The 135,326-nt window shown below is 33.7% G+C and overlaps 2 protein-coding genes across 3 annotated transcripts; both read left to right on the top strand.

Moving 5' to 3' along the window:
* The first annotated feature begins 20,559 nt into the window (after positions 1–20,559).
* Positions 20,560–87,772, top strand: LOC111057290 (transketolase-like protein 2). 2 transcript variants are annotated; one of them, XM_022344715.2, is made up of 11 exons: positions 20,560–20,892; positions 53,136–53,281; positions 54,140–54,329; positions 55,043–55,277; positions 56,542–56,685; positions 57,021–57,272; positions 67,679–67,816; positions 71,804–71,930; positions 72,171–72,310; positions 75,256–75,487; positions 87,211–87,772. In XM_022344715.2, exons 1-11 carry the CDS (start codon positions 20,786–20,788, stop codon positions 87,381–87,383), a joined length of 1,884 nt encoding a protein of 627 aa, XP_022200407.1. In that variant the 5' UTR covers positions 20,560–20,785; the 3' UTR covers positions 87,384–87,772. The 2 variants fall into 2 exon arrangements, with proteins under 2 accessions (XP_022200407.1, XP_022200408.1); XM_022344716.2 differs by lacking the exon at positions 20,560–20,892 and adding an exon at positions 39,988–40,186.
* Positions 87,773–92,310: 4,538 nt separating this feature from the next.
* On the top strand, positions 92,311–93,523 carry LOC120354973 (putative uncharacterized protein DDB_G0286901). The gene has a single exon (XM_039443181.1). The coding sequence runs from the start codon at positions 92,343–92,345 to the stop codon at positions 93,492–93,494; it is 1,152 nt and encodes a 383-aa protein (XP_039299115.1). The 5' UTR covers positions 92,311–92,342; the 3' UTR covers positions 93,495–93,523.
* The last annotated feature ends 41,803 nt before the right edge of the window (positions 93,524–135,326 follow it).

The following is a 135,326-nucleotide window of genomic DNA, read 5'->3' as shown; positions in this document are numbered from 1 at the left end:
GAAATATTTGTGAATTATCCTGTTGAAAATTTGAAACGAATTGGACAATTAGAAATACACAGTCAATAACTTTTTATGCTTGTCAATAGGGTTTTTAACCCTATTTTAACCCTGATCACCCCTAAACATCATTATATTTTGATGAAACTCCAACAGTATGTTTAATATGTGTAAATTATCCTATATTCAAAATTTGAAACGAATTGGACAATTAGAAATACACGGTCAATAACTTTTTATGCTTGTCAATAGGGTTTTTAACCCCTAACCACCCCTGAACATCAATATATTCTGATGACATTTCAACAGTATGTTCAATATGTGTGATTTATCGTGTATGCCAAATTTGAAACGATTTGGACAATTAGAAAAACCAGGACAATGACTTTTTTTGCTGAATTATCCTGTATGCCAAATTTGAAACAAATTGGACATTTAGAAATACCCAGTCAATCACTTTTTATGCTGTTCAATAGGGTTTTCACCCCTAACCACCCCTGAACATAATTATATTCTGATGAAATTTCAACAGTATGTTCAATTTGTGTAAATTATCCTGTATGCCAAATTTGAAACGATTTGGACAATTAAAAAAACCAGGACAATGACTTTTTTTGCTGATCAATAGGGTTTTTAACCCCTAACCACCCCTAAAGATCATTATATTTTGATGAAATTCCAACAGTATGTTAATAATGTTCGAATTATCCTGTATGCCATTTAGTGTAATGAGTATGTGTGAATCAACCTCTATGCTAAATTTGAAACGAATTTGACAATCAGAAATACCCAGTCAATAACATTTTATGCTTGTCAATCTGGGTTTAAACCCTTACTATCCTTAATAGTGGACTTATTCCTATAAAATTCTAATAGTGTGTGAAATATTTGTGAATTATCCTGTTGAAAATTTGAAACGACAATGACTTTTTTTGCTGATCAATAGGGTTTTTAACCCCTAAACATCATTATATTTTGATGAAATTCCAACAGTTTGTTAATAGTGTTCGAATTATCCTGTATGCCAAATTTGAAACGAATTGGACAACCAGTAATACCTGGTCAATCAATTTTTAGTCTTTTCAATAGGGTTTTCAACCCCTCAAAACCCCATATACTCCACATATTCTTATGAAATTTCAATAGTATAATGGGTATGTGTGAATCATCCTGTATGCCGAATTTGGAATAAATCGGTCAATTGGAAATACCCAGTCAATCACTTTTTATGCTGGTCAATAGAGTTTTCAACCCCTAACAACCACTAAACATCATTATATTTTGATAAAATTCCAACAATATGTTAATATGTGTAAATTATCCAGTATGACAGATTTGAAATGAATCGTTCAATTAGAAATACCAGGTCAATCACTTTTTATCCTGGTCAATAGGGTTTTTAACCTCTAACCACACCTAATAGTCCACATATTCTTATAAAATTTTAATAGTATAAGCATGTGTGGATCATCCTGAGGTTCGCCAAATTTGCAACAAATTGGACAATCAGAAATACCCGGTCAATCACTTTTTATGCTGGTCAATAGGGTTTTTAACCCCTAACCACCCCTAAACATCATTATATTCTGATGAAATTCCAACAGTATGTTCAATATGTGTGAATTATCCTGTATGCCATTTAGTGTAATGAGTATGTGTGAATCAACCTCTATGCTAAATTTGAAACGAATTTGACAATCAGAAATACCCAGTCAATAACATTTTATGCTTGTCAATCTGGGTTTAAACCCTTACTATCCTTAATAGTGGACTTATTCCTATAAAATTCTAATAGTGTGTGAAATATTTGTGAATTATCCTGTTGAAAATTTGAAACGAATTGGACAATTAGAAATACACAGTCAATAACTTTTTATGCTTGTCAATAGGGTTTTAACCCTATTTTAACCCTGATCACCCCTAAACATCATTATATTTTGATGAAACTCCAACAGTATGTTTAATATGTGTAAATTATCCTATATTCAAAATTTGAAACGAATTGGACAATTAGAAATACACGGTCAATAACTTTTTATGCTTGTCAATAGGGTTTTTAACCCCTAACCACCCCTGAACATCAATATATTCTGATGACATTTCAACAGTATGTTCAATATGTGTGATTTATCGTGTATGCCAAATTTGAAACGATTTGGACAATTAGAAAAACCAGGACAATGACTTTTTTTGCTGAATTATCCTGTATGCCAAATTTGAAACAAATTGGACATTTAGAAATACCCAGTCAATCACTTTTTATGCTGTTCAATAGGGTTTTCACCCCTAACCACCCCTGAACATAATTATATTCTGATGAAATTTCAACAGTATGTTCAATTTGTGTAAATTATCCTGTATGCCAAATTTGAAACGATTTGGACAATTAAAAAAACCAGGACAATGACTTTTTTTGCTGATCAATAGGGTTTTTAACCCCTAACCACCCCTAAAGATCATTATATTTTGATGAAATTCCAACAGTATGTTAATAATGTTCGAATTATCCTGTATGCCATTTAGTGTAATGAGTATGTGTGAATCAACCTCTATGCTAAATTTGAAACGAATTTGACAATCAGAAATACCCAGTCAATAACATTTTATGCTTGTCAATCTGGGTTTAAACCCTTACTATCCTTAATAGTGGACTTATTCCTATAAAATTCTAATAGTGTGTGAAATATTTGTGAATTATCCTGTTGAAAATTTGAAACGACAATGACTTTTTTTGCTGATCAATAGGGTTTTTAACCCCTAAACATCATTATATTTTGATGAAATTCCAACAGTTTGTTAATAGTGTTCGAATTATCCTGTATGCCAAATTTGAAACGAATTGGACAACCAGTAATACCTGGTCAATCAATTTTTAGTCTTTTCAATAGGGTTTTCAACCCCTCAAAACCCCATATACTCCACATATTCTTATGAAATTTCAATAGTATAATGGGTATGTGTGAATCATCCTGTATGCCGAATTTGGAATAAATCGGTCAATTGGAAATACCCAGTCAATCACTTTTTATGCTGGTCAATAGAGTTTTCAACCCCTAACAACCACTAAACATCATTATATTTTGATAAAATTCCAACAATATGTTTAATATGTGTAAATTATCCAGTATGACAGATTTGAAATGAATCGTTCAATTAGAAATACCAGGTCAATCACTTTTTATCCTGGTCAATAGGGTTTTTAACCTCTAACCACACCTAATAGTCCACATATTCTTATAAAATTTTAATAGTATAAGCATGTGTGGATCATCCTGAGGTTCGCCAAATTTGCAACAAATTGGACAATCAGAAATACCCGGTCAATCACTTTTTATGCTGGTCAATAGGGTTTTTAACCCCTAACCACCCCTAAACATCATTATATTCTGATGAAATTCCAACAGTATGTTCAATATGTGTGAATTATCCTGTATGCCAAATTTGAAACGATTTGGTCAATTAAAAAAACCAGGACAATGACTTTTTTTGCTGATTAATAGGGTTTTTAACCCCTAACCACCCCTAAACATCATTATATTTTGATGAAATTTCAACAGTAAACAATAATGTTCGAATTATCCTGTATGCTAAATTTGGAAAGAATTGGACAATCAGTAATACCTGGTCAATCACTTTTTATATGCTGTTCAATAAGGTTTTCAACCTTTTAACACCCTATATAGTCCACATATTCTTATGAAATTTCCATAGTATAATAGGTAATATGTGTAAATCAGCCTGTATGCAGAATTTGAAATGAATCTGACAATTGGAAATACCCTATCAATCACTTTTTATGCTGGTCAAAAGGGTTTTTAACTCCTGATCACCCCTAAACATCATTATATTTTGATGAAACTCCAACAGTATGTTTAATATGTGTAAATTATCCTATATTCAAAATTTGAAACGAATTGGACAATTAGAAATACACGGTCAATAACTTTTTATGCTTGTCAATAGGGTTTTTAACCCCTAACCACCCCTAAACATCATTATATTCTGATGAAATTTAAACAGTATGTTCAATATGTGTGAGTTATCGTGTATGCCGAATTTGAAACGATTTGACAATTAGGAAAACCAGGACAATGACTTTTTTGCTGATCAATAGGGTTTTTAACCACTAACCACCCCTATACATCATTATATTTTGATGAAATCCCAACAGTTTGTTAATAGTGTTCTTATTATCCTGTATGCCAAATTTGAAACAAATTGGACAATCAGTAATACCTGGTCAATCATTTTTTATCCTATTCAATAGGTTTTTCAACCCCTCAACACCCCATATACTCCACATATTATTATGAAATTTCAATAGTATAATAAGTATGTGTGAATCATCCTGTATGCCGAATTTGGAATAAATCGGACAATTAGAAATACCCGGTCAATCACTTTTCATGCTGTTCAATAGGGTCTTTAACCCCTAACCACCCCTAAACATTATTATATTTTAATGAAATTACAAGATGTTTAATATGTGTAAATTATCCAGTATGCCAATTTTGAAATAAATTGTTCAATTAGAAATACCAGGTCGATCCCTTTTTATCATGGTCAATAGGGTTTTTAACCTCTAACCACACCTAATAGTCCACATATTCTTATAGAATTTTAATAGTATAAGCATGTGTGGATCATCCTGTATGCCAAATTTGAAACGAATTGGACAATCAGAAATACCCGGTCGATCACTTTTTATGCTGGTTAATAGGGTTTTTAACCCTAAACATCACCCCTAAACATCATCATATTTCGATGAAATTCCAACAGTATGTTGTGTAAGCATGTGTGGATGGATCATCCTGTATGCCAAATTTGAAACGAATTGTACAATCAGAAATACCAGGTCAATCACTTTTTATGCTTGTCAATAGGGTTTTTACCCCTAAACATCACCCCTAAACATCATTATATTTCGATGAAATTCCAACAGTATGTTCAATATGTGTAAATTATCAAGTATGCCAGATTGGAAACGAATCCGACAATCAGAAATACCAGGTCAATCACTTTTTATGCTGTTCAATAGGGTTTTTAACCCCTAACCACCTCCAAACATCATTATATTTTGATGAAATTTCAACAATATGGTTAATATGTGTGGATCATCCTGTATGACAAATTTGAAACAAATCGGACAATTGGAAATACCCCATCAATCGGACAATGTTCGAATTATCCTGTATTCCAAATTTGACACGAATTGGACAATTAAATATACCGGTTCAATCACTTTCAATGCTGTTCAATAGGGTTTCCAACCTCTTAACACCCCATATAGTCAACATATTCTTTTGAAATTTCAATAGTATAATGAGTATGTGTGAATCATCCAGTATGCCGAATTTGAAATGAATCAGTCAATCAGAAATACCCAGTCAATCACTTTTTATGCTGTTCAATGAGGTTTTTAGCCCCTAACCACCTCCAAACATCAATATATTTTGATGAAATTACAACAATATGGTTAATATGTGTGGATCATCCTGTATGACAAATTTGAAACAAATCGGACAATTGGAAATACCTCATCAATCACTTTTAATGCTGGGTCAATAGGGTTTTCAAACCCTTACCACTCCTAATAGTCCAAAATTTTTTATGAAATTTCAATAGTATAATGTGTATGTGTGGATCATCCTGTATGCCAAATTTAAAACAAATTGGACAATCGGAAATACCCTATCAATCACTTTCAATGCTGGTGAATAGGGTTTTTAACCCCTGATCACCCCTAAACATATTCCTGAAAAAATCTTATAGTGTGTGAAATATGTGTGAATTATCCTGTATGCCAAATTTGAAACATATCGGACAATTAGAAATACCTGGTCAATCAATTTTTATGCTGTTCAATAGGGTTTTTAACCCCTTACCACCCCTAAACATCATTATATTTTGATGAAATTTTAGATTATCCTGTATTCAAAATTTGAAACGATTTGGACAATTAGAAATACATGGTCAATAACATTTTATGCTTGTCTATAGGGTTTTTAACCCCTAACCACCCCTAAACATCATTATATTCTGATGAAATTCCAACAGTATGTTCAATATGTGTGAATTATCCTGTATGCCAAATTTGAAACGATTTGGTCAATTAAAAAAACCAGGACAATGACTTTTTTTGCTGATTAATAGGGTTTTTAACCCCTAACCACCCCTAAACATCATTATATTTTGATGAAATTTCAACAGTAAACAATAATGTTCGAATTATCCTGTATGCCAATTTGAAACGATTTGGACAATTAGAAATACCTGGTCAATCACTTTTTATATGCTGTTCAATAAGGTTTTCAACCTTTTAACACCCTATATAGTCCACATATTCTTATGAAATTTCCATAGTATAATAGGTAATATGTGTAAATCAGCCTGTATGCAGAATTTGAAATGAATCTGACAATTGGAAATACCCTATCAATCACTTTTTATGCTGGTCAAAAGGGTTTTTAACTCCTGATCACCCCTAAACATCATTATATTTTGATGAAACTCCAACAGTATGTTTAATATGTGTAAATTATCCTATATTCAAAATTTGAAACGAATTGGACAATTAGAAATACACGGTCAATAACTTTTTATGCTTATCAATAGGGTTTTTAACCCCTAACCACCCATAAACATCATTATATTCTGATGAAATTTCAACAGTATGTTCAATATGTGTGAGTTATCGTGTATGCCGAATTTGAAACGATTTGACAATTAGGAAAACCAGGACAATGACTTTTTTGCTGATTAATAGGGTTTTCAACCACTAACCACCCCTATACATCATTATATTTTGATGAAATCCCAACAGTTTGTTAATAGTGTTCTTATTATCCTGTATGCCAAATTTGAAACAAATTGGACAATCAGTAATACCTGGTCAATCAATTTTTATCCTATTCAATAGGTTTTTCAACCCCTCAACACCCCATATACTCCACATATTCTTATGAAATTTCAATAGTATAATAGGTATGTGTGAATCATCCTGTATGCCGAATTTGGAATAAATCGGACAATTAGGAATACCCGGTCAATCACTTTTTATGCTGGTCATTAGAGTTTTAAACCCCTAACAACCACTAAACATCATTATATTTTGATAAAATTTTGAACAATATGTTTAATATGTGTAAATTATCCAGTATGCCAGATTTGAAACGAATCAGACAATAAGAAATACCAGGTCAATCACTTTTCATGCTGTTCAATAGGGTCTTTAACCCCTAACCACCCCTAAACATTATTTTATTTTAATGAAATTACAAGATGTTTGATATGTGTAAATTATCCAGTATGCCAGATTTGAAATGAATCGTTCAATTAGAAATACCAGGTCAATCCCTTTTTATCCTGGTCAATAGGGTTTTTAACCTCTAACCACACCTAATAGTCCACATATTCTTATAAAATTTTAATAGTATAAGCATGTGTGGATCATCCTGTATGCCAAATTTGAAACGAATTGGACAATCAGAAATACCCGGTCGATCACTTTTTATGCTGGTCAATAGGGTTTTTAACCCTAACCATCACCCCTAAACATCATCATATATCGATGAAATTCCAACTGTATGTTGTGTAAGCATGTGTGGATCATCCTGTATGCCAAATTTGAAACGAATTGTACAATCAGAAATACCAGGTCAATAACTTTTTATGCTTGTCAATAGGGTTTTTACCCCTAAACATCATTATATTTCGATGAAATTCCAACAGTATGTTCAATATGTGTATATTATCAAGTATGCCAGATTGGAAACAAATCCGACAATCAGAAATACCAGGTCAATCACTTCTTATGCTGTTCAATAGGGTTTTTAACCCCTAACCACCTTCAAACATCATTATATTTTGATGAAATTTCAACAATATGGTTAATATGTGTGGATCATCCTGTATGACAAATTTGAAACGAATCGGACAATTGGAAATACCCCATCAATCAGACAATGTTCGAATTATCCTGTATGCCAAATTTGACACGAATTGGACAATTAAATATACCTGTTCAATCACTTTCAATGTTGTTCAATAGGGTTTCCAACCCCTTAACACCCCATAAAGTCCACATATTCTTTTGAAATTTCAATAGTATAATGAGTATGTGTGAATCATCCAGTATGCTGAATTTGAAATGAATCAGTCAATCAGAAATACCCAGTCAATCACTTTTTATGCTGTTCAATAGGGTTTTTAACCCCTAACCACCTCCAAACATCATTATATTTTGATGAAATTTCAACAATATGGTTAATATGTGTGGATCATCCTGTATGACAAATTTGAAACAAATCGGACAATTGGAAATACCCCATCAATCGGACAATGTTCGAATTATCCTGTATGCCAATTTGAAACGAATTGGACAATTAAATATACCTGTTCAATCACTTTCAATGCTGTTCAATAGGGTTTCCAACCCCTTAACACCCCATATAGTCCACATATTCTTTTGAAATTTCAATAGTATAATGAGTATGTGTGAATCATCCAGTATGCCGAATTTGAAATGAATCAGTCAATCAGAAATACCCAGTCAATCACTTTTTATGCTGGTCAATAGGGTTTTTAACCCCTGATCACCCCTAAACATCATTATATTCTGATGAAACTCCAACAGTATGTTTAATATGTGTGAATTATCCAGTATGCCAAATTTGAAACGAATCAGACAATCAGAAATACCAGGTCAATCACTTATATGCTGTTCAATAGGTTTTTAACCCCTAACCAACCCTGAACATCATTATATTCTGATGAAATTCCAACAATATGTTTAATATGTGTAAATTATCCAGTATGCCAGATTTGAAATGAATCGTTCAATAAGAAATACCAGGTCAATCACTTTTTATGCAGGTCAATGGGGTTTTGAACCTCTAACCACACCTAATAGTCCACATATTCTTATAAAATTTCAATAGTATAAGTATGTGTGGATCATCCTCTATGCCAAATTTGAAACAAATCGGACAATTGGAAATACCCGGTCAATGACTTTTAATGCTGGTCAATAGGGTTTTTAACCTCTAACCACACCTAATAGTCCACATATTCTTATAAAATTTGAATAGTATAATAAGAATGTGTGGATCATTCTGTATGCCAGATTTGAAACGAAGTGGACAATCAGTATTACCTAACAATCACTTTTTGTGCTGGTCAATAGGGTTTTTAACCCCTAACCACCCCTAAACATCATTATATTTTTATGAAATTCCAACAATATGTTCAATTTGTGTGAATCATCCTGTATTTAAAATTTGAAACGAATTGGACAATTAGAAATACACAGTCAATAACTTTTTATGCTTGTCAATAGGGTTTTTAACCCCTAACCACCCCTAAACATCATTATATTCTGATGAAATTTCAACAGTATGTTCAATATGTGTGAATTATCGTGTATGCCAAATTTGAAACGATTTGGACAATTAGAAAAACCAGGACAATGACTTTTTTGCTGATCAATAGGGTTTTTAACCCCTAACCACCCCTAAACATCATTATATTCTGATGAAATTTCAACAATATGGTAATATGTGTGGATCATCCTGTATGACAAATTTGAAACGAATCGGACAATTGGAAATACCCCATCAATCAGACAATGTTCGAATTATCCTGTATGCCAAATTTGACACGAATTGGACAATTAAATATACCTGTTCAATCACTTTCAATGTTGTTCAATAGGGTTTCCAACCCCTTAACACCCCATAAAGTCCACATATTCTTTTGAAATTTCAATAGTATAATGAGTATGTGTGAATCATCCAGTATGCTGAATTTGAAATGAATCAGTCAATCAGAAATACCCAGTCAATCACTTTTTATGCTGTTCAATAGGGTTTTTAACCCCTAACCACCTCCAAACATCATTATATTTTGATGAAATTTCAACAATATGGTTAATATGTGTGGATCATCCTGTATGACAAATTTGAAACAAATCGGACAATTGGAAATACCCCATCAATCACTTTTAATGCTGGGTCAATAGGGCTTTCAAACCCTTACCACTTCTAATAGTCCAAAATTTTTGTATAATGTGTATGTGTGGATCATCCTGTATGCCAAATTTGAAACAAATTGGACAATCGGAAATACCCTATCAATCACTTTCAATGCTGGTGAATAGGGTTTTTAACCCCTGATCACCCCTAAACATATTCCTGAAAAAATCTTATAGTGTGTGAAATATGTGTGAATTATCCTGTATGCCAAATTTGAAACATATCGGACAATTAGAAATACCCGGTCAATCAATTTTTATGCTGTTCAATAGGGTTTTTAACCCCTAACAACTGTTAAACATCGTTATTTTCCGATTAAATTTCAACAATATGTTTAATATGTGTTAATTATCCAGTATGCCAGATTTGAAACGAATCAGACAATAAGAAATACCAGGTCAATCACTTTTCATGCTGTTCAATAGGGTCTTTAACCCCTAACCACCCCTAAACATTATTTTATTTTAATGAAATTACAAGATGTTTGATATGTGTAAATTATCCAGTATGCCAGATTTGAAATGAATCGTTCAATTAGAAATACCAGGTCAATCCCTTTTTATCCTGGTCAATAGGGTTTTTAACCTCTAACCACACCTAATAGTCCACATATTCTTATAAAATTTTAATAGTATAAGCATGTGTGGATCATCCTGTATGCCAAATTTGAAACGAATTGGACAATCAGAAATACCCGGTCGATCACTTTTTATGCTGGTCAATAGGGTTTTTAACCCTAACCATCACCCCTAAACATCATCATATATCGATGAAATTCCAACTGTATGTTGTGTAAGCATGTGTGGATCATCCTGTATGCCAAATTTGAAACGAATTGTACAATCAGAAATACCAGGTCAATAACTTTTTATGCTTGTCAATAGGGTTTTTACCCCTAAACATCATTATATTCTGATGAAATTCCAACAGTATGTTCAATATGTGTGAATTATCCAGTATGCCAGATTTGAAACGAATCAGACAATAAGAAATACCAGGTCAATCACTTTTTATGCTGTTCAATAGGGTTTTTAACCCCTAACCACCTCCAAACATCATTATATTTTGATGAAATTTCAACAATATGGTTAATATGTGTGGATCATCCTGTATGACAAATTTGAAACGAATCGGACAATTGGAAATACCCCATCAATCAGACAATGTTCGAATTATCCTGTATGCCAAATTTGACACGAATTGGACAATTAAATATACCTGTTCAATCACTTTCAATGCTGTTCAATAGGGTTTCCAACCCCTTAACACCCCATAAAGTCCACATATTCTTTTGAAATTTCAATAGTATAATGAGTATGTGTGAATCATCCAGTATGCTGAATTTGAAATGAATCAGTCAATCAGAAATACCCAGTCAATCACTTTTTATGCTGTTCAATAGGGTTTTTAACCCCTAACCACCTCCAAACATCATTATATTTTGATGAAATTTCAACAATATGGTTAATATGTGTGGATCATCCTGTATGACAAATTTGAAACAAATCGGACAATTGGAAATACCCCATCAATCGGACAATGTTCGAATTATCCTGTATGCCAAATTTGACACGAGTTGGACAATTAAATATACCTGTTCAATCACTTTCAATGCTGTTCAATAGGGTTTCCAACCCCTTAACACCCCATATAGTCCACATATTCTTTTGAAATTTCAATAGTATAATGAGTATGTGTGAATCATCCAGTATGCCGAATTTGAAATGAATCAGTCAATCAGAAATACCCAGTCAATCACTTCTTATGCTGTTCAATAGGGTTTTTAACCCCTAACCACCTTCAAACATCATTATATTTTGATGAAATTTCAACAATATGGTTAATATGTGTGGATCATCCTGTATGACAAATTTGAAACAAATCGGACAATTGGAAATACCCCATCAATCACTTTTAATGCTGGGTCAATAGGGCTTTCAAACCCTTACCACTTCTAATAGTCCAAAATTTTTGTATAATGTGTATGTGTGGATCATCCTGTATGCCAAATTTGAAACAAATTGGACAATCGGAAATACCCTATCAATCACTTTCAATGCTGGTGAATAGGGTTTTTAACCCCTGATCACCCCTAAACATATTCCTGAAAAAATCTTATAGTGTGTGAAATATGTGTGAATTATCCTGTATGCCAAATTTGAAACATATCGGACAATTAGAAATACCCGGTCAATCAATTTTTATGCTGTTCAATAGGGTTTTTAACCCCTAACAACTGTTAAACATCGTTATTTTCCGATTAAATTTCAACAATATGTTTAATATGTGTTAATTATCCAGTATGCCAGATTTGAAACGTATCGGACAATTAGAAATACCAGGTCAATCACTTTTCATGCTGTTCAATAGGGTTTTTAACCCCTAACCACCCCTAAACATTAATATATTTTGATGAAATTTCAACAATATGCTTGATATGTGTAAATTATCTAGTATGCCAGATTCGAAATGAATCGTTCAATAATTGAATTAATTAATTAATTAATTATTGCAGTTGATCAAAATTGTTCATGTCGGATCCTTATTGTTCAAGGACCTTGTTATAGCCTGCACTGAATCTTATTAAATTCAACGTGAGATTTGCCACTTGTGTTATATGGTAATTTTCAATGAAAAAGAAATTGAATTGAATTTGAATTGATTGAATTTATTGCCAAAATTACAAATACATATTTGTACAATATTAATCACAAGAGTATACAATACAAATAGACATTGATTTTAACTTGAGTACAACAATATTATCAATGTAATATTTGGCACTGCCAACATAAGTAACCTTGTGTGTTGGCAGTGAGTTGCAGTTCACTTATAATTCTGCTTCAAGTACTTTTTATACAATTCAAATTTTATAATGTTAAAGAAAGTATTACAGTAATTTACAAAAATCGCAAAAGCTTGGAAAAAAAACTTAAGAATACTACATATTATATGATAAAGTGATATCCAATCAATTATTGTGACGTCTTGAGGCCATCATGACAGTTAGTCTTCCAAAAAGAGAAAATAAATACAATAAAACTAATCTCCTGCAAGATACGTGGGACAATTACATACCAGGCTCAAGAACCTGAAACTGAAATACCATCGTTCACAGTTTCTAGTAACAATGCTTGTTGGGTACAATACTATACTTCATACAACTATTTTGAAGAATATATTCTGCTCAATCCAATATTCTATACTTTTAAGTAAATTACGTGAGATTTTTTTATCTATAAAATCGTTTGGAATCTTATTTATAATGTAGTTACAATAATATGTAAATTGGTGCCTGCATATGGTTAGCTTGATGAGTTCTGTGTTATATCTATTGTTAGGACGTGTATTATGGGGTGAAATATGTGTACCAAAATTCGATTTATTCTTATTGATATAGAGTATTATGTTTTTCATATAATTCTGTCTTATTGTCGGGACCTTAAATTCAAGAAAAATTTCCTCACTAGGATAGAGTCGTGGCTTTCCTAATGCAGCTCTTATAATATGTTTTTGTAGGATAAATAATTTTTTTAAATGTGTATCATATGCAGCTCCCCATACTTCATTAATGTATTGAAATAATGAGTGAGCATATGCAAAGTAAATTTTTTGTATAATGTCTTTGTTTTTGATTTTATTTATTTTGTAAAAAATGTAAATGAGGTATTTCAACTTTGAGCACAAATAGTATATGCGTTTGTTCCATTTTATATGTTGATCGAAGATTATACCAAGATATTTAATTGTGTGCACCCTTTCTAATTTTTTATGTACTTCTGCATTATCCATAGTGTTTTCATTGCTATTATTTGTTGTTCCTATTGCAAGATTTAAATCTGTTGCTGGTTGTCCAGTTATATTGGGTGAGAAGGTGATATACTTAGTTTTGTCAGCATTTAAAGTCAAGATATGATCTTGCAGCCATTTTTTTACTATTATTAAGTTTCTATTTGCCATATTGAATGTTTCTTCCCAGCTTTTGCCACTGAAGATCAATACAGTGTCATCTGCAAAAGACAGGGTGGTGCAAAAGACATCTTGGAGGTTTAGTTCGAGTAGGTCATTCACATACAACAGAAAAAGAATTGGTGATAACACAGAACCTTGGGGCAAGCCGAACCCTGATGTATATTTAATATCAGTTTGACCATGGAGATTTAGGAATTGTTTCTGTTCAGTTGGGTACGAAGAAAATAAATCATTTGCTATGCCTCTATTTCCAGATCTGTCTAATTTGTTTAATAATATATTGTGAGGTATGGTATCAAAAGCCCTTGATAGATCCATGAATACTGCAAGAGTTTTTCTATTGCTATTAAAATTGTCAAAAATTATTTTGTTCAGGTGGATGACTGCATCTTTAGTAGACTTATTTTTTTGAAAACCAAATTGCTTTTCATTTATTATATTTCCTTTTTCAAAAAAATACATAATTCTGTTTTTTATTATTTTTTCCAATATTTTTGAAAGGTTGCTTATTAGGCTTATAGGTCTATAATTTTCTGGTTTATTCGAATCTCCGGATTTAGGTATTGGGATGATTCTGGCTTCTCTGAATTTTTTTGGGAAATATCCATCATTTAAACATTTGTTAAATATATGTTCTAAGGGTCCAGTTATGTAGTGAGAGATTTTTTTCATGAAAGGTCCTGTGAAGTTATCTGGTCCTGGTGTAGATTTGTTTTTCAACTGATTTATAATTGTAATTATTTCGTTTGTGTTTGTGGGGCTCAGAAAGATACTGTGTCGACATGAATTTGATAGTGATAAAGGAACTGGGATATCGTTAACATATCCTGAAATTTTTTTGGCAAATGATACACCTACATTAGCAAAGTAATTGTCAAGTATATCTGCATCTAGGCTTATTTCTTTAGTGTTTTTCTTCATTTCAAGCAGCTCGAGAATGTATTCCCAAGTTTTCTTGGCATTATTCCTATTTTCGTCAAACTTCTCATTAAAATAATCTATTTTCGCTTTTTTTATTAAATTATTCAAAGTATTTCGGTAGTTCTTATAAATAATTAGACCTTTACCCTCGATCTTGTTATGGGTGAATCGAGCATCTGCACTAGATGCAACGCCAACTCTTTCACGATGGAACTCAGCTGGAATATTCTTGTACTTCATTCAATAAAGAATAATTCAAGTTTAGAAGTTGTAAATCAGTTGGTTTCTACAATTGTTCACTAAAGGCGCAATCCCTTAGCGATGGCTCTAGCCGCACAGAGGAAAAAAGTTGTTGGGAATAGCACTTTGGGAACTAAATTGAAATAAAATGATTTATTAAATGATTAATTATGATCTGTAATGTATATACCATACACAATTTAACTTAGGCTATGCGTTAAATAATATCAAAATCAAAAAGTCAAAATCAAATCATTTATTGTCACACAACATTAAAATGTTACAACAACGTCATTAATAACACAGATACATCAGTTTAAAAATCTATTACAAAGAAATCTTCAACTTTATATAAACATTCATTGACCAGTACTTTTTTTAAATATTTACAGTAACTATTAAAGCTCATTATTTGATATTATCAGGAAAAGAGTTATAAAGTTTTATTGACATGTATTGCCAGTTTTTTTGGGAACTTGTAATCTGGCAATACTCGACTCTTATATTATTTCTATTTCTAGTGTTATGTTGGTGTATAGTAGAGTTAATATCATATTCATTTTCAGTTTTCTTCACTGAAATCAAGAATGACAATACATACAAAGATGGCAGTGTAAATAGTCCGAGTTCAATAAATAATGATTTGCATGGATTACGAGGAGCCTTGTGGCAAATTATTCTCACTGCTTTCTTTTGACATTTAAACAAGATGTCAGTAGTTGAGCCATTTCCCCACAGCTGGATTCCATATAGCAAAAGGCTATGAATAAGGGCAAACTAAACACTCATTAAAACAGACATTATCTACAATATTACATAATCTACATAAAAGGAAGATGCCCCTGTTGATTTTTTATAAATATATGTTATATGGCATTTCCAAGTCAGGTTGGTATCAATTCTCATGCCAAGAAACTTAATTGAATTTATGTCATTAATTTTTCTGTCAAAGCTAAAAGTTATATCCTCTGTTTTTGTGGAATTAATGCTCAGATTGTTTGCTGCACACCAATCTTCAATTTTAGAGGTATTATTCAATGTGTTAGAATACAAATGATCCTTATTCTTATTAGCCACTTTCAAACCTAAGTCATCTGCAAACAAATACGAAGCACTATCGTCATTACAAGAATCAATAATATTAGGCGAATCATTAATATAAACTATGAATAAAAGTGGACCAAGAATGAACCTTGTGGCACATCGTATTTGACTATTCCACCTCTAGAATACTCGCCATTTTTTAAAACATACTGTACTCTATTTGTAAGATAGGAATAAATAAGGTCAACAGCCAATTGATTCGACCCGTAATAAGATAGTTTATGACATAATATAGTATGAGTAATATGATAAACAACAATTTTGGTGTAATGCACTATATTTATGGGCTTCTGACAATTAAGTTAGTTAGGTTTGGTATGGGTTGTGTAGGTTTAAAATCCATACAGTACCGTACTGATCAATGTTTATCACAAAAGTTGATGTATATTATTTTACTCCCATAGGTTGCAGTGTATGAGCTTTTCTAGAAGTGACGTGAATTTTAAATTAGTATGAACAAACCAGATAATTTTTTTAAGATCTTTCCAAGCAATCAATTGATTACTGTAGATTCATACATTTGGAAAAAGGTGTAGGCTACCGTATTTTATTGCCATTTGAAAAGATATTCATCTGAAAAAGAACTACCTATTTAAATCATAAAGATTTATTGACAGACACCCATATAAGGCACTTTCTAAGCAATAGGAAGTTTATAATTGAGCAGGATATAAGCCTAGTTTACTAAAGCACAGGTCCAAGTAGAATTCAGTTTAGGCCTATGTTACTCTTTATGCTCAAGTTACTCGTGTAAAAATATTTGTTGTATGGAGTGCAACTTGACTTGAATTTCATATCAATTGTTTTATTCTGACTTGTATATTCAGATTGATGATTTAGTGTATAAATTGAAATAATGGACATACCTAACCTACATAATATTTGGACAATTCAAGACAAAATTAGGAAATTGAAGAAGTTTTAGGCAATAGTCTGTTTTTTCTTTACCAACTATTGTATTGTTTGCTCTATCCAATAAATAAATAAGAGTTTTAAATAGATTAGCATCCTTGCACTCCAATCCTAACCTACAAATTTGACTAACCTTTCATTCAATTTAAATGGTTTTTGTATATTATTATAAAAAATCACATCATTTCTATTCTTTACTTTTACTTCTCCATTGAAATATGTTTGTCTTCTGAATAAAAACCTGAATAAATGTTACATTTTATGGCCAACATTGGAGTCTTTCACCAAATCTCTATACGTGAATTTAATAGTTACCTAACTGAAAGCTTCAGTTGTGAATTGTAATCCTTGCTGTCCAATTTCTACAAAATTTAATTGCTGGCACAATTTAAATAGGCCTAATTGAATCACGCAACATGAAAAATTGAGCTTATCAGATTAACTTCAGCACTGTAGGCTTATTTGTATTATAAACTAGCCTACCTTTAAAAAATACATTCAAGAAAAAATAAGTGTAAGAATAAAATACATCAAATCTCAACAGACTGCATAAACTATAAAATATAATCAATCTATTATAGAAAATTGAAAAAAAAAACAAACTAGTTTTACCATCAAGAACAGCTCAAGACCGGCTATTACAGCAATATTTGCAAAAAGATAGTTCTATATTCACTTTTAAATATTTCAGATAAGAAACTCAATTATCACATTCAAAAAACACTCAACAGTATACTAAATAAAATTACATTTCATCTCATAATAAGGTCTTAACAAAACCTACGACTGGAAGGTGAAGATAAGATCTGTTAGTGAAGCTTGTATAATAATTTATTCAAATCAAAACTTCTATAGTAATTTTTGGAAATGAACAGATACTACATTCTGTAACAGAGTATTAGAACAGTTTATTATCCTCCTTGGAACAGTAAACAGAATGATCGAGATGGCAATGACAAAATAATATAAAGATATAATGGTTAATATTTTGACGGTTGAATCAATATCAATATCAATTCAATATCAAAATCAATTTCAATCAATACAAGTTCCATCCAAATAATTCAAAAGCAACACAAAAAATTCTTAGGCCTGACCGAAGCGGTCAGTCAGATTTGATAGTTATTATTTTAAGGTGGAAACATCTTAATCTTATTGTAGGCACTTATGAAAAAATAATGAAAAATAATGATCACAAATTCCATTCCCGAAAAAAATGTTAGTAATAGGAGAAAACACTAATATACTTTTATCTAGAATAGTCTGTCAAGAATTGAATGTCCAATGTCCATAACAATTATCGTAACCACAGTTACATGGATATGGAAAATGAAACTCCACTATGTATTGTTATTCAGTTAATTCATTCAACACTCATTTCATAGAAACAAAAGTATTTTAAAATGAAAAGTGTGACATTTTTGTTACTAAAAATACTAGCATTCAAATAAAAAAGGTCGTGAATTATGTTTTGAGTCATATGTATATAATTGATAGTTTAATCTGTATAATCATTCTCTGTTTATCAATCATTTTTGACATAATTTTACCAATAATCAATTTATTCAGAGAATCAGGTTATTCATTTTGCATGAATTTATTCTGAAATTACAGAAAGCTTCAGTATCTAGTTATAGCTTATAAGTATGATATTATATAAAACAAATAATAAACTTTTGGGATGAATAAACAGTAATTGACTGAGAAGTAGAGGCTTTGTTTCAAGTGGAGCCCTTATAGGCTCTACTTAATCCACTTTGTCTGTCTGTCTTTGCAATAATTATGCCTACACCAAGGCCAAGCAATAGTAGTACAATTTATTAAAATGTATCTACATTATAGCTCGGCCAAGCCTTCTTCGATTTCTATGAATTTTTAAAAAAATTTAATTTGTAATGAACTTTGAATAGCCACTCATTTTTAATAGGGGAGCTGATTCACTCATTTATTCTGTAAACCCTTTTTTTAGTAAAGTATTTAAATCAATTATGACAACTTCTGTTGGGAATTACATCTTCAATGAATCAATTTATAGTAGGTAGCCAAATATTTTTATTGTGAATCTGCAATAATTGTGGTGTTTTATATTACGTTTTAAATGTATACTATATCATGCAGAATCGAAACGTGTTCAATTATCGTGAAGTACGGTAAGTCAAGATTACAGTACAAACTACACCTATGTTCCTGATAGAATAACACATGCATCATGTTGCCCATGATGCCCATGCATCAAGTTGCACAGAAGTATGTTGAATTTTAAACATGATATGGAATGGCCGTTGTCGATTGGATTAGATGCTGGCTTTATGATTCAGAGGCCCGGGTTCAATAATTCATTGAAGACATAAACACGGGTTTGTAATCCCAATGACAAGACAAAATCACATAATATGTTATATGGGTGATTTACTCCAGTCCAGTGTCAGCCAGTGCATGTTTTGAACATTATCAAATTTTATTTGACCTACTTGGTAAATCCTAGCATTAATAACACTCAAAGATTTTTGTCAGAGTTGGAAACATATTTATGTTTTGGTGAGTCTCCCTTTTCCTTTTATCCTACATCATACTCCAAACATAAACCATATTAGCATTACAAAGCATTCAACTAGTTTGAAAAAAATCATATGGCTTTTGTCAACATTACTGTATTAATTCATCAATGCTTATGGTCTATTTTGAATCCTTTAGAACTATTGTAACGTAAAGTAAAAATATCCTGAGAATATTATTTGTTGGTGAGCACCTAGGGCCAATAAGGAAGCTATATTCCAATCACTGCAATCCATATGGTAGTCTAAAGTAGTTTTCCACAAATCGTTATTAGTGAGAAGTCAGTGGTATTTGGATTTTATTAGTATATACATAAGAACATTGGTATTATCAGTTCTGTTCAAATACTTATTTCCAACTAGAGCCATTGATAATAATCATTCGTAAAAAATGATGAGAAAATGCATGAATTGGAATGACATAATTTGAATTATGGTCAATCCAAGATGGCTAGCGCGGGAAAAAAGTGGTGTCAGAGTGTACCATTGCAATAGCCTATTGTTTCGTCTCCACGATCCTCCTTGGCTTATACTCAGTGTTGCCAAAAAGCGGGTAATGCTGTGGTTAATGACAGATGGAGGGTAAAAAACGGTTGATTGGAAATGGAAATATCAATTTGTTTTTTATTGTTACCTTTATAATCTTCCACAAGAAAATTATATTTCATATTTTCTCATGTTTTTTGACAGGTGGAGTGGTAAGTAAGTAGGGAATTCTTGGTTGAATAGGGAATTTTTTGTTGAGTAGGGATTTTTTAGTTTGTTGAGGGTAGTTTTGACGAAATGCGGGTAATTTTTTTGCTCTGGCGGGGGTAATTGGGAAATGTTGGACTGGCAACACTGCTTATACTATTATTTCGTTCCATTCGCTTCATCATCATCTTGTAGTGTAGATGTAAGAGTTGTTCTTACTGCCGTTTCATCTATTCAATACATTCCAGTTCGAACTGTGATCTATAGAATAGATTTTTTGATTCATTCCAAAATTTATTATAGTAAACTTGAGTCTTGTATTATTTTTTCGTGTGAACTTGTTGACGGTGTTACAGCATGGCCGAGTATCATAAACCCGAAAAACGAATTGTTCAAGAATTGAAGGACATTGCACAAAAATTAAGAATTGATTCTATAAGAGCAACAGATGCATCTAAATCTGGGTATGTATGGCTTATAATTCAATTTTTTTTTTGATACATTACAGTATCTTTTAGATACTGTAGGTTCTTTTATGAAGAACCTACAAATTGTGTAGGTTATACCGGTACGGTATGGCAAGGCTAAAGGGTGTCATTCGAAAGTGTGATATTACACAAAAGTAAGAGTGTACGAGATTTCAACTTTTCGTTATTTTTTCTATTATAGAAAATTATCAACAGATTTGATAGTAATATTTGAGTATTGCCATTTAAAGCCAAAACCTAACCTTAGTGCCGGTTGCACAAAACCCGGTTAATTCAACCGGCTTTCGTGCAACCGAGTCTTAACCGTTAATTTTAAGTTTAAAGCCTATAGTTAGGTCCACATTATAATGGCAGTGATTGATTAGCAATTTCATTATTGTATTGTTATATAGTGAGGTCCATGTTATAATGGCAGTGAAGAAAGATAGGAGAAAACCGTTGCCAAGTCTCTCCATTTTTCCACTGACTGTACACAGCTGTTATACTTAATTCATCCCATTAAATTTAATCTAATAATAATTATCATTTCCTTGATAAAATAATTAATTTAATGTCAAATTAATCAAGAAAAAAATATTTTTTCATAGAGTTAGGCAGAGCATTCTGCCGGGATTGGTCAAGTCTTGTTACGCTCTGTGTTTCTTTTGATTTTTAGTGGTTTTTCTAAGTGTTTTCGTGAATTTGAATAGTGCGTCATGTAAAGATGGAGCTCGTCTGTCGGATGAATGGACTGGATTTTTTAAAAAGTGGTAAATAGGAGTATAAAATGTGAGTTTAAAATTATTTAAGGTTAAATTTCTGAACAGTTTTATTTTATTCGCCGGCCAGCTTATCGCTGGTCTTCTTATCTCCTTGAATTCATGTACTGTTTCTCTCGAGTTTCGTAGCCCGCAGTAGTGCCAGTCTGTTGATTCTTTTTCATAATTTGATTCAAAAATTTGCTTTCATACCAGAGATCAAATTTTTATTTTTATACAAACCTGAAATGGCGGCTGATTTAAAAAGCTGTGATACAACAATCTGAATTTCAAAACAACAGAAATTAAGTTATTTGGTAGGTATTCTATTCCAATTTCTTTTAAAAATAAAAGAATAGCCTTATAGAAATCCTATTCAAAAATAAGTTATTTCAATGGATTAATTCTGAAATAACTTTTCAATATTATTTTTACCAGTACAAGTAGGTCTAACCTATACGGGTAGGCTAACTGAAGCATGGATGAAGTCCAGGATGGTTAGTTATCATCTTTAAAAATGTCATTTCAGGTATTTTAATTTGTGTTTCTCATACGGTAATGTTTTAAAATTATTTCATAGTTTCAAAAATACATTTTAAATCAATTAGGCTTTACGACTTGTGTACTCAAGTATTTTGATAGAATGAAGAAAGAAATGGCGGCTGAGAATTGTTTGGTCAGTTTTGTACAGTCACTGTCAAAAGTGAATATAAAATATTCTGGCAAATAGACAACATTGCAAAGCGAGAGAGAGATGGTGCTATCTGTTATGTTAGGTATATGATAGTAAAGGACAGCAACAGTGAATATAAAATATTCTGGCAAATAGACAACATTGCAAAGCGAGAGAGAGATAGTGCCATTGATATAGAGAATATATATATATCAATGGATAGTGCTATCTGTTTTGTTGTATGATAGAAAAGGACAGCAACAGTATTGTCAATCGTACACTATAGTGAGGTCCACATTATAAAGGCAGTGTACGATTGACAATACTGTTGCTGTCCCTTTCTATCATACAACAAAACAGATAGCGCGCGCGCTCTCTCTCTCTCGCTTTGCAATGTTGTCCGTTTGCCAGAATATTTTATTTTTACTTTGTAATGTAAAAAAACAACTCAGCTGCTATTTTCTTTCTTCATTCTATCAAAATATTTGAGTACACAAGTCGTATAATTGATTTAAAATGTACTTTTGAAACAATGAAATAATTCTTAGACATTACCGTATGAGAAACACAAATTAAAATACCTGAAATGACATTTTAAAAGTTGATAACTAACCATCCATGCTTCAGTTAGCCCACACGTATAGGTTAGACCTACTCGTACCGGTATAAATAATAATGAAAGGTTATTTCAGAATTATTTCCATTGAAATTACACATTTTAAATAGGATTTCTATTCTTCTATTATTTTAAAAATAAATTGGAATAGAATACCTATCAAATAACTAAATTCTGTTGTTATGAAATTCAGATTGTTGTATCACAGCTTTTTAAATTAGCCGCCATTTCAGGTTTGTATAGAAATAAAAATCTGATCTCAGTTATGAGAGAAAATTTTCGAATCAAATTATGAAAAAATATATTTTTTTGATTAATTTGACATTATATTGATTATTTTATCAAGGGAATGATAATTATTATTAGATCAAATTTAATGGGATGAATTGAGTAACAGCTCTTTACACTCAGTGGCAAAATGGAGAGACTTGGCAACGTTTTTCTCCTATCTTTCTTCACTGCCATTATAACGTGTACCTTACTATATACTCGTCTATCATCCAACATAGCGCTATCGCTTTCTCGCTTTGCTCTGTTGCCAGATCGTTTCTAAACAATGTAGAAATATAATTTCTTGCTTAATAAAATATAATTTATTATTTTAAACGAGAATAAACAGTTGATATTACATCGTTTAACAGGTATCAGTTACACTCCTTAGAAGGCATTGACAAGACAGAGGATTGGCAACGTTGTTCTCCCATATTTCTCCACTGCCTAATGAGGACCTCACTATAATTGAACAGTTTAACCGTGATTAATTCCACGAGAACCAATCAGAGTAAGGCGTTTTTGAAAAGACGGCTTCTCTGATCGTTTCTCGTGGTATAAATCACGGTTTAAATTTAACCGGCTGTTGTGCAACCGTGCCATACATTTATTACTGCAATTCTTTTTGAAATAGGAATTATATATTCAATCAATTCAACCTGGCTTCTCTATCGAAGATAAAAATAAAGTGTTGATCACTTCAAATCAATATTGTTTCATTGATGATTTGAAAGTTTTTTTCTGATTTTGATTGCTCTGACCCCTGTAAAAGACTAGAATTCTTTGGATTTATAATAAAGACATTAAAAAGCCATTTTGGATTTATAAAAGCATTACAAAAGTTTATCATTATAAATGCATGTTCCTGCATGATTTGAAGTGTCATTCAGGCTTAATCCTACTTGAAGCAAATTTAACTGTGAATATAATAATTTAGAGATGTAAAAAAAGTCTTGTAAAATGAGAGGTTGGTAGTAAAATTGATTTTTTTTAATTGATGATGATTGGCTGACGGCTATTTCTTGTGATCAAAATAATATACTTAATTGATTGCAACCAGAAAATTGATGACAAGTATGAGGGCTCACAGTCTTGACTTACACCCAATTTCATATCTATTAAATTTTAAAGCTTCACCACTTCAGTATGACTCCAGAATTAATTTTAGTTAATATTCAATTTTCAGGTTTGACTAGAATAGTAGATAAAAGAATTTGCTACCTGCCGGTGATAGGCTTGATCTTTCAAAGACTTATGTTACCTTCCATTTTTTATGAACTTAACATAGCCTTTCTCATTATAGTCATAAAATTCTATCTGTTTTAATGTAGATGTAGAATACATCTGTTTTCACACCATAGCTAATCTACTCCCAGCCGTTGATTAGTATTTACAAATTCAAAATAACTAAATTGACGGAATAGAAGATTTCTCACAAGAGTAATGACCAGTTGACCAGTTCCTTATTATTTCATGAGTATGCCCACCAATAATTATAAATTTGAGATGAAATAAAAAGCATCAAGTTGCGAAAAAATAATGCTAGGAATAAGATAAAATTAAATACAAAATTATTCAAATTTCCAGTTATTCTAAGAGCTTTTCTAGCGTAGACAATAAGTCTGTTTCCTAGTAATGAGTTGAGACTTACAAATAATAAATAATCAATAAAATGATCTCAAATTTTGTAACATTATGAGATTACTCAGCTTTTGCATTGCAAAAACATTTATATTTTACCCAGTCATCAACTAGAATAATCACATTTTTTATTCATTTTATGTAATAACAGATGTTTGGGTATTTTATTGCTGAGAGTGATGCTGATGCCCACATGAACCCCAGCCTTGTGTGTGGGTAATTAGGCGGATGATAATGAGAGATGAGTATACCTACAGTTTTAGGTGGGTTCCGAGCTACCGTGAAGCGATTTTTCAACTCGTGGATCATATTCAGAGGAGTTTGCTCAAGTGGTCAGCCTTCCAACGGGAGTAGCAGGTTCATGATCCTTTACTTATCTGAGCGATAGCTTATCAGCGCGACCACTGAGTCCAACCGCTTCCCAATACAGTATGTTGTGATCAAATTGCCTTCTGTTTACTGAGGCTCTGGAGAATCTAATTATAGATTAATTTGTTCTTAGTGGTCTGTTTTAAGACATTCATTTCTTGAAAATGGTTCTACTGGGATAAATCCAAGGTTTAAACATTTTCTTCAAATGAGAATCATATGCAACCCCCCCCCTCACACATCATCCAAACAGTCGGGTAAGAGGACATGTGCATATGCTAAACAGATATGCTATACATTCTTACCTGGTGCAACTGGTTTTATAAAACATGTGATTCAGATACTTCATCTTATTACAGATATCCAGAGTGTCCCACGACAGGAGTGAAAACCGAATACCATAGATTCTACGTGCAATTTGCAACAAAGAATGTCAGTAAAAATTGTTTATATCGACCTTAGTTTTCAAGATATATAGATTTTTCGATATTTTTAAAGAACGCCAATGACTAGAAAATTATCCGTCGAAATCGAATTCCAAGAATATGATTGGAAAGAGGAAGAAGTTTGTAATACGACTCTTCTAATTTGATCCTTTGTTTAACGTTTTTATGAGAGTCCAAACTGTTTGAAATTTTGCTTTGTACTCGACGAATGTACTTTTTTCAACTTTGTGCGCTCATAGAAAGTTCAAAAACGTCAAAGGAACAAATTATGAAGCTTATTGAAAGTTTCTCCCTCTTTGCAACCATATCCTTAGCATTCGATTTCGACTGATAGTTTTCTACTCATTGTCGTTTTAAAAAAATATCGAAAAAATTATAAATCTCGAAAACTATGGTTGATATAAAAAAATTTACTGGCCATTTTTTGTTGAAAATTTCATGTAGAATCGATGGTCTTCGACTGTTACACCTTCTGTGGTACACTATGTATTGTGTATTTCATTAATATAATAGAATATAATATAATATAAAAACGTACTTTTATTACAGTCCAATAATTGTAGCCCTATGAAGCTAAGTGAATATCTAGAAATTTGTCAATAATATTAACAGTGAGCTTTGTAATGAGTAGGTTATAGACTTAGCCGTGAATATCAGAGGAACTCTGTCTAGTATTGCAGATAAATTTACTAACGATGCTATTGCTGATCTAATTCCGGACATCGTTCATGTTTTAAATAAATCGGACTCTACTATTTCCTACAACCATGAACTTGAGAATGATAGGGCAGTAATGTTGAAAGAAAATAACGAGCTGGTCAAACTGCTGGAACTTGAAAAAAGCAGAGGAAAGGAAACTCTCGAAGACTTTTTTTATGAACAGAAAGCTGAGGAGGAATTACGTGTTTTAAAGACTCGCTTAGAAGAGCTTCATGTAACTAAAAGGAGGAATTAAAAAGTAAAGATGAAATTATAAGAATTATTCAAGTTGATGATAACAATCGATATCTGAGTGATTACACTGGCGTGGGCGAGGTGGACTCCAGGAGGGACGATTTCATTACGCCGAAATGCACTATTAAATCTAGAACCAATGTGGTTGAGACGAACCAAAGTGCATTAGAAGTGAATAATAGATTTGCTGTACTCTCTGATGATGTGTCGTCTCCGAATAAATCTGCATCGAACAGAGCGCTAGTTAAGGCGCATGTTCATAGACCCGCATCACCCAATACTCGTTTCTCGAAAAGGGGTGTGTTGAATAACTCTTATAAGAAGAAGAAAAGCAGAATTACAATTTTATCAGATAGCCAGGGTAAGCGACTATGTGAAGGCTTTCAGCATTTACATGACGACTCTGACGTTTTTGTGTACTCCAAGCCAGGAGCTAAACTTAAGCACATTATTCAAGATGGACTTGATTTTGTCAGAGATTTCTCTGAGGACGATTATGTTGTTATTTTTGGTGGTACTAATGACTGTCATAGAAATGAACCGCATCAGTTGACCCTTCCTCAAGGAATAGGTACTTTTCTTCAACTCAAGCTGAAAACAAACATGATGGTGTGCAGTGTGCCCCATCGGTACGATGACCCCGATCTCAATCAAGGCATAATGTATTCAAACTCTTACTTGTCTCGAATGGTGAGCAGCTATGAGGGGGATCTACAGATTAGCTACTTGGATGTCAACGACTTCTTTCAGCGATCTCATTTCACGAGACATGGTCTCCATCTCAATCGAAAAGGTAAAAGACAACTGGCGAAAATCTTGGCAATGTGGATTGAGAGATCTATTGTGAATGGGAGTGATAAATTGGTGGTGATTGATGGAGGTGATATTTCCACGAATGAGCAAGTAATTGTGACCCGTGAAGTGCCTAAATCTCCCGTTATTCGATGCATTGGTTCATTCCCTATTACACCTATTCCTTTCATATCTCCTACATCAGTTCCTGATGTCATGATCCCTGCATTTATAGGTCAAGAAGTAAACTCTTCTTTCCACCCTACTCCTTATAATACAGTAACTGGGAAAAGACAGTCTAATGAGGTTGATGCGCCACCACTTTCAGCCTCTCTTCAATCCCTTGATTTTTCAGAAATACAAATAACAACATAAGAAGTAATGATTCTGATAATATCAATTATTGTAACAATAGTTCTCAAAGCGGCGGTAGAAATGTTACAAGTATAAACAGACTAAATTGCTTCTTTTGGAATATTCAGGGGTTATGCAAAAAAGTTGATTATTTATCAATATTATGTGATAAACATGATGTTAAAGTTCTTGCAATAGCGGAGCACTCGTTGAAAGAAATGGAGCACAGCTTCTTTAACTTGCCGGGTTACAAAAATGCTTCTATTTATTATAGGACAAACCAAGGTAGAGGTGGTGCAGCTATATTTGTCAGTGAAAATTTAGAATACATGGAACTTGTTCAAGTGAAAAATATGTCAATTGAGATGGTTTGTGAAGTTGCAGCTATTCAATTAATTAAGGAAAATATTACTATTCTGTCAGTCTACAGGCCATATAATAGGAATGTTGATTTATTTAGAGGTTTTTTAAATTGTTTGTATAGTGTGTTGAGTGTAGTCTTTAATAGTAGGAATAGTCTAGTGATCTGTGGTGATTTCAATGTAAATCTTATAGGTAACGACTGCTTCAAAGCAGATTTGATTAATTTATTTGACTGCTTTGGCTTAAGTATCACCATAATGGATGTTACAAGACCTGGTCTAGATGGAACTTCCATTGGATTGTGTATAGATAATATATTCACTGACATCCACAGCAGTAGATGGTCGTCTGAAATTCTACATAAGCCTACTCTTTTTTCCGATCACGACGCTCTGTTATTGAAGTTCAATTTAACAGATAGGGCCAGGATTACTTGTAATGAGGTTACTGTGAATAGTTCTAAGTTTAGATTAGTAAATTATGATAGTATAAGAATCCTTCATAGCTTGCTGAATTCAATAAATTGGATTGAGGTTTATAGCCTAAAGAATGTGGATCTCAGATTTAAAAAAATTTTCGAAATTTTCATGTCAGTTGTGAACTCTGCTTTTCAGCTGAAAACTAGGAAATACAAACAAAATAAATTTAATAAGTGGTATACCAATAATTTAGGAAAATTAAGGGATCACTGTGTTCAACTGTATAATCTATATAAGACTTTTGAAATGCCTGAAATTCTGAATGCTTACAAGGAATTTAGAAAGACATATAGAAGAGAAACAAAGAGTACTAGAATCAATTATTACAATAATATAATTAGTAGCTCTCTGAACAAAAGTAAATCCCTGTGGAAAATTGTAAATAGTTTAACCAATCATAACTGTGGTGCAAATATATTAAGTAATGACATGTCTTCTGAAGATTTTAATAACTTCTTTGTTGATCACGTTTCCCAAATCAGCATGAATATTCCTGAAAGTGTCAATGATACCACGTTTTATTTGAGTAGACTTGAGCAACCTAGTTTAAGTTTTACTTTCAGGCCTGTAACAGTAGAGAAAATGTATGATGTGATTTTAAAGTTAAATAATAGTATGTGTTTAGATATTTATGGATTGAACTCAGTGGTTTTGAAACTTGCTGCTGTAAATATTTGTGAGGTATTGGCTCATTTGTTTAATGAATTTATAATTACCAAAAGTACTTTTCCAAAATAGTACTTTTACCAAAATGGTAAAAACGTTAAGGTTTTACCCATGCACAAAAAAGGTTCAAAAAATGATATTAATAATTTTAGACCTATATCTATTGTACCTATCTTTTCCAAGGCATATGAGATGATCATGCATGAACAAATGTCTGAATATTTTGAGAACAATGGAATTTTTACAGACAAACAGTTTGGTTTTCGTCCTGGTAGAAGTACTCACCTTCCTGTTATAAATGTGGTTAATGGGATAATTGACAATTTGGAGAAAGGTAATTCTGTAAGCTTCAGATCATATGATTTTTCTAAGGCCTTCGATACAGTGCAGCATCATATTTTAGGGAAAAAAAAATCCATTATTATGGTTTTTCTCCTAGTGCTGTTAAGCTGATAATATCATACTTGAGCGGTAGAAAACAGTTTGTTTGTAAGAATGGAAACTTGTCGAATGGTAGATGGGTTAATACACATTGTAAACCTCTCTTTATAAATTTAAAAATTTTGTCACTACCCTCATTGTATGTTTTATATGTTGTTTGTTATGTGCATAGTAATTTGGAAAAGTATAATATAAACAGTAATTTTCACAATTTTAACACAAGAAATAAACACTAACTTAGAATTGAGCAGTACACTCACACAAAATCTCAAAAAATTTTCACTTTGTGTCTGTAAAATTATATAACTCTACTCCAGACAATTTCAAATTGCTGCCTCCGAATAAATTTAAGAGCGTGATAAAAGAAATATTAATAAAGAAATGTTTGTATTCTGTTGATGAATATTTCGAAATAGATTGGAGTCAAAGAATTTCAATGAAAAAATTTTTCATAATTCAATGAGGTACCTGCTTGAGATTGTTATCACTATTGACAAATCTGATGTTCTTGAATGTTATCTTATATTCTAAGATTGTTTTGACTAGCTAGGCTATTAGGAATTTGAGATCTTTATTTCTTTTGTATAATTCTGGACTTCTGTATAACTGACTTTCTTTTAACTCATATGACGTTTGTTTTTAACATTATTGTAATGTTTTGCAACAATGAATTGATTTGTACTAAGTCTCTTAAAGAATTTTTCCACTGTGAGATTCACGTTTTAGTCAGTGGAAATTATATCAAATTATAGTGGCCACATTTATATTCTCGCCGCCTTGTATAGCAGATAGCTGCGATTCAAGTCATTCCAATACATATGATATATTAATTGTAGATTCTTGTTAACAATGATCAATTTTAGGTGAAATATGTTAATAAAATCTTTCCATGTTTTAATAATACGTTTTCATAATTGAGATAAAATATTATGGTAGTTCCTAATATCTTTATTCATAGCCTTCAAACGATTTGCCAACGGTGCGGGTTGGAAATTGATAGATTTACTTTGTCTAACGACAGATAAGGATAGCAAACCATAGTTGAGCAAGTGCTGATTTTATAACGTGAAACACACTCTATAGACTTGAAATGATATAGCTGGTTCCCTATTCCAAGGGATGAGCATTATACTTTTATATCATATGTATATTATTAAATCTATTCTTGATTAGAAATGAAAGTTCGTGAACCTTGATAATTTAATTTGATGTCCATTATCAGTAACCTTGGCAGTTGGCATTGTGACGTAAGTGATTATTAATTCAACATTTTGAGAAAAGCTATGCAGATTGAAAATTCTTGAAAGGTCAAACGGTATAATAAATTCACAAATCAAATGGATGGAATTGAACTTATTAAATGTTTGAATTGAACTTAATAATATGTTCTGTAATTTTCAAGCTCTTCTCTCATGAATTATTATTATATCTATATCTATACTTACGTTTCTTTATTTTAATTTCATAAACTGATCTGATTATGACATTTTCCAACTCAGTGTCACAGAATCGTTTTCAAAAATTAAAATTCACAGTTACTAATATGCTTTTAATAGACTTACATGAAGCTGTTACTTTATACAATCATACTACAGTTCTATATAACTATAATACAACTTTATATTTATAATATTGACTAGAAAAATAATGATCTGAATGTTACTAGACATTATATACTTCTCTCTTGCGTTGAAGAGTTGTTCGAAACTCACCAACAACCTGTTCTATTCATTTTTCATCTCCTTCGCACCGATTTCCTACTAACTAGTCCAAAGTCTAAAAATATCATAGACATCACTGTCTGGAACAATTGTAATTATTATAATAAAATTCATATTAGTAATTAGCTATTACTTGATAATTCAATAATTCAATTAAGAATAGTTAAGGGTAAACAAAATCTTTAGCAATAGGCTTCGTCATTATGAAAGTCATCATTGAAACTAATAGACTATTCTTATATTTACTTATTTTATAGAAATGATTGGTAAATGAATGTACAAAGCCAAACCTCTTCCTTTCCTTACCAAATGTAAGTTAATTCATTTGAAATGTTCCAAAAAATGAGTTAATTTACTTGAGTCTATGTGAATGATGGATTTAGTACCAATAATCATTTTCTTGAATCTTGGGATATTTTCCGTTTACGTTGTATGTAGTATTTGAAGAAGGCCTCCATATTTCCAAAATTATTATACATATACAGAACATTATGTTCTCCGCAACCTTTGAAAAGATGTAATAGAAGACAATAGAACAGTACCGGTAGTTTGTATATTTTAAAGCTATTTTTAGCAAATTACAATACTGTTTCTCCTACATATGTACAATATGTGTTCCGTTATCTGTGGCTCTACTATTCAATAGCTATGTGTAATTTTAGGATAGTGAAGGGTGAAAGTCGGTACAGGTACCTCTAGCTGTATAGGTACAGCTACACATTTTTGTCGGACTGCTAGAGAACGTCAGGAATCAGGCCAGACTTACAACCGGTTTAACATAGAAGCCGGTTCAACTCCAACGGGCAACAAGTTTGTGATTGTTTTTAAATGATAATTGGGTGCAAGTAATTTTCCTTCAGTGAGACGCACCATTTACATTTCTTTACTACTGTTTCGATTGTAAATTACCGTCAATAGTGCTCATGATAGGTCTAAATAGCTTTCATTTCTTTATTTTTTTTTTGATATTTCCAATAACATATCTGGTTCTATTCCAATCAATGCTGATGTTTGTCTCATCTCGCAGTCTCTTTCACTACTTCTTTCTCTGATTCTCGTCTATGACTTGTGCTTTGTGTGTAAGTAATGAGTTGAGTTATGATATGAGGCACAATAAAAATAAAAACCCTCATTCTAAAAAACTTTGAAACTGTTGTTTATTATTATTAATATTTGTATTATATAAAATAAAACAGTATTAATTAAACAACGTTGTACCACAGTATACTGTTTCACACTACACCATTTCAAGTATCTATCAAAAAATTGTTGAAAATACCATCAACCACTCATTTAGAGACTACATCTGTAGTAAACGCAGTGGCTACAATTTCCTACCCCACTAGAGATTCATGTCAGTGTAGCAACAAAAACTAGTTTCTCAGATTCTTATAAATAAGTGGTTGTGGAAATTTCAAGTAGTTTTATTTAAAATGAAAATGAAAATCTACCACATCACCCTCACTAATTCATGACAGAAAGTTATATGTATATATAACTGATAAATCCAAAATTATGATATATATTCAGTAAATTGTTGGTCCAATTCACACTGGAGTGACGTGGCGCTGTCATGGCACTTACTTTTTGCCATTTCCACGCCACTCCTATATAAACATATGGTCTACGCCACATCCTCGCCACCGATAAAAACAACCTGTTGACTGGATTAGAAAAAACTTGAATAGAATATTGAAACAGTCCAGTCAATAAATGCTCAAAAAATGTATAGAGGTAGAAATTAGGAACACCTTTTTCCACCTTGCAGGATAGTGACGTTATTAACATGGCAGTACTCCCCATCCCGACCCCTTTTGCTGAGGGGGTGGAGGTGGCTAGAAAGTACCATTATTTGTTTTTTCGCATATATATATATATATATATATATATATATATATATAGAAAATTATGCGCCTTACGGACATTATTATTCCATACAAACTTAAAGCTTACAAAGTTTCCTACGAATTTATTTCGAAACCTTCTCTAATATCCCACATACGTTTCTAGATATCCGCTCTTGGAAATGTGAAATGTTTGAAAAAAACAGTTTTGTATTCAACTTTATGGTATTTTCAGGGCTTATAACTCTCCAACAATGAATCCCCAATTTGGTATTCAACTTTTTGTATTTTCAGGGCTTATAACTAACTCTCCAACAATAAATCTCCACCAACTTATAAGTTTCCAACAGTTCTCTTGAATTATTACATCACTACATGCGTATAACGACATGCTTATTACTCCAACTCATAACTCTCCAAAAGTTCTCTTGAATTATTATATCATCACATGCTTTCTTTCAATTATTGTTATGTCAACTTTAGTATAGAGTGTGAAATCTTTAATACTGCAACAAGTGTATCAACTAGATTGTTCCCCATCTTTAGCACAGGGGTTGTGGGTATGGGGACTTTTGATATGCTTACCTCCCTTCAAGTGTCAATGTAACTGCAGCATCGAAAATCGTGTTCCAGACATTCCCTTCAAATTATTGTTGCAAAACTAATGCTTCTACACTCAACAATAAAACTGCTGCAACAGTCGTAGGCAAATGCGTGAAATTATACGAGGCTAATTTTTTCTCAACCTCCGATTGGCCATAAATGAAATACGAATGTAAGCCTATATAAAAATAACTTTTTCTCTTAACGTTACTCACACTTATGATTATTCTTAAACGTAATTGTCATGAAGGTTGATGCATTTGTCATACCAGCCTACCAGACCCCTCATAAAATGCTGTCGCCAAATGAGTTCAATGCTATGACGTTGTTTTGGGGCTCCACGTTAGTTTGGAAGCTCTGCCCTCAAAGTTATGTCTAAATTTATCAGTGGCCAAGTCAGGTTTGTAGGGTTGGTAATCGAAATCATCCAATTTGATTTTTTGGAGAAGCCTTTTGTCTGCCCACCACTGTGAGTCCTACTTGTCATGCATCACAACGATTCCGGAAGTCATTTCAACTGATGTAGTAAATTTTCCGAGACCATTCAAACACAACTCCATTACTCATAACATTTCCTGCTTAAGCTTAGATCATTCCTTGTTTGACTTATGCTAAACTATTGCATTTTGCTTTCAAAACCGAATAAAGCTACGTAACTAACACTTACGGGAGACTCGATTGACGAGGCTATGTTTTGAGTCTATAACTTGACAGCAATTGACGATCTGGCCGCACCGATCATAGGGCGTTTGGCGAAGATGACAAGCTGTTCAGATCTGTGGAAGTCGCCCTCTACCACTTGTCTGTGTCTTATAATATGTGATCGGAGGTTGGAAAAATGACCATCGTACATAAAATTGTAGAGAACTCAATGCTTCATAAGCTCATGATTAGCACGGATTTCCTTTATCTATCGCTAAAAAGTTATAAGGCATAGAATATTCAAAAAATGGAAGTAAAAGAGGAAGTAAATGTCACACCTTCAATAGCTTAAACCCCAATAACTACGAAAAATATGAGAAAAAATTCCAAATGAATCCAATTTCTTCTTTTTCTGCATCCACATTAGCCAAATACACTCAATCCAAACATATCTTCATCACTGCTGGAAAATGAAATTTTTTAGTGAACAAAACCATCAGACTATTCTCACCACTGCCCCGCCCGTTTGGTGTGCATGGCATACGCCACGCCACCGCCACGTCCGCGCCACTTGAGCACCACGCTACTTCAATGTGAATTGGGCATTATATTCCTCCAATTCTAATTAAAAATATAACATTCAACATTAAAACCCATTGAGTATTAATTGAAAAACTTAATCATCATGTTCCATCCTCAAACAATTGAAGACAAAACCTTGTATACTATATTTTTAAGATTCAAAATTTGTCTATTGTACTAATAGGAAATTATCAGTTCCACCTACAGTAATGAGCTTCAAAATCATAATGTGAAAGCAATGAAAATATGTGTGGAAAATTTAGTATGGTAGTGATTGTAATTCCTGCTAATTAATAAGTATATCTATCACTGTTATTTAAATACTTATCACAGCAATTAATCTAATCTAACTTATTTTATTTTCATTTCTTGATTAAAACCTGAACTTAAAGCTTTTATGATTATTGCAAAATTCATTCATATTTTCATCCCCAGCTGGTTTCTTTGATTAGTAGCCTAATTAAGATTATAATTTTTCAAATTATAATTCCAATAGAAATCAATTAATTTCAAAAGTATTTTTTTCTACTCAAAACAATAATTTTCACATTGATTTCTACGGTGTTTGCAGATTTGACTGCTGTAGTTGTTTTGAAATTTATTCCTTCACAAGTAGTCTGGATTACGTTAGATGAATAGTTGAGTTGATGTTATTTGGTTGTAGACTGATAAAAGTTGCTGTCAGGTTGAGTTGTTAAACCGATTTACTTTCACTTTTTGATTGAGCATGCAATGCACGACAGATGCTGGTTGCATTCACTTCATATTGTCAGCATTTGCTATAAATAATATCAATGATGGCAGACTAAAGAGATTCTCACTAGTGGTTGAAACTAGACATTGATTACTTGCTATCTCTTATGTAGCCTCTCAACAATTTCAATAATTCATAGGTTGGTTGACTTGAGATTGCATTTAATAATTCCTTGTTCCCTGCATCTATTATTGCTCCTTTTCTGGGTTATGGAACTCATCAATTTTCATATGCAAATATATTTATTCTGATTGCTTTGTCTTCACAGGGTATGGAACATTTGAACTGATCAAATTTCATGTTCCGAGGGTTTATTCAATCCATTTAATACAACTCTGATTATTACTCCAACTCTGATTCATTTTTTCAAAATTCAGTAGCGATATAATACAGCAAAATTACCAAATTAATTCAGAGATGTTGAGATTTTTCTCTAATAGGTAAATTTAAAAGAAGGGAAAGATCACGTATTTCTTATAATTATAATGGAAAGTCACCAGTCAAATTCAGAGTTACTGCTAAGCCCTTTAAGTGGCTTTCATCTTTGACATTATGGCAATTCGAAATTGAAGGTATAAATTCAACGTGTAAATTTATAAGAGGGAAGATGACACATTAGTTAATATAATCATTCTATTTATGTGATTAATACGAAATTGAACCATTTTTTGAGCTGCATACTGTATCAATTAATAAAATGATTATTTGTTTAAAGTTTTAGAGTGTTATTTCTTATGAACTGGGGCCGTTTCCAGTCTTGTAAAACGTTAGCATATATTGACCTATGTATCGGCGATATATATATATATTGAGATATACATATATTGACAGATCGGCGAGCACAAGATAGAATTTGTATTACAGCTTTTCATTTTTACAATACTGAGCAAGAACAAGCCTTTTCATTCCAATGCCATTGAGTAGAAAAAGACAAAATTGACTGTATAATTACGATTAGCCTACATAGAGAGACAATAATTTTTTTGAATTTGGTTCGTTTTTGATTAAGTAGACATCAATTTTTGCCCTTGATTGAATTTTATCTGTGTGTCAAGATCATTATTACCGCTGTTTGATGTATCCATATAATTGGTTGAGCTCTTATCGCGGGTCACTCATTGTTTCCAATAATAGAATACACTTGCGGCTGTAAAAAGCTTTACTATTACTAAAGTATTATAAAGCATATTTATGTAGCTTTCTCACTACATTTATTTAGTAACGATTTTGAATAGAATGCCGGTCTTACTGATTCGTGAATCACCTCTTCTACGCCACAAAGGTGTAGTATAAATTAAATAAATGTTCAGTTCCCAAAAAATAAAACTACTACATCAATTACAGAAAATAGTAGATAAATTACAGATGAAATTGAATAGAGAATGCATTTATTCAAATGCTAATTAATATATAATTATTATTCAACGAAAATTCCAAATAAATGCTGCAAGTCACCCCGAAGACCTCTGCTACTGCAGACATTGACAACAGGGTTAACAGCTAGATGGAAATTCGATGAGAACTACTATCCAAAAATTACTTGCCAGCCCGGGAATCGAACCCGGTACCTCCCAATTGCCAGACAGGAATACTTACCCTTACACCAAACTGACAATCTCTGGATAGCAGCGCTCATTTTATACGAAGCCACAGCGGCCAACCAGTTACAGATGGAATTAAATAGAGAATGCATTTATTCAAATGCTAATTAATATATAATTATTATTCAACGAAAATTATCAAGCAAAAAGCATTAAGAAAATTAAAAAAACATTTATTTGGGATTTTCGTTGAATATTAATTATATATTAATTAGCATTTGAATAAATGCATTCTGTATTTAATTCCATCTGTAACTGGTTGGCCGCTGTGGCTTCGTATAAAATGAGCGCTGCTATCCAGAGATTGTCAGTTTGGTGTAAGGGTAAGCATTCCTGACTGGCAATTGGGAGGTACCGGGTTCGATTCCCGGGCTGGCAACTAATTTTGGATAGTAGTTCTCATCGAATTTCCATCTAGCTGTTAACCCTGTTGTCAATGTCTGCAGTAACAGAGGTCTTCGGGGTGATTTGCAGCATTTATTTGGGATTTTCGTTGAATAATAATTAGATAAATTACAATTACATACAATAGTTAGTTACAATAAAAATTTCTTATAATGTGTTCTCTACATGTTTAGTGTTTACTGTGTGGAAATTGACCTACTCCACTATGGTGTACCATGTTCTAGAGTAGACTAATTCATATAATGCATAGTATCATACTACCGTAATCAATCTGCTGGCATATGGTAATGGAAAGGATGCGAGGGAGTGCAAGACTGATGAAAGTGTTGAACAACTGTAGCTGAACAATCATTATGATTTCTGAACTAGGCTACCAGGAAGTGGTTTTCAGCTAATAATTTTGAAGCTTATCTAATCCGAGTGATATGATATTAGCCCGACCATAATCTATGCCGCATTATCAATATACCTTTATAGGATTAGTGACTCTCATCATTTCTATAGATTCTAACTAGCAAAGTCATTCTCGCAGAATTTCAACTAGATGGATACTTAAAATAAAATTATTCTCTTCTGAGATCATTCACATGTCTTGCTGATTAGAATAAGAATCACATCTGATGTCCATTCCAGATTACAATTTATTCAAAATAAAAATCTTGATCAGTTGGTAAAAATCCTTTGAATGATACAAAATGTATTAAAATAATCTAAAGTTAATTGGATTGATCAAAATTATGATTAGTGATGTTAGATATAACAATTATTGTTAGAGATAAATAAAAATGATCAATTTTGCATAGAAAGATCTATTATAAGGAAAAACTGACTAGACTACTTTCAGTCATGATAAGCTTTGGGAATTTGATGATTTTCATCTCTTTTGTAGAAAAATCACGAGATTTATTCTTTGAGAATATTTTTTGCTTTTTTGTGAGCCACATGAGTCACCTCTCAGATTTCTTTTTCGTTTGTTGTATCACAATCTATCACATTACATCCACCCTTCTTTGAAAGTTACTATTCTCAGCCTTTGTTCTTATCTATGCTAAAGGAATATAATCTAAAATTCAACCTGATACAAGTAACTGAGAAAGCATCTATGTTGGTAACCACTGTGACTTCTATTTAAGTTCACTTTTTACAGTTACTTGGTCATGTATTGTTTTTTACTGTAATGTAATACTTTCATGAACAAAAGCTTTTCCCTATAACAAGGGCAGTCTAACAGTTTTATGACGAAGCACAAGAAAAAAATAGTTTATGTCAGCTCGCTCTGTTGTCAGATCGGAATAAATTTTTATAAACATATTTCAAACTACATAGTTTTATTCCTTATTTTTATTAAAAACTTTATCCAAATCAAAATCTTCTGAATTTTTACAATGTTTTTTTAGAAGGTATTTGATTTTCAGTCATAATATTTTATATTTTCAGCTTATATTTGATGAAATAAGATACCGTATCCTTCGTTCTTTTGAACTTGAAAAAAAATAAAAAACTCAAGATCAACTTCATCGTTCAATTTGTTTAAGGATGTTATTCCTTGATTTTAATACTTAAAATGTCAGTAGAATAGTAGATTCATTGAAAGTAGGCTTATTTTTGTCGGAACTATTTCTTGACAAATGTTTGTGGTTTTGTTGGTAGTATGTATTTTATGATTTCATTAACACCTTGACCAAAAACAATCCATTCTGTCAACATGAATTTTGGTTGTTGCTCCTGGATGAATATTTGATTTCCTTAATATATTTATGAATTTTTGAAAATGCTTTTCAGATCGGTTGATTTATTCATTTTCTGTGCTAGGTCTGAAAAGACCAATTGCAACATAAACAAATTTCATATACGATTTTACAACTCTTAGCAAATGAACAAATAAGGTAATTGTAGTTTGTGAAAAAGTTGTAAAAACTTCACTTTCAAAATTTGTAGATCTTTTAGACAGAGGTCTCTGGGAGCCCTAATTTTGTGAAATCGTCTTAGCGCCCATCTAATGATATGTTAGTGTCCACGAAATGCTTAATTTCTCTATATTTGACTTTGAAGAGTGTCCTATGGTGAAGGACATTTGTAGGTGACCAGCGCAGTGTTTGTGCGCATGCGCGATCAGTCGATTGATAAAGTGTGTCGGTTCGATTGCCTATTGCCTTGCTGTTGCTTTGGCTTGCCAGCGTCGCTAGGGGAAGCATCAACCATCAACAGACATCATGAACGGTTCAGGTGCTAACACCAATCAAATGTCCATTCTACAGGATCTTGCAAATCTGCTCAGGATAGATTCCATCAAGGCTACTGATGCTTCTAAATCTGGGTAAGATCCATTCATCAGATAACCGCCATTGTACATTTACTGGCTTATTCAGAGATGTAAGATACTGTCAATGATTGCTTTGATAATTCAAAATCCTCCTTAATAGATTTAAGTATATAAATGCTTTCTTGAAAACTTGTATAGCTAAAGAAAATGTTAATTCATTTAAATTAGTTGAAAAACACTTTTATTTTCCAAAATCACTTCAATATTTGTGCTATATAATGATGAAATTTCATATCGGGCTGCCGGTTCATTTGAAGATCCACATTCCATTAAATCGATCTGTTTCAGTTGATGCAATAAAAACGTTATGAAATCAGCTTTAATTTGAATTAGTTGAGCGACAATTTCATAAACCGCTAGAACATTTGTTGGGCTGACATTGGCTCATTTGAAACTCTGCAATTGATTTATTTCATTCTGCAATATTCATTCGAAAACTTGATTAGGGCAAGTCAACTTTAATTCTATAGCATTTTATGTGCTATCAATATGTATGCTGTTCTATTGATACTAAGGTAGATACGGTACTGTAGTTATGTTGATCTTCTCAAGCATCCCAGTTTATTGCATTTTTTAATACAAACCTTTATGATACTAAACTGATGAAGTATAACCGAAAAATAGATGTGTCCATTAGTTTGTTCTTATTGAATTTGTTGTCCATTCGGGGTGCAGTTCCAAGAGTTAAACTGGCAGGTTTTTTGCTAGTTTATTGTTAGGATTTTGTGCACGGTGCTGGGCTATTCAACCACCCCTACTTGGAACAAATTCCAACATTCTTGTGCTCTCCTATTCTTAGTTTTCTATTACCTACTGTATTCTTCTGTCTCTATTTTCTGTCTCTATTCGTTTACGCTACTTTTCTCAACAAAGTATGCTTATACTGTACCCTGAATCTATAACTTGTTTTTCATCAATTATTTATTTCTAAATTATATTCTATCATAATAATTTGTTCAATCATAACTAAGAGAATTTGAAGATATTCAGCTTTGACATTGAGACAAAATCATCATTAGCAGCTGTACTGTAAACAGCTTTGGAGGAAATAGCATTATTACAATTTTTTTAATTGTAAATACCGAACATTTTCAATACTTGAACGCATAAAAGTCGACTATTAAGCTATCAGTTATAAATTTAGCTATGAGCTAAAGTGAATAGCCCCAGAAAGACAACACAAAACAAGCAACGTTCAAAGACAACATGGAGTTGAGCTTAATCATAACACCAACTTGAAGATATCTAAAAATTCCTACTGGATCTATTTTTTACACTGTTTTTTTTATGATCTACCTTTCAAGTATTAATTGTTGATATCTCTTATGTGATTTTTCAAATTTCATTAACAGGATGAAGATTAATAATCTATAATATAATAAAGGAAAGAATTGGCTTATACATAAATAATAAATAAATAATCTAAATAAAATGTTTATTCTCAGTCAAAGAAAATACATAACATAAAACATCTTCATACAAATAAAAACAAGTTTTCAACTGAAAAATAATACACATATGCAAAGCTCAAGGAGCTTGTCCGCATATGGGAGCACAGTACTAATGATATTACACTGATTATATTTAAATTAAAATAAGAAGTAATAGATTCAAAAAACCGAACAATCAACTAACTTATCAAGAAACAACTGAACTATCCCTGTAAATACATTATAATTAAATCTTTTAATGACAATATTCAATTGATAAGAAATAAAATAAATGAATGAAAAAAATGAATCGAATAACAAAACAAAATGAAATTTCACATCACTCAATGACACAAAAAGGAAAAAATTAAAATACCGTAATGAAACATTTTTTCTCCTTTCTCAACCAAATGCAGCTCTATACACTGCACAGAAACTCTTTGAATGAACAACCCAAGAATTAAGAGTTAAGAATTAATATAGTAGCCTATCATTTACCATCCTTATTTTTCAAACTGGATGAAAAAGATGAGAAAAAGAATAAGGATTCAAATTATTACAAAATACATTCTTTCAATTTCATCCTCAGTTAATGGCATAATGTATTTTTTAACAGATCTCTTGAATAGAGAGAATGAGTCACAGTGTTTAATTTCATCTGGTAAACTATTATGAAATTTACCATCAAGAAACAGGAACGACTTCTGGAAAAAAGTGCTTCTAGGTCTGGGCAACCTGACTCTCTCCATGAAGCGTGTGGCAGGCCTAAGCACCTGTGCATCTACTGTATTGCCCAGGTTACCACTTGCTTGATAAAATTGAGTGAGCACTTTGTAACAGAACATTGATCTTAATGGGAGAATATTCAATACTGCAAAAATATTTTCTCTAAAATTTTTGAAAATATAGATAACAAGGAAATAGGTCGAAACTCTTCAACAGTTGTGCTATTACGCTTTTTTGGGATTGGTATAATCTTTGCAATTTTCAATTTAGATGGAAACTTACCATCCAATAAGCTTTTGTTGAAAAGGTAAGCTAACACAATATGTATCCTAGAGGAGATACTCTTTATGAGCGCTGATGGAAACCCATCCATTCCTGGAGCCTAGGAACCATGCAGTCCAGCAATAACACTGGTCACTTCCTCTGGACAAACAGGTCTCCAAAACAAGGATTGAGTGTTGCTGTCGACCTTGAAAGATCCTATATAGCTTTCAATCACTTCTTCTGAAGGAAGCTGACCCCGTTGTGACCTCACCCCTGATACATCAATAAAATAATTGTTGAAAATTTCAGCAATCTCAGTTTTATCTGTAACTTCTACATTATTTGATACAAGACGTAATGAAGAATTTTTAGCTTTCTGTCTTCCAACCAGACTATTTATAATTTGCCATTGTTTTTTACTATTACCCCTATTTTCATTAAAAAGTGTTTTATAATATAATTCTTTTGCACGTTTAATCCATACTCTAACCTTCCTCTTGAATGAAATGTAATTTTGTTTAGCCGACTCATCACCCCGATTTCTATTCATTATCTTAAATAATTTATATCTTGTGTTGATGGCATTACAGAGACCCTGATTCATCCACGGTTTAAGCATTCTAGATCTATGATTTCCGCTGTTTCTTATAGACTTAGTGGTTGCCAACTGAATGTGAGCGTGTAATACTCTCTCAAAATTTGAATATGCTAAATCAAGATCATCACACCCATAAACAGAATCCCACTCTTCCTCAGTAAGTAAATCATTCAATCTATCATAGTCAACTACAATGCGTTCAGTGCAAGCACGGTGATCATTGACCGCCTCAGTGCAGGGCATAGAGACACATACAGCACGGTGGTCAGTTATACCAGCCTCCACGACGGCAGAGAAAACATCTGAAGAGGACCGTCCTCTGTATAGAATATGGTCTATACAAGTAGAAGAATTATCAGTAACTCTAGTATCGACATCTATCAGACTCTCTAAGCCATTTGTAGCACAAATCTTAAAATATTGATCCACAAGAGGGTTGGTAAGATTAATGTTAATATTGAAGTCTCCAACACAAACAACTTCTTCATGATCTATCCCAGAAAGAAGTTCAGAAAATGACTCAAGAAATGACGGAATATTGCTGTTTGTATGCCATCTGTAAACCCCAACAAGTACAAAGCTCAACTGCCCATATTTAAAATTCAAAACGATGGAATCAGCTCCAGCCAGTGAGCTCTCAATTAAATTACAATGAAAGAACTGCTTGTAAAATACCACAAGACCACCGCATCTGTTATCAGTACAAGAAGTCGTCTTATCATACCCATCAATATTAAATAAGTTCATGTTATCATCAGGCTTTATCCATGCTTCAGACAGAACAATAATATGAGGCTTGTTCCTCATGCCATTTATGTATAGTAATAAATTATCAAAATTACAGTTAATACTATGGATGTTCATTTGAAAAACAACTACACTATCAAGCGAGAAAAAAGGGAAGTGAAATTTTCCATAAATATTTTAATTTTGTTTTTTATGAAGTTATTATCTTTGAAATTGTTTTCTTAAATATAGATAAAAAGAAAAAAAATTGTTCAGTCCATCAACTGTATTCAGTCCATTTTCGGACTGCCATGCAAGACAATAAAATATTTTATTCATTTATTCGTTTATCTTATTAAATGAGAAGTAAACCTAAATATCTCGGAACTATAAATATAGTATATTATATGAATGATGAAATTCATTGAATCCGAAGTGACGTCATTGAAACTTATACACGTACGGGACTGAACTACACAACTGATTAAATTAAAATTTTGCATATAGATTCTTAATTTACCGAGGATGGTTGTAGGTCTATTTTCAATTCTTCAAGATTTCATGTCAAGTTTTCAATTCGTCATGCTTCCAGTTATACTTTGCTTGAGAGTGGTCGTAGATAAAATAGTGTATTCAACGGTTTTATTTTGTATCTATATCCTCTTTGTCCATATCTATACTATATACAGAGTCGGTGAAAAGTATGGAAGCATCTAAAAGCTGAATATTTTATTTAAAAGGGAAATATTACGATAACCCGATTGGGGATCCTATTCAAATAAAAAACTACTTTTCTTTCGCATAAAAATTTTGGTCCGCCATCTTGGAACCGCCATTTTGAATCCAACTTCATTTGTTTTAAATGAGAAGGTGGTCATATGATGTATGATTTCTATACAGAATTTCAAGAGAAAATGAATGGCGAAAACCTTACATCGATATCTTGAACTGTTTAGAAGTTATTCACATTCAAAGATACTAATAAATCATACACAAATGACAGCTTCTATAATATAATAAAGAAAAGAATTGGCTCATACACGTACGGGATACGAATAACGCATCATCACGTCTGAACTACTCAACTGATAACTTGAAATGTTGCATATAGATTCTTGATTTACCGAGGATGGTATTCAGTTTGTCAAGTTTTTAAATAGACCCTTGCGGAGCACGTGTTACCTGCTAAGTTAGTATCTAATGAATCTAATGGATCACCAAATTTGATACTTCTTGCAGTAGCTCAAAAATACTCATCCTTTTCGATTTGATTGTGATGATTTGTATCCAATCTGTAAAAAACAGGTTTATGACTTATCAATGAACTATAAATATCAATTTGGAAAGGTCCCAATTTAAAAAAGTGTGCCAATCAAGATAAATAAAAAGTGTGTACATTGATTATCTGTGAAAAACATGAAGAAACTGATGTAAAATGAGTGAAATGATGGATAATCTTCAAAAATATTAAATAACTTGAATAGGAAATGATGATAATCTATATAATAAGAGAGAGTAGGGTTGTGTTTAATCGTGTGTTCGTTTGTTCGCATCAAAACATGTCAACTTGTGGATTGCATACCGGAATAACGGGAATGGCACAAAATTTGCACATAGATTCTAAAAATATCAATCTCGTGCGCCTTGAAGCCCAAATTTCAATTTTCCTTCTAGATTTTTCATAATTAATGTTCAAATTACACTTATGAGACATACGATTCCATACAGCGAATTCGCCAAATCATATGATAGAAATAAAAAAAAAGAGCTGTTCTATTATTGCTTTCTACCTGATTCCACTTAACCTCAATAATATTGTTCTGATAATTGATCAATTTTTTTGATAATATTATTATTATTATTATTATTCTAAATATAATAATAGTGTTGTTTTGATAGTTGATAAATATTTTTATTTTCACATACTCTGTATAAAAATATGGTGAATGTGAAACAGCTGCATCAAAGAAATTATCCCAAAAACATCTGTTTAGAAAAAACATAGCTTTGAAACTTCGTTTCCCTGATGCAATGTACAATGTATAGGCCTACACGTGGCATGGATTATTTATTTTTCAGCTAGAACAGTTTTTTGAGACAAAGTGCTAGATAAACGTCTACAGTTTTATTAATGCTGCATCAGCAATATGAATACGCATGCAGTTGATATGTCTTTGAAAGGTGATATTTTTACATAAAGAAATTATTCTCTTCCATTTTTATTTAATTACAATTTCAAAATTATGCGAGTCCTGATAGAATGATTGACTCACTGTACAGTCAGTCGAAAATTTTAATATTGAAATGAGGGATATTTTGGCAAGCTGAACACAAAAATTAGGTCCTATTTATTCTTATTTTTTTTCTTTATATTTTTAGGTCATATTTCTTCAAATGAAAAATGAGTTTTGTGGATTGTCAAAATTCCCCCTGATAGGGAAACTATTCAACTTATCCTATCTTTTAGTAAAATAACAATGATTTCTGCATTGAATAACATGTTTCTTGCCAACAAAAATCGAACTTCTTGTGAATTTAGATATGACCTACACTGTAGATTTATATAGTTTTATTAATTTGATACATGGAAATTGAAGTATTTATTTCAGTCAGTTTATGGTTAGTTGATGGAATTGATTATCAATAAAAAAAATTATAATTTTATTAGTACAGAATTAGTTGAATGAATTGTTGTTGTACTGAGTTCTTGGTCAACAATATTTTAATATTGGTATTTATCCATTCATTATTTTTTCAGAAGTTATTTTATTTGAATTAGAAAATATTTATCAGGTCCTATCAATTTATCATTTGTAACAATGAATTGTTCAAAACATGAATTTAATCAAATAAAAAAAGGCCCATATACTTCTGTATTCATGTCCGCAAACATGTTTGCATGTTTACACTTATGATGGATAGCCAAACTTGTAGAGCAAACTGCACGGCAAATTGTAATGGAGGACTCTGATTGGCTGAAAAATTCAGCGTTCGGAGTACGGTACGGCGAACAGTTAAAACAGAGGCGAGCAGCACGGCGAACGGTTCGGAGTACCGTACGGTACGGCGAATGTTTAACAGCTGATTTTTAACTTTATTAAACATGCTCATGTTCGCTGAAAGGCGCGATGTTCGGTGGAATGCACGGTTTGCTGCGCGGTTCGAGGTTCGGTTCAGCATGTGTGGTCGCACCTTTAGATGCTACTGGAACAGGACATTTATACAGATCACAGGCCAAAGCAACATAATAATCTATACTATAATAAAGGAAAGAACTGGCTTATAGACATACGGAATAGGAAAATTATGTTTGACACATAATCACGTCTTAACAACTGGACTGATAAACTTGAAATTTTGCATATAGATTCTTAATTAACCGAGAATGGTTATAGGCCTATTTTCGATTTGTCAAGTTTTCTATTTGTCATGCTTTCAGTTGTATGGAAGCAGCTGAGCATTTCTTTTGAAAGGGAAATTAGATGATAGGTATGATTGGGATTCTTATTCGAATAATAAAAACAGGTTTTCCGTCGCATCCAAATTTCGTCCACCATTTTTGAACCGTGATTTTGAATCTAACTTCATTTTTTTAAATTGGAAGGTGATCATATGATACAGGATTTCAAGAGAAAATATGGTGAAAACCGCACATCGATATCTCAAACCTTTCAAAAGTTATTCTAATTCAAAGATAATGATATATGATTCATCTATCTATAATCTTCTTTACTATAATGAAGGAATGAACTGACTTATACACATATACACGTGTAAAGGATAGAAAAATTATGACACATCATCACGTCTGAACTACTGGACTGATTTACTTGAAATGTTGCATATAAATTCTTAACCGAGGATTCTTATATGTCTATTTTCAATTCTTCTAGATTTCATAACGTCATGTTTTCAGTTTGTCAAGTTTTAAAATAGACCCTTGCGAAGCACGGGTTACCTGCTAGTAATAATATAAATGAAGATAATAAGACGAACACAGGTTCAAAATCTGTAGAAGTTGCTGAGGAATCTGTTTCTGAATGTAGATTAATAATTTGTTCTTATGATACTTTGAAACACTCTTTACTAATGTAACTGACTAATCATATTCGAAAATAAACTAAATTTTCGAGCGAAGCCCAATTGAATCAACTATACACTAAAAACAGGGGCTACGCGTTACCCCAAGGGATTTTTCCACCCACTTCTGACCGACTTACAGCTTCTATACTCTGTCCAAATTGGCATGAGCTCTGAAGTATTAGGCCAACCCTCCTACTACTCACACACACAAGCCAAGCGCAGTCTCCTTTTGTGTGTGTGAGTAAAGAGACTGTCTGCTTACCTGTATACTACGTAATATAATACATAATATATATCAATGGCCTGCGCGTGAGGGAGCGAGGGTCGGCTTAATCTTTTAGCGCTCATGCCAATTTGGAAAGAGTATAAATCACGTGCAGGAAGTTATAGACTAGTTAGAGAATACAGAAAATCCCAGATCTACAAGTTTACTGCAGTCAAGGTAACAACAGAAAATATAATGGTCTGAGGTTACTATTAACCCTTTTTGCATTTCAAGGAATAGTTAAAAATACCTTCAAAATATCATTTTATTGTAAACGGGTGAACCGGTATCTTACTGTTTTGTTAAAATAATACTAATATTTGCTCTAAATTTAATAATCGTTGTTAATTCGAATTGGGCAAATAGCAGAAATGTATCTAGTCGATCATAACTCTACGATGGGTACCTATTGGAAACCTTTCACTGTTGAAATTTAATCTTATTTCATAGAAAATGGGATTTAGCCCTCTGTTACACGCGTCTCTTTTTTAGTATTGCACGCGATGATATCTGAAAGATCACTCCTCTCAAACGCATAATTTATCTTAATTTTTGTACAGATCTATGATAGGTTACTTATATCATATTATTATGAAATAATACTTTTAATGTTTAAGGAATGGACTTTTTCATTCTGTCTTTATTTAAATCCATTTTCGATTAAGTGGTAGAGTGGATATTACTGTCCAAAATTCGCCATGTCAACAAATAAAAAGCATATCTATTATTCCAAATAATGTGGTATATTTGCAGTACATGCGTACCGCAGTTGACTTTGTGATCAAGATCTTGATAGAGAAATGAAAACTGAGAAGTCAATCAATATTGATAGAGGAATGAAAACTGAGGAGTAGTCTAATCAATATCGAACAGATGTAAAAAAACGAAGAATTTTTAAAATTCTTCAAATCCATTACTTTTTTCAAAAGTAAGAGAAATTCAAACCCCATAACTTATTTCATAGATAAAAATTCAGCCTACGAATTGTGGACGTTATGTATGTTAAAAACTTCCCAAAATCGTATTACTCACTTCCTACGGGTTTCATTCATAATGTAAATAATATTAAATGATTTTATTCAATCATTGATCAATCTGCAAACCCATCTTTGTAATCTTTCCTTCATGTTGAAACATTTTCAGCAGATTACTACATCTATCTCTATCAATACATGATTCATGTAGGCGACTTATAATTTTTACAGCAGTAGCTATAAACACATGTTCTCAATATTCAAATAATGTGGACCATGAATATGTAACTGCTCGTCTTGATTTTACTGTAGTTCTGGGTATTTTCTCTCGGGCATTTCGCTAGGTAGGTAGGAAATAGTATTTCTATTTGCTGCGTTGTGGTTTTCCTTCACGTATCGTCTAGTGATGTTCTTTGTTCAATTAATTCAACAAGTCCGTATCATCAATACTAATTTGATGATTACACAAATATATATATTATGACATGACACCTGTTGGTCGTCTGCCAAGTTGAGCTATTTTATTGATTTAAAATTTACATGCAAGTATTTGAAATTGAATTTTATCCAATTTGAAAAATTCCAAATTTTAAACAATTTTGGAATCAATCAACCAAAGAGATCATGGCAACAAAAGTATTACATATGAAATTACATTATACTACATATGCAGGAGTAAAAAAGAAAAGCAGTGAGACCATCAAGTATTATATTCCTGTATTAGCATTTTTCTGTAAGCCCAAGCATTCCTCACAAAACCTATCAGCGCCCTCCAATCACTACCATTCAAAAACCCTACCACCTGATCCTCTGATAGCTCTCTATCGCCTTAATGCACTCCTCTTATCTCTGCTAGTACTGGACACCTTCCGATAAAATGCATTGTATCCTCCCTTTCCCTCCTATTGCATAACGTACATATGGTCTGAATTCCCTCTCTTCCCACACTACTATTCAAGTACCATAGACCTCCCCTTCTCATTGCGGGTGAGATTGGCTCCTATATAATTATTGTGTTCGGTGATTGGCTTCAAACGTGAATAGACAGTATAATTTACAGATTGCCTTGCTCTTTCTCTCCATTTCTCTCTACATTCGTTTTTTATACATTCATTAATATTATTCAAACTTTGCCTTAGTACATACCGCATTCCTTCCTCCCATCTTGGCAATTCAATGTTATATTTTTCAGCCTGCTCTTTCCACACTTTATACCATCCTACTTTCTGTTCAAACATTTTCTGTGCAAGTTTTCGTGGCAGCCTGTTTGGTCGCAAAGAAAGGGTTCTTATAATATAGCTGTAATGCATCTCAAATAAATAATGGTGCAAATTATACTTATTGACTTCCAAATAGATGATATAATTGGGTGTTGATTGCGGTAACGAAAATAATTTCTTGATAAAGGCTCTATGTAACCGTTCTATTTCTTCAAATTGCTTATATCCCCACACCTGACCACCATAGCTCACAAGAGCTCTTACAACCGCATCAAAAATTACCCACTTACTCTCGATGTTTATTTCATTTTGGGCCACAAAACTATTCCACACATTATTCAATGCAAACTTTGCCACCTACACTCTCTCTCTGACATGCTCACTGAACGCCAACTGAGGAGTGAATGTTACGCCTAGATATTTGTACTTGTTTACAACTCCGATCCGCTCTTCTCCCCAGTACCACCTCTCATGATGGGCCAGTCTCCCTCCCCTTCTCATCACCATTATCTTAGTTTTGTCGGTATTGATTGTAAGTCCCCACGTCTCACAGTAATGTTTCAAACATATTATCATTTGTTGTAATGCTTTCGGCGTGGATGCAATCAGAATCAAATCATCGGCATACATAAGTCCTTTAATATTCAACTCGTCCATCCATATCCCTTCTTCCATATTATCAAAAATATCATTAATAAACAGGATGAATAAAATCGGGGACAACAAGCAGCCTTGATTTAATCCGTTCTCTGTATAGAATGCATTACTCAGCCCATCCTTCTTATTTTGACTATTTTTACACCAAACAAACGCCCGTGTATTCTCATATAATTTCTGGACAATTCTCACAAATTTGCTAGACAACCCAATCTGAAACAACTTATAAATTAAAGCATTACGATCTACTTTATCGAAAGCGGCCTTGAAGTCAACATACAAACAATAAACTCTATCTTTCCTTCTCCTCAGTTTCAAATTGATGATGCTGTATAAACTGAATATATTATCCACTGTACTGTATCCTTTTCTAAATCCCGCCTGTTCCTCATTTATTACTTCATTTTTCTCTACCCATTCGTTTAATCTATTCAGAAAAATTCCTGCGAAAATTTTTACAAATGCATTGATGAATTGTATGCCTCTGTAATTAGCAACTTCATTCAAATCACCTTTTTTATGAATTGGGAAGATAACCGCTTCCGAAAAATTGTCAGGCACCAATCCTGTATCATAAATATAATTATAAAAATTGAGCAGCAAATTTAAGAATTGATCTGGAGCTGATTTGAAAAATTCTGCCGGTATGCCGTCAGTGCCCGGAGCTTTATTACATTTTGCCTTTTTCAATACCAAATTCAGTTCTTATTTCGTTATTTTTGCATCTAGTTTTTCGTCCTCTATGAACGGTATGGCATATGCTATTTTATCTGCCTCAACTTCAACGGAAAGTAAGTTTTTAAAATGTTTGACCCAGCTTCCAATATCTATCTGGCCTGTACACTTGAAGGATGTTCTTTTAAACTTTTTCACCGAGTCCCAAAACTGTTTCGAGTCGCGCACATTTTCTAAGCATTTTCTAATATTATCATAATACTCGGCTTTTCTAGTTTTACACAACTGAATGTACTTTTTGTTTTCCTCTGCATAGATTTGTCTAGCTTGTTGACTATTCACCCTCCTAAAAAGTCTAAGACAGGCAAAACTTCTTTTTTTCGCTTTATCACATTCCCAATCAAACCATATCTGTTTCGCATGTTTATTTTCTCTCTTAGAAATTCTTGCATTGTTACCCGCTGCTTCATAAACGATATTGATAATCTTTTCTGCGGCTTCACTACTATCGGGTGACAAGATAACATCACAGCTGCTCCGCGATAACTTATTACGGTACTCTGTTGCATCTACTTTTGACCAAATCAGCTTGGGCAATAGCGTTAAATTATCACATATTGAATTCGAAATGTCTCCTTTCAATTGAACTACTAATCTCGTGCTGTGGTTAGAATATTATAGACCTAGTATAGTAAGTTTATTTTATATAGGTGGATTTAGTATATTCCTTGAGCATTGAATTATATACTTACTTTCTTTTGAAGTGGTTACTTTCTTTTAAAGTGGGTAGTTAGTTCCTATCCATTTTAAACATTTTACTTCAGGAAACTTTCCAATTGTAATTGCACTACTGTCAAACTGAAATGAAACTTTTTTATCTCATTTATTACTTTTTGTTGATCACGTTATTATTGTGGCTCTTTAGAAATGTATTCTTATAATTTTGTTGAAAAGCGATCTTGTATTCATTTATTTCTGTATATAATAATCGGTTCAACCCGTCAATAATATAGTCTACTCATTACATTTACTGAACTGATCAATTTATTTCCTAGATGCAAGGAACATTATCGTATATAACAATTACTTAAATCCAATTGCTAAGATAATGTAAAGCTATAGAGCTATCGTAGTATTTTCTCTGTGATAGTGTGAGATTCACTTCTTAGTGTCAGTTTTGGTTGAATGGGCATCAATGTTATTCACAAGGAATACTGGCAGTCTGAAGTGAAGCTGACTAAAATAGATGGGCAATAATTAATTGAACTAAGAAGTGCTAATGCTGTATATAACATAACATAACATAACATATTTTCGTTCAACAGACATCCGACATCATGTGCATCCATGGCAGAGATTATGTCAGTGTTGTTCTTCCACACAATGCGCTACAAGCTGTCCAGCCCCAAACACGCTTCCAACGACAGATTTATTCTGTCCAAGGGACATGCTGCTCCCATTTTATACGCAGGTTAGTTCAAATTCAAACACACACAAATACTAGATCGTAATAGAAGGCGAAATTCTGAAACAATTGATCAAACATAACCAATTATATACAATAGGATTGCTAGATTAATTCAGAGCTGTAAAATTATAATAATAATAAAAACTGTAGATGCACCGCACAAACACAATGAATTAAAAGATTAATGGTTTTGTAGTTGTAATGAATAATATCACTCCATTAAAATTATCTTATCGATAAACATCAAAATTTCGTTTCTCAATTATTCTATAAATAAATCTCAGAAACTCATCGGACAGGTGAATTTAATGAATCGGTAGATACAGATCGATTTAACGAACCTCTAAGAAATCGGGCATAATAGTCATATTAAGCTAAACTTATCAATATAGTCATATCAATGCAAACAAAATTATTATGAAACATTTAAAAAACGTAATCAATCATATTGTAAAGATACATTATAATTTATCATAAGTATGTAGTTTATACCATATTATAGCATAGTTTACCATGATTTAGCGGTACGTTTATGGTATGTGGTTCTTTTCAAATCGTATTAATTTTGCCATTAAGAATCATTATCTTTAGTTTGTCAATTAATTTTTTAATTTAGAGACTAAGTATTCCTCCACACAGACTTGAACTAATGAGAAATGCTATTGCATTTTCTGTCTTTTAATCATTTTTGTTTTTGAGCGGCTAAACTATTTCATTTGTTTTCTATTCAAACTAATGATTTGAGTGGTTTTTGTGCGTGAATTAATCGATATATTTGAATTGTATGCGGTTTGAAATTTTCAATTTGAATATGTTTGCTTATTTTAGTTGTGTGATTGTAATTTGTGTTGATGTTTCCAGCATGGGCTGAAGCCGGTCTGTTCCCAGTCAATGAACTGCTGAACCTGAGGAAGGTGGACAGTGACTTGGAGGGTCACCCCACCCCTCGCCTCAATTTCATCGATGTGGGCACTGGCTCCCTGGGACAGGGTCTCTCTGTATCTTGTGGAATGGCCTATGTTGGAAAGTACTACGACAAGGCTTCTTACAGGTACTATTGTAGGCTAATTACTGACAAGGCTAATTACATGTAGGCTATTATAAGAATCTATTATTTTTATGTTTGGACATATTAATCAAATCGTTGTATTATTTGTTCTTGAGCAAGTACTCATACAAATAGGAGTTGCTATCCTAATCAGATACATAATACATTCTTGATTAACAGAACAAATGATCAGAACAGGAACTTCAGGTATTACTTGAGGTACACTTACTTTAGATGTTATAATAGACCAGTTCTCTTGGAATGGAACAATCATATAGAACACCTGCTGCTCAAAAGTTGCTGCTCAAAGAACTGCTCAAAGTTGGAATATTTGATCACTGAAATTATCACAAAACAGCCGGCAGGCTCGCTTCGCTCACCTGCATTCTTCATTTGAGCTTGCTTCCTCCCGTCAAATAGTCAAATACCGAATTTCAGGCCCTTTTCAGTTGACTGACACATTACATAGAAAAACGCTGAAAACACCGATTATAGACGTTTTGCTTGCGAAGTTTTGAAGCACTTTCTACAAAAAACTTTCAGACGCGATATTTCACGTATGTGTACGTCATGTAAAAATATAATAGAATATTATAGCGTACGTATATTATGACCTATATTATCAGCGTACCGTAATGACAGCCTATTATAGGTGAATACTATAGGATTCCTATGAAATGCACTCACTACAGCAGTATGCACTTCACTGATTGCAGAGTATACTGTTTGATCGGAGACGGCGAATCGGCCGAAGGTTCGATCTGGGAGGCGATGCACTTTGCTAGCTACTACAAGCTGGACAACTTGGTGGCCATATTTGATGTGAACCGCCTGGGTCAGAGTGAGCCAACTTCTCTGCAGCATGACATGGAGGTCTACAGGAAGAGAGCCGAATCTTTCGGTTTCAACGCCATTGTGGTTGATGGTCATGATGTCGAGGAGTTGTGTAAGGTAATATTACTTGTGTAATCAGCACAATAACTGGGACAGTTTTGGACAAAGGCCTGCTCCACTTTTCCTCATGTCAAGTATTTGTACACAATATGTTAAGTAAATAACAATCAATGCCTGGCCCCTTGGTGTCCCAGCATGGCGTCCTAATCAGCAACCGGCTTAACTGTCGACTTTCATTGTCAAGCTGTAACTGGCAATCAAATTTTGATCACGTTCAGAGTGAAATCTTTAACGTTCAATTGAAGTTCAAATCGTCAATGAATCGTCAATCTTAAACGGTCGAATGCAGTTTGATTGTCGTTTTGAAAGTTTGATAGTCAAACTCTAATGGTTGATTAAGTTTGATCGCCGATAACTCATAAGAATATTTCTAATCTTACCATTCGTCAAGCTCTTCTCGTACGTCCGTATCATAGAAATATTTTATATTTCAAATCTTCTTTGAAATAATAATAATAATAATAATAATAATAATAATAATAATAATAATAATACCCTATGCCTATTGAATCAAAGGATTTTGAAAAGACCAAGAAAATTTATTTTATTAACTTGCCGTGAATTTGTAAAGGTGATGTGATTCGATATTAAATTGTCACAGTCTTATATTTATGAAAAAACTTGATTACATACGATATATAGATGGTTGTGTACTTGTAGGTTGTGTAATTCATCTCAAGAAAATCTCATTGATAATTGGTGTTTTGTATTGTTTATGAAATAATAGTAAATTTTATTTGAGTTGGTGCGATCCAAAATTTGATTTTGTTTCATTATTTGATTGAAATTGGATTTAAGTAATTCAAGTTGTTGAAAACTTGAAAAGTTAGTGTGACGTGACAGAAAAGGATGAATTTCTTTCGAGTCAACATTCTCCAAGCTTATTATTATCATTAAACTATTCTAAAATAGGTTTTATTTGTGAAATACTTTTTATATGTTTAATAGTGAAAAACTATTTTAAAAACGGTATGCTACTCTAAAACAATTGCACTTTCTCTGATTGCCAAGTCTGAAATTTTCCGTTTTATTTTAATCAATGTAATGCACTCTTACTTTCTTCTAATTACTTAATGTGATACATTATACATTCGTTAAAAACATACATCCACCCTAGGTCAAGGCTGATTTATTATTACAATCATTAATAACATTCAATTATGAAAAATATCACGATTGCAAAACGAAACTTGATATATATATGCATTTAATGACTAACATTTACATTTTGATGAAAGTAATGATATTGTTGATACTTCAGGCATTCCACGCGGCCGCAAATACAAAAGACAAACCAACTGCTGTGATCTGCAAAACATTCAAGGGAAAGCACTTCCCTAATATTGAAGATCTGGAAGATTGGCATGGAAAGGCTCTTGGAGACAAGTCAGCTGGAGTCATTCAGGTAAAATAATAACACTTTAATGACTTTATTCCTTCAGTCTAAGTTTTCTTTTTTGAACACGATTTCTTCATTGATTAATGTAATTTCATTTTCCATATCATTGTATGCTATTTACTCATTCGTGCTCAATCATACATTATTTTCTTCTGTAACTTACTATTTTCATGTCAAAGCTTCATTATATTTTACAGGAAGTTCCTAAATGGATGACCTAATTTCAATAGTTCAATAAGCATATGACAATTATAATTGAAATGACAAGATCCGATGTTTATAGAATTGTTGTACCAGTAAATTATGTGAAATGAATATGAATCGAATGGTTTGTTTTTCAGCACCTGGAATCGCTGATTAAGAACAAGGGGAATTTGCAGCTGCACCCACAGAAGGCAGTTATTGAGGATGCACCAAAAGTCGATATCTATAATGTGACTCTTTCCTCACCCCCTGAGTATAAACTTGGAGAACAAATAGCTACTCGCTTTGCTTACGGAACGGCCCTTGCCAAGCTCGCTGCAAACCATAGCCGTGTTATCGCTCTGGACGGTGACACCAAAAACTCCACCTTCTCCGATAAGATCAAGAAGGTATGCTCTCTTTAAACAACTAGGTACACACTATTTTAAAAGTTAATTTTTCAAATTATCTAGATTTTAAATCCAAATATCTCACTTCTTTTTAAATGTTATTTATTTCGAATTCAAATTACAACATTTCTCAAATTCAAATTTATTTCACAGATATGAAGCATGATTACTTTATCATCTCATCCACGCCCACGCTTCAGTGGGTGTACTTCAGTATTCATAAAAAATATTCATTTTTCAAGACAAAATTTTAAAGTATTAATTAATTATTGAAATGAGTATCGATGAATGAAATTTATGGAGTTTCAGGCTCTTATTACATTAGGACACCAATGATACACCAGAAATGAAGGATAACGGGTTATGGAAAGGAGACGGAGCCGCGCTACCTGTCCACTGTGGGGTATTGTTCAATAAAGGCTCAAGAAGGCTCATTCTCCAACTCTCGACTACCATACTCTATTGCTCTCTGATTCCGCCTCATTACCCTCATTAGTGGCCTATTCTCGTTTCTTGAACGCACTTATAGCTGGTAGCAAGGGGACGATGACAAACTGGGCTGACGACAAAGTGGGCTACCGCCAAAGTTGCACGCCGTCAAACTGAGCTGCATTCCTTAGATTGCAAGTTTGGCGGTGCATGCAACGACAAATTGGCATTCCTCAGATTTTGTCACCATGCGGCAAAGTTGTACGCCGTCAAACTGGGCTGCATTCCTTAGAGTGCAAGTTTTTGCGGTGCACGCATTGACAAACTGGCACTCCCGAGATTTTGTCACCAAACGACAAAGTTGCACGCCGCCAAACTGGGCTACTTTTAAACCATGCCCAAGTCCTGATGTGATTAGTGTATACATAGGTGTTTAACATACAGATACATGCTGAGATTATGAAGACAAAGTACTCTTCATATTTGCTGAAGAATAGGTACATTATACATGATAAATTATAAATAATTATAACAAGGAGGGGGCCCCCTGATTTGATAATTTGAACCAACCATTTCTTCACATCGCGTGATAACTCTTCTTAGGGCTCCAAGGCAGTTCAAAAATATGTATAAAATATATTGAGGACGAAGACTTTGCAAAACTTTCTGGGTTATCTTCAAATTAATGTACCTAGTTGATAAGATTTTTATCACAATCTACATGCCTACTCCAACAGAATAATATGATGATGTTCTGCTTACATGATCTGAAATGTGTCATAGGCTGCTAAACTCAAATTTTCAACTCCAAAAGCTTCTAAAATTGATTCCAACTAGCAAACAAAAATATTCAATCTTCATTTCTGATGAATTTCCATTCATTATTGAATGAACTAGGCAAATGTGACTTTCTGGTGCTGAGAATATAATGTAGAAATCTCTCTCCAAACACCAATTTTGAAACAATCAATTGACAATATTGCAGCTAAGATTGAAAGTTGTTCATTCTAGGCTGTGACTGAGTGACTCCAGGGACAACAGAATCACTGACTGATAGAGCTTCAATAAATAAATAAATAACCCGTTTATTGCTTCCTTAAACAATTACAAAATAATTGATATGGTTCACTGTACATTTTAATATAAGTTTTTTCAAATAATTGTGAAAACACTGATGAAATATTGTTGTAAGGAATGAGTATGGAATTTCCACAGTTTCAGATGTTTCACTTTGTAGTAAATGTAGATGTAGATTGTAATAAAGTTATATTACTGAGAGTTTTTAATTGAAATAAATAATAATTATGTATAAGAGGGAAAACATAGGGAAGAGTTGACATAAGAGGAACCCTCAGTATTGATAGATGTAAAATTATGAATGAACATACAATTGTAATTAAAATAATAAAAACGAGACTCTTCAATAATTCTCGAGGAACAAGAAAACTTCACACTCTATTATAACTGTAGAACTTGATATAATAATAGTGTTATGTATCAGGAGTTGTCTATTATAAAAATAGATCATTTCTAGAGTATTTTATGCAAACTCCATTTTATTCGGATTAGTTGTAGGCTATTGTCAAATTGAGAAATTTATTCTAAAATACATAGAATTGACGAAATCCAATGTTAACATTCCAAGTGAACTCTCAATAAATATAAGTCAGTAATCAATAACAATTATTATAACTTACTTGAATCCTAAAACTGATTAATGCAGTTGAAGATTGATATTGTTGAGACCATTTGAAATTGTATTCATTTGCTCATTGACTGCCTCAAATAGAAGTAGGCAAACAATTCGATTCAAGACATATTGGACTTGGGATTTGGTGAGTACCTTTTCTGATTTTCTATATGTTCTATGTATATGGTTTTTCTGAATGGATATATTATCCAGCACAAAGATTCGATTCGTTTTATACAGTCCACATAAGAGTAATTAAAGCTTGTATTTTGAACTATTTAAATTTAAAGAACCAGTATTTACGTACCATTCTGGTCAACCGGACCGCATCGTCTAATTTTTCTTTTAAAATACATTTGTTTTGGCATTCATTTTTCAATATATTCAATTCAATTTGCACTGTAAAATTGATTTCGAAATATGAATCGTTATTATGCTAGTGGTTGCGTTGCAGACTGTGCATTTGTGTTGTAACTGCTTGCAAAGCAGCAGTGCTTATCTGCTTGCTCAACAGAAACTCATTGTTCAGCACTGCAGATAAAATTATCGCTTATTCCTACTTTGTATTTGTGATTTCTCTGTACAATCGTTATACTATGATTATCATTTCGTTCACGTTCGAAATCGTTCATTCTTGTTATCATAATCTCATTATGATTAATGAAAAGAATTAAATATTATCCAATCATGAGTGACAGAAAGTTGAAGCTCAAGCGAGCTAAACTTGAACAATATTTTACACGAATTCAACGTACTTTGATGATTTGTCTAAAAGGACGTTGAAAGAAGATGCAAGTGCTAAGCAGTTTCTAATTCTTTATAGTCCCACTTTAACAAGTATTATCCAATATGAGGCAACTGAGTTGGAAATACAGGAACTTGAAATGGAAAATGATCCCGAATTTGTACCGAAATTTAGTAATTCACATATCTAAATGTATGAATATATTGAGGCTGTTGCTAGGGAATTGAATAAACGTAGTGAAGTCGTGCCTGCATCTAACCCTATTCAACCTGCAATGACTAATGATTCTACAAATCTTTTACCGAAAATCGAAATTCCTGTGTTTGTGGGAGATCAATCGAAATGGTCTGTATTTTATGAAATGTTCAAATGCATGATCCATGATAACAAATCGATTTCAGATCAACACAAGGTGCAACATCTTGTAAGTAAGCTGAATGGAGAAGCTGCTTATGTTGCTCGTCATTTGCCACCCATTGCTAATAATTATGAAGTTATTTGGCAATCGTTGGTTAAGCGGTTTAATGATCCCCGCTCTCAGACTAATGCTTATTTGGAACAAATTTTCGAATTCAATAGTCTTAGATCTGAGTCTCGTGCTGGTTTAGTTTCAATATTGGATCAATTCTGTAGTTCTATTACATCCTTGAAACGCTTACGTGGTGAAGATGTATCTGATACTATATTCCTGTTTCAAGCTTTGAAAATATTGGACCCTGTTTCTTGGAAAGCATTTGAAACTTCACTACATGCCAATGATGATCCTACATATGCTGATTTTGTGTCATTTAAAGAAAAACAAATAAAATTGTTGCCTTATGAAGGATTTTCTAAGTCATGTAAGCCAGTAGTGAAACAAATCGCAAAATCTAATGTTCTAGTCGTTCAATCGAATTCGCAAGAGACCAAGGCACCTACAAAGCTGTTGGAGTGTCTGAAATACTCATTGACAAATCACAAATTAATTGATTGTCGCCAGTTTCTTCAGTTATCGCCTTGGGATCGCTTCCGTTTTGTGAAGGAGAAGGGTTGTTGCTTGAAATGTTTTTCGCCATCTCACCGTAGTACAGCTTGTACGTTTGCTAATTATTGCAATCAATGTCATCAAAAACATAATTCAGTTTTACATTTTGGATCTGTTCCAAATTCGGAGGCAAAAATAGTAGAAAATAATACTATCAACTGTTGTTCAATAGACTCGAATGTATCTCAGTATAGTGTCCTCCTATCTACCGCGCAAGTTGAAGTCCCTGATAAGAAAGGTAGATTGCACAAAATTAGAATCTTAGTGGATTCAGCGAGTCAGAGTCATTTTATCACTCGTAAACTTTGTCGAAAATTACACTTGTCTTTCTTCCCTTTCCATTTAGTTGTGAATGGTTTCGGCAGAAATTCGCAATCAGTTGCTGGGTGCACATTTGTCACGCTTCAATCCAGATTCGATTCTAATGCAAAGTTTTCTATTGAACCATTAGTCGTCGAAAAAATCATGGAACATTTTCCAGGTAGTAAAATCATAATTCGAAATTATCAAACTTGATTGGTCTTCAACTCGCTGATGAGATCTATCCCCAGCGAAATTTATGCTATTGTAGGAGCTGAATTAGTACCCTCTATTTTTCAAAGTGGTCGAGTGGAAATTGATTCAAATTTTTTGACGGCTTTGGAAAGCGTTTATGGTTATATTTTAATGGGTAGAGCTCCTATTTTATCTCAATCATTTGGACATTCAACATGTCTGATGACTACTTGTCTCACGTCACCGTTGGATAGTTTAATTCGAAAATTTTGGGAAGTTGAAAACATTCCGGATTTAGGAAAACAACTCACGGAGGAGGAACTGGAATGTGAGAACAACTTTACTTCGACCGTTCGGCGACAAGACTCAGGGAGGTTTGTTGTTTCACTATCGTTCTCTAAATCTCCTGATTGTCTCGGTGATTCATATACTATGTCAGAACACCGGCTCATCAGTTTGGAGAAACGACTCATGCGGGATCCAAACATGCGTTTAGCCTATCATGATGTAATCTTGGACCATCTTGAGCAAGGTCACATGGGATTGGTCGAAAATCAGAATGATAAGAGTGGTTATTTTATACCTCATCGCGCTGTAATCAAAACTCAGAGTCAGTCGACGCCTTTGCGTATCGTTTTTGATGCAGGCGCAAAAACTACTACTGGTGTGTCGTTGAATGACATACTTCATGTCGGACCCAAGTTGCAAACTGATATTTTCGTTTTATTAGTTAATTTTCGGTTGTTTTCCATCGCCATTACTGCTGATATAAAGCAGATGTACAGACAGATTCTTGTCGATGAATCATGTCGAAAATTTCAGCGTTTGTTATGGAGATTTTCGTCTAATGATCCCATACAAATTTTTGAATTAAAAACTGTCGTCTTCGGTTTGAGTGAGTCACCGTTTCTAGCTCTCAGAACTGTTCATCAATCAATTCAAGAGGAGGGAAAAAGTTTCCTTGATGCTAAAGCTCATCTTCTTGGGGCAATGTTTATGGACGATTTTGTGACAAGCATGTCTTTGAAATTGTATCCATTCGCTCATTGACTGCCAGATGGCAGGATAGTTTCTATAATTTTATAATATCTATTACTCATCAATTTATCGCTTAGGCATCGGCCGGTTTGAGTGTCAGTGTGAATTCAGCTCTCATTACCAATAATAAGTTTCCATAAAAACTTATTTGTTCCTGAAAAAAACGTTTTCCTCAACAAGTAATGTCTCCCTTATTGTTTATTGGAATGAGCTCGATTTGATGTTGCATTGTAGATAATTGATGAGTAGAGGATTTTGTATCAAATAGATTCCTTTTTTCCAATCAGTGCATTTCATAGGAGAGCATTATTGTTGTCATTTGTTTTGTTAACATTTTCCACCGCCTTCTAAAATAAATAATAGTTTTGATTCAAGTAATGCCGGCATAAAAGAATAGAGGAAAATATATCTCTTCATGATTCAATTATACGTTCCCATGAATTACACTCAATATTCTGGTGCCTGGTTTATTATACTTCTACATACCTTACATCAATCTATCATCATTGCTGCATTAGAAAATGAATGAGGTTATCTGCTTTGTCCAATGACATACAAGGATCACAAACCCGTTTTTTCCAACAGATACTGACTTTATGTATCTCATTATAACCAGTTGCATTTCTATTTAAATTTTGTGAAAAATTGATGATTCTGATTAAATTTGAAAGTCAATTTCAAACAAGAACTATTTCTAATCTATTCATTGCTGTTATCAAATTTTCTCTTGTTCTATTTCTCAGTTTACGTTTTTTGGAAAAATTTAAGTATTGCGCTATGGTAATTTTAATGGATGGAGATTATTTCATAGAATGTTTTTGTGTTTTTGAGCAGGAGACGTCTGCCTTGTCAATAATACCAGAGACCAATAATTTGATTGTATCTAAAATAGAATAATAAATAATACAATAATGTTATATTTTTCTATGGTAAAACATAATAAAATAAGGCTACTACCTTCTAGAACTTCACAAAGCTAACCAACTATTCTCGTGAATTTGACAAGATATTTAGAATTATACATGGCAGGGGTATAAGTTGTAAATAAAACATCGATTTTCACAAAGTTTCTACTAAATTCCAGCTACAATAATCATGTAAAAAATTGCTTCAACTGCTGCCTCTGAGCGTCTTTCCTTACAAAACTTCCCCGGATGAATAATCAACATAAGCAAGCAATGCTAATCCAAGTTCTTTTTTTTCTCTTCTGCTATTATTTTAATATAAGTTATCAATGTTGAAAGCATGAATTTCTCTGAAGGCTTGATTCAAAACCTAATTTTTCATGTTATCCAATATAAACAACTCACATAAAATGTAGAAACTAACTCGTGAGAGAACGATATCTCACTGAAGACTGAAGATCATAACTATGTGAGAGTAGAAGTTCTGAGAGTGAATGGGGACGTTTACTTTGGTCAGTTTCAATACAAAACTACCCTTCTAGAAAGTGGAAGGAACTAGTAGAATTGGTAACGTCGTTGTATTCCGAAGACAATTCAAATACCTGCATCTATTGCATTGGTCACCCTCCTAACGGTTACGCCTACGTCATGACATGTGTGTAATCACCCCGTATAGCCGGAATTTGAGTGAGCCCATTTCGACAGTTAAATTCCTATGAGAAAAAAAATGAAATTTAATTTCTTTTTTGTTATGGGGGTATTCATTTATAACTATCGAATATACATATGAAATTTCAGCTTGATTGGTGCACTGAATCATGATGAGCCCGTTTAGTGCGGAAAGTGTGTGCCTCCCCGTATGACCCCCTCTTACAAGCATTGGTTTGTGTCTGTGTGTGTGAGTGTGAGAGAGAGAGGGTGATAAGATAAGATATTTATTGACATTTCTTACAAGGCTGTTGCCTATGGTAACATTTACAAAAATTGGCAATAATAAATCAAACTTAAGAAATTAATAATTATTTAACAGTTTCGCATCAGTATTAATCTATTAGAAATATCAAAGAAAATAATATAGTATTCATATCAAGTCATGAAAATTATTTTAGATTACATTAGCAAACTAGAGGAAAGAAAAGTTGTTATTTGCATCCATGTGAAATGAAACTTATCATGAAAGTATACAATGAAAAATTTAAACTTCATAATACAATACAATAGAGGGTACATGAAATAGGTAAGAAATAAAGTATGAAGGTGGTCTATTACAAAACATTGTGAACAGACTTTAAATAAAAAAGATGAGAAGTAATGATGAAACTATGCATGAAATGAGAGCATGAATGCACCAAACCCTACCAATCATAATGACCTTTTGCTATTGTATCATTTATTAATGATGACAAAAGCCTCGATTTAAACAGAGAGAGAGAATAGAGGGAGGGAGAGAGTGAGAGAGAGAGTGAGTGAGAGATTGATTGATTTATTGCCTTTATTAGGGCAGAGTTAGGACTCATGGTCCTCTCTGCCACACAACCCTAAAGCCCGTTTAGTGCGTAAAGTGTGTGCCCAAGCATTGGTGTGTGTGTGTGTGTGTGTGTGTGCGTGAGAGAGAGAGAGAGAAAGAATGAGTGAGAGAGAAGAGTAAAAGAGCGCTAAAGAATAAATCAGTCAACGTCCTAAATAACAATACGAAAATTACATTGACTCATGTCAGATGGACTACACATCCATAGAACTTAATCACTTGCCGGAAGTCCTTGACTAATTCCGTTTTTTAGTTTCTGCAATCCCTCCCTGTTTGGAACAATATTCACAATTCAGGTAGCTTAATAGCTTATATGTTCGCCCGTTTTAATGTATCTTTGAAGCTCATTTATGAAGTCTACCAGATCTACTCTGTAGTATGTTGGTGCAAGAAGTATTAAATATTGGAAACAATGGTCATCCAACCTAAAGTGGCGCCTTTCTCATAAAACCTACAAGGTCTTATAATACAGAGACATTTGATTTTACTGCCTAGGAGCAGTCGTGAATCTTATTATAAGATGATTCTTATTATTTTCATGAATGAATTTTATTGGCGATTCTCCAGTATTGTAAGACTTTTGAATTGTATGGAATACAAATTGGAATACCCTTGATAACACTTCGACTATGCATATTTCATTGAACATGTAATAAATCAATAAGATTTATAGTTAGTGAAATTCGTTGAATAACTAGCATTATCGTCATTTAATGTAAATTAGTGTATAAGCCAGTAAATATTGTAGCATACATAAATAAAGAAATCTAATCTAATCTGATAATCGATAGTAGACACAAACTCTTGAGAGTGCAAGTATTACATTTGAATACCAGGCAGGGTAAGTAAGACACTAGGAAAGAGGTAAAACACTGTGTCACTCACACAATCTTGGTGATCCGGCTGGTGTCTCACTCGGGACACCAAAATCTGGTGACTCGGCTATGTCCCCAGTCTAATCACCATGAGAACTCGCTCGGACACCACCGACTCGGTGCACTCGGTGCATGCACCGCCAAACTTGCACTCAGATTTTGTCACCAGACGACAAAGTTGCACGCCGTCAAACTGGGCAGCATTCCTCAGAGTGCAAGTTTGGCGGTGCATGCAACGACAAACTGGGCTGGAAAACCAGCCCAGTTTGTCATCGGCCCACTTTGTCGCCAGCCCAGTTTGACGCGGTTCCGTAGCAAGCACCAAGTTACTGCCTCACTCCCCCAATCGTGGTGTCCGAGCGAATTCTCATGGTGATTATTAGACTGGGGACATAGCCGAGTCACCAGATTTTGGTGTCCCGAGTGAGACACCAGCCGGATCACCAAGATTGTGGGAGTGACACAGTGTTTTACCTCTTTCCTAGTGTCTTACTTACCCTGCCTGGTATTCTAATGTAATACGAGCCATAAGCTCGTATTACATTACGAGCTTATGGTAATGTAAGACATTACCATAAGTAATATCCATTACCATAAGTAACAACCAAGGTTGTCTGAACCTTGGAGCTTCCTCCAATCGTATTTACCATGTAAAGAAACAGTTTTGCAACACAGCCTGTTGTTTCCGATCTGATTTCTTGTGAAGAAATAAATTGATATTATGCTTTTTAGTTTTATCATTCAATTTCAATTTCAATTATACAATACTATAGTGAGGCCACGTTATAATGGCAGTATTTGATTAACATTGGTGTTGCTTTCCTTATTTATCATTTGACAAAGCCTATCATTTTCTAACTCCGCAACGTTTCCAGATAGTTTTTCATCAAAGAAATATAATTAATTAACAAAATATTTAAGATGATAATTAACAATGATAGAGATGCGTGGAGGTTGATAGTTGCGGAGGCCAAGGCTCACCATGGGCTGTAGCGCCATATAAAAAGAACAAAATATTTCATCTCAATTATGAAAATTTATCATTTAATCATTGAAAAATATATTTTGACGAATAAATTATAATTGATTATATTGAACAAGAATGAACAGTTAATGTTACATCAGATATACCGGTATCAGCTATTCTCTATAGAAGGTAGTGGAAAGGCAGAAAATCGGCAACACTCTCTTATCTCTCTCCTTTGTCATTTTTAACGTGAACTATAACAAAAAAGCAACCAGAGAAATTGGTACAAAATGTAAATTATTTAATGCGTACAAAATGTAAATTATTTAATGCGTACAAAATGTAAATTATTTAATGCGTACAAAATGTAAATACACACGAAATACCTGATCATGACTTGGTACTGCCACCAGAAGGAAATTGAGTTCAAATGCATGAAATATGTGAAAGTAAAAGAAACTCCATGACGTCATTGGCTGACCTTTTGGTCTGTCAACAGAAGATATGTAAAAAAAAATTGTTACAAATATTTTAGTAAAAAGTTGTAGAATATTGAATGAAACCCATTCAATTCGAGATCTGGTAAGTCTCGAAAATGAAAATCGAATATTGTTATCTACATAATGAGAAAAATGAAATGAATACCGGTGACGCTTATTATAGGGCGCTTATTGTGGGGCTAAAAATAGTTGATTGGCTGATTGTTGCAGGTTGACCCTTCAAGACACATCGAATGCTTTATCGCAGAACAGAATCTGGTCGGCGTGGCAATCGGAGCTGCATGCAGAGATAGAACAATCGCCTTTGTATCAACATTTGCCACATTCTTCACACGTGCCTTTGATCAGGTAATCCCCTCTTATTTTACACTCCTACTATGCGCATTCTTGTTTCTTCCATTCTAGTCCAGGCAATGAATGCTCAAAAAAGGGTATAGAGGAAAGTGATTGGAAGACGATTTTTGACGCGACAGTTCTGTTTAGGGTAGTAAGGAGATAAACATATCAAAAGTCCCCACCCCAAACCATCGTGCTAAGAGCGTGGGGGGTGAAAATTCCACCCCCCAAATTGAAGCTGCCATAACAATTAAAGGAAAACTTGAAATAGTGAAATAATACATGATTTCAAAGAGAATTAAATACTCCACAAATCTACGATTAGCATCAGTTTTTATGATGCATTGTTGGAGAATTATAAGCCCTGAAAGAGCAAAACATTGGATAAAAACCTTCTATTTTAACAATTACACACCTTCAAGAGCGAATATCTCGGGAACTCTTGGGAATATCACAAAATTTCTCAAAACAAAAAGTGTAGAGAATTTATCAAGCTTCATTTTTGAGTAGTTAGTTATGTCGGTTGAACGCATTGTTCTCAAGATATGAGCGTGGAAGCAAAATGTTGAAAAATGCAACTCTTAAACCACCCTCATCCCCTTAGCACATGAGTTAGGAATGGGGACTTTTGATATGTTCTCCTCCTAACTAGTCTCAACAAAGCTGCGAAGTCAAAAATTTTGTTTAAAACATCCCTTCCAAGTTCCTTTGTCAAATGGAAATGTCACACTCAACACTAAAGCTGTTGTAAAAAGTGTAGGGAGATTCGTGGAAGTGTGAAATTATACTCAAAATTGAAGAGAATTTAATGCCTTATAAGCTCATAATCAGCATGGATTTTCTCCGTCGATTTTCAAAAAGTTATAAGAGCAAAAATAGAAAAAAGTGGTGGCAAACGTGTTCTTTTCAAAAATGTCACACCTTCAAGAGCGGATATCTCGAAAACTAGAGGAGATATGGAAAAAGTTGTGGAATGAATATTGTAGGAAATTATGTAAGCTTCAATTTGTTATATGCCAGTCAAGTCCTTGAAATACATAGTTTTTGAGTTTTATGCGAGAAACCACAAAATGGTACCTTTGAACCACCCCCACGCCCTTAGCACAAGGGGTGGGATGGGGACTTTTGATATGTTCACCTCCTTACTACCCTAAACAAAACTGCGGGGTCAAAATATGTCTTCTCAACTTTTTCCTCTATAACCTTTCCTTGACTGGACAATTCACTTTTTATATGGGAAAAAACAGTTAATCATTGTTTTATTCTAGAGCTAAAAGTGTGCAAAAATGTTGATAGTTTAAAAGTTGTCTGTTTTACAAAAGTAAACTTGAAGTTTACCAGCATTTTTTTTTTCACTGTAGTTAGATTCCCTTCACACTGTCAGCATTGGTTGACAAGCTTTGATGTTATTATTATAAAGATGGCTGATCGTTTCAATTGATCTAACAATAACCAATACTTTTTCAATGTGATTTTATAGTTTTATTTCATTTTTTGTGTAAAAAATTATTGTACATGACCTTGTTTTGAACAGTTAATTCATATAAATATAATAAACTAGCAGGTAACCCGTGCTTCGCAAGGGTCTATTTTTTAACTCAACAAACTGAAAACTTGACTCAATGAAATCTAGAAGAATTGATAATAGGCCTATAAGAATCCTCGGTTGATTAAGAATTTATATGCAACTTTTCAAGTAGGCCTAAATCAGTCCAGTAGTTCAGACGTGATGATGCGTCAATAGTTATTTGTGCAACTAGTGCGCAAAGTGACAGTTTGCTGCACCGAAAGAAACGTTTACGCCCGAGCCGTAGGCGAGGGCGGAATGGTTTGTTGAGTGTAGCAGAGGAACTTTGCGCACGTATTTCACATTAAATTTTTCCTACAGTTACCATTGAATATAAAAAGTGGGTAATTATGGGTAAAATTGCCTGAAATGCATCAAATGTTTTTCTGTGTAATTTTATTATTGATAAAAACCTTAATTTATTGTCAAATTGACTAATGTATGTGTGTTTGAATGGCGGGGCGGCTGTGTGGTGTGTGCTGTGGTGGCACTGTGCTGTCGATGTCCTTGGTTATAATATATAATTAATGCTGTGCTCGTTGTGCTTCGTTGCACCTCTGCTCACTATAGCAGCCCAGTCACTGTTACCAACTTCATTTTGATTTTGCTGCACTGTTGCTCCATATAACCTACTAAGTATTTTGCGTTGCCATGTTGCAAATCTGGAGTGCAGAAAAAATTATTCCCGCACTAGAGCGGAAAAGTGATTCTTTGCGTTCTGTAATCAGTGCAGCAATGGCCACTTTTCAAGGTAACTGTAGGAAAAAATAATTTTCCTATCCTCTACACATGTATACGTGTATAAGCCAGTTCTTTCCTTTATTATGGTATAGATTATTATGTTGCTTTGATCTGTGATCAGTATAAATGTCTTGTATCATCTAAAGGTGCGACTACACAAGCTGAACCGAACCTCGAACCGCGCAGCAAACCGTGCATTCCGCCGAACATCGCGCCTTTCAGCGAACATGAGCATAAATGTTTCATAAAGTTAAAAATCAACTGTTAAACATTCGCCGTACCGTACTCCGAACCGTTCACCGTGCCGCTCGCCTCTGTTTTAACTGTTAACCGTACCGAACTCCGAACGCTGAACTTTTCAGCCCATCAGAGTCCTCCATTACAATTCGCCGTGCAGTTCGCTCTACAATTAATCAACAATTTCATCAACTAACCATAAACTGACTGAAATAAATACTTCAATTTCCATGTATTTAATTGATAGAATTATATAAATCTACAGTGTAGGTTGTATCTAAATTCACAAAGAGTTCGATTGTTGTTGGCAAGAAACATGTTATTCAACGCAGAAATCATTGTTATTTTAAAAGATAGGATAAGTTGAATAGTTTCCCTTTCAGGGGGAGTTTTGACAACCCTCAAAACTAATTTTTCACTTGGAGAAATATCGAAAAGGTGCATTGGACCTTATTTTTGTTCAGCTTGCCAAAATACCCCTCATTTCAATATTAAAATTTTCGACTGACTGTACAGTGAGTCAATCATTCTATCAGGTCTCGAATAATTTTGGGACTGTAAAATAAATAAAAATGGAAGAGAATAATTTATTTATGTAAGAATATCAGCACCTTTATTCAAAGCCTTATTTATTAACTGCATGCGTATTCATATTGCCGATACACCATTGATAAAACTGTATACGTTTATTTAGCACTTTGTCTCAAAAAACTGTTCTAGCTGAAAATTAATAATCCATGCCACATGTAGGCCTATACATTGCATCAGAAAAACGAAGTTTCAAAACTATGTTTTTTCTAAACAGATGTTTTTGAGATAATTTCTTTGATGCAGCAGTTTCACATTCACCTTATTATTATACAGAGTTTGTGAAAATGAAAATATAATTATCAAATAATACTATTATAATCTTAATAATAATAATTATAATAACAATTTTATTATTAAAAATATTTATGAATACAATTATAAAAACAATATTATTGAGGTTAAGTTGAAGCAGGTAGAAAGCAATAATAGAACAGCTGTTTTTTTTTTTTAATTTTATCATATGATTTGAATGTGAAATCGCCGTATGAAATCGTATGTCCCATAATTTAAACAAATTTGAACATTAATTATGAAAAATCTAGAAGGAAAATTGAAATTTGGACTTGATATTTTTAGAATCTATGTGCAAAATTTGGAGATCTAAATCATTCCCGTTTTTCCGATATGCAATCCACAAGTTGACATGTTTTGATGCGAACAAACGAACACACGAACAAATACAACCCTACTCTCTCTTATTATATAGATGAAGATGTTGATGCCTTTTCATATTCAAATTTTGTAACTTTGTATCAATACATGAGAAGTATAATTGGAATACCGACAAGTTTATAGTGCAAGAACTACAGAATCTACAAACCATACTTCATCAATCCTGAAGACTATATTTGTTTAATTTGCAGATTCGTATGGGAGCCATTTCTCAGACCAACGTGAACTTTGTTGGATCTCACTGTGGAGTCAGTATTGGAGAGGATGGCCCAAGTCAGATGGCTTTGGAGGATATTGCTTTGTTCCGTTCAATTCCAGGTCAGTTTTGGAGCTATTTAATGAGTAACCAGCAGAAATACTCAAGTATCATTACTCAAGTAAGCTACAGTTGGATGTAAAATGTTGATAAGATGTTAAATATATCTTTCTGTCCTAAAAATTTGATCAAAATTTCATTTATTGAAAATTGGATAAAGTAGGAAGGATTGTTTCATAACGTTTAACGTTCAACAAAGCTGAAAATATGGAGGTCTCATGGGAATTTTCTTTAATCTACAGGATCGACAGTTTTCTACCCGTGTGATGCAGTGAGCACAGAACGAGCCGTTGAAATTGCAGCCAACACAAAGGGAGTCTGCTTCATTCGTACATCAAGGCCTAACACAGCTGTCATCTACAAGAATGATGAAAAGTTCCAGGTAAGGTATACAATTTCAAGTAATAGTTAGAAGCTCTGAAACTTCAATCATTTCATTATGTACATTTCGTTCAATCTAAGAGTATGATATTGTAATTGGTTGTTTATTAATATCCCCTTCTCATTTTAATTTCATGTAAAACTTTATGCTTGAATCTCATAAGAAGGCTTTTTTACTACACTGCACAGAAAACATAATTCCGGGTCTGTTTCTAGGTTAGAAAGATGCTGTTTTACAGTTGTAAATAAAAACAGCTGATCTAGCTAGATTTGCTTCCCATAAAGTCAAGATCAGTCCGAATACCACTGCCGAAGGTCATCATTTTCCGATCACCTTCAGTTTCTGTGTATTTAAATGGTATTTTAATTCATTACGAAAGGGCTCCTGTTTTACCAATGGTATAGGCAATTAATAAGAAGTTCAATCAGGTGTTTCTATTCACAACTTTTTTAAAGTTTTGATCTTTTGAATATGGGATATGTTTTAGTTTCGTATTCAGTTACTTGTTGTTTGCTCAATTGCATATTACTTACTTACTGGCGAAAAATATTGTATGCTACTTGACCGTGAATCCCCTTATGTTATTTGAATAAATTATGTTACTGTGCTCGCATGAAATTCCAGACTTGCCAATGACTTTTTATTCCTAATTCAATATTCACAATACTACATAAACTGAAACACGATTTCCTCAAGTTTGTTTAGGAATCATTCATTAGACATCAAATCCAGAAATACATGTTGGGAAAATATTTCTCCAAATTACTAAGAATAGCATAACTAATATTCTGTGTAAAGTACCTTTATAAATGGATTACATTCAATTTAGCATAATAAACAGTAGAATATAATGTAAATATGGTACTTGTCTAAGTAAGTAATGCGGAGTTTATCATGAAAGATTTTTTTATTATTGTAGCTATTGTATGAAAGAATTAATAAAATGTCAGCATTCATTTTAAAATAGTTTTATATCTCCAGTAATAATTTAAATTACGATTTTTTAATTAAAATTATATAAAAAGGCTCACATGCTTAGTACAAAATTTGAATTTACGTCCTGAATATCTCATCAAATGGGTAGATTTTCAATTTTAGAACCTATTTAGATGTGATAATTCTTTTTTGTTAATAATAATTGTTAATTAAAAATGTTCATAGATTTTTGCTTGTGACACTGGTATAAATTCATGTTCTTTACCATAATCTTCGCTATTATAACCTATAATAGTGCTATCAAACAATCTACAAGCTCCTCTAATGATGTAAGGCAAAAATATGATTTCATCCACCAATAAAATAATGATTATTCTAATAAATTTAACAATGTTGTCAGATTTATTTAATAGTAAATGAATCACAATAACTATGAATATTGAAATGTACACATTGTTTCATATTTTTGTACTCATCAGTTTGAAGACATCATTCAATAGGTTAGTTATGATGAATAATAATAACTTTTTCACTACATGTTAAGTTGAAGGTCGTTTCACACTGTCAATAGTCTACCACCATTTTCTAACTGATCCCTCTTTGTGAATTTATATGAGAAAGTATTGGTGGATGAATTAGGTAATGATTGAAATATAGATACATAATCATAGAAATGAAAAATACATTGTATGATATAAAACACTGCATGCAAATGACCTTGATAACAAGGTCACTCCCGCATTACAGGAGCATCATTGAACAGAAAAAAGTTCTTTAAAGTAAGCATAAGTAATAAAAAATGAAAACCAAAAATAATAATCTGAAAAAATAGAGAAAAAAAGTTTTACATTCAAAGTTTTTTTATTTCTGTCGTAGGCTGTCCTGTCGGTTTAGTAAGCTGTTTTAAAACGTAAAGAAAAGCAGAGCGCATGTGCACCACTTTATTTACCTCTCTTCTTACAATTTCAAACCTATTATTGTGATTGAATTATGTCTTACCTCCTGCTTGTCTTTACCTCATTACATGAGTGATGGCATGTATAGTACAGTAGTAAACTTTTAGCTTTGCCCACGTGTCTTTGAAACGTAGACAATTATGGTTCGCGGATGATATCCATGCTTTTGCAGAAGCATTAGGTTCGACCGTCCCTATAAATGAAGGAGGAAGCTTCCTACAAAACTTTCGTCATCTTGCTCCTCTTCTGGAACTCCTTATTCCTTCAGCGCCTGCTTAGCATGGTAGAAGCGCGCGCATGTAGTCATGTGTAACGCTCTGCAGAATTTCTGCAAAAAGACTTAGTCTCAAGTAAATTTAAAAATAAATTAAGATTAATCCTCACATTTCATACACAATGTATTCACTAAATTATCAAAAACAGAAACTTTTCTCGATTGGCTATTTTTTCATGTCATGAAAATTTCTCGACTTTTATTCATTTGATAGAGACATAGAAACTAACTAGTAACTAGACTTAAGTGACTAGTTCACAAGGAATTGTTGACCAATCGTTGATCCAACAAGCGCTGGCAAAGTTTCATGGTTAATATGAGATGGAAACTGTGTTGGAAACGAAAAGTGAACACTACTTACAAATCAAGTCTGATTCTTATTGAATTCTATTTATCTACTGAATGAGTAAATTTACGTTAAAATTCGAAATAACTGAAATGTGCCTAATTATTAGTTTTATAGGATTATGCTTCTTGGAAACTTTTGAGAAATGTTCGATGTTTTTGAATTTGTAGTATTGAACTGTAGTGGCCCTCATCGGTAGGTAAAGCTACAGGACAGGGACTGTATAACTAGAGTTTATACAGTAGAATGTTTCTTTTTTATTTGTTGACGTGGCGAAGTTGGGACAGTAATGTCCACTCTATCACTGTACCACGAATACATAAATATTTATACATAATTTACAGCATGTGATAATACTTATAGTAGGTGTAGCGTGTAGCTTACAATGTGTGTTGACAAGTTGTTTGAAGGCCATGAGATGTATGTGTTATAGATCGGCAAGGCGAAGGTTGTGAAGAGCAGCCAGAAGGATGAGGTGTTGTTGATTGGCGCAGGAGTGACACTGTACGAAGTCCTGGCTGCTAGCGAGCAGCTGGCATCTGCCGGCATTGGAGCTCGGGTCATAGATCCCTTCACCATCAAGCCCATTGATCAAGCCACCATAATTGCCAACGCCAAGCAGTGCAAGGGTAGAATCGTCGTGGTGGAAGACCATTACCCGGAAGGTACAGTATAATAATAATCATAATATCGAGTGACCTGGCTGGCTCAGGTCTGGTGTCAGACTTAAAAGACAGTATAAATTGATAGTTTATAAATTTTCAACGATCACATAATATGGGAAAATGCATTATAAAATCATAATTAGGTCAAAATACATAATAAAAAATCCTTAAAATGAGTAAAGACAACAATATCAATTACAGTAATAGCATTCAATAGTTCACCCATAATAGGGCTACGTTATAATTAACTATTTCATGTAATAGTTGACATTAATAATTTAATCTACCTACCACTGTCCTGAATTCCTCTAAAGAGTAGAATGGATTTACTATGAGCCATTTTCTTAAATGTCTGAGGAATACAGGCAGGGGAAGGGTACGGAAGGAGGCTGGTAAAAGGTTGAAAAATTTTATCCCCACTATTGGAAAACTCGAAAGAGATTTGCTGAGTCTGCACCTAGGTACATGCAGATCTCCACTGGCCCTAGTCGGATAATTGTGAATATCACTGGCAACCGTCAGTACATTTTCCCTCAATTTTATCTCTTTCAAGCACTGATACAGAAATTCATTGAAAACTGTTAATATTGAATTTTCCTTGAATAGAGGTTTACAATGATCTAGGTAATCTGCATTGCTTATTATTCTGACTGCTTTCTTCTGTAAAACTAATATTTTTTTACACCTGAGGAATGGCCCCATAACCTGATACCATAAGACAGGATTGAATGGAAAAAAGCATAATAAGCTTGTTTAACATAATTATCAGGCAACTCACATTTTAGTCTCCTCAATAGAAATATATTTCTGCTTAGCTTAGAGCAAATCATTTCAACATGATGTTCCCATAATAGTTTAGAATCCAGCATGAAACCCAGTAGTTTAACTGGGTTGTCTGTCCCGCTAGCATTGTTTAATGAAAATGTGATTTCCTGTGTTTTAGTTTCATTTAAAACAAGTTTGTTAATAGAGAACCATTTTTTAGCTTTATTGTAATGATCAAGAACTGAGTTTCTTGCAAGGTCTACTGTGGAACTGGATGCATAAATAGTGGTATCGTCGGCAAACATCAAAGCCCTACCAGATAAACAATAGAACAGATCGTTTATTGAAACAATGAAAAGTAAAGGCCCCAAAACTGAACCCTGTGGAACTCCCCTTCTAACAGGCAGTGGTGGGGAGTCAACACCGTTCCAGCTCACTATCTGTTGTCTATCTGCCAAATAGGATTCAGTCAACCTGAGCGCATCATCTTTAAGACCATAATACTTTAACTTCAAGAGGAGAATATCATGTGGAATGCACTCAAATGCACGCGATAAGTCACATAGTAAGGCGCAGGTAGATTCCCTGGTTTCAAAACGATTTAAAATATGCTGGACAAGGGATTCAACAGCCAACACCGTTGACTTTTTTTTCCTGAAACCAAACTGAGCTGATACCAAATGATGATGCTTTTCAAGGTAGTTGTACAATTGGTGAAATAAAATGTACTCGAATATTTTGGCAATCATAGGAATGATAGAAATGGGCCTATAGCTAGAAGTATTATTTCGTACACCCTTTTTGAAAATTGGTACTGTTCTAGAGAGTTTCAGCTGGTCAGGAAAAATGCCTTCTGATATGCATGTATTAAACAAGAATGCCAGCAAGGGAGCGAGAATCGGCATTATTTGTTTCATAAAATTAGGTGTCATTCCATATATATCTCTTGTGTTACCTTTTTTCAAATTTTTGGTTGCATCTATTACATCCTGATCACTTACTGGACTCCAACTAAATGAAGAGACAACACTAGGCAACAGAGTATGGTTTATAGGAGTATCATCTAAATTCAATTGTATTTCATTAACAAGTTTTTCCACTGATTTAACAAAGTAATTGTTGAATTCGTCAGCTGATGCAAAAGAATCATCTTTCATTTCTGAGGGAGATCTATGCTGATTTATTAGACTCCATGCAGCTTTGCTTGGGTTAGATGATTCAATAATAAACTCGGCATTGGCATTTAGTTTGGCAATTTTTATTTTTGAGCGATATTCGCGCCTAAGGTTACGCAACAGGCTCATCAAGTTGGGATTGATTTTGGCCAAGTCACATACAATCATTATAAAATCTCTGAGTCTGGCCATCTCGGGACTGTACCAGTCAACTTTTGGTCTGCTAGGTCTACCTAATTTCATTGGAGCTCTACTATATTTTATGTTCACATTTTTTGACTTGAGTGGGAAAAAAGAGTTGAATAATTCATTAAACTTTAAAAAGAAAATATTAAACATTTCCTTGCCTGGTAATTCTCTTACAATATTTAACCATACCCCAATGTTGGACTGCAATGCAGCACCAAATAATATAGTAGCACTTTCACTCATAGTCCTAAACTTGAAGGATTTACTCATCCTAGGCAGATTATCCAGATATGCCAGTTTGACATCCATAAATACATGTTTGTGATCTGATATCTGGTTACCACTAACATTAACAGAGTAGCTGTCATTTTTGAGGTTGGTCAAGATAGAATCTAGAGATGCATTTCCCCTAGTCGCCTCCTGTACTGTGCTATGCATACCAAAGCCCTGAATCAAATGTATAAAGTCCTTCATTTCATTGGGAGAGTATACTGTATTGAAATTATGATCTGTGCCAACAAGAAGAAATAGGCCAGCTGATAGTAAATAGGTCAGGCATTGTTCCAGCTTATTGAAAAACAAGTTAACATCACCACCTGGAGGCCTATACATAGCAACCACTACCAGTGATAATTCAGCAACAGATAAACCTGCAAACTCTGCAACACCCTCAACACAAAAACACTTAATTCCAATGGATTTACAGTTAAGGAGAGTCTGCTATTAAAGTAGACTGATGCTCCACCCCAAGGGGTTTTCCTACAAAAATGACTGACAATATCCAAATCACCTAACTTGCCATAAAATTCTATTTCTCCATCAAGTAGCCAATGCTCAACAATACATAGGATATCAATATTACTAGAGTAACATAAATGCTCCAGTTCACTTATTTTATTTCTCAGACTCTGAGCATTGATTAAGCACATTTTCAGGTCACAGAGGCTTGGCTTGATATTTTCCCTGTTACTCATGACAGCAGGACCCATTAGTTCTACTACAGACTGAGATACCTCCTCCTGGTCTGATCCAAAAAATTTTTGTCAACAGTCAACACACTATTATTACAATCTACCCTCGAATTCAAGCTCAAGCTCTTCGCCAATAATTGAGATCTACCCGAAACTTCTTTAATATTTCTACTTACATATGGCATAGATTTATTGACTACAATGCTAGTGCTATTGGTCGTAACTGGAAGAACAGCATCATGATTGCTATTTCTGCTCAAAATGAGAGTAGACAACTCTCTACAAGCATGTACTTTACCGGCTCTATTCAGATGCAACCCTTGACGTGTGTGGGACCTGCGATTATAGTAATATAAGTCAAGCAGCATTGTTTTGGAACTGCGGGCTATATACCTAATCTTAGTATTAGTTATCTTAATAAGTCTATTGACGATATTGTTCTCATGCAGATCGTATCTATATGGAATTGTACACAATATTAGATTTGTTGAGTTTGTACTTCTAATAATTCTTTCAACTGTATTCACAACTAAGTCTACATCCAATTCAGAAGACAGCGAATCATAATTATTAGTTCCACCCAGCAGAACAACAAAGTCTTTCATTGTGAACTTCTCAAGATCCTTGTCAGAGCTGATCATTTCGGCAATATGTTGCACTGGAGCACCACTGTACACGTTTCCAGTGATCACAGTATCCTCGTCCATACGTGTAGACAGAAATCTCGAGAAATCCCGACCTTGACTATCGGAGAAAACAGCAACTCGCCTATTTGTTCCTCTCTGCAACGATCTGGAATGTCTATTTTGGCGGGAAAAACTCTTCTCGCTGGCCTTGGCGGTTTCCGCTTCTCCGATGATAATATGATTGTAGTTTCGTTGAGAAGGTGGATCAACGGTTTTAGATTTCAATAATTCCTCGTACATTTCCCTCCATTTCTCCGCTTCTCCTTTCGATGATAGAGATTCATTTCTCAGAGCAGTATTGTCCGACTCCAATGTTTCTATCGACACTGACATGGACTCAATCCTTCGTTTAAGGTGGAAATTTTTTTCTTCAAATTTCGAAGTTATTGAATTAATAAACTCCGCTTGCGAATTTAGTTTTTGATTGAGTGATTCAATCTGCATCTCATGACTGGCTGACAAATAAATTAAGTCGTCTCGTTGCTGGAGTAGCTCAACAGTACGAATGTTAGTCTCACCTCCTGGCGACACAGTTCTGGCATTGGGTGTATTTACTCCCATATCACGCATCATTGGAGAAGAACTAGGTGGAGAAGAAAGGACTGCAGCATAAGACATTCGTTCACGGATGGAAACGTCATTCACACCATCTTCACTCGTAGTATTCAAAACTGAATCATTATGATTGTGCGACCCATTTGTTTCTAATACATTTTCCATCTCGGCGTTAGTCTTCAACGTCATTGAGCATCCGATTTTAAGGCATCTGAACGACACTCTTCCATTCGCCATGGCTCGATCTTTCCTGAACTTATAACCATCAATCTCAATAGCGATAGCTCCTCTCTGTGTTTTAAATTTCTTTATTTCGCAATTCATAATGAAGTTTTATTTTATTTATATTGGAGAAGTTGATTCAAAACAGTAGTCGTTTTGTTTTATTGATTAAATTGGGGAAAAATTGGGCAGGACAGGCAAAGAGTGCCAAGAGAGCATTCAAGGCAAGGTATCTGCGGAAGCTCCTGAATAATGAAAGGAATGAGAAGGAACAGTGGTAGGCTATAGAAAACAGGTGGATAAGAATGAAAAATGTCAATTATTATTTCTCGTGACAGTGGAAAACGTTTTTCAAAAGGCTCGCTCAAAATCCCGCTTCTTATCTGAATATTGATAATGCTCACGTCGATCGACTTTCACTTTCGCGGCTGCAGGCTAGTGACAGAACGGTAGCAGTCAGTGTGCGCACGCATACATCTTCAAGGACAAGTAGCAGCTCACAGTGGAATATTGTTTTTGACTCGTTGCTATGGTAACAATAAGACAAGCGCCCGCAATAACAGCTGATTGCACCGGGTCCTCAACTCTGTTGTACAGGTTGCTGACAAAACACTATCAGTTTAACACAAACAGTTTGTTGACTTCACGTAAAATTTGACAAGTGAAAACTGGAACTAATAATGGATTTCAAAGCTAACCAAGCATTGTGTGTTGTGTTTCGCTCATGTAATTCATTCAACTCACCGGTTTACATCGTTTGGATAGACAATTCAGGTAACTCACTGATCACTAATACACTTGGCCATAGCTTACTTTATCAATATCAGAACAAACTATTTAAAAATTGTATATTCAACAGAGCACTCTTTCAGTAAACCATGCAGGGTAGCCAGCGCTACCAACCTCAGCAATACTATCGCGATCGCGGTACGGTCCAGTTAAAGAAGGAGAAGAGTGGAGAAGGAGAAACAATGATGAACTTGAAATATTAATAAAAGGCTGTAGTATAGTACGCTTCATAAAGGCACAGACAATAAGATGTTTCGGACATATTTATAGGATGGATGAAACCAGAATTCCAAAAATAGCGCTTAAAGAGAAGCTTCACTCGAGAAGAAAACAAGGAAGACCAAGAATACGATGGGAAGATGAGATAAGGGATAATTTGATAAGGATGGGTTATAGAGGATGGAGAGGATTTATAATGGATAGAAATGTTTGGATGAATGTTGTGGAGGAGGCCAAAGCCCACAATGGGATGTAGAGCTATAAAAAAACAAAAAACTATCGCGATCGCGACAGTAAGATTTGCTTCAAACTGTCAGCATTGATTGAATGGTAAGCATTTATATATGAAATGCTGATGGTTTGAAATGAATCTCACTATAGATTGGCTGCTTTCATAAAATGAAGTTTGCATTGCTATGAGTGATCTGTACGTTGCATATTTTATTATATCGCAATAGTAGGAACCACACTCTATACATCACAGCTATGATTAACAAACAGCATCTCATAAAATATTTTTTCTTTGTCAAGCGTCAATCTATAGTGCCGCTAGAAGCATTTATAGGATTTAAAAAAAACTGTATTGTAGTAAGATTCAAAGTGGATAAAATGCTGAAAATGTTGATGTCACATCTGTGTAGTAGTGATGTTTTATTTGCTATGAAGGCTCAAAGTTGGGCATTTTTGTGTTTGACTGCCGAGCCGAGAGGTCGGAGCATGACGTCACACCATAGCTACGTTCTCCATGGGATCAATGCAACCTCCTATATACCCTTGTGTGGACCCATCATTAAGTTTTGTTGATTCAAAACTTGATCCTCAAGTTTTCTTGAATCAATGAGATGTTGAACATGTTTGACTTATGCATTCAAATTGAATCTTGAAATCCAACAGAATTTCAAGAGAAAATTAATGGTGAAAACCGCACGTCGATAGCTCAAACCGTTTCAAATATATTCTCATTTAAAGATACCAATAAATAAATTATACAGAAATGGAATAAATGAGTACATTAAAAATACGACTGATCACATTTCCTTGTTCAAAGTTGTAAATATGTGAGTAGAATTCACTATTAGTGTTTACTAACACTTGAAAAACTAAAATTTGATTTTAGATTTGAATGAGTAGATGATGAGCAGTCAAGCGAAGCGGTTGATCGGCGCTCCTTTATCAGTAAATGATAGAGCTGTGTTGCTAACCATTACGGTTATTTCATTCTACTCGTATAGAAATTATTGTTTATAATCGGAGTTCGATTCATATTTTTTTTTTAAACTGAAGACTATAAAAATGAATATGTCGAGCAAAGTGTGCAGTAAGTCTCTTAGAGTTAGAAGTGATGTCGAAGTTAAATGCAGTGAGTGTTAGTTGCGTCAACATGAAAGTCGCGGAGATTAAATATTCAACCAACAGTAAGACATGGCGGTGTGCTAATTGTACTCAGGAAAAGAGACAGAGTCTGACTCTCGAACCTCATTTGAAGCCCGATGAAGTCATCCTTGGCAACTAGCAATAATGATCGGAGACATGAACATAAACTTCGAAAGCATTCTGGAACAGCTCAAACTTGAACAAGTGCAAATGACTATGTGATTTCAAAGAATTGAAGCACAGGATTCAGAGATTAAAGTGTTGAAGAAAGAGAATGAAAATCTCCATCGAGCAATCTCCGAAATTCAGCAGTACTCTAGATCCAACTGTCTTGAGCTGCATAACTTCCCACAAGAAAAAAACGAATGGTAACTATGGTTACGAGATTCAGACAACTTTGGAGGACCGAAGTCTCACGCTTATAGTACATGAGATAACAATAGTATATTTTGCACCTAGGGCCGAAAATGAGACTTTTCCGGCTCGAAATCGGTTTTCAAGTCCGAGGCCGTAGGCCTCGGACTAGAAAAGATTGAGAGCCGGAAACACATTTTTGCCCGTGGTGCGAACGCTATTTTTCGCCACACAAAAAAATAAAACAATATATATATATATACATTCAATTTCAATATATGAGAATATTTGTTTATTAGGCACTTCCGAAAGCAAAACTGGAAGGTCATAGCTCTAGCAAATGTGAGGTAATCTGAATATCAGGAAATTCTCCAAGTATTTTTTTTCATTTTCAGTGAATACAATTACAAATCCTATGAATATGATCGGGAAAAAACAATAGGCATGGCCCAAACCATTCTGTTCCCAAATTTTGATAATGAATAACATGTCCGAAAAAATTGGTTGGTTTTAGTAGTTTCAAGTAGTTCAAAAATTATCCACCAGGTTTAGTGGTAAACGCAGTACTTGAGATGGGTAGAATTCACTTTGTCTAAACAACCTAAAATATTATGTTCAATTATGTTTTTATGTGGGAGGTTGAGTTTATACTTTTTTATTCTTTTAAATGGCAATAAGATGATATTATTATGAATGTTCTGATTCTTCAATAATAAACACAAATAACGATAATTTTTTGGATCAGCTGTTTTAGCGCACTTGAAATTTGGACAATCTGGATGTCAACAATGCTTACAATCGGAAGTTGAGGTTAGAAGTTCTATCCTACTCTGAAAATCGAATTTGAATAGTCTATAATATATCTAATTTGTATTTCATTCATCCAAATAGAATGATAGTATCATTTTGCAAAATACTTTATCCAATCCTAGTTGCATAAACTGATTCCGTTTCATAAACTATTTTGTAAAAACGTACACATCAAATCAGAATCAGCTGACTTCAAGGTTACTTTACAGCCCTAGGGCCGTAAAACTTTTACCGGCCTGGTCAGAAAACAATCACTTTCGGCCTCCATATGACGCACGAAAACCTTCTCATTACATCCGGGTGGGGCGAAAAAGGAATTACCTTTAAAAGGTGGGACCGGCAAGGCGGTAACGTTGAAGTTTATAGAGACATGTTGTATCAGGGCTCATTGCAGAGCAACTGGCTGGAGTAGACGCATCTTCCGCTACAAGAAGACAGCGTCACTTGACGTTCACACTGCTGGTAATAGTTCATTAAAGTGGCACTAAGTTTGTGATAGCGCTAGGAAAGGAAGGAGCGGGAATACGTATCAAATTTTAAATAACAATCCTTAACATACCGCCCACCTAGAATGACCCAAGGTTCATTCTATGAAAAGTGAATAAAAGTTCATACAAGACACAATAAAATTCGTAACACTAAAACTAAGAAATATATCCTAATGATAAGTCCGTTTAGGATATATATACACACACAGAAAGTTGATGAATTGGTAGAATAATTACGCGATTAACAGGTCGCTTAATCAGTCCAGTGGAGGTACGCACACTTGCTACACGAGTTACATTGTCAAGTCCAGGATGTATTTGTTCTATACGCCCGAGAGGCCACAGAGTAGGTACAGTGTTGATATTTTTCAAAATTACAATTTGACCCACTTTTAAGGGGATCAGAGTTTTTACTCCAGAAAGGTATACGCCAAAATCCTTGAATCAATTGACGAAGTCAAGTCCAGCGTAAATGAACTGGTGGTGAATCATCCAGTTGAACTTCAAGTGGTTGTAATAGAGGGCGCCGAGTAAGAAAATGTCCAGGCGAGAATAGAAGAATGTCTTCATTCGGATCTGGTGATGATTCTAATAGTGGACGACTATTTAAAATAGACTCAATACGACAAAATAATGTAGAGTACTCCCCATAAGCCATACAGGAGTTACCAATTTTATTTTTCAGTAGGAATTTTGCTGATTTTATGTTTGCCTCCCAAATGCCTCCGAAATTTTGTTTGCCTTGTTACTAGGCGTTTTGCAAGAGCATCCTGAATTTCATTGTTATTTTCAGATAACATCTTATAGACTTCTGAGAGAAGTTTAGCTGCACCAACAAAATTCAGACCATTATCTGAGTACATATTCGATGCTAGACCACTTCTGGCCGTGAAACGGTCGAATACTGCTAGAAAAGCCTCTGTAGTTGAAGCAGTAACAAATTCCAAATGCACAGCCTTAACAGCTAAGCATATGAATAGACATAAGTAGCCCTTGTATGTTTTAGCATTTCTCAGAGGGCTGGCCTTTGTAATAATGACCCTGCGAAATCTACTCCTACATACGTGAAAACAGGTGATATATTAACGCGAAAATCAGGCAAATCAGACATTATTGGTTGTGTGGTTCGCGAACGCATAAGTGTACAACGAATGCACTTACGAATTCGATGAACAATGAGACTGCGTGCAGAGGTAATCCAAAATTTACGAGATATGATAGCTTGAGTGGTGCGAGGACCCGTATGGAGATAATCACAATGAAATTGATCGCATTATGACTTCACTGAGATGACAAGATTTAGGTAGAAGCATTGGATGTTTGCTTTCAAACGATAAAACGATAACGAAGAGTGACGGAGACGACCGCCCACCCTGAGGAGATTCTAATTTTCTCAGACTCCGAAATCTACAGTCGATTCCAATAGTGTATAATTATAAAGGACTGATTCTGAATAATATCAATAACACATAATTAGTAAGTTGTAGTCCAAACAAGCACCGTTACTACTAAGTAACAAATTAAATCAAACATTCACTAATTAATGTAAATAATACATCAGTTTACCTCAGTTTACCTCAGTTTATTATTTCATATATAAATTATAAGAGTGTTTCTGGTTTAATTTTTTGTGCTGGGACTCCCATATAGGCCTTTGCCTCGGAAGGAATTATTTCCTTTCAGATGTTTTTGTGTGCAGAAGTGATATTTTTTTCCCACGACATACGCTATCTACAGCCCTTTGTATCACTTAACTATTTATACAGTGTAATTAATATTATTCTATATTAGTGTTTCTTGTTATTTTGTATACATCCTAATGGAAATACAAATTATTATTATTATTATTATTATTATTATTATTATTATTATTATTAGTATGTGCCATTAGGATCGCCATTGAATGAGAGGTATGTTGTACCATTTACTTCGAATAATTTAGCCAGAAACAACTTAATCTACATTGTACCAAGAACTTTCAATGATTTACCCGATAATTGTGCTGAGTTTGTTAATATGCGCCTTTTGAGAAGAAATTTAAAGATTGGGTTGAATAATTACACTTTAAATGTAACATAACTCATTATTAATGTATTGTATTGGTGTAATTCATTCTGTTCTATTTTTTGTATGTAAGTTCAGGTTGACTATATATTATAACACTCTTTAGATTTTTGAGAGCTGAGCCAACAATTAATTAATTAATATCAAGATAATTTTAACTGTTGAGTAAATTCTGTAAGTAAATTTAACAGTGTAATAAACTGATAAGTAAATTTAACTGTTAAGTAAAAATAAAGTTCACTGATATATGTATATTTAACGAATTTACATGTTTTGTATAATAGTACCATGTTTTGTATAATAGTGTCAAGCAGCCTCTTTGATGTTCGCTTAAGGTAGCTTATTTATTCAATAAACGTTTATTCTATTCTATTATGTACTCATTTATTTCATTTTGTATGAATTATTAGTATTTTTAAATGTGAATATCTTTGTAACGGTTTGAGATATCCATGTCGGTTTCTGCCATTCATTTTCTTTTGAAATTATGCATCGAAATCATCTATTACACGACCACCTTCCTATTTAAAAAAATGAATTTGGATTCATATGACGGATCCAAAATGGCGGACAAAAATTTTGAAGCGACAGAAAAGTATTTCTTCTTTTAATTGAAATAGGATCGCCATTGAATCTTCCTGAAAAATTATCATTACAAAAGAAATAATAAGCTGTTTCCATAATTTGCAATAACCCTGTATAATTACAAGTTGCGGATTTCAAATATAAATACAACAGTTCATGAGCGAGTTCTGCAACCTAGGAGATCACTAGTTATATCTTTTTTGTTGCATTTGCCCTTTATGTTATTATTTAGTATCTCAAAAAATGTATATATAATGGTTGAAAATTATTAAAAGCATGAAGTACACTTTCATTAATTGAAACATTTTAAACTTTTAACCATTTCAACAAATATTTGAAATATTTTAAAATTTAAAATAAAAGGGTACTTGTTGTTTTTAATAACGTAGCCCATACAAGTGAAGTGATTTTAAATAATGGTTTGTTTGGTGTATTTTTTCCAATGGCAATACAATATTGATTTAATTGTTTGTGAAGGTGGTGTTGGAGAAGCAGTGATGGCAGGTGTTGCTGGAGAACGCGACATAATAGTGAAACATCTGGCTGTTCCAAGGGTTCCTCGGTCTGGACCACCCAAGGTTCTCCTCAACATGTTTGGCATTGATGCTAAATGTATAGTGGCAGCGGCCCAACAAATCCTCAACAAATAAACACATCACTTCAAACATTCCTTGAGCAAGTCAAGTTTTTTATTTGAATAACTCGTTATCTTGCTCTTTTGCACCGTGTTGAGTGTTTTTTAAATAATCTATTGGTATTCAATAGTTTTGCTTATTTGCATATTTTCTTGTTAATGAATGATAGAAAATGTTATTTTCATACGAGAGTGTATTAAGAGAAATATTGCATAATTTTATTGTTTTTAAATTAAGAAAATTTATGCACTGAAAATTGTTTTTTATTGAAGATAAGCGCAAAGTTATTGTGGTTTATCCAGTTGCCATTTCCATAGGCTGACTCTTCTTTCTTCTTGAGGAAGGGCAGTATTTTACAGGACTTGATTGTCTAAATTAAATCAGGCTTTGTGTTAGATATAAAATGTTTTTTTTTTGTGTACTAGTTGAGAAGTTGTTATTGTGGTAATTATTCATATTGGATAAAAAGACATTTTTTATTTAATATAACATGTTTCTATCTAAAATGGCAATGATGCTGGTAGAGGTGTGTCCCTACAATTGAGAAGTTCTACTACACTTTGCTTGCAAGACTCCAATCATGAACTTGACATGCTGCACGCCACTTGAGCTCAGCTCAATTTTTTGCCTCTGAGAAGCAAATAATAATAATATTGTATCATTGTCTGACGAATTATCTTGAGCGACACTACTCTATCGTTTCTGGCTCGTCGCGCCAATGGGAGAATCGCCGCTCGCGTACTTTTGAATAACGAAAGCAATGAGCATTCTTTACATTCGATATCTCAATTTTCCACTGTTTTTGCTACTGACCCCTCAGTTTCCAGTAGCAAATATGAGCTCACAAGATTAAATTGTTGAACGATGGGTTTTTGAAAGGAAAAAGGGACGAAAACCGGCAGTGAGTGAAGACAATGCTGAGAAGAAAAGGGAATTTATTCGTATAAATCTGCTTCATTTTATTAAGGAGGAAAATCCACTGGATTTTCAGAGCTACGCTACCTCAGAATGAGTGAAGAGAATATCAACATTCTTCTCGAGATGGTAGAATCTCTCATATTAAAGTGAAATAACAAAATGAGACAGTCAATGACATCATGAGAACGCCTGTAGTGGCAAAAATTCTTCCTCTGAGAATAGGGTTGCCATTGATAATTGACACACAAACTCTCACCCATTGTTTATTCTCTTATTCTTCATTTCTATTATTGGTAAATACATTATAGGGCAGAGTTCATAATTTGTTATAGTTAGGAACTTCGAAACAGAATAATATTACTTTCTTAGGTACAGTATGGTAATATGTTTTTTTATAAATCTCACTTGAATATATATGATGGGACTTATGCAGATAAAATGGAATAGAAGTATTTTAATTAATCTATATATATAAAAGCGAAATGGCACTCACTATAATAATATTTTATTCTCAACAAAAGTATAAGAAAAAAAAACAATGTAATACAGTTGAAAAACGTCACAGATAAATAACATAATAACATAAAATATCAATCTTAAAATAAAACTCTAATAACATTTAACAATTCATTAAATTTGCAAAATTTAGATAATAATTTTTTTCACTCTAACAAGAATTCGTCAACCTCAAAGAAAGCCTTCTCACTGAGAAAAGAATATAGTTTTGTTTTGAATTGTTTTTCTTCAACAATACTTCTCAAATCAGCCGGAAGTTTCGCAAAAAAACTTTTGTCCCCTATAATTAGGTGTTTTCTCAAATACACTCAGCCTATGTCTCTCAACTGAAATGTTATTCCTTCCTCTAGTGTTATAGCCATGAATATCTGAGTTAACTTGGAATGAATTCAACTTATCCTTCACATGTAATATTGATTTGAAAATGTACAATGATGGAACAGTTAAAATACTTAGGCTACTGAACGACTCTCTGTGGAGTGTCTGTGGAAATTTGAGCCCCTCCAGGTATCTTATTGCGAACTTTTGCAAAACAAAAATTCTTTGAATGTTTTGCTTCGAGGTACTCCCCCATAATTCAATGCCATAATATGCCACAACAATGCCATAATTCAATCAGTGCATAGTAGACACTTTTTGCTGTTGTTTTAGGCACCCGTTTAACAATATTTCTAAATGCAAAAAGTGACCTACTCAATTTCAATGATATCTTGTTCACATGATCCCCCCAATTAAGCTTGGAATCCATCGACAAACCTAACATGTTCACAACAGTACAACTTTCAATGTTCGTTTCACCAAGTGTTATGGTGGGGTGAAAAGGACGATACTTATAATCAAAGCTGATGACATGACTTTTGTTTGAATTTATAGTGAGGTCTGAATCATTAAAAAACTGCACAACCTCATTTGCCATGTTATTTGCCTCAATCTCCAAGTCTATGAGATCTGATCTCTTAAATAGCAAGGTACAATCATCGGCATAGAGAGTAATTTTATCAGTGACAGGAACATTGAATTGGATATCATTTATATATAATATGAAGAGTAATGAGCCTAAAATGGAGCCTTGTGGTACGCCTCGTGTCAATGGTAACTTGGCTGAGTTTACTAACCCATTAGGAGTAGATATACATGTGTAATGGAACCTGTTGCTCATGTATGATGCTATCAACCTATTCGCCACGCCTCTAATTCCGAGCTTTGATAACTTGCATAAAAGAATATCGATATTGACACTATTAAAGGCTCTTGACAGGTCCAATAGGAGCGCAGTTACATAATCACCAGCATCAATCCCTTTTACAATTGACTCAAAAAAATTTACCGCTGCAGTGATTGTTGACTTTCCCTTCATAAAACCATATTGACAATTGAAAAGCAAATCGAATTTTAACAGATAACTCATAATTCTATCATGAATGAGCCTCTCAAAAACCTTTGACAATGTATTTAAAACTGAAATAGGTCAATAATTATTAATATCCATAACATTACCTTTTTTTAGGATAGGAATCACTTTGGCTATTTTCAATAAGTCTGGAAATATACCTGTCTTAAACATTGAGTTGATAATGAATACCAATGGTTCTGCTATTTCATGACAACATGCCTTAATTACTGACACCGGGATTTCATCTGGGCCCACAGCCTTTTTAGCTTTTAGGTTTTTTATAACTCCCACAACCTCATTGACATTTGTGGGAAAAAGAAAAAAAATGTGGTACATTCATTATGACTTTTCTTTTTCAATGATTCTTGTGCTGCAGAGTTTTCATTTGCTGGAGCCATGGATACAAAAAAAATGATTAAAACTTTCAGCTATGGACTTGCTACCTGTAATCAGTTTGTTATTATATTCAATTTCAGGGGGCATTGATCTTTTTTTGCTACTCCCTCTAAGTCTATTCACAATCTCCCAGCTAGACTTGGTTCTGTTGGCAGAGGAAAGTATATATTCACTGAAATGTTTTTTCTTTGCCTCTTCAACCTTATTGTTATAGTGCTCCTTTACTTTTTTAAGTAGTTGTATGTCTATGTCCACTCCTTCACTCACTCTCGTTTTTGCTATCTCTAGAAGAGATCTCATTATTTCTATCTCCTTAGTCATCCACTGACCTTTCAAACGTTTTCTTAGCCTATTATCATTTAATCTCTTGCTGACTGTTTTGACCGGACAATGTACCTTGAAATGATAGAGCAGATTCCTATGGAAATTCACAATAGTTATTTGTGTAACTAGTGCGCAAAGTGACACTTTGCTGCACCGAAAGAAACGTTTACACACGAGCCTTAGGCGAGTGCGGAATGTTTATTGAGTGCAGCAAAGGAACTTTGCGCATGTATTACACATTACATTTTTCCTACAGTTACCATTGGATATGAAAAGTGATTAATTAGGGGTAAAAAGGTCCTATAGTTCATCAAATGTTTGTCTGTGTAATTTTGTAGTATTTTTTCGATTATGGTTGGTTGCAATCATTTCACACCAAATTGCTCAGAAGTTGATGTGAATAACCATAGTTGTAATATTTCAAAGTTATCTCAAACTCAATTATCTTGATATCTCATCTAATGGTTCTCAATGTAAAAAATGAGTAACATCAGAAAGGCCTACAATATTTCAGTCAGAGGTTTATTCATAAGCTTATTCATGTACAAAAGCAGAATGATTATCAATTTTCACATTCTATTAATTTTAAATATTTAATGAGTTTTTTTTTAATTTTCAACCTAAATGAAATTGAGAATGAAATTGATGAAGAAAATATATATATATATATATATATATATATATATATAAAGAGTTTATGATAATTCATCATTTGTCTTCATCAGCTTGGAGATCTTGCATCAAGTGATGGAACTCGCCATTAATTTTTCTTTTCTTATTTCTTGGGTGCACCCAATGAGATAATATATAGTTAGAGATTTTTCATAGTTATATATATATATATATATATATATATATATATATATAAATTATGTAAACTTAAACAATTGATGTGCTGACTACTATTTTTGTCAGTACCGCTTAGTGTCGCTCTCAGCGCGCTCATTTTAGTTAGTCTACTCCAGCCACTTGATGTGTTAACATGTATTTTTTGCAAATAAAATTTCTTTTTAAAAACTGAGTTTTAATGAACGTGAACGTGTTTGGCGCCCGAACAGGGACCCTGAAGAGTTTTTCGTGAAAATTTCGTGAAAATTGTGCTGTTCATTTAACCGCCAGTTTATATTGATCAATTATCAATCACAAGTGATCGCGGAAAATTCGAAAGTCGGGGTCGCAACTGATATGAACCATCATCGAGACCGTCAAGTGGAAGAGTGACTCATCAACACCAACAACCAACAACCACCATCCTGGGGAAGAAAGGCAAGAAGGATAGCAGACCAGACCATAAGCTTCTTATCGATTACCGGCCAAGGTTAAGATCGTACCTGGCTCTGGCTGCAGCTGTATCCAACTCCACAGTTCAAGGTAACACGTCTTCTACATCTACAATCAGTGACAGTGAAGATAACAGTGAAAGCACAATGGATAACCCCCTTATTTCAAGACCAATTGCGAAACATCACCTACACATAATACCTGAATATACAGGAAACCCAATAGAACTACTTAGCTTTCTCGAAGTTGTCGAAAAATTGAAAAATGACTATTGTAATAATCGTATCGCGGAAGCAGCAGACAATCATTGGATCCTCCTTCACTATTGTAAAAACAAATTACATGGACCTGCTAAAGATGTAATCCTCAACAGTACAGTAGATGACCTCTCAAATTTGATTGATGTTTTGAAAAACAACTTTGCCGATAATAGGACAGTAGAACAATTAACTATGGAACTGCTTGCTATGAAATCACACCAAAAAGAACACCCTATTCAATTCATAAATAGACTGCAACAAAAAAGAACCGTGATTATCTCAAGACACAAACTCGATGGACTAACTGGTCCAATTCTTGAAACTATCTCATCTCAGTTGGATAAACAAATTGTAATGATTTTAGTCGAAGGAATCAACCACCAGCTTGGAGCTCACCTACAAACGCTAGGAATCAAAGACCTCAGTGATGCAAGACAGGCTATTATCAATAAGAGTAGTGCTTATTTGAAACATTTAGGATTTACTACTGATGTAACACAAATGAATCAAACTTTCAGTAAATCTGAAGGAAAACAAAACTCGTCAAATTCCAATCAAAATTCGCATCCGAAAAATTTCCATCAGTTTCAAAACCAAAACAATTCAAATCAAAGAAACTTTTCTCAATCTCAAAATCGTAATTTCAATTTCAATCAGAGAAATTTTTCTCAACCTCAAAATCATTTCAATCAGAGAAATTTCTCTCAGCCTCAAAATAATTTCAACAGAGGACAATCCTTTCAAAGTAGATTTCGTAATGGACAAAGTTTCCAAAATCACAACTTCAATCGTAATCCAAATGCAAACTTCAATAATAACAACCAAAATTTGAATCAAAAATCAAACGATGTGAGCATGAGAACAGTTTCCAACTTTCAAAAGTTTCCAGTTCACAATATTGAATCTTCTGAAAATGAGTTTTCCGAATTTGAAAGCATGAATGCTAGAATGAGTTCTATGGAAAATGCTGTAAGTGACCTTTGCGAGAAAATGAATCATTTTTTAGAAGTAGGCTCGAACAACAATCCAAAAACGTAGTATTAGATTTGAATACGATCTCTCTTGATTTGCCTCATATTCATTACAATGATTCACGAATTTTGATCGATACAGGTAGTAAATATAATTTCATTAAACCTCAAATGGTTTCTCCTCAGACAGAAATAATTGATTGTGATTATAAAATTCGTACACCCACTGGTGAATCTAATGGAAAAGGTTGTGTAAATATTAATGTTAAGAATATGCTTGGTGTTGATAAAGATGAAAAATTTTATGTGTATGATTTTAGCGATAATTATGATGTTCTTATTGGAAAGCAAACATTGCAAGGGTTGAAAGCAAAAATTGATTTGGAGACCAATTGTCTCATAACGAAAGATTGCACGATACCACTGTTAGGAATGAATCATATTGAAATCAACAAAGGTTGGAATGAATTGAAAATTAAAACTAATGTTTGCACTCCATCAGATAAGCTATGTGTTGTTAGTATTAAGGAATTGCAGTTGTATAATATTGTAACTGATATTGATAGGAATGGTTTTATTGAGATTGAATATTTTTCTGATTGTGACAAAACGTTGAGTATCGAAACAGTTTCTGTAGAAGAATGTGAATTGTACATGGGTGAGATGATCGATAATCCCCTCTCCATTGACGAAATCACTTCTTTATTGAGAACTGAGCATATGAACTCAGAAGAGAAAGAATGCATTATTAGTACTCTTATGAAATATCCCGAAATAATAAAATTCGAAGGTGATATATTAACTGCTACTAACTTGCTCAAGCATAAAATAGTGACTACAGACGAAGAACCTGTTTATTCAAAAAACTACCGCTATCCTATCTCATTTAGGCAGGATATTAGTAATGAAATAAACAAGTTACTCGAACAAAAGATAATAAGACCGTCTAATTCTCCGTACAACTCTCCCTTATGGGTTGTGCCGAAGAAACCTGATGCTTCAGGAAAACGCAAAGTTCGTCTTGTAGTAGATTATCGGAAATTGAACAACAAAACTAAAGATGATAGATTTCCTCTCCCGAATATTGAAGACTTGTTCTCAAAAATCGGTCGAGCAACGTACTTTTCGGCTATTGACCTTGTTTCAGGATTCCATCAAATTGAAATGGAACCCGAATCAATACCAAAAACAGCTTTTAGTACTGAAAATGGTCATTATGAGTTTCTCAGAATGCCATTTGGGTTGAAAAATGGTCCACCTCAATTTCAAAGGACAATGAACTTGATATTTTGTGATTTACCAAATGTTCTTGTATATCTTGATGATATTATTATTTTTAGTGATAGCTTACAAGAGCACATGAAACACCTGAACGTTGTATTCAAACGATTGAAAACTCATCAACTAAAAATACAATTGGACAAGACCGAATTCTTTAAGAAAGAACTTCTATTTCTAGGTCACATAGTTTCGGAAAAAGGCATTCAGCCTAACCCTGAAAAAGTAAAAGCAATAAAAGATTTTCCCGTTCCACAAACTACTAAACAAATAAAACAATTTTTAGGTTTGGCAGGATACTACAGAAAAATGATAAAAGGATTCGCTAAAATAGCTCAACCTTTAACTAACGCATTGAGAAAAACATCCACTATAAACCCAAAAGATCCTAAATTCATTGAAGCTGTCAATTTTCTGAAAGAAGCAATTACTAACGCACCAATATTGCAGTTACCTAAATTGAATGATCCATATATTTTGACAACAGACGCATCCAATGTAAGCTTAGGGGCGGTCCTTAGTCAAATGACTGACAATAAAGATCTCCCAATTTCATTCGCTTCTAGAACACTCAATCCCGCTGAACAAAATCTTTCTACTATTGAAAAAGAAATGTTGGCAATAACTTGGGCAGTGAAACATTTCAGGCCATATTTGTATGGAAGAAAATTCACCCTAAGAACAGATCACAAGCCACTCCAATGGCTTCATTCTCTAAAAGAACCAAATGCTAAATTAATGAGATGGAAATTGTTAATGGAAGAGTATGATTACACCGTAGAATTCATAAAAGGTCGCTCAAATTGTGTTGCTGATTGTCTCTCACGGCCTTTCAATGTAAACATGATGGAAAGTAGTGATGAATTTACAGGTTTTGACGATTCAGAATTGTTCCCAGGCTTTCCCGCGGAAAATAATGCGAACAATGCCAATAACAATGATGAGTACGATGACATTGATATCAATGATCTGTTAAGATTCCATAACAATGAAGCTCCTCCGTCGGTGAGTGAAAGTATATTGAATGATCTTGATGAACAAATTGGTAACAATTCGATAGTTAATGCAAATATTGATAATATTAATGAAAATGATGTGGAAACTGGCAACGAAAACCTTGTAAATAATACTAATAATGATAATGACAATGACTCACTAATGACACAACATTCTCAAGAAAGTTCAGATGATAGAATAGGTATAATGGACGAAAATAGTATCATAAACACTGAAGCAAACCAAATAGTTATTTCACGAGGTAAAGGAAAACCCCAATTCAAAAAGATCTTTAATAAAAACAGAATAATTTTCAAATACAGAGACGCACGTGACATTGGAAACAACGTAGAAGAAATACGAGAATATTTGAAACCTGATACTGTGTACGGTATAGTATTTTCAAATAAAAGTCCATTGTTTGAAGCTCTAAAAACAGAAATTCTAAGTTCAATGACTAATGAAATTGTCAAAATAGTTCCCAACATAAAATTCCGAATCTACAAAAGAATAAACGCCGACATAACTGATGTAGATGAACAAACAATGATAATAGCTCGATGTCATGAAGACAAAAACTTCCACAGAGGAATTAACGAGAATTATAAACAAATACGTAAAAACTACTATTGGCCCGCAATGCACAAAGACGTAACAGAATTTGTAAATAAATGTGAAATCTGTTTGAAAACCAAGTATGAAAGAAACCCAATTAAAACTAAATTCAAAGTAACTCCCACACCTACTAAACCTTTCGAAAAACTTCAGATTGACACTTTCACGTATAATAATATTAAAATCCTCACAATTGTCGATTCGTTTTCTAAAAGACTTTCCGCCTACACATTGAAATCAGCTAACAGTATCGAAATAATAAAAAATCTAAACAACTATCTTTCAGTTTTCCCAATTCCAAAATGCATTCAAACCGATAACGGATTAGAATTCAACAATGCACTATACAAACAATTCACTGAAATAAATGGTATTGAAACTTACTTCACCACACCTTATCATCCCCAATCTCAAGGACTAATAGAAAGAACACACTCCACAATTATTGAAATTCTACAAGGACTCGAAATTAAATTCCCAAAATATAGTGTTGAACAAAAACTTCGATTAGCTTTGCGAACCTATAACAATTCGATAAAAGATCAATTCAACTTAAGCCCAAATGAACTAACTTTCGGAATTCAGAATTATTTACCAAAAAATCAAGATCAGGATAATCCCGCAGTAATCACTGAAGAACTTGCTAATCAATACTTCAAAGAAATACAAGCGTTGAATGATGCCGTTTACAAGAAAATAATCGAGGAAAAAGAAAAACGAACAGAAAAATGTAACAAAAATAGAGAGGAACCACCTGAAATACCAGATAGGATATTCATCAAAAACCCGAAATTTCACAAAAATGTTCCAAGGTATAGCACAGCTACTAAGGAAGGTGATAGGTTTAAATTGAAAAGAAATTTAATCAAAATCCACCCTAACAGAATGAAAAGGCCTCGTAAAAAAGTAAAAGATAATCTAATTGTTGCAGATGAAGGCAATGACCATCCTTCTGTTGTTCCTGATCCCAGCAACGTTGACGTACAGACTGACAGACTTGACAAAGACAGCAGGAATAATTCCGATTAAAATAGGACAATCTATGCTCATTAACGACACATACAAAGTTATCCATTTTACTAACGTGACTGACCTTAAAATACAATCTTTGAAATTACAGACTCATATTAATAATCTGCAAGTCGCTTACATATCCTCTGACATTATTGAATCTTTGAAGAAAATTTCAGTCAACCAATATTTTAAATTAGAAATGATTTCTGAAAATAAAAATAAAAAGGTAAAACGTGGACTAATGAACGGATTAGGAAACGCCATATCATGGTTGACAGGACTTATGACTGCTGACGACAAAGAACACCTCGACAAAGTTATTGATAAAATAGAAAATAATGAATTACATCTTGTTAAAAATGAAGAACATAATTTTGAAATGAACCATGAGTTAATTAAGAAATTTAATTTTGATGTTGAGCATATTAATTCAAATAATAAAGCATTAGAAAATATTACTAACGAAACTGCCAATATTGTCGAAAATATGCAAGCTGTTGACTTAATTACTTTGACTATACAATTGTTGGATGATGAAATAAATGATGTTGTTAACTCGTTGATGTATTGCAAAGAAGGGAAACTTCATCCATCAATTTTGAGCTTTGATGATTTTCGTAGGTTAATTAATTATAAGAATTATTCATTAGCTAGTAGAGATTCCAGTATTTTATGGGAAATTAGTAATAGCACTTGTATTTTATCGAAATCTGTTATAACTTACATTATCCATTTACCGAAATTAAACGATTTATTTGAAAAATATGACCTTCTGTCTTATCCTGTTGAAATGGAATCAAATGTTCACACCATGAAATTAAAAGAAAAATCTATATCTGTGTCTCAAAACAAAAAGCTTTGGAAACTGACCAATTGTCAAAAATTCTCTTCTATTTCTTTCTGTACTTCAGGAGAAATTATACATGATAACTGTATTTTGTCTGTAGTAAATAATAAGGATTTGGATAGTTGTGTAAGAATAGAAATAATTAATGATAGACCATTTATGAATTATTTCGAAAATTGTAATTGTATTTTAGGATATAAGTTTGATCAAATTAATATCAATAATGGCACTATAAATACTCCTTCATCTTTCCTTATCAATCTGGATATCAATGATAAAATGACAGATGTAAAATTACCGTTTACTTCAGTTACCACATATGCACAAAAATTAAGTCATGTACCAAATAAAATTCATACTAAACTTATCGATTTGAAAGATGTTAGTGAACTTGATGATATTGAACCAAGAGATTTTGATTTTATAAATTTTGAAGATTCTTTCGTCCTTAAGACACGCCACATTGTAATTTTTGTTTTAAGTACATTTATACTTCTTGTAATTTTGATAATCGTTTATTACAAATTTAAGAAGCCAACCAGTGTACTAAATTACCGAATTGATACACAAGTACCAATATCATCAACCCCTACCATAAGCTATATTGTACCACCTAGAAATTAGATCTAAGTTAGTAAACTTTAATTTGTAACTTCATTTTAATTTTTGTAATTTTTGAGTGTCCCAAATTTATTTTTCGGGACGAAAAAAACTTAAGGAGGGAGGAATTATGTAAACTTAAACAATTGATGTGCTGACTACTATTTTTGTCAGTACCGCTTAGTGTCGCTCTCAGCGCGCTCATTTTAGTTAGTCTACTCCAGCCACTTGATGTGTTAACATGTATTTTTTGCAAATAAAATTTCTTTTTAAAAACTGAGTTTTAATGAACGTGAACGTGTTTTATATATATATATATATATATATATATATATATATACAATAATTTTATCATGAATATCCATAATTATTATGAAAATAATATAATTTACTATCATTAAAATATAACTTATATATATTATATAGGGTATATATATTATTATTATATTTTATTAAGCAAGAAATTATATTTTTCAGTTATTTCATAATGAATTTCCATAATTATTATTAAATTTCATCATATAATTTTTGAAAATTATAATTTCTTGCTTAATGAAATATAATTTATTTTTTTAAATGAGAATAAAGAGTTAATATTGTATCAATAAAGTGGTATCAGCTACTGCCATTGAAATCATTGACAAGACAGAGGCAACCTTGTTCTCCTATCACTGCCATTATAATGTGAACCTCACTATGGTGTCAAGAACTTAGTTACTGATGGAAGCAGCTAGAGTGCTAGCTTCAACTTATCCAAACCAAAGAGTATAAATACAGGTCATGACACAATCATGTGCTGCATTGCAAAATCGCCATTTTATGGGGTTCAAGTTCACCAATTTTCAAATTCAACGGCTGTTATCATTAAGACCGCCATATAAGATAGCCGCTCCATAAGGAAAATGAGTGTATTTATAGACCTTGATCCAAACATGGCCATCTATAGTGTAACTTGTGTATGGTCATGATCTAAAGCATTAAAAACTAAAGAATATTAAAGGTGAAGCACAAATAATAAGATGTAGCACAAAATTAATAATAAAAGTTTTATTCGGAATAATACAGTTTTATTCAATTACATACTCAATTTTCAGGTCAAATATTTTTTATTCAAACTGAGTTTTATACTTTTGAAATTTCAAAATTTCATCATGTGTCTGATTATCATGTATAGTGATATTAAAGATATTCATAAACATTAATTTGATAGGCTTTTCAAGTGATTGAATAATTATACAATAGTAATAAATTGTTGTTTTATTGCTACTAACTGTTCAAATAAATTTATAATAATTATTATCTTATCTTGAATATTATCTTATATAAAAAATAGATTTTAAATTTTAAATGAAAAGAGATTATCAATTAATTTTTTTTTCATTAACAATTTTCAATAATCCATGGATCTAGTCATGAAATATAATTGTCCACAAATAAATTGATCATTTCTTACTTTTGCATGGATATCAATTTTTCTGTTATATCGTAATGTAGATTTAGAAACACATATCAAAAAGTATCAAATTGTAAATTTTTCTAGAGCTTGGAGCTTTTGGAATGTGATGAATGCAAATTTTTCATGTACAGTAGGCCTATGGAGCAGCTGATAAAATCTCATCAAGATGAAACTCCACTTTTCCATATTGGTCTGGTCAATACAGACATGAAAAAAGGGGATGTGCTTGCAATGTAAATATTTTGTAGTTTTAATTTCTATTATCTTAGAATAATTTTTTAAGTTAATAACCAAATTTTATTCAAATCTGAGCATCTTTTGAAATACTTCAATTGGAACTTCAAAATATAGTCATGGATGTGCAGAATTTTCTCTTTTTCTCACTCTAGTCGACAATACTTCCGATTCCAATATCATTAGAAAGTTACAATTGATTGAAGAAATGACGATTTTATTATTTTCATTATTTTCCTACTTTACTGTTAGTTTAGAGCTTTTTAGAGCTGGTCCGATGCATCATAGAAACATTGGTGACGCCAATGTTATGTTGAAACGAGGAGAAGCTGGACTAGATGAGTGAATGGTTATGGATGAGCCCGGATCACTGTCACAGCCACAATAGACTTGCGGAAAGGCACCTGAAAAATTAACAACATTGTCGTAATTGTGATATTACGGTAATTTCATTCAATCATTGAGATCGAAAGATCGAAAGAGCGAGTAGAATACTGTCAGTCAAGATGAGGGAGTTATTCTTTACTGAATTATTCAATTACTTTCAGTAATAATTGTAAGCACATTACAATTATCATTATAGTCATACAACCAGGGAGTAAATTAATTACTCCATTAACCATTAATTAATTGTTGCAATTCAACTAAAAATCTTTATCCTGTCAATAATATTATTATTATTGGATTTTCCCCGACTTCCTTTCCGATTGGCGATTGTTCAATCAAGCCGTGAATGTGTGTATATTAATAATTTATGAATGGAGTAGTTATATCAACTGAGGCCATTTTCAAGACTGTGTAAAACAAGATTCGGCAAAGTATTCTTAATATGTTACTTTTAGGATACTTTTGTTTTGAATGAATTTCAAAAAAGTAAGTCTCTGTTAATGCATCCTATAAAAGGAGCTTAGTTTTGTACCTTGTACCTCAATCAGTCATCTTCTATCTTTTTTTTTTGCAATTGAGAGTTTATGAGTAGATATAAAAGGGCGACTCTGGTGCACAAGTGCACCAGAGTCGCCCTTTACCTCAAGGTCATCCAGGTCAACCACCCCCAACCTCAAGGTCATCCAGGTCAACCACCCTAACCTCAAGGTCATCCAGGTCAACCACCCTAACCTCAAGGTCACCCAAAAAAAAAAATTAAAAACACATAAAATTGAAAAAAAAAATAAATAAAAACACTTAAAATTGGGAAAAAATGGGAAAAAGGGAAAAAAGAATTTCCCTACTGATCTTGAACTGCCTGCCGGTCGCCCGGCCGCCACCGGTCACCCCACCGGTCGCCCGGCCGCCGCCGGTCGGAAGAAGTATCATATTCTATATAATTTAAGTCTTTAAACATGAATCCTCTATGGTGTAGTGGTTAGCAAGTTAGCTTTCTGAGTTGGAGGCTCTATGCTCGAATCCAAGGCGGTAAAGGTAAGTATTAAAGGTCAGTATCAACAGAACCAGAGGATATATTTTTTGTATGTAGTGGGTAGACTGGCCCACCACTGCCAGTCATCCCGCTGCCAGTCGTCCGGCCACTGCCGGTCGCCCGGCCGCCACCGATCACCCCGTCGGTCACCCCACCAGTCGCCCCACCATCGTCACCAGTCGTCCCACTATCGCCGCCAGTCGTCCCACTGTCGCCACCAGTCGCCCCACCATCGTCACCAGTAGTCCCACTATCGCCGCCAGTTGTCCCACTATCGCCACCAGTTGCCCCACCATCATCACCAGTCGCCCCACTATCGCCGCCAGTCGCCCCACTATCGCCGCCAGTCGTCCCACTATTGCCACCAGTCGTACCACTATCGTCACCAGTCATCCCACCATCGCTGCCAGTCGCCCCACTATCGCCGCCAGTTGTCCCACTATCGCCACCAGTTGTACCACTATCATCACCAGTCATCCCACCATTGCCGCCAGTTGCCCCACTATCGCCGCCAGTCGCCCCACCACCGGTCGCCCGGCCGCCGCCGGTCGGCCACCGCTGGTCGTCCGGCCGCCACCGGTCGCCTGGCCACCAGTCGCCCCGCCGGTCACCTCACCGGTCGTCTGACCGCCACCAACAGTCAACCTGCTGCGGCTGGCAATTGTCCTGCCGGCTGAGCATGAGCATTCTCAATGACCCTAGCTCCTCCTGCCACATGGACCATGCTCACCAGTATTCAGCATGTCTGTGGCAGGATGGTAGGGTCATCCACTCAGTGGTCAGTTAGTCACTGTTCAGTCACTGATCAGTCTGATCAGTAACTGATCAGTCACTGTTCAGTCACTGATCAGTAACTGATCAGTCACTGATCAGTCTGATCAGTAACTGATCAGTCACTGTTCAGTCACTGATCAGTCACTGATCAGTCACTGTTCAGTCAGTGGCACTCCGCACTTGGTATGGGTCCAAAATGTATAAATAGCAGAGCTCAAACTCTCAGACCTCAGTATACTGATAAACACTGACCAGTATGTATATCAAACAAAGGAACCATAAGCCAACATTGGAGGAGGTTGCTCCTACCATATTGGAGATTGCTAGGTTGAAGTGTGAAATCAAAAGGAGGCATAAGGAAATCATGCTGGGTAGACGGATTGCAGAAGAGAAACATGTGGAACACTTCAAACCTCTAGCTGAGCCACTAGTCAACCTAGTCGAAACCTTCCAACAGATGCCAGTTCAACAACCACAACTACCTCCATCAAGAGCATCCAAGAAGTGTCCTAGGTATCTGAAGCCTAGAATAAAAATGCGCTCCAGGCATGTGAAGGGTAGGCAGAGACAATCCAAGCCAGAGTTGTTATCATCAGAACATTGTCCTTTCTCAGCAGCATCAACACACCACACATATCCTACTCCACCAACAACACCATTTGTTGAAGATGCCACATATACAAGGCGTGGACTTACTGGTGCAAGTAAAGCAAAACATAAGCTCCAACTCTCCAGCATTGATGAAGAGTCACCAACAGTTGAATCATATGGAACTGGAGAAGTTTCAAGTCCAATGGCAGGCACCTCAAGAGTTGGACGGCAACTATGGAAAGCAGGAAAGCAGGCATTTGAAGGGGATGAGGGTGAGGAGTATAATATGAGTAGAGGATATGATGATAGCAGTGATGAGGAGCTGTCTGGAGATGGACAGGATGATGATAAGAATGTTGAACAATTATTGAATGAAAGTCATGGTACAACAGTTCAGAATATCCTTGATCAAACTGATCTAGCTGGAAAACAGGTAGCTGATTACATTAGCGGATCATTGAGCAAGGACAATGACGATTTTGATGACACTTTTGGGCCAAGAGTGAGAGACAATGCTTACTACCTGGGCAATAAGTATTTAACTTTTGGAGAGAATGGTGATGAAATTGTGCTGACTGACCCTGTAGATCAGGAAGAAAAGACCTTCACAGCTACATTGGGACTTTGTGAGTTGATTTTCAGGAAGAATCCAAATCGTGCATTAGTTGAATCTGCTGACAGACAGGCTTATGGAGAAATATTGAACTGGACCAGTGTGCATAGACAGAACAATGATCCAAGAGGTGAGATTGTTAACTACAACAAAGCCAAGTATAAGAATACAATCAAACACCTTTTGGATGATAGCAGAGATGGTGGTCAAAGACATTCTGGGAGACAAGTGACTGGGAGAGGATCTATTGCCCCAAGGCGTGATTTTAGTAAGGAGAAAAGTCAGAAGATCTATAGAGGAAGAGGTGTTCTGTCAGCTATCAAGGGAGCTGCTGGTACAATAGTTAATAAGGCAATCGACATTCTACCAGTTGAACTTCATATCCCTGGCTATCAATACTGTGGACCAGGAACAAAACTTCAGAAGCGATTAGCACAAGGTGATCCAGGAATCAACAAACTTGATCAGGCTTGCAAGGAGCATGATATTGCCTATTCCAAGAGTGGTGATACAGCAAGCAGAGCAGTAGCAGACAGCATCTTGGCAGAGGGAGCCTGGGACAGAGTGAGATCTGATGATGCGGGGGTGTTGGAAAAAGCTGCAACACTAGCAGTCACCAACATTATGAAGGCTAAGGCAAAATTTGGGGGAGGTATGAAAAGATCACTGAAGGAAGTCAGCAGGGTGGTTGAGAAGGGGAAGAAACAAAAGATTCAACCATCAAAGAAAAAATCAATGAAAGGAGGTCGAGGTCTTTACTTGAGACATCAGAAACCAAAGGTTGGTACAGGTCTTTACTTGAGACAGCAGAGATCAAAGGTTGGTAAAGGTCTTTACTTGAGAAAGCAGAGAACAGCAACACCTTAGACATTATATTGAGGTACAATCAAAATCATAATGCTGTACAAATATGGATATATATTGGATACATAGCAGATTAGATTCATTGTGCTGGAATCATCTGTGGAGAATAGACATTTTGTCGATCAACTGTGTATCTAGAACAATAGAGAAGATGGTACTCCTATTCTCAAAGTGGGCCGACTATGGTGAGACAAATTTACCATCAATCTCCCCATTTGATTTGAAAATGGTTGAGGATCATGTAGAAGATGAGGAAGAGGAAACTGATATGGAGGAGGACAATGAGGTAGAGGTGGAAGAGGAGGAGGAGGAAGAGGAGGAGGAGGAGGATGATGTAGTGGTGAGAAATACTACTACACCTATACTTTTGACTTGAAGGAGCATCAATTACCTGAAGGAAAGAGGTTGTGAGGTGATTCAACATCAATGACAGGGTATTGTCTCTAACTGAAACAGTGTTCTAGAGGTAACATTGAATATCATCCGAAGACTATCAGACAACATAGAAGACTTGCCAAGGACTAGTGCTGGAAAAGGAGTCTACTACCTAGGACATCACCTGCTTGTCATGGACCAAGGAGAAACATCATGGATACATAACTTTTCTGCACACTCAATATGATAAACAACTTGAATTTTGGAACAGAGATATACCTGCTTGTAGTAAACTTTTCAATGAAATAGATGTTGAATTGATCAATAAATAGCTAATTGTATTCCAAACTGTTTACTTATTACCTACCATCTCCTTAGATATAGTTTAGCTATAAGTATATTCTGAGTGCCACTGACTGCGCTCAGAATGCTCATGCTCAGCCGGCGGGACAATTGCCAGCCGCAGCAGGTCGACTGTTGGTGGCGGTCGGACGACCGGTGAGGCGACCGGCGGGGCGACTGGTGGCCGGGCGACCGGTGGCGGCCGGACGACCGGCGGTGGCCGACCGGCGGCGGCCGGGCGACCGGTGGTGGGGCGACTGGCGGCGGCCAGGCGACTGGTGGCGATAGTGGGGCGACTGGTGGTGATAGTGGGGTGACTGGCGGCGATGGTGGGATGACGTGACAATAGTGGTACGACTGGTGGCGATAGTGGGATGACTGGCGGCAATAGTGGGGCGACTGGTGGCAATAGTGGGGCGACTGGTGGCAATAGTGGGGCGACTGGTGACGATGGTGGGGCGACTGGTGGCGATAGTGGGACGACTGGTGGCGATAGTGGGACAACTGGTGACGATGGTGGGGCGACTGGTGGCGATAGTGGGACGACTGGCGGCGATAGTGGGACGACTGGTGACGATGGTGGGGTGACCAACAGGGTGATCGGTGGCGGCCGGGTGACTGGCGGCGGCCGGGCGATCGGTGGCGGCCGGACGACTGGCAGCGGGATGACTGGCAGTGGTGGGCCAGTCTACCCACTACATACAAAAAATATATCCTCTGGTTCTGTTGATACTGACCTTTAATACTTACCTTTACCGCCTTGGATTCGAGCATAGAGCCTCCAACTCAGAAAGCTGACTTGCTAACCACTACACCATAGAGGATTTATGTTTAAAGACTTAAATTATATAGAATATGATACTTCTTCCGACCGGCAGCGGCCGGGCGACCGGTGGGGTGACCGGTGGCAGCCAGGTGACCGGCAGGCAGTTCAAGATCAGTAGGGAAATTTTTTTCCCTTTTTCCCATTTATTCCCAATTTTAAGTGTTTTTATTTATTTATTTTTTTTTTTTTTTAGAAAAATTTATTTTAAGAATAAAGAACGTTTGTATCTGAAAAAGCGTTGATAATCGTTGATAAAAATGACCACATGGTTGCTAATTTTCCTTTACTGCCTCCTTCTATATAGTACTTTGAGTAGCTGTGATTCAAGTTGCTTCGGTATATTTGTTACAAGATTAATTATTAGTAATAATGAATTCCATCTCAAATATATTTTATTCGCCTAGAGACAGTTCTTTGTCATGAAGAAAAAACCTAATATGAATGTATGAATGAATATTATACCACCATTTTGTTGTTATATCTATTGAAATTATTTTGTTGGATGAAGCTTATTATTTGTTTTTTATCACATAGTAGATAACATTTTTTAGCAAGATTCTTATCAATAAATTCGATAAAAAATATTTTGAGTAAGAGAGAAAATGGTCAAATTTGCAAACTAAAACATTCCCTCAGTTCTTCACAATTTTCACTATATCCTTACTATAATTCCTTTGAAAAATCATTGTTGAATATTGATGATACCGATATAATAATTGATATAATTATTATATCTTTCATAATTATATTATAATTATTATAGTTCCACATAATTTATTTGAGCCATATTGGTTTAATTTAAATTGAGGTGATTAATTATCGAAACATTTTGTAAATTGTAACAGCTTGAAGAGTGGTAACAGCTGTGCCTAGTGGAAAGTTGTGTATATATTTTTGGCAACAGGGCAGATTGGCAACAGTGCACGTCTTGGCAAGCATCCAAGCATGTGATGATTGTACGTGAAAGACCACTAACGCGCCTGAGTATGTGTTAGTGCTAAGGTGGTGGGAGTGTGTCAACTGCCTGTGCCTGTATCATAATATTATGTGATCAAAATCTGAACACAAGCGCGCTCTATCGAGAATCTTGAGAACTAGCTGTCATAATTCTGTTTATGCTTATTCTGTGGTCCAGTGAAATTTCAACTCTCATGTTGGTCCCCGGGACCCCCAATTTTAAATTTGATCAGATAGTCACAAAATGAAACTTTCATGTTTTACCTGAAGAATTTGACTTGCCGAATGGTTATATTCCACTCAATTTATGATATTCATCCATAATTAATTTGGATCATTGTCAAGTTATTCACCTCATGATGGTCCTTTCTAACCTCCAAAGTGCTTATATAATATTATTGCTGTATAAAATTTACTCCTATGTTGGGTCTTGAGTGATTTGGTGCCAACATTGGAGTTGCATGCAAATTTCACACCTCAAGAAGGTCCTTCAATATTATAATTGCTGCGTGAAATGTGCTCCTATGTTTGGTCTGCTGAGCTGTGTTGCCAATTCTCATATAGTAAATAAATTTTACTCCTCATGAAGGTCCATCAAACGTTGCCATACTTTGTCTTTGTAATAATGATACAAGATTTGTTTGAATCAACCAGCAACTGGCTCTGTGTGAACTTGTAGTGCACATAACTCAAAACATTTTGTAGTCTGTAGAGCATTGTCAATAAACTGAGATTTTCATGTTGTCAGAATATGTAAAGAAAAAAATTGTACAAGCACCGTTATTTATGCATTAAAAGTTGATTAATAAAGTTGATTTATTTATTTATTTGATGTTGCATAGTAAGTCAAGCATGCTCAATAAATGTAGAAATCTAGGAAATTACCCTGAAAACCCCAATTAGCTGTATCAGTTGAAAGGGAATTACCGAATTAAGGGACGTTTGCACAGTCAAAGCTTAAACTGAATTTAATCAGCTGGTGGCTTCAACTCAAAATGTAACACATTATAACAAACGAGACTTGCTACGGATTTAATCCAGTTTGAAATAGAATTTTTGTTTAAACTGTCACTGTGCAAACGGCCCTTAGAGAGACAATAACAACTATAGAACAAGTACAATTTTCACGAAATGGAATTTTTTAAGTTCAAGATGACAGACAAGAAACACTACAATTTTTTTGGAATTTTTGGGGATGGAAGGCACGTGTTCAGGAGCTGCAAGCTTCAGGGGGTGGCAAGGTCGGTGGATGCTAATGGTGTGAGCGACCATAAAGTTTTGACACATCCCTTCTTTTGAGAATATAAAAAATGAGCGGTTATTAAAAGAATTTGACTTTTGGGTATCTATCAATTGTTGGAAATTAAAAAAAATGTATTCGACCTTTCTCATCAGAAATCAACCACACTAATCTTAAGGTATGAACATCTGAATAAAATTGGGGAATAGCCGTAGAATTCAAACTGTTTGCTGGAATAATATCAAGGTTTTGATTGTTAAAACTGAATGAAGACTTTTGTGAACATGCCAGGTCTTTGAATGAATTTTAATCACAATACCATCTTTACCAAACACTGCCTATTGTTATATTGATTTTAGAAGTATTTCGTGTATCAATCAATTCAGTTTATTGCAGTGACATACACAAGAAAGTACAATAATGAAGGCCTACTGGAATCATTAAAACGTTGAGTGCTACAAACTGTTACTACATTTGCATTATAATGAGCAATGTACTCCAACATCTTCCAAGTATGACAATTATTCCTTATAGAATATTAGTAACATATAAATTGATTGATTTTTATACAAAGTATTCATCCATAGAAGTGTAGGCTCATTCCTTAACAAAAGGTGGGTCTTTTGTATAAATCTTTATAGCTCTTGTTGGTCAGTTCAATATTAAGAATGTACTCAAGTATGTTATGTAATAGAAATCTTTATTACTGCATTACTGTATTTATCTTATAAATTGTACCTGATTGGATATAGATATGAAGAAACATGTGAAAAATATTATTCCAAGCTCAGAAATGCCAAAAAATGCATTCATTTTTGCATAGAATAAAATGAGAACTCAAAGTTCAGCTGAATATCTGGTAGGGAATACGGATATTACTCTATTTTTATTCTAAACTAGCATCGCATTTGTAAATGCTTATAACTTTGTTAAATTTGGACAGATTGATTTGAAAATTCAGAAGAATCTCAAATATATGAAAAAAACGTTCACGATTTTTTGTAGAATTTTCCAATGACTCCTTCACCTTCCTAAGCCGAAAAAAATTATCATTATGAGAGTTGTGATGCTGGGCAGAAATTTTCAAAAGTCGCGCTTCATTCAGCTGTCGCCCGCCAAGGAACTGGATTGGATAACTTTGCCTGTGTAACAACACTATTGGGTAATTGAACTTGAACCAGCAAGTTCAAACGATATGCATTCATTTTATCTTTTCTCTATAAAAGTGGAAGATGTAGATAACACGTAGATAAGTTACTTGGAATACAAGGTACTGGCCACATGCATCTCGATCTTTTAATGATCAGAGTCGGATGATCGGTGTGACGTCATTGGTGCTCTAAATATCTATTCTTCCTATCTTTCCAATGTTAAATTGAGCAACTTTGTAATTCTTTTTCTCAAAATGCACATAAATTTCTAGTCCCATTGACATCTCCTACGATTAATACAATATTTATCTTTAATTTTTTTAGAAATTCAATACTTTTGGACAGCTGGATCTTTCAGAATGATTGATTTTGTAAGAGCCTGCACATCGAATACCTGTTGCTCTCTTATTGAAAATCAACATGCTTTCCCTGGCTCTTTTGTAATTCAATTACTCAATGCTAATGAATCTGATAAATCGATCATTGAATAAGGAATTAAAAACATGAAAACTTGAAAACATTGATTGTACTACAATATTATTTCTGTCACAATCCTTTATCTTGTCTGTGTACTGTTTATCATATGTAGAATCAATAGAACATCTTGCCTCATCCCTTGGGAGGATCTCTTATTTCAGGAAAATTATGGCTTTTACATACTTGATCAGGAAATAGGTTTGTGGTTGAATCTTTCTAATTGGAAACTATAACAAAAAATATAAGGGCGAATATATAATTATTAAAGCAAGGATTGCTCGTGGGGAATTCTCAATAATTGATAATTGTATTGAATACTTGCTCTCGTATTCTGAAACACATATTTCTTATTTTATTATTTGTAAGAGGAATTCTCAATTGGTATATATTGTAAAACTCTCATTCTTTATTAATTTGTGAAAGGGAAAATCAACTCTTCATGATCCAATAATAATGTATTATATACATACATACTTCCTTTTGTTCCATATATTGGGGCTTTCTACCACATAGAGTGTGAGTGATGTATATGTGATAAAAATTATGTTACTAGATTGTGCCTTGGTCACTGAGTATAAATGATTTTGAGTCCAAAGTTCTTTATCGAAAATTAAATTGGAATTTGATTGTTGATCAATCCAATTGATTGGTAATAACAAACGATGAAGATAAATATTGTATAAATCGTAGGAGATGTCGATGGGACTTGAAAGTTATATACTTTTTTAGAAAAAGACTTACAAAGTTGCTCAAGAAAAAAGATAAATATTGTATATGACCATAACACACAACTATCACCAGGTTAAAGTATGTGTATATGCGTGTATATCATTTTTTTCCTGAATTAATAGTGCACTCCTAAAGGATCAAAGATGTTGAACCGGCAAGATGTTCTACTGATTCTATGCAATATACAGACAAGATATGAAGGATGTTGAGAGAGATAATATTATACTCTAATCAATGTTTCCACGTTTTTAATTCCTTATTCAATGATCGCTTTATCAAATTGATCAGCATTGAGTAATTGATCAGCAAAAGAGTCAGGGAAAGCATGTTAATTTTCAATAAGAGAGCAACAGGTATTCGATGTGCAGGCTCTTACAAAATCGATCATTCTGAAAGAATCAGCCGTCCAAAAGTATTGAATTTCTAAAGAAAATTAAAGATAAATATTGTATTAATCACAGTAGATGTCGATGGGACTGGAAAATTATGTACTTTTTGAGAAAAAGACTTACAAAGTTGCTCAATTTAACATTGAAAAGATAGGAAGAATATACTTTTAGAGCACCAATGACGTCACACTGACCAGCTGGTTTGGATTTGTCACTGCGCATCTTTTCATGGCCACTACCTTGTATTCTAGGTACATTGGATAACACTTAGCCTACTTTTTTCCAACTTTTTTTCTTCTGCTTCTCCTTCTTTGTCATCTTGTTCTTCTTTTTCTTCAAATTAGAGAATTCTTAATATTTGTCCTTTCATATTGAGTGATAGCTCATTTTACTCAGCTCTTCAAGGTGGTTTCAATGCATATTTCGGTTGCCCGAAAAAACCTCACTTGTATCTCTAACCTCACCAGATAGGCTATGTGTATTTTAATGAATTGCACTGTTGGCTTGGCTTTATTTGTTATTCTCCATTTTCATATGAAAGTATTTTTGGAGCAATTCCATTACAAAAAGTTGAGTTTATAATCATTTCATTAAAATACACATGTCTGGTGAGGTTGGTCGTGGCGAAGGCATGTGTTAGGGTTAGGTAAGGTTCAATCAGGTAACCGATATGCATTGAACCCACCTTGAAGAGCTGAGTAAAATGAACAAATAAATAAATAAATGAATGTTTATTTCCCAAAAAAAAACTAAAACTACATCAATTACACAACATATTAGATGAATTACAATAAATTACATACAAAACCTAGTTAGTTACAAAAAATTCTTATAATGTGTCCTCTACTCTACTTGTTTAGTTTTTGTCTGTGTGGAAATTGACCTACTCCACTATGACATACCATGTTCTAGAGTAAAATGAGCTATCACTCGAATTGATGAGATAAATGATATTGAAAATTATTCTCAAATCTGGGACCCCACATTTTTTTGGACAAAAAAATTAATAAGCTCAATGGCTACCATACATAACTTGAAGGTTCTGAATATAATGAATGAGAATATTCCTATCTACCTGTATAGACAATAGGGATGTCATAATTCCAAGTTCCAACACAAACGGAAAGTTGCACAAAAGAAAATGTAATTTAATTAACATAAGATGACGTCATCATACAGAGCTGAACAGGGAAGTGGCTGCAGTGGCTCCATTAAAGACGTCATCTTATGGTGATTAGGTTTTATTTTCTTTTATGCAACAGGCTGATAGAATTTCAATTAGAAATATGTGATAATGTTACACAATTTTTGGTGCTCCGTTCCTTGCGATGTCTGTAAGGATTCTTCCAATAGGCTAGGCATGATTACAGTATTTTCTTTCGATTAAATTTATTGATAATTCATAATTTTCCAAGCTGATAGGCTAAATGCAATTGATTTGTTGATGCACTTCATGAATTCAATTTATGATTTTTTCATTAGTAATTTTGGAAGCTATTCTTCCAACAAGCTAGATTTCTTGTTTCAGGATTTGTTTCAATATATAATTCATAGCTTTTCAAATTTGATTAATTAACTGTTTCCATCTATTTCAATTAAACTATTCTGTCTCGAAGCAAGAGATCATCACACTGTATGACACATCATTTTAATGTAGTCTTTGGAAGAAACAGCAGCTGAAATACTTTTTTGATACATATCATTGTTGTTCAATAAAGCATTCAAAGTTGTAATTTTCAAAGAAAGTTGTTCACAATAAGAAGGTTAGAACCAAAGAAGAGGTAGAGTTTGTAATCTGTAAATATTGTATGTGCTAGAGCCCACTACAATGTGCATTTTCCTCAATTGTTTCACATGTATTTTCATGTGGTTTTCTAGAAAGTGATAAGATAGCTATATTCTATCTATTAAAATAATTTTAAACAATTATTCTTTATATTGAATATAACAGGAAATATTATAAAATAAGTGATAAAATAAACAGGAATAAATTGTGGAAATAAAAAATACTGAAATTCAAAAACCATTTTTAATTTCAAATTATTATGGGGGTTATTCATTCACTCATCCATGTGTAATAAGTCAATTTATTATAAGTAATAAATGTAATTAATGCAGAAAGTATTTGTTAAATTCTCTCATTACTTACAAAGATGAGAGAAACTGGAATACAAACAGAAAATAAATATGAAATCCACTTTCAAAAATGAGCAAGACTTTTTCTTTGTTCACATTCTTGAAAGAATAAGAATATCCACTATCATAGACATTGTTAACAATGTATTGATAAATGTCAAAAATAGGTACTAGATATTACATAATACAATTAATATATACAAATAATATTAGCCTACAAATATTTGGTCCAGTCAATTACATAAAATTCTTATAAATATAAACTTTCAGCTTTCAGTACAGTTTTTAATTTCCTTTTGACGAATGTAAGAGGAAGTGCTTTAATTTCTAGTGGTAATGAATTTTATACTTTAACAGATGTGTAGATTTTTTTGTGAAGTTGTGAACCTGAACTGTTGAACTCTGATATTATTCCTATTTCTGGTTTCATATCCATGAAAGTCACTATTTAATTTTTTAAAAAATCCAGATTACTATGTACATAACTAACACTAAATAATACATACAAAGATTAGACAGTTAATATTCCCAAATTTGTAAAAAAGGGTTTACAGTGGGTCCTCATATCAACATTACAAATCAATCTAATTGTTTTCTTTTGGAGTATAAATTATGTTGAGACATGAGTACTAGAGCCCCATAATAGTATACCATAGGACAGTAAACTTTGTATTTGAGAGAAATACACATTTAATAACACATTAATATCTACAGTAAACTTTAAACTTCTCAGCAAGTAGAGTCCCTTTGCTATTTGTTTACTAATGAACTCTGCATGTGGTTGCCAATTAAGTTTGGGATCAAGAAAAATACCTAGAAATTTTAAAGGTTCAGTCCCTACTTCATTGTTTGAATTTCTATTGTAGGTAAACATAATATCGGAAATTTTCTCTAGGTTCAATGATACATTATTACTAGCACACCAATCATTAAGGAGTAGAGAGCTATCAACTAGACAATTTTGTACACCTGCTTTGAATTCACAACTAACTTTGTGACCAAAATCATCAGCAAAGAGAAATCCTGCTTTATCAGTGCCTTCTATATTACAAATTATGTCGTTAATATAATATATTAAGGACTTGCTGCTTATGTGAAAGACAATATTTCCTTTGTTCAAATAGATTTCGATTTCAATATTGTTAATTTTGAATTCATTTTTCTGGAACTTAAGTTTCAAAATATTCGTATCTATGTAATCAGTTTGTACAGACCTCACAGTACTCTAAAGTCAGATTTCATCAATGATCTTGAAAACGTAATCTCTAAACTAGAAAATAAATCTAATCTAATCATTGTAGGAGATACAAACATTGATCTTCTGAAATGGGACGATCAATTTGTTCAATTATATGAATCTATGCTCTTATCTTACGGTTGTAAGGAGGGTGTCTTTATTGTTACTAGGGAAGAATTCAGACAGGATCTGCTTACCCAGTCCTGTATTGATCACTTATTTATTCGACTTACTGATAATAGCCTTACTTGTCATACAGGTGTGATCAACTTGAAAATATCGGATCACTATATCATCAGTTGTAAAATCCTTCACAATTATTTATCAAAAGAAAATCAAAAGTCAGATACTTATAAAGAAATCATAGATAAAAATAAACTTATTGATATGTTGAAACAAAGTGAGTGGAATAGCTGATTTTCACTCCTTTCACCTAATTTAATTTATGATAAGATTAAGCTGAACTTTGACATAGCAAGTAAACAATGTAAGAAAATAATTCACGTTAAAAACATAAAACTCAATTTCAAAAATAATTGGATGACTGAATCGCTTCATAATAAACTCAAAATTAGAGACAGACTGTTTAGGCGCAATAAGAGTAATCCGTCCAACATCCAGAATAGAAACGAATATCAAAGTTATCGTAACAAACTTAATAAAGAAATCTCTTTAACAAAACGTGAACACATAATAAAAAAATTTGCCAACTCAAAAAATGACATAAAATCGAAATGGAAATGTATTAATGGAATTTTGGGTAGGGCTTCAGACGATTCTGGTAGCCGAATTCTAAGAGATTTATCCAATAAATTCAACAGTGCATCTGAACTCTGCTCAGCGTTTGCGAAATCTTTCATTAATAATATTAGAAACACGTCACACCTTTGTCCACTAATTCTTAATGACACTGTCCACATTCCACCTAACTCCAGCTTCTATTTAAGGAAGGCCCGGGTTCATGATATAGAAAAAATAGTTGACAATATGGACAAAAATAAATCGCCAGTTATTGATGGTATTGGAGTACTGGAGCTACAACTCTTGAAAGATCATTTGTGTGCTCCACTGTGTCGTATGATCAATTTGTCTATTTCTAAGGGTATATTTCCTGACTCCTTGAAAATCTCAATTATCAATCCAATTTTTAAATCCGGGAAAAGAGACAATCTAGATAATTATAGACCAATTTCGAAACTGTCTACACCAGAAAAAATATTTGAAAGATATCTACTCACAAATTTAAATAAATATCTGTCTGAAAACGATATTCTGTCCAATGCCCAGTATGGTTTTCAAAAAGGAAAATGTACAGAAATACTTTTATCAAATTTTTCACAAAAAATCAATACTTTCCTGAATAACAGATATCATGTGTTAGCCATATTTATAGATTACTCAAAAGCATTTGATACCCTTAACCATAAAATATTGTTAGAAGACCTCAATAGTATAGGAATAACTGGCAACAGACTTAGATTATTTGAGAGTTATTTGAAGGATAGATATTTTAAGGTTAAAATTGATGACAACCACAGTGATTTGATCAGAAATGATGATCTTGGAGTCCCTCAAGGAAGTATACTGGGTCCAGTTCTTTATAATATCTATGTTAATTCCATATCAAGTGTAATAAGACATGGAGAAATTTTTATGTATGCTGATGACACAGCTCTACTAGTCGCGCATAGAGATCCAAGGGCGGCGGAGCAATTACTCCAATCAGATTTCAATCGAATTCTCAGATGGTCTCATGGTAGAAACTTGGTAATTAACAAGAAAAAACAGTGTTAATGCATTTCAAATCACCCCATATTAGATGTGAAGGAACTCCAAAAATCTTTGTTCACAACTGTAAGTGCCTCTTCACTAACTCTTTTGAAAACTGTAGTTGTCCATCTCTGTCTTTGGTCAGTGATACACGTTACCTTGGAATAATGATAGATTGTAGCATGAGATGGCATTCTCAAATTGACAATATATCCAAGAAACTCCAGGCATTAAGCGCTAAAATATTTTATTTACATAAAAACATCACTGTTGATTGCCTGTATTTAATTTATAAGTCGTTAGTAGAATCCATTATACGATATGGAGTTCAATCATGGGGCTGTGCTGCAAATTACTTATTATTGAGAGTAGAGAAAATACAGTTGAGGATCCTAAAAGTTATTTCGTCTAGAATACCCCATCTAAACTTAAATTTGAACAACCTTCAAACCCTACAAATTTTTTATCAAACTCTGACACCAAGAAATTTTTACACCTTCAAAATAATAGTATTTTTCAAAAATAATTTCCACTATAGACTTCTAGCTCCTCCTGCCCATTACAATTTCAGGTCACCAATAATATACCAAATTCCCCGGTTCAATAATATTTATGGAAAAAGATCTCTGCTCTACATAATACCTTTCCTTTCAACAAACTACCCGCAAACATAAGAGACTACTCAAAAACGGATGTAATGATCTATGTAATAAACAATCCCAACTTGATTTCAACCCAGTGAAATCGAAATGAGAATAAAACACAGTGATAATAGTACTCTAAATTCTGAAATAAACAATAAATATTTATTATCATTATTTGAATAATAATTTCTAATAGGCCTGCGTACGATGAATTTTTTTTTTCATCTTTCAAATAGCCTATTCCGCTGGTTTTAAATTATTATATATATGTTGTAAAGTCACTGCCGCCAGCCTGAACGACTAATAATTTAGTAATATTAATATTGTATAAAATACTTCCTACTTTATTCCTTCTTTTATTCCTTTTAGTTCTTAATTAACTCCTTATTTATCATGCTTATAATAATGTTATTTATTAACTCTATTACTCTCACTTCTGATTATTATGTTCTTTTTTATTTTCTCATTATTATTTTAATTCCTTTTTTCATTTCTTGTATTCATGACAAATAGCCTAATTTTATTTTATTTGTACTTTATTTTAATTTAAAGTTGTGAAAATTTTGTTTTGATATGGCACCTGCTGAAAAACCCATGGGTTTAGCAGGACCCAACATTGTAAAAAATTATTTTCCAATAAAATTGATTGATTGATTGATTGATTGAGTATTGATCCAAGTATGGAGCCTTGAGGGACCCCATAATGAACCTTTCTGCCCTTAGAGAATTGACCATCTTTGTAAACAAACTGGTTGCGGTCCTTTAAATAGATTGATTGATTTGGAATTGCAGCCATAATAAGAAAGTTTTTTGCAAAGTATGTTATGCTTAACAGCATTGAAAGCTTTAGACATGTCATATATTTATTTATTTATTTGACCTACAACTAACAGATACACCCTTCTCCAAATCATCAACAACACTATTTACTCAACTTTTTACTGCATTGCTAGTATTTCTACATGGCCTGAAGCCAACTTGTTTTTCAGAAAAAATACCAAAGGTTTCAAAATGATTTGAGATCTGGTCTTGCATTATGGCCTCAAATATTTTGGATATCACAGGTACAATTGATATTGGCCTGAAATTATTCAAGTTTTTCTTATCACCTTTTTTATGTACAGGTATTACCTTGAAGTTTTTCAATACTCTTGGAAAAATGCCCTTGTATACAAAACAATCATTACAAAGGTAACTCGAAACTTCACTTATATAAGGGGCAGATATTTTTAAGACCTTAGAATTAATACCATATATATCTAAACAACTTGAATTACTAAGACTAATTTTTTTCTGGTACAAATAATGTGCAGTAACAGGTTGGAAACAAAATGGTACATTAGGCATATTGCACTTATTGATGTAGTGAGAGCTGAGATGTTCACTAACTGGCACATTTTAACTAATTTCCTCAACTTTTTCAATGAAAAAGTTGTTAAATGAATCAGCATTGTTATCATCATGTGAATCAATAGCTTTATTGTTGACATTTGTAAGAATTTTAACTACCTTCCATGCAGCTTGAGTTTTATTCTTTGAGTGCTCTATTTTGTTGTTGAAATGATTTATTTTTGCATTCTTAATAGCAATTCTATACTCTTCCTTACAGCTTCTATATTCATCTCTAAACTGATTAGTCTTAAAATATTTTAGTAAGCTATAATATTTATCACAACTATGTTCGAGCTTGATTAAATCAGCAGTATACCATCCATCATCCAGCTTAGAGGACAAGCTTCTAAGAGGATAAGCAGCATCAACAGCTGACATATACAAATCAAAAAACTTCTTAAACTTATCATTAGCATCATTAAGCAAATACACCACACTTCAGTTTATGTTACAAATTAACCTAACAAATAAATAAGTGTTCTGATCATTAACTAACCTAACTAGCTTTTTGTTCACACTAGAGAAACTTTGAGAGTCATTATTCACATTTATTCAAGATTTGAATAGTGGGGCATGATGATCTGACAGATGTGTATTGATAACTTGGGTCACATGTCTGCTATCATGAAAATCAGTCACAACATTATCAATACAGTGGCCTTCATTCAGTGTGCCTGGTCTAGTGATTTCATTTGCAGATTGCAAAGATCTCTATTAAAATTATCATTTACATTGAAGTTGACATTGAAAACAGCACATAATATTAAATTATAATTACATTCATAAATGGCACATAATATATCATTAATACAGGATAGAAAGTTGTTAAAAAGACTAACATCATTATTATAGGGTCTGTACAATGACAAAACAATTATTTTCCCATTTGGAAGTTCAATTGCAGCAGCTTCACAAACCATTTCTATAGAAAGTTTCTTTACTATGCTTATTTCTTTGAATTCCAATCCATTAATTAAAAAAATTGCTGCTCCACCATGAATGAAATTTTTCCTTCCATAGAAGGACCCAAGTTCAGGTATTGTGAGATAGCTACAGTCATTGTTTGTTAACCAATGTTCAGCAACAGTAATTATCTTAGCATTATAGTTATAACATAAGAGGGAAGTATATTCTAATTTGTTTGATATACCCTGGACATTCCAAAATATAGTGTTTGGAAAAGTTTCATTAGCTGTTAATTTATCATTAGTGCTAGGCCCAGGATTAATATTGTTTGCCTATCCATTCCTATGTTTGGACCTATTAACAGAGTTATCCATAGAAAATTACATTGCTGGGGAGGAATGATTTTAGGACTAACTTGACTTCTATGATCTAAATATTCATTTACACAATTAAGAATTTCATTGCTAATGAGCTTTTTACCAATTCTATTCATCCAGGGATATATTTACATTATATCATATATATTTACAGTATATAACTTACCTATTCTAATAGAATAAGATTCTTGTGCAGATTTAGTTGAGCTTGTAAGGGGTGGGTATAAGTTGTTCAACGGGAGACCTGGTCAACAGTCAAAAATCTAAACAAAAAAAATCTGGTGTGGTACACTCACACAACTTTCCTTGCTCAATGAACTGTAAGCCTCATTCTTAGACGAGAATAATTTAGGGGAATAACATAATGATGATTGGCGGCAAAATATTTGCAACTACGATCAGACTACTTTATATGTGTATATATAATTGTTTTCAGAGTACTTTTTCCTTTGTGTAAATTGTGAAATTCGATGATTTTTTCAAAAGTCGTCAAAACAGCTGTTCTACAGATGAAATATCTAGACTATGACTGTGTTCTTTTTATAAACTGCTCTACCTACCTACCTCATGTAGCCATACGGCTACATCCCATACCCCCCTTGATCTAATAGTAGTCTCTAATCCCAAATTGGTAAGAACTCATGGACAGATCCCAGCTCCCGGACTTTCTGGACATGATCTAATATATTGTGTGTACACCATTAAGCCCCCCAAAATGAAGCCAAAAATAATCAAGTATTATGACTACAAAAATATAGATAGTACAGCATTATTCAAAGAGACAATTCACATGCCCTGGGAAGGAATTTACTACACTAATAATATCAATAACATCCTTTTAATAATAGTCAATAATCTACAATATCTCTTCAATAAATATGTTCCCTTAAGGAAAAGACGTGTCACCAGGACACCAGCTCCATGGATTACTCAGGATATTAAACAATTAATGAAAGAACGAGATAGACTATGTACACTGGCCAGACAAACTCAAAATACAAATACTTTTGACGAATACAAAGCAAAAAGAAATAGATGTAAGCAGTTAATTAGAAATTCCAAAAGTCAATATTTCAAAAATTTGTTAAACTCTAATAGATCAATGGCTTCCAAATGGCGCGCTTTAAAGTCTCTTGGGGCAGGCAAGGATAAGTCCAAGTTGGTGGTCAGACATACTGTTGAAGAATTGAACTGTCACTTCTCTCAGGTTCCGGTGAGTTTGGATTTGGCCTACGAGTATTCCAATAATTATGAGGTGTTATGGTGTGATGATGCAGATGGATGTCATTGGATCAATCTGTGATATTAAGAGTAATGCTGTCGGCGCTGATGCACTTCCAGTGAGATTCATCAAACTAATTCTGCCTCTCATTTCTCCGTTTATCACACATTTATACAATACTTCATTTATGACCTCCAGCTTCCCATCTGCATTCAAATTTTCCATGATCATTCCATTCAACAAAGTTCCTGATCCCACTTCTCCTTCTGATTATCGGCCGGTCGGCATACTGTCTGTCTTGTCTAAGGGTCAGGAGAGGCTTGCTCATAAGCAAATAAGTGGCTATATTACTCGGAAAGGAATCATCAGCGAACATCAGTCTGGATTCCGAGGAGGACACAGCACCACATCAGCTTTGCTCTGTGTCTCAGATGACATTCGAATGGCTATGGATAGGAGACAGTCTACACTGATGGTGTTGATTGACTTGAGCAAGGCATTCGATTGTATCTATCACCCGCTGCTTTTGAAACAACTGAAAAATTATGGTTTTTCTGAGAGTAGTGTGGCATGGGTGAGGTCATACCTTCTTGACAGACAGCAGTGTGTTCGATTGGACAGCACGTCTCAATGGAGGGTGGTCAACAGGGGGGTACCTCAGGGTTCAGTTTTGGGACCACTACTGTTTAGTTTGTATGTAAATGACGTAACTGACCGACTCAGACACTCCAGATATCATCTTTATGCAGACGACCGACAGATTTATAGACATTTCAAGACTGATAATTTTGGTGAAGCAGTTACTCTTATGAATGAGGACCTGACTGCTGTCTCACTCTGGACAGCACAACATGGATTGAAAATTAATGAATCAAAATCCAAAACAATCGTTATAGGTAATAGAAGACTTTTAAACCAACTTGACTTTAACCATGGACCAGTCTCATAGACTGGATTATAGTGAAAACATTACAAACTTAGGACTTACATTTAACAGACATCTAGACTGGACGAACAAGTGACAAAGACTTGCAACAGGGTCTTTGCAGGCATTCACTCACTGAAAAGAATTGGAGCTGTTATCCCCTTATGGGAGAGAATAATGCTTGTGAAGACCTTGATATTTCCACATTTCCATTATGGAGATGTGGTCATACAGGACATGACAGTGACTCTTTCTGAAAGACTGCAAAGGGCTCAGAACTACTGCGTGAGATTTGTCTTTGGCCTTGAAAGGGACGTCCACATAAGCCCTTACATCACTCAGATGGGTATTTTGAAGCTTCGAGACAGCAGAATTTATCATGTGCTGATGCTCCTCCACAAGGTTCTGGCAACTGGGTCTCCTCTCTACTTGAGTCAGAAATTTCAATTCCTCGCAGGAATCAACAGAAGAGATACGAGGCATGGTGCGAGCCTGTTGAGCATTCCCATCCATCGCACTGTGACATATAATAGGTCGTTCTGTGTGACCGCTTGCAGACTGTGGAATAGCTTACCCGCATCTTTGAGGAGTGTGAAGAGGCGGACACTGTTCGGTGTGGAGGTCTTGGCGTGGCTGAGGGAGGGCGATCGGGGCATAGGATGAGGAGGTGTGTATGCGTGGTGTGTTTGCTTGTGTGGAGGGTGTGTGTTTGCGTGAAATTTTCTTGTTTCTTGCTTAAAGATTAAAAAAAAAAATTCCTATAACTCTATTTTCTAACTTTTTTTTTTTATTTTCTTTCAGTCTAAAATATATTCTACTAAATTGAATGAAATTGTTTTTATTTTCGTTTTTTTTCAATTATTGATTTATATTATATACATATATATATTTTTTTTTCTATCATATTACTTATTATTATATTTAAGAGATTATTTCATTATGTTTTGATGTAGATGCATCATCTATCTATCTATCTATCATGCACTAGAAGGAGGTTACAATGTCCATTTCTCAAGGATGGGGTGGACCCCCATTAGATTTCCAGGGAAAAGACTCATGCCAGTTGATAGAGCTGATAAATAACTATACAGGGTATGAATTTGAAAAAAATCGGTCAAGTAATTTTTGAGAAAATTGTGAAAAACATGGTTTTTTAGTAATTATCTGCCATTTTTCTCAAGAATATTATGGAGCTCCTGCAATTTTCCCAAGAATGAGACTCATGTCAGTTGGTAGGGCTTATGAATAGCTATCTATGGTATAAATTTGAAGAAAAAAGTTGAAGCCGTTTTCGAGAAAACCGTTAAAAACATGGTTTTTTAGTCATTATCTGCCATTTTTCTCAAAAATATTACAGAGCTCCTAGAAATTTTCCCAAAAATGAGACTCATGTCAGTTGATAGGGCTTATAAATAGCTATCCATGGTATAAATTTGAAGTAAATTGTTAGAGCCGTTTTCGAGAAAAACGTGAAAAACATGGTTTTTTAGTAATCATCCGCCATTTTTTCCGCCATCTTGAATTGAATTTTATTGAATTTCTTATTGTCAGATCCTTATGGTATAAGGACCTTAAGTTTAAAATTTTAAGTCAATCGGTTAATTAGGAATGGAGACATACACACAGACATACACACAGACATACACACATACACACACACACACATATACACATACACACACACACACACAGACCAACACCCAAAAATCATGTTTTTGGACTCAGGGGACCTTGAAACGTATAGAAATTAAGAAATTGGAGTACCTTGATTTTTTTTGGAAAGCAATACTTTCCTTACCTATAGTAATAGGGCAAGGAAAGTAATAAACTTGAGTGGAACGATAGGATCGTTCCACGTTTCCACTCTGTATAAGCGGTTTAAAGGTTATGTACACTTCCACTTCATGGTTTAAAGGTTATGTTAACACTGTTTATTGCTTACATGCTTACAGTGCGTTCACATTTTATTTATTTATTATTATTTGAACTCACTTCAAGTTACAAATCAAAGGTAACTGATTTAAAACTTAAAATACTTATATGAAAATAATTTAAAACAATATATATTTAATACGTTACGTAGAGCTAGCTAATAGAAAAGTTTGAATCATTTTTACATTTATTTGTATTAAGGTATAAAATAAATTATGTAGAAGACTATTTTCAATCAACAGTTTTTATTTAGATAGGCCGTATGTATTGTAGCTACAATAATAAAGTAGATTCTTTGTTAGTAGTACGGCAACTTAAAATAATTTATTGTGAATTAAAAATGTAGGCCCATTATGGAAACTAATCACTAACCTAATCACCGGTTTCACTTTGTTGAAACATTATTATTCTAGTACATTCATATCAGTAATAATTGCATTGCTTATCTTGTTATAAACTTCACAAAATTGCAATTAGATGTACTTTGTGTAATTTTTGAAATACAATAATGCAATAATGCACTCCAAAACGCTGTTTTTTTTAGCCTTATCTTTGGCGTAATTTTAATAGGCAATGTTACCGGTATTTGGAAACATTGCATTATTAAAAAAAAAACTGGAAGAATAGGTAAAGAATGAAATCGGGTGATAGCAATATTCTATTTTTACTAAAATGATTATTACAGACATGATTTTTTACAATGTTATTTTTTCATATTTGTTTGATAAATTTTATATTAATAATCTCTAATTAATGTTAGTTGCACAGAAGCAGGCTAAATTTTAACCGTGATTAATTTCACGAGAACCAATCAGAGAAGGCATTTTTTATAAGACGGTTTGTCTGATTGGCTCTCCTGGAATTAATCACGATTAAAATTTAACCGGCTTTTGTAACTTAGTCATGATTTAACAATGAAACAGACAATCCTTTTTCATGTATTGTTGTGATTGAATGGAATTCAGTTTACTCAGTGGATAAGATATTATTTAAAGGTATTTTATATTGTATTGATTCAAAATTATTACAAAATTGTGTTTGTAAAAGCTCTTGATTTAATAAAAGCATTATTATTGTTATTAAATGGCTATTTTTTATCACGGCTAAGTATTCGCTAAAATCTGGTTGAATTGATTATAAATGTGTAGGTATTACCTATACCAGACTTGTAATAATCTATACCTTTTCAAATTTCAAGAAAGTATCAATTGTAATAATTGAGAATAGACATTTGTATTTTAGAAGTTATCACATCATGTAATATTAAGAATAGTGAATTGTATTTGAGAAAGTATGAATTCAATTGAGGTACGGTAATGAGATTTGTTAGTCAGAAATTTCTCTTTTTTTATTAAGAAATCTGATAGAAAATCCAGTTGACCTTGTTCATGAATTAAAATTCATGCAAAGAATGCAAGTATGGAATATGACGTTGGACAAGTGGATTATTTTCTAATCTTCAATTAACAACTTCCCATGTAACTTACATCTTACTATTTCTCAATTGCAATAAATTCACAATTCTTAATTACAATTGACAGCTTCCCAAATAAAATTCAAAATTTACGGAAATATTCATTTTCAAAAGGGTAAAAATATTATATTCAAAGTTAAATATACCGTATTTCTACCAATAAGAGTCAATCATAGGTACGGTATTGGAAACTATGAGCCGAATCTGCAGTAACTGGATCTGAATAAACTGCTTGACTTGCCAGATTAGACATCCTATGTGTAATGAAAGTTTCATCCTAAATGAAAGTATCAGACAACTCCATAATTCATATCATAAATATTCTTAGTAATATTTAAGGCAGTTTTGCTACTATTGGTGGTATCCGTTGGAAGGCTTTTCAGTGGCTAGCTAAAGCTGCGTCTACACCAAAGTTATTAACAAAATGTTTATTTTTCCTTCCTCATAGATTCTATTAGATTGAACATACTGTAACTTCTCATACAAATGATGAGCTTATGTGTTTGTCAAGATCCATTTAATCTAATAGAATCTATAAGGACGGAAAAATGAACATTTTGTTAATAACTTTGGTATAAACGCAGCTTTAGAAGAACCGACCGAGGTGATTATTGATAAACCAGTCATACGGTGAACAGACTAGAAATATTTCTAAGCCTTTGAAGCACTTGACGAGCCAATCCTGTCACTTTATTTATTATTTTACAAAGGCGACTTTGTAGAAGTATTGTAAGCCTAGCTAATGATGATGGGATGAATGATAATACAATGAAGGTAGAGTTATGAATTAATAAAAATGATAGGTTATGCTATCCTCTTGAATTGATTTGAGTCCTCTTTACAATCCATAAATAAAACTAGAAATTTTGAATTTGATTTGATTAAAAACCGAATATAATAGAATGATGACATTCAATAAACTCTCAGAACTTGAAAATATTGAGTTATTAAGAAAAATTTTGAACCAGAAATGAAACACAAACTAATTATGACATTATTTTCAAATCAGGCAACTTAAAAAACTTTTGTATTTCAGAAAAATAAGAGTTATTTTAAATAAATATGCTTATTTACAATATTGACTATTCAATGGGTAAAATTATTCAAAGTTCCTACTTTAGGGAGTGTCTCACATCTTCGAGTGCATATTCCTACCAGACAAACAGAAACAAAAGTAGGACATTGTGATGTTCATGAACATGGGACGTTGTCACAGCATTGCGTTTACATTGCAGGCTAATACAGAGGCAGTCGAGTCATAAATAAACATGACCCAATAAATTGTATTTTATTTGGTTCAAAGGTAAAAGAAAATGTGTGGGAGTTCATGTTTTGGCTTTTAAATGGCAATATGTTACTGCTGGCAAGCAGCTGGAGCAAATAATTGAAAATGCACGTCCACGATATAAAATCAATGTGTCTAAAAGCTACTTCAAGTTTTGGTTGTACAATAAAAATTCTAACAAGTTTTTATCGAACGTCCAAAGTCTAACTACATACAAATCAATTTTTGAATGAACAATTTTTTCTGTCCTTATAAACACTACCAGGAGCTTGACAAACTCATGATCACATCATAATAATTATATGTTTGTCATATTTTGTTCAATTTAATCAAATTTATTGGGATGGCATAAAATCGTAAGTTCAAAAATTGATGTGTGTGTTACTAGACTTGAGACTTATTTACACAACATATTCCCAAACTTTCATAATAATTGGTCTAGTAGTTTCTCAATCACATATAAACACTCATTTGTCTATTTCTTTAGGGCTTTTTGTAATATAATACAAATCTCAGTACCCTTTTAAATTATTTTATCACAACATGATTCGTACATTAAATGCCATTTTCAAGTCTGAAACATTCAGATTCATTTTCAAACTTGAAAATGGTATTTAATATCCGAATCATGTTGTGATAAAATAATTTAAAAGGGTACTGAGATTTGTATTTCTATCTATATTCAAACATTCATTTATATTTTTCATTTTTATATTTTATCCAAGTTGTATTATATTGTGTAATTAAAAAATAAAGTGATAGATTTTATCAATTTAATAGTAAGCACTATTATTCACATTAGTCCAATCATATTTTCTTATGACTCTCAATCTATTTCTTGAATATTCCAATGCTGTCTGCTGTACATTATATTTTTTACTTTCCTTGCCCTATTACCATAGGTACCGTAAGGAAAGTATTGCTTTCCGAAAAAAAATTAAGGTACCCAAATTTATAAATTTCTATACGTTTCAAGGTCCCCTGAGCCAAAAAAGTGGTTTTTGGGTATTGGTCTGTATGTGTGTGTGTGTGTGTATGTGTGTGTGTGTGTGTGTGTGTGTGTGTGTGTGTGTGTGTGTGTGTGTATGAGTGTATGTGCGTCTGAGTACACGATATCTCATCTCCCAATTAACGGAATGACTTGAAATTTGGAACTTAAGGTTCTTACACTATAAGGATCCGACACGAACATTTTCGATCAAATGCAATTCAAGATGGCTGCTAAAATGGCGAAAATGTTGTCAAAAACAGGGTTTTTCACGATTTTCTCGAAAACGGCTCCAACAATTTTGATCAAATTTATACCTATGATAGTCATTGATAAGCTCTATCTACTGCCACAAGTGTCATATCTGTAAAAATTTCAGGAGCACTGCACCATCTATGCAAAGTTTGATTTTAGATTCCCAATTATCAGGCTCCAGATACAATGTAAACAAAAAATTTCAAGTGGAAAAGATTGAGCATAAAAATCTCTACAATTAATGTTCAGTAACATTTTCACCTAATTATTATTGAACGAAAATCCTAAATAAATGCTGCAAATTACCCCGAAGACCTCTGCTACTGCAGACATTGACAACAGGGCTAACAGCTAGATGGGAATTCGATGAGAACTACTACCCAAAAATCAGTTGCCAGCCCGGGAATCGAACCCGGTACCTCCCAATTGCTAGTCAGGAATGCTTGCCCTTACACCAAACTGACAATCTCTGGATAGCAGCGCTCATTTTATACGAAGCCATAGCGGCCAACTAGTTACAGATGGAATTAAATAGAGAATGCATTTATTCAAATGCTAATTAATATATAATTATTATTATTATTATTAGGCTACTATTTTTGGATAGTAGTTCTCATCGAATTCCCATCTAGCTGTTAGCCCTGTTGTCAATGTCTGCAGTAGCAGAGGTCTTCGGGGTAATTTGCAGCATTTATTTAGGATTTTCGTTCAATAATAATTATATATTAATTATCATTTGAATAAATGCATTCTCTATTTAATTCCATTTTCACCTAAAATTGAAAATAAGCTCGAAATTCGAGAAAATGTGATTATCTAATTACAAAATGTTGGCAACTGTTGATTATATTAAATCATTCACTATGAAGAGATAGCAGACTTCGTGTGTCTGCAGCGCTATTGTCCTGTCACCAGCTGGCTCAGATCTTAGAAAAGTAGACTTGAGATGCGCGGGAACACTAGCGTCAGTTGATCAATTTTCATAACGGCAAGGAAAGTTGTGTGAGTGCACCCAATACCTACTATTACTTCAGGCCCCACAACTAATTAATGAAGTCATAACATGTAGATTGATTCTTCCTAGATCATAGTAGTTTATACTAGCTTATCAATGTAACTTTTGTTACTCTATCAATTTTTTATTGGATGGAATACTATATGAATTTCAGATTAAAGAAATTTGTAGGTCTTTTAGTTAGGTCTTTTAATAATGATCTATTGGAAAAGATTGAAATTTTAATAGACTTGAAATTGAAAAATATGTGTGACATAAACAGTAACAGTTCTGTACATGTTGTTAAACCAGCTGTCTGTTTGAATTCGAACTTTGACAAGCCTGTAGGATCAAAACATCCCTCAAGCCACAGCCTTCCCAATCAACGAAATAAATCGACTGTTGGTGAGAAATCGATTATGGAAATCGAACGAATTGAGTTGACTGTTGGAAATGAATCGAATGTGGAAATTGAACAATTAAATGGAGTATCGACAATGGTTCTAAATCGACCTATGCAGCTGTTGAAAATAATGATGAAGTTTTGTATAAACTTAAATGTAATGACCAAGGAACATTACCTGAAGGTAACAGTAGTTGTAATGCTAATTTACATAACCTTACTTTCAGATCATACATGTTCCAACAAATTGACAATTCCGAGTGGAAGCAACAAAAAAGCAGAAAATCTAAAACCAATAAACGTATACCACTTGACATTCAACAAGGAGATAATATGACACCAAACAAAGATAATTCTGTTAGAAATACAAATTCATCTAGATTGAGTTATGCAGGTGCTACAAAGAAAAACATTAGCAGTAGCCTTAAGGCTGAAAAGAAAATTCTTATAGGAACATGCACAAATAATACAGATAGTGAATCATCGTCTCCTCTTTTGGGCGAAAAACGGGCGTGGTTCCACCTTGGAAAGATTAAGATGGGAACAGAAAAAGAAGATGTAGAATCATTCTTGTCCAGGACGTTTCCTGGTCAAAGTTTTACTGTCGAAAAGCTGGAAAGTAAGAGTAACATGTATTGTAGTTTTAAGCTTGGAGTGGAATTTGACAAGAAGGGCTCAATACTGGTCAGTACTAAATGGCCTAGATACGTCACTCTAAGACGTTTTTTATTCAGAAGAGCTCAGGGAGGTGTCATGAAGTAGCCCCGCCCCTCTTCGTACACCAAGACAGTCCGCAAAAGCTTGTTGCACACACAATCAAGACTCTGGTGGCTGTTGTTTTGAATGTTCAATGTTTGAGAACGAAATTCAATTTATTACAAAACTTCTGTAAAGACCTTCAGCCAGATGTATTGTGTATAAGTGAGCACTGGTTGAACTGTGAGGAGAGTCTGCTTTATTCCAACATTGATGGACTGGGGCTATCAGCTTCCTACTGTAGAGTTATTCATCGTGGTGGTGGAGTGGCAGTCTTCGTGAGGAATGAAATCGGGGTGGAGCAAATTGACTTGAGTCAGTTTTGTGTAGAACTCGATTTGGAAGTAGCAGGTGTCGAACTGATTGAGATGTCAACTGTTGTACTGAGCATCTACCGATCTCCAAATGGAAGTATTGAGGGTTTTTTCCATGGTCTGGATGCTTGTCTGTCGTTTTTCCAGAGTGTATCCAAACACATTATAATAGGAGGTGACTTCAACATACCTGTTAACTTTGAAGAACAATCTACAAGAGCGTTTAATAATCTGCTGGCTGCTCATGGACTACGGATTGTTTCGCAGATACCAACCAGAGGAAACCGATGTCTAGACACCGTGGGAACTAACCTGGATATGCAAAAAGTTCAAGTTCGGGTTACTGAGCCTCTTGTTGCTGACCATAGTGCAGTGATCATCAAAGCTGACATTGAAATAGTGAATGACTCTACGAAATTTCCTGATTGGTTCTGTCATTATACCAGAGGGGTAAGGAAAATAATTGAAAGCTCTCTCCCTAGCTTCAGAGAGGCAGTATCTGAAGTGGACTGGATGAGTGAGCTTCTACATAAAGATCCTGAGGAGACTTTTGATGCTTTTTTCAAAAAGATAGATTACATCTTCAACATTTTCTTTCCTCTAAAGATTTTGAAGGGATATACCAAGCAGCAGAGAAGATCTTGCAACAGGCCAAAGTCAAAAATATGGTTTACCCCTGAACTATCTAGACTCAAAGAACTGGTACTGACTCTTAAAGACAACTATGCATTGTCAAACTGCCCTCAAGTGAAGGATAAGATTTATCAAGCCTATTCCAGGGCAAAGTCAGATTATAAATGCAAGATTGACAAAGCCAAGAAATTGGCCAATATGCAAGAAATTGAGAATGCACCCAATCCATGCAAAGCAGCTTGGAATCTTGTAAATAGGAATAGAGGTCAGCTAAAGTCACTTGCTCTGCTAATCCTGACGAGTTTAATAGTGTGCTCTTGCAAAACATTGACCATATTGTTGCATCTATACCAACCACTAATATGAACCCAATGGAGAACTTGGACAGAAGTGAGGCCAGATTATTGCAGTGGTATGACGTTTCCCCTAGTCACATTGTTAAAATGGTCAATGGTTTCCGAAATTCTCAAAGCCAGGATATTTATGGCATGACAATCATAGTGTTGAAGTCCATCATTGATGTCATTGCAGCCCCATTATCTTGTGCTATCAATGAATGTCTTCATGCTGGAGTTTTTCCTCAGTTGTTGAAGATGGCTCGCACAGTTCCTGTCTACAAGAAAGGTGATCCCACACTCATTGATAGCTTCAGGCCTATTTCAATAGTACCAGTATTTGCCAAGGTCTTTGAGACTGTGATGAAGGAACAAATTGTAGTATTCTTTGAGTCCAACAGGCTGTTCTCCGATCTGCAGCATGGTTTTAGAAGGAACAAGTCTACATTGACTGCTGTGACCGAATTAGTTGAGCAGGTTCAGAGGGGCTTTGAGGAAAGAAATGCTGTGTCTCTGATCATGTGTGACCTGAGCAAGGCCTTTGACTGTGTGTCACATGAGATTGTTCTTGGTAAGATGGAGCACTATGGTGTTAGAGGTGTGGTGTTAGAAGTCGTGTTTGGAGAAGCTAGGATGTGGCTGGAAACAAATAAGCTCCAATTGAATCTTGGCAAGACACAGAGGCTGCTCTGTTCATTGGCACAACATAGCCCTGATCATCACAGTGTGTCCCTCCTTGGATTTATCATCGATCCTAAACTCAAATGGAATTGTCACATTGAGGGACTGTGTAAGAGGCTGGCAAGAGTGACCTATCTACTACGGAAGCTGACACAGCTGGTGAGCAGACCCTACCTGATTGTTGTCTACTATGCCCTCTTCCACAGCATCCTGGGCTATGGGCTGCAGCTTTGGGGTCATGCATCTGATTGCCAAAAAGTTTTAATAATGCAGAAGAGAGCTGTCCGCATCATCACCTCCAGTGGTTACCTTGAACACTGCAGACCGCTCTTCAAGTCTACTGGAATAATGACTATATTTAGTTATTATATTTCATGTCAAGATAAATTTTGACAAGTACAACTTGAGGAGAGACTTACATAGTCATAACACTCGGAATGGTTGCATGATTGACATTCCTTATTCCCGACTAAGTAGGACAAGAGACTCATTTCCTACTGTGGCACTAAAAATCTTTAACAAGCTGCCTAGATGGTTAACAGCCTTGAGTACTCAGGCCTTCAAGGCTAAGCTCAAGTGTTGGCTTAAGGAAACCCCTTTCTATGGGTTACATGAGTTCTTTGAAGTGACCATGCCATCTTGATAACTCAAGTTTATACTCATGACTAACTTCAAGAAAAGTTATATTCGTATTATGTTGACACAACCTATCCGGCTCCGCTGGTCTTGGTGAAGATAAAGTGTATAAGTGTGTATAAGTGTATAAGTGTATTTTATTAAATAGAAATTTTATTTAAATAAAAACACTTTATTCCAGAAATGTAATAATTTATCCATACTTTCAGCTTCATAGACATAGGCCTACTCGATTCAGTGATAGAGCTATTGATAAATTCATGTCAACCAAAATAGTTAATAATAACCTATATCAGAATCGAATGAGAGGTAAATCAATATAAACCAAATTATATTTAACTCTTTTTTAGGAAAGAGGCTCCCACAAACTTGAATACAATAAATCTGTGGTACAAAGAAACCCATCAGGAGAATGTTTTCTTCAGTTAGGTGAAACCTTTAATATTATGATGTTATGGACAGTTCCAACACTTTGCTTTTACTTTTTAATTTATTAGTTTAAATGTTCTTTCACACACTTTATTTACACTGTTCTTCCACACTCTGATTACACTGTTAGGTAATTCACATTTTATTTACACTGTTCTTTCACACTTCAATTGAATTTTCCACTCACACTTTATTTACACTATTCTTCCACACTTCATGTAAACCGTTGTTTTGTAGAATTAAAGTTCTTCCTTCTTCTCGTTCGTATCCATTTCCGTTTCAAAGTTTCATCCTTCAAAAAAGAAAATACCGTAGATATGGAAACTTTTGGAGTCTTGTTATAATTCCCACAACAATTAGGTACACAACAGTCTGTATCCCATGATTCAAACCCCCAAATTCATTATTACTTTCCACAAACGAATATTAGAAGAAGGATAAACAATCAACAATTAAAAATTTGAAACAAATTAGTCACACAAGGTGTTTTTTAATGATAGAAATGAAAAGTCTTATATTCTACATAATTTTCAAGTTGCAATTTATTTATTTATATATTAATACATTAATATTTACAGATCTATCCTAATAATATTTCCTATCCACATAATATTTACAACCTCTTCTGGAGATACGGTCATCCTGAAAAGATGAAAATTAATTAATTTTAAATCAGTTATTTGAATGAACACTCCATTGCGGAGCACGGGTTACCCGCTAGTAGGAAATATGAATGAAAAGAGAGAAGGAATTAGTTTATGAGTCAGGAGTTCCTAACATCATATCATCACAGTCATCATATCATGTTTAGACTGATTGAACCACATCTGTAGATTATCAATAAATATTTAGGACATTTATATAATTATTATAGTAACATCACACTAAAATGCATATAGAAAATGCATACAAATCAATAAAAATGCATTTAGAAAATGCATATAGAATCCATAAAAAAATTTAATTGAGCATTAACGAGTTTTTACTCTCAACTCAAGGCCAAAGTCATTGTCCGTCTGTGTGTATGTTCAACAATAACTTTTGAAAGATTTGATCAATCAACTTCAAATTATGAACACATACTCTTTGACTCTTTTTACAGCTCAAGCTCATTGGACAACAAAATTTACCGACTCCTTCGTCCTTTTTCAGGATATAACAAATAACATTGAAATTGCTCAAGAAAAACATTTGTTGTGATTTATCATTAATTTTACTACAGTTTTTCCATTCATTCATTCATAACATCAGCTGAGGCTATTTGGGAGCTGTCACACAGACAGTCCTTCTTGGGCTGACACATGATTTCAGCTGGCTAATTTGCAACATTTACATCAAAAAATTGATATGGGTTGAGATATCAATGTGCGGTTTTCTCTTGGAAATCTGTATTGAAATCATGTATCACATGACCATCTTATCATAAAAAAAATGAATTTCGATTCATATGAGGGACAAAGATGTTAAAGCGAAAGTGTAATTTTTCATTATTTCAAATATGATCCCCAATGAAACATCCTTTCAAATAATTCTTGTAAAAGAATATTTAGCTGTTTTCATAATTTTAATCAACTCTGTATAATTAAAAGTTGCGCATTCCAAAAATTACAATACAACATTTCATGAGTGAGTTCTCCAACCCAGCGTGTTACTAGTGCAGAGTTGGTGAAAATTATGGATACAGCTAAATATTTCTTTCACAAGAATAATTATTACATTAGGATTCATTGGTTATCCCATTTGAAATGAAAAATAACTATTTAAATATTACTCTGTCGCTTTAATATAAATGATAATTTCCACATACTAAAATTAAGGTAGAAGTAATATGTAACTTTTGGCTGTCGACCATTGATTGTGATGGTTATCTCGCCAATCTGACTCTCACCTTCTCACATTACTTCTTCCTCTCCAGCGATGTCAAGAAGGAACCAATCATTCTGAGGCAGTGGCCTATTGACAATGTTGTCGGCACCATGAGCCACTGCACTCAGAAAGTGTATTATTGTTATCTCGCCATTGATTAGACGACGGATCGCCTTCTTGACATTGCGAGTAACTTTGTCTTCTCTCGGTCGGTTGACCGCAATGTCTCTATGAACTCTAATGAGATTGTAATAGGAGGTTTTCTCTATTGTCTGGAGCCTTCCTAAAAAGCAATTAATTCAAAGCTTAGTACAAGAAAATTTTAAACAATTGCAAACTTCAAAGGACTTGAAATAACTACTGTGCTCTCATCAGTTGAACCACTTTTTTATTGATCTTGCAGCTGTGTATTTGATCAAGTTCAGATTTAAATTGGCGTGAACGCAAGCTGAATGATTTTGGAATACACATTTGTTTCATTAAAATCAAATACCTAATTATAATAATAATAATTATTATTA

Source organism: Nilaparvata lugens, chromosome X (assembly GCF_014356525.2).
Source record: "Nilaparvata lugens isolate BPH chromosome X, ASM1435652v1, whole genome shotgun sequence".
In the NCBI taxonomy this organism is placed as follows: domain Eukaryota; kingdom Metazoa; phylum Arthropoda; class Insecta; order Hemiptera; family Delphacidae; genus Nilaparvata; species Nilaparvata lugens.
The sequence above is the reverse complement of the archived record's forward strand: the minus strand, read 5'-3'. Positions and strand labels throughout refer to the sequence as shown.

Excerpts from the sequence above, each read along its gene's own strand:
- LOC120354973 (XM_039443181.1), top strand. The coding sequence starts at position 92,343 with ATGGATAACCCCCTTATTTCAAGACCAATTGCGAAACATCACCTACAC.
- LOC111057290 (XM_022344715.2), top strand. The coding sequence starts at position 20,786 with ATGGCCGAGTATCATAAACCCGAAAAACGAATTGTTCAAGAATTGAAG. Across the intron at positions 57,273-67,678 it reads TCTCCGATAAGATCAAGAAG|GTTGACCCTTCAAGACACAT; the intron begins GTATGCTCTCTT and ends TGATTGTTGCAG. Across the intron at positions 72,311-75,255 it reads AGAATGATGAAAAGTTCCAG|ATCGGCAAGGCGAAGGTTGT; the intron begins GTAAGGTATACA and ends TATGTGTTATAG.